The 129565-nt window shown below is 35.7% G+C and overlaps 2 protein-coding genes across 5 annotated transcripts; one reads left to right on the forward strand and one right to left on the reverse strand.

Annotated features, from left to right (window-relative positions):
- Positions 1-10176: 10176 nt before the first annotated feature.
- LOC128232986 (muscle M-line assembly protein unc-89-like) lies at positions 10177-85375 on the reverse strand. 3 transcript variants are annotated; one of them, XM_052946828.1, is made up of 10 exons: positions 85309-85375; positions 56678-56810; positions 41128-41224; positions 33133-33188; positions 30173-30220; positions 29101-29194; positions 28859-28913; positions 28115-28213; positions 25219-25299; positions 10177-22440 (listed from the first exon to the last, which is right to left on the reverse strand). In XM_052946828.1, the coding sequence occupies exons 2-10, from the start codon at positions 56787-56789 to the stop codon at positions 18727-18729; spliced, it is 4356 nt and encodes a 1451-aa protein (XP_052802788.1). In that variant the 5' UTR covers positions 56790-56810; positions 85309-85375; the 3' UTR covers positions 10177-18726. The 3 variants fall into 3 exon arrangements, with proteins under 3 accessions (XP_052802788.1, XP_052802779.1, XP_052802798.1); XM_052946819.1 differs by lacking the exon at positions 85309-85375 and adding an exon at positions 66382-67138; XM_052946838.1 differs by lacking the exon at positions 85309-85375 and adding an exon at positions 57486-57634.
- Positions 85376-106239: 20864 nt separating this feature from the next.
- On the forward strand, positions 106240-126240 carry LOC128209030 (solute carrier family 28 member 3-like). Of its 2 annotated transcripts, none has more exons than XM_052912881.1 (14): positions 106240-106442; positions 107419-107574; positions 110510-110631; positions 111389-111562; positions 112920-113064; positions 113418-113609; positions 114191-114352; positions 114879-115004; positions 115413-115543; positions 116395-116569; positions 117925-118009; positions 123338-123513; positions 124444-124624; positions 125331-126240. In XM_052912881.1, the coding sequence occupies exons 1-14, from the start codon at positions 106416-106418 to the stop codon at positions 125351-125353; spliced, it is 1875 nt and encodes a 624-aa protein (XP_052768841.1). In that variant the 5' UTR covers positions 106240-106415; the 3' UTR covers positions 125354-126240. The 2 variants fall into 2 exon arrangements, with proteins under 2 accessions (XP_052768841.1, XP_052768924.1); XM_052912964.1 differs by having other exon boundaries at positions 107423-107574.
- Positions 126241-129565: the final 3325 nt, after the last annotated feature.

Here is a 129565-nt window from a genome sequence, read left to right on the forward strand (position 1 = left end):
TGACTTAACAATGCATTACTTTTTGTAAATATTAAAAGTTATGGTGAAAATTTGATAAATTAAATTAGTAACGATGTTCGCGAAGTTAACGGCCTGTCGGCGTATAGTTAGCGATCTTGCGGCCCAGCTGTGTGATGTTGGCGGCTGGCGGCTGGCGGCACAGCGGTGTGAAGTTGGCGGCCTAGCGCCCTTGCGGCCTTCCGACCTTGCGGCCCAGCGGTGTGAAGATGGCGACCTAGCGGTGCGGCCCAACTGTGTGAAGTTGGAGTCCTAGCGGCCTAGCGGCCCCAGCGTTGTGAAGTTAGCGGCCTTGTGGCCGAGCGGTTTGAACGACCTAGCGGCCTGGAGGCCAACCGCCGCGTGAAGTTAGCAGCCAAGCGGCCCATCGGTGTGAAGTTGGTGGCCTGGCAGCTTAAAAATGTTTTATTTTTCAAAGCATTTTTATGTAGATAAGAGGGAAAAGAGAAGAAAGTTGAGAATAAGTGAGTGGTATCATTGCTGGAAGTAAAATTTAGGGTAAGTGTTTGCTCGCGATGTTATTTTAACAATATGAGTACACGTACAGCGCAGATGTAACTCAGAGATATGGAAGCGTATATGTCGCATACCAATATTCGTATAATGTTACCATGTAGTCTTGTTAATTTGTTAATATTCCACAGAGTTATGGAAGCGTATATCGCATACAGAATATTCTGATAGTGTGATCATATAGTCCTGTCGACTTGTTTGTAATCGACTTGCCGAGTTATAACGTAAAGTCTCGTATACTTGTTCAGTTATTAACTGTCGACAAAAAAGTTTATCACGTTATAACAACATCGTTTTTGACAATGCGACAAAGTGAATCCAACTATTTTTGTTAACATATATAACTCGTCAACTCGGAATAAAAACAAGTCGATAAGACAATATGAACAAATCATAAGTATATACTATATACGCTTCCATACAGGGTTGTTTTTAAATGATCTTAACAAAGTAGTATATATTCTTATTTTGATTAAAGTTTAAAACATTAACCGTGTAAAACATCATGAACCCGTAGTTATGTAATTAGGACACACATGAACCCGTAGTTATGTAATTAGGACACACATGAACCCGTAGTTATGTAATTAGGACACACATGAACCCGTAGTTATGTAATTAGGACACACATTTTGGTGTTTGAGATGGTTCCAAAATGTATTTTAAATGTTTTACACGTGAACAAACTTGCTACTTGGTGTGCATTTTTGAGCGGGCCAATGACTATCCAGGATTTTTTTTCTGTTCATTACTTTGTATAGATCGATTCTAATGAATGCACCGGCAAACTCTAAATAATTTAGAATCTTTGGAGTGGGGGGGGGGGGGTTATACATCGCCACAAAACATTTTCGTTCACCAGAGTGATGATCCTATGCATACCACATCTAGATTTAGATTTATAATAATTAAACCTCTGATAAATGATAATGCCTTAACTGAACTCTCACATATACGTAATTTTTAATTACGGTTTTAGCCAGGTTAAATAAAGGACAAAGTTCAGCAGAAGAAGGACAGGATAGTAAGGGAGAAAAAGTCACAATTTTTTTTATATGAATAATATTAACAGTGTGAATTTGAGAAATAATAGGAAAAATATAGTTTAATTAAGTTGTTTTAGGTTTCAACTGACAAATATATAGGGTTTGTATTTATTTATGAATTAATGTTTAATCAAAGTATTTGGCAGTCTTAAGCATTTAATTCTACGAAGGCAGAGGGCTGGTCTCAATGAGGGAAGACGCGTGCTACCCAAAACGGACAGGGGACAGGAACCTTCCATAAACTCCTCCGCTAAAACTCGAATATTATCCACTGGCTGATCCAGATGAGGGGATGGGTGCACCCGGCGCGCGCGCAAAAAGTTTCGCCCCTTCTCACGTCAAATCATGGATCCGCCCCTGATATCTTTAAATAGTAAGTGATATTTCCTGACTTCCATTAGAAGAAAAGACTCCGACAGTACAGGGGAGGTAACTCGAATAAGTCTTCACCTTTAGTCACCAAGATTGGAAATCTGCCTTTGGGAGATATGCAGAACACACACACTATTACAATCTATGTTTACTGTATTTTTAAAGTAAGATTGATTGATTTGGCTCACTATTTCATTATAGTATAGTATCGTTTATTTTTATTTCTTCCAAGTTATGTGATTTTATTTCGCATTCATTTTCATTTTCTAGAATGTTTTCGTGTTTCTTACGAATATTTAAAATTGAATGCATTATTAATATATTTTTCTATCATTTTATACGGAAAAAATAATCATGCTATCGTATTGTGAGGAAAGAATACACATAGCGTATGTATATCAATATTTGGTCAATATGACACGTGGCAGTAACGAATATTGGCTTGATTTGACTAGACTTGACTTGTTCATCAATTTAACGTCTGCTGTTGTATAATTTAGAGTAAATTTAGTATATTCATTTTTGTATCATGCTGGTAGTAACACCAGTAGCTTGAAGACGAATCAAGTTCAGAATCTTCATTTAATTGAGGGAATGGACGAATGATTTGGAAAACTAGGGATATCTTTTTAGTTTTTTATTGATAAATCTAAAAACATATCGTGCATTTTTTATCTCTTGGTAGAGGTCAAATTATTTAATTTCCCTTTCCAGAGCCCCTCTGTTATCGGGCCTGGGCTTATATCACGCTGGGTAATCGATCTTGGATGACCTGTTGACCTTCACTAAACACCAACCTTATCAAATGGGAACGTTAAACTAACAAAAACTATGTTTTGAGACGGTCCCTGGGAAACAGCGGAATGTCGTCTGCTAACAACGCTTCACGCGCTCATGTTCGACGCATGTACAATATCATTCATCGGCTGCATAGATTATTTCCCATGGCTTTGAAACATTTTGCAATGAATGTATACATGTATTTGAAAACTGGTTATTTCATGACACTTTGCAGCATGCACGGAATAGAGAAAGAAGTAGCGATCAGTTTCCCGTGTCGGTACCTCTGACATTTAACAACATTCAAAACAATACGCTGGCAACCGACGCCGGTGTAATTACACGTCTTGGCACCGGAAATGCAACTCACGTGGTCTGTAAAAATTCTCGTCTGCTGAAAAATAAGGAAAGTCTCCAGAAAAATTGCAGCCAGTTCTTCGTCACGGGGCGTATGTCTATATAAACATGACATACAATATATATACAATGAAACATAACATCTCTGATTTGAGTTCTAAAAGTCGATACACTTATATCACATATTTGTTTTTAATTTTTGTGTCCCCTGTGACCTTTGAAAGATTTGTTGACGGAACGAAAGGCCCGTATATCATCATTATTAGAGTCAAATAAAACATCGTTATGAATTCTGACCAAACGTCAAAAATATTGTATTTTCATGACTGTAGCTATTAGCGAGGGACAGCTTAAACCTGCACATCTTAAACCAAACTTTTAAAACGCATTCAACTCATTCAGATTATGCACATTTCAATATGTGAGACATTTTTATTACGGCCCATCAAATTTAATTTCACGTTCATTCATTACAAATATGGCAAGCCATCGATTCACGGATACAAAAAAACCTCCAAAGCTTTGCAGTGTGCAAATAAACCGTGCATGTTTTATCACTGATCAAATATCAATTCACAAATGTCAGCAATTTCTGTGCGTGCATACACTGTAGCTCGCCGACTCATAAATGCCATCTTATATGAATGAATTAAATTTGGACCAATGACAATATCTGATAAGTAGGGCAAGTAACAATACAGTGTTGTATTAACTATCATGTCGATAAGAGCGAAGGAAATTAATACTTCAACGTCGGAAATAAACCCGATGCAGTAAAGGAACAGGTTGCAAAAAGCCCTGATATAATCAATGCAGAAAATAGATTATCGCTAAAAGATAATGCAGTGTAGACGCAATGTATTATGTGAATATTCGGAAAAGGAGTGCAGACTATTACCATATTTAGTAGTTATTAGTATCACGGCCCTATACACCATGTATTTGGTTGAGAGGTCCGTGTTAGTATGCACTTACCAAAAATAGACTTGGCCTATTTATTTGGTACATGCAAAATTTATCAATAAATCCTTAAACCTGGTCTGAGAGTATACTCTGTCTACTGACCCAGCCCCTGATTAAATATATGATTCACCTGATTAAAATCGTTAGCGACTGACAGCTGATTCAACAAAATAAATTTTCAGCAAGTTTGAAAAGTACTGCAATCCATTGAATTGAACAACATATAATTTCGAACACTAGAACATAAGATGCTGTCATTGATTCACGAACATTGAACAAATACTTTCGTACATACCGAGGAGAAAGCGCAAGCCCGGTTTAGTGATCAGCATTATATTTTGTCCGATGAGAAGGCAGTATTTCTTCAAGTGTTTTAATACATTTATTTCAGGCAATAAGCAGTAGGCCGTCATTGATTTAAATCGGGTAAAGCGGTAGATAAAACAGTGGCTGGCCCAGTTAGCTAGTGTTTACACAATATAATGTAGTATTTAAAAAAAATCTTTTTTTCTGTTATTTATCTTTGTTAGTATATATTTACAATCGTCAACCGATACATTTAAAAGTAACGGCTGTCTTGCGGCTGAGCCTTCGGTATTTGGGTGCGTGCAGTCGGCATTGGCGCTCCCACATACATTATATATTGTATTACAGATGCATTTCATATGCTTTGTTACAATACATTCCCGATCTGATATTTCATGACATACGTCCGTCTACAGTTTCGCAGCCATTACCGCCCAAAATGGCCACAAATTGCGCTAATGACTGCCCAAGTGTGACATAAAATCGATGTTTCCCGTGCTTCAGAGTCGATACCGGCCCGCCGGTGCCAGCTTCCGGCCTAATGGGGAAGATAAATAAATTGATCTAGCATTAAAATCGCCAATTAGCGCGGGGAGAACATGACATTCGGCCGTAAATGTTACTGCTGTCCGGCGATGGAAGATTGATTCCAGAAGGCAGGAAAAGTTTGATTGAATCTATTTGCTGTTTTCTACGTTCTGCTAGTTACAATGGTTCCTGGTACGTTGTTTTTTTTCCAATATACGTCGTATATTGTCCTGGAAATGTACCACGGCATATTGTAACAGACTGACCTAGACGGAGGTTATTTCTGATGCTTAGGAAAATGATTACTTTCGTGAGAAATAATATCCATTCTGTATCAAATGACGATATTAAAGCTGCGCTCTCACAGATTGACCGTTTTTACAATTTGAGTTTATTTTTTTGTCTTGAAATAAAACAATTTGTGCGTAAATATCTGGAAAGAAGAGATATAAGACTGATGACAAAATATCAGATCGCAGTTTTTAATATTTACGTTCTGTGGCTAAAACCCTAAAAGCTTTAAGAAAAATGCATAAAACATTGAACATAAATATGAAAACCTGCGATCTGATTTTTTGTCAGCAGTCTTATATCACTGGTTCCCCTGCATTCGCAAAAATAGCTTGTTCTGAACAAGACAAAACAATGAAATAAAAAGTTGTAAGAAAACGTTCAATCCGTGAGAGTGCAGCTAAAAAGCATTATGACTCATACATCACCATGACCTTCAAATGATTATATGTTCTAATGAAACATTAGATGGGGTCGTGACTGTTTTTAAAACATTCGACTGATAAATAAGGCAAAACTTAAACAATGCTTATCTCTGGTTTCCCGTCCTACCATTTATGTTTGCACCGACTCTATTGTGTGGTCAGCATTCAATTATTTCTGAACGTGATATTTTTTTTTTTTAGTTACTGGTACTTTTTATCTTTGATTGTGCGCATGCTTGGGATTTCCAGCATGGCCAAATAGTATGACCTACGTATCTTCAGGTGTGAGAAATAACATTTAAGCAATGCTTTTTTTTATTTCGTAAGTAAAAGAAAAGCCAGGGTGTTTTAACAAGAATTGTACGAATTTGAAATCATTTTCTAGAACGGTGTTTATATTATGGGTAATCTATTATTTCGAAATACACAAACAGTTTCCTGGAAGCTGGCCTCATGGCAGGCAGACAGCCAACTAGCTTATCGGAATCACAAAAACACGTGCCAAGTTTGAGCCAATCAAATTTGGATTAAAAGGAAATAAATATGTCAGAAAAATTAGACGTAAATATAGATTAATTACGCATGGTGGAATTGGAAGTCTGTGTTTTTCTGGTAATACAATGTGAAATAAAATCAACTGGTTCCTGTTTACGCAATAAAGGTAATTTTGTATCAATCTTAGACAATGATTCATTCTCCGCAGAGGAACCAGATATTGCAATAAATTTCAAATTGCAAATCTGAAGACCACGTTTGTTTCAATTATTTCTATAAACATACCGACAATCTTGTTGCATAGATCTGCTGCATTTGATCACTATTTTACGTACTTTTTTCCTGCTTTTTTATCGGTAGTGTTCCAAAGAATGATATTTTATTCCAATGGTACAAATCGGTTGTTGTGGCGATTTAATATGGTAACAACATGTAATAAATGTTGTTTTCGGCTGCTGTTGTTGTTGTTGACTGTTGTTGGCTATTGAAATTGACTGTTGGTGTTGTTGTTATTGATGTTGTAGTTGTTGTTGGCTGTTGCAGATGGCTGTTGTTGTTGTTTTTGTTGTTGTTGTTGTTGGTGGTGGTTGTGGTAATGTTGTTGGCTGTTGTAGGTAAGGGTTTTTGGTGGTGGTTTGTTGATGATGATGTTGTTGTTGTTGTTGTTGTTGGTGGTGGTGGTGGTGGTGGGGGCGTAGGTGGTGATGGTGGTAGTGGTGTTGGCGGTTTCTTGTTGTTGACGGCTGACGCTGTTGTTGTTGGTTTTTTGTTGTTGGATTGTTGTTGTTGTTGTTGCTACTGTTTTTGTATCATACACTCCCCAACTGTTTGAGCCGTACTCCATAATTGTTTATCTCCTCAACAAAGCTTCTGTCACGAACACCACGCTCGCCTCTTGCCCATCACTATCAAACATACTTGTCATAATGGAGATTTTTATCATACCCACCCACGTTCAAGTTAAAAAGAGAAGACCAAACCCCATTAAAGTCCTCATGATGTATCAATTCTGCAGATATTTACGCAACTTTCAGACATTTTACAAGCCAAGCCCTGTTTCATATTTCCCGGAGATTACGCCAGCCATTTCATTTCTATTGATCTCGCCTGCAAGTTACGGAGTTTAATCAAATCCCGGTGCAAAGTGAGGTCTCCCACTGTTTTTCTTGCCATTCTGATATTTGTCTTGGAAACATTTTAAGATTTGTAATCCGTCAGAAAAGTTTCCTGTTTTTCTGTAAATGCTTGTATGTATACATGTAATACATGTATGTGTCATGGTTGTTTTAATTTACAGAAATGGTTAAAGATTATAGCGCCCAGCCCCCATGTTATCTAATGCGATGGCCCCCTGCGTAAAACGTTAGTTAAACGTAAGTAAAATTCTCAGCACAATGAACAGAGAAAGTTCTAGAAATATGCTGGTAATTTAACAAGCAAAAAAAACCTATATGCATCGCATGCATCATTCTAATTAAAATCATATCTCATGTACCCAATGCCTTAGCGTAAGAAAGATCTAAATTTAGTCGAAGTAGACATGTACAGAAACTTAGCAAAACATGCTGAGAAAAGAGCTGACTGCCATTCCATAACTTTAGTCTTTGTATGCAGACAATGGTGAGAGTAAACTCAATTAAAAATGGTTCATATTATTTACAGTCCCATTAGAGCAAAGAAAGACGACAACCTCGTATTGTTTTTACAAGTGACCCATTAAACGATTGTGTCCGCTACTTCGGACACCAGTGCCCGAATGCTTCGATTGAAATGCTTTCACAAACCCGAGAAAGGTAACAAGAAACCACTGTGACTGACTTTTCCCACGAAGTTCAATACAGAAACACAGAAAGCCTTACACCGAAATTAAATTTGATTTGTGCTGGTCTTGCTGGGAGATAATAAAAGCTTCAAATTTCGGGTTTCACTCGCTTGTTTGGACATTGGTTGACAGATGGGGACTTAATGCAAATTGGGGACTCAAGTTGTTTATGGAGGCCATGGTTTTCTGCATTTTCATAATTGAAGATTTGGACCTACATTAAATGCATTTGGAGAATATTTAGTCCGTATTTAATCCTTCGTGAATATGGAGTTGAATAGTTAAATGCACTGAAATATGCACTGAAACTGATTCATGCCAATGTTATAGTTTGTATATGTACAAAATTAATAATCGTATACTTATTCAACATTATGTTTGAATGGTAAAATGTAATGTAACAGTGTAAGAGCTAACTGTAACTGGTAAAAGCTGATTAACTGGTAAAGGGTAATGTCACATTGTAAGGGCTAAATGTAACTGGTAAATGCTAAATAACTGGTAAAGGGTAATGTCACATTGTAAGGGCTAACTGAAACTGGTAAATGCTGATCAACTGGTAAAGGGTAATTTTACATTGTAAGGGCTAACTGTAACTGGTAAATGCTGATCAACTGGTAAAGGGCAATGTCACGTTGTAAGGGCTAACTATAACTGGTAAAAACTGTTCAACTGGTAAAGGGTAATGTCACGTTGTAAGGGCTAACTTATCCTGGTAAAGGCAGATCAACTGGTAAAGGGTTATGTCACATTGTAAGGGCTAACTGTAACTGGAAAATACTGTTCAACTGGTAAAGGGTTATGTCACATTGTAAGGGCTAACTGTAACTGGTAAAGACAGATCAACTGGTAAAGGGTGATGTCACGTTGTAAGAGCTAACTGTTCCTGGTAAAGGCTGATCAACTGGTAAAAGGTGATGTCACGTTGTTAGGGCTAACTGTAACTGGTAAAGGCTGATCAACTGGTAAAGGATGATGCCATGTTGTAAGAGCTAACTGTTCCTGGTAAAGGCTGATCAACTGGTAAAGGGTAATGTCACGTTGTAAAGGCTAACTGTTCCAGGTAAAGGCTGATCAACTGGTAAAGGGTATTGTTACGTTGTAAGGGCTAACTGTAACTGGTAAAGGCTGATCAACTGGTAAAGGGTGATGTCACGTTGTAAGGGCTAACTATAATTAGTAAAAGCTGATCAACTGGTAAAGGGTAATGTCACGTTGTAAGGGCTATCTGTTCCTGGTAAAGGCTGATCAACTGGTAAAGGGTGATGTCACGTTGTAAAGGCTAACTGTTCCTGGTAAAGGCTGATCAACTGGTAAAGGGTAATGTAACGTTGTAAAGGCTAATTGTTCCTGGTAAAGGCTGATCAACTGGTAAAGGGTGATGTTACGTTGTAAGGGCTAACTAAAACTGGTAAAAGCTGATCAACTGGTAAAGGGTAATGTCACGTTGTAAGGGCTATCTGTTCCTGGTAAAGGCTGATCAACTGGTAAAGGGTGATGTCACGTTGTAAGGGCTTCCTATAACTGGTAAAAGCTGATCAACTGGTAAAGGGTAATGTCACGTTGTAAGGGCTAACTGTTCCTGGTAAAGGCTGTTCAACTGGTAAAAGGTGATGTCACGTTGTAAGTGTAAGAGCTAACTGTAACTGGTAAAGGCTGATCAACTGGTAAAGGGTAATGTCACGTTATAATGACTAACTGTAACTGGTAAAGGCTGCTCAACTGGTAAAGGGTAATGTAACATTGTATGGGGGTATTGTAACTGGTAAAAAAGGCTGCTCAACTGGTAAAAGGTAATGGCACATTGTAAGGGCTAACTTTTACCGGTAAAGGATGATTAACTGGTTAAGAATATTGTCGCATTGTACGGGCTTAGTGTAACTGGTCAAGGCTGATCAACTGGTAAATGGTAATGTCACGTTGAAAGGTCCAACTGTATCTGGTAAAGGCTGCTCAACTGGTAAAGGGTAATGTTACATTGTTATGGGCGTATTGTAACTGGTCAAGGCTGATCAACTGTTAAAAGGTAATGTGACATTGTATGGGCTAACTGTAATTGGTAGAGGCTGACCAACCGGTAATGGGTACTGCCACACTGTAACTGGTAAAGGGTTTTATTAACTGGTAAAGGGTTTAATTAACTGGTAAAAGGTTTCACAAACTGTTAAAAGTTTTCATAAACTGGTAAGTGTTTCTTCATAAAATGAATCGACAGTTTAAGTATGATATAAACACAAAAGCAAGTACGATTTTTGGCCTCTTTATTCACCATGTGGTTGATGTGTGAACATAAATTATACTTAGCACAAGTAACGAACAAAACAACGGTCTCATAAAAATGAACAGCAATAATAATTTACACAAAACATTTCGCTAAACTATGATCAAACTCTCTACAATAGTTCAAGTACATGTATATACATAACAAAGTATGTAGACAAAATGATAAAATGATAGCATCTCATACATATTGATTTAAACGTTATTATTTATACTACCGTATAATTGACAAATTTAAAGACAAATCGCATTTTTGTTACAAGATATAGACGTTCTGATGGGTTAGCTGAATTTTCTCATTCTCTGATATTCTTATTTGAGACCCTGTAAGTTCCCTTGTCCAGAATTAGATTTTTTGTCAAGTGACAGATGTACTTTCAAGACATGTCATTGTGGCCTCAGTGTTGGAGTTTATTCATCTTAATATGGAAGTTCAAGTCTCTCGAACACTTACTATTTCACCATTATTGCACAACTATTCTGATAAATTATGAAACAATTTGCAAACAAAACCATACGTGTGTTCAAAAAATTGTACTAGTATTTTAATGCATTTTAAAATGTTTTCTATACTTTCAAGGATTTAATTTTGGAAGTTTTAGCCCTTTTCTAGGGAGTAATATACTTCCAAATTTTCTTAAACTGAAGCGCTGTTTAGCATGTAACAACTTTGTAAACAATCTTTGCATAAGATACAGAAGACAATACCAATGCGATCTGTCTTTAAGTAATGTAAAACCGATAAGATTCAGAATTGATTCAAGGATTCTATGCGGTTATACCACACACGATACGCATTGAAACTGGGGTGGTATTCAATATCGAACTTAAGTTTGTTTTAAAGTCATACAACATTGACTTCATTTACTCTATTGGTCAGATATTAATAACAAGTAATCCGATTAGCTACATCGTTCTTAGATCCAATTAAGCCCAATTTTGAATACCAGCCCAGAACGAGTTTCTGAAAAATGTTTTGCTTCAAATAACATTATTATGCAGGTGTGTTTTTATAGAAGTTAGACTTAACAAATGTTGTGTATTTTAAAACAAGAGCGCCGCGAAGCGAACACCAACGCCCGTCTGTTGTTTTATTCTCAGTCGAACAAGGGGCATCACCTAACATATATTAAAGTCAGAGTTATGGGCCTTTTACACGTGCGTTGTATTTTTCACAAACAACATACCGTATGTACCAAGTTTTATTTGAATAAATCAAACGAAGAATTATGGACAAGTTTATGTGTTTGTACAACAACGCCCATGCCCACGCTGCCAACAAAAACGGCACCAAAGGCTATAACAATATCTCGACTATCCTCTTCGAAAAAACTGACGAGATGAATTAAATTCAATTCTAAAAAAATGTTATGCAATAATTTTATAACCACAGTGCATTCATATCATGAATTTAATTATATAGAAGCAAAATGGTAAATGCACATTTTATTCAATGGTAATAATGCATCCTAAAATTACTAACAGTATTTATTTAAACTCATATGTGAAGCAATTACTTTGATGGTTGAATGGAACGTTTGTCTAATTCGTTTTATTGCAGTTGATGTTTTTATTGCCTTGTAGGTAGAAATATTTCATTCAAATCACGCACAAATTGAATAATTTTAAGTGCCGACTTTGTTGAAATAAGTTTGAAACTCTTGCAAATAATACAATCCATTTATAATGAGATTTTGTGAATTATTTAATATCTTTTGACTGTAATTCTTTACCTATGGAAACACGCTGCTAAACTCTTTCACACAATGTAAGGGCAAATATTTATTTATGAAATGATTAACTTTCACAAACTTATTAAAAAATTTTATGGAAATTAATGGTATTAAACAATCGTTCAAAGTACATTCATAACAAGCACTCTTTTACAATTTTCAAAGCGTTCTTTCATTAAATAAGTCTGAAATCTGAAACTACTCTCCGAGATAAAAAAAAAAAAAAGCGTGTAAGTGAATTAAGGTATTCGATACCTAATCATGTAAAAAAATGGATGCTCGCCGAATGGGTATTACCCGATGGGTAAATAAGCTTGCTCCCACCCCCTCCCACTGCAGACCACATGTTATGATGGTGTAATTTGACAGGATAGAGAAAGAATATGATAAAAAGATAACGACAATATATTGCAAACAGGCTGTGTTGAAAGAAACAAAAAAGACCACGGCCCATGATTACGAATAGTTGACTCAGACCCAGACAAGAATCATCTTTATTCAATTCGTTTTACAAAGATAAATGTACATTCTTGTTAAGCTTAAGAAGTTCCGAAAAATTAGGGCCAGAGGTTTGATAATGATACGAATAACATCATCTCCCTGGTGTACGAGAATGCAGTAACTTTGCCTATAATATATTTTCGATCATTTATCAGTTTAAATATTTTAAATGGCTCGGACACCTTAAGAGTATTTAACCATATTATAATGCATCATTATAATCGTGCTGTGAATGTCCTTGAAGCACTGCTTGCTGAAGTATCTTCCCTTCAAAAATGTCTTTAACAGAATGTCAGTTTCTTAGATAAGAAAAAAAACTCGTAAAATGAAGGCCACATCTGAATGAAATGTGTTTCAAAGTTCAATGGCCTTTAATTCATTTTTAAACTATTGAGAGACAACTTGTTGAAAAACATTTTAAGGTATTCGACCCACAAGTAAGCTAGTTTATGGTCTAATGAGAATGGAGTAAACTTTAATTTTGCCAATACATTTATTTCTGTGAATCTGCAGTCAGTTGGTATTGATTTTAATCAGTTGAACTGGTAGATATAAACAGTGGCTGGTCCACTTAGTGAGTTGTCTACATAATATTATGTAGACCACTAAAATGTAAGAGGTTGTTAGTATGAACTCCAACAAAATAAATGGTTATGCGACAGGGTCCTATCAAACCATTTATTGTTGTAAGTACACATACTAACAACCTTCAACCATTAAAAAAAGACCGGCAAAATGCCTTTAATGTCAGCAGATGGACACTTTTACACAAACATCACAGTCAGTTATTATTGAATTCAATCGGGTAAACCGGTAGATAAAAACAGTAGCTGGACCCCTTAGAGGATAGTTCACGCAACATGATATAGACCACTTAAATGCAAAAGGTTGTTACTATGTACTTCAACAAAATAAATGGTTAGGCGACTAGGTCCCATCAAACCATTTATTGTTGTAAGTACACATACTAACAACCTTCAACCATTAAAAAAAGACCGGCAAAATGCCTTTAATGTCAGCAGATGGACACTTTAACACATACATCACAGTACAAACAAGGTTAGACACCAAACCAAATATGTTATACCAAAAATAACTGTCTGAATCCACCGCAAACCACATAATAAAACTGGAACACATCTTTCCCTCTGATCAAATCTCTTGTTCCCAGTTTTAAGTCACCTGAACTCAGATGTACCATGTGCGTTTAGATATATCTGTACATGTGCGGTTTCAGAGTTTCGTCTGGCGGTTAACCGCAATTGGACTGATATAAACCCTTAAATACATTGAATGGAAAAAAAATCAGTTGCAGGCATTAAAACTTGCCTCATATGTTCAATAGTATTAAATATGCACTCTTACTCCCAAATAAGATTTACCATAATTAATACAATTGTTAAAATATACCAAAAATGATGAATAAAGGTCGAAAACATTGGGGTTTTTTTATAAAGGATACCTATTTTAATTTGAAAGAAAGCCTCTGAAAGGTGCACAAAACACGGTTTTTCTACCTTATGAGACGGAAGTAGATCGCAGTAATTTTTTTAGCACTCACCAATAATTTATTATTTAGCTATTAGACGGTTACAATCTTGTTATCAGTAATTAATATTTTCCATAAATGCATTATTTAGGAAGTAGTTTAAGCTTTATCACTCAAAAATTATGTTTGTTATACTAGCGGATCCAGGGGGGGGGGGGCGCACCCGGCGCACGCCCCCCCTAAAATTCCCGGAGCTTACATGTTCTTTGGTATGGAAACAATAAAATATACTATATTTTCAATAAAAAACAATAAAATATACTATATTTTCCTATAGAAACCTCGTTATGATATTAGAACTATAGGTATGCCCCTGGATCTGCTAGTGCAACCTTTAGAGTGATTAAAAGTTACGCCCCCCTTACCCAAAATCCTGGATCCGCCCCTGTGTTATACATGTGTTTTGAATAAGAGTGTCACTTTAAGTTAAATTTCTTAGAGGTTATAATACTAAGTAATGGATAAAGATGGTCAAAATGTACTTATTAACAAATAACCTTATGTGTAAGTACATACTTTTAATCTTGAAGTTTTTTCAGTGATCTACAAATTAGTTTGTAGACTACCCACTAATTGGCCAGCCACTGTTTATATCTACTGCTTCACCTGATTAAAATCAATAACGGCTCAATGCTGATTTACTGAAATAAATGTATTGGAAAACTTGATACATACTGTCTCTCATTAGACAAAATGTAATGTTGACCACTAAGGTGTAAGTGTCTATATAAAGGTTTATTATCATGGTCATGTGAGTGCTTGAACTAAAAATGTCATTTCCATGAAGTCTTAAACGATATTTAACATCAAGTGGAATGATGTTCGCTAAATATGTAATTGAATGCTACACGATAATAGTATTTATATATTCATAGACAAATAAGACATGCCAGACTCCGAGAAATATCTTCATTATCCTGTTTTTAAGGCAAGCAATGAATCATGTGCTAACCATATCTGAGAATTCACAAATGCATGGTTCAATAAAATCACAACGATTATCTTAATTTTGACAAATTCTGCAAGTTCTGTTCCGAATTTTTTTTTGTAAAACGAATATAATACAGACGATTCTTTGTAATTCAATAAAACAAGCTTTTCTGGGTCTGAGTCTAGACCCAGACTTGACATTGTTCGTAAACATGGTCCCAGGCATATGAATTTAACATTATTCACGATTGTTCGATACAGGGACAAGTTAAATTGTATATCGGATACCTTATGTCAACATTTAAGACTTATGTCTCGATGTTAGTTGGCTAAAGGTTAGTTTAAGGTTGTCACAAGGTTAGTTTAAGGTTGCAACAAGGTTATTTTAAAGTTGCAACAGGAAATTGGATTGCTAGAATATAGTACTTAAGGTTTTAGGTAAAGAGTTATGGAAGCGTGCTGCACCCTGTCTTCTTGGTAGGGTATTTCGGATAGTTTTTTAGCTAAAGAGTTATGGAAGCGTGCTGCACCCTGTCTTCTTGGTAGGGCATTTCTGATAGTTTTTTAGCTAAAGAGTTATGGAAGCGTGTTGCACCCTGTCTTCTTGGTAGAGCATTTCTGATAGTTTTTTAGCTAAAGAGTTATGGAAGCGTGCTGCACCCTGTCTTCTTGGTAGGGCATTTCTGATAGTTTTTTAGCTAAAGAGTTATGGAAGCGTGCTGCACCCTGTCTTCTTGGTAGGGCATTTCTGATAGTTTTTCAGCTAAAGAGTTATGGAAGCGTGCTGCACCCTTTCTTCTTGGTAGGGTATTTCTGATAGTTTTTTAGCTAAAGAGTTATGGAAGCGTGCTGCACCCTGTCTTCTTGGTAGAGCATTTCTGATAGTTTTTTAGCTAAAGAGTTATGGAAGCGTGCTGCACCCTGTCTTCTTGGTAGGGCTTTCTGATAGTTTTTTAGCTAAAGAGTTATGGAAGCGTGCTGCACCCTGTCTTCTTGGTAGGTTCTTTCTGATATGTTTTTAGCTAAAGAGTTATCGAACGATACTACACCTTGTTCCTTTTAAGTACAAATAGCCCCTTCTGCTCTCATGGAGACCAGCATGTTTACCATCTGCCTTTATAAATTTATATGCAAAGTATAATCAAATATTTCTTATGTTTTCATTAATACTACTAAATTTATACAAACTGGACAGATTTGGCAGTCAAAATTTAATAGTACTCCAATCAAGCACCATTCCTAACAGTTGTAAATATACTAGAAAATATATAATGTTGTAATTCTTTACAGCCCGACACAATGTGCCCTTTTCTCCCCTCTAAAACATACACGTATTCACACATATTCACACACAGTCACCCTTTTTCACACATATTCACACACAGTCACCCTTTTTCACACATATCCACGCATATTTACACATATTCACACACAGTCACCCTTTTTCACACATATTCACACACAGTCACCCTTTTTCACACATATTTACACATATTCACACATATCTTTTCTTCGTAAATAAAAAATGTAAATACTGACTGAACACAACATGTTTAATAAATTACACAAAAAAGTCCAACATTGATTAGAATATCTCGTTCAAACATCCAACAATCATTAAATAGTCATGAAAAAGAAATAGACAGGTATGATTCTGACATCTTACAACACTATACATTACTGTGATCAAACAAAATAATAATAATAATAATAATAAACTCAAGCCAGATTTGAACAGATTGCCTGGCGTTTCCCGACCGTTTTAGAAACATACCGTCGACCCGAAAGTTTTTATTTTTAGCCTCTGCAGCTGGGCCCAATTTCTCGAAAACGTTTGGGCATAACAAGCATTTGTATCTTGTTTCATTAGGCTAAAAACCTGCTATAATTTATAAGACATAGTTTATCTGATTATCATCACAATGATTTTCTTTACCTGTCTTTAAGCTGCACTCTCACAGATTGACCGCTTTGAAAACTTTTATTATATTTTTTGTCTTGGAATGAGCAAATGTTTGCGTAAATGCATGGAAACCAGTGATATAAGACTGCTGACAAAAATCAGATCGGTCTTACTTAAAAAAATCGATGTTTTATGCCGAAGAACTCAATTTTCTTCTTAAAGCCTTAGTTACGCTTAAAGCTACAAAACATACTTTCCGAACGTAATGGAAAACAGTGTGATCTGAACTTTTGTCAGCAGTCTTTTATCACTAGTTTTCAGACATTTACACAAAACGTGAGCCTTTCCAAGACAAAAAGAGTTGTCAAAACGGTAAATCTGTGAGGATGTAGCTTTAAAACTCTTTGAAATAAAAATATAACACAAATTATACCAAAACAGAAATAGTGAGGTTAGTTTAACCCGGTTAGAATGAACTTAAACTTGGTCGAGAAATTGGACACACTTCCTATGTATATGTACCCACACCTAAACACGTGGGCAGGGGAAAAGCAAACAAACATTTTTTTTTACTGTGGCCTCAAAATAAAAATATTTTATCTACATCGATGGATGTTACCTATTTTATGAGAAATCTGCAGTCTCTAATCATTAACTATATACAGGTGAAATTTGACTACTACAAAATTCAAGATGAAACTATTTTCAATAATATAAGAACGATTTTTAAAGAAATTCTTAAACAATTAAAGGGACACGCTCATGTTTTGGCACTAAATTAAATTTACCCGGAAATGCATCTGAAGCACTTATATTATAACTATTTTACTCTTTGGAACCGCAAATGCAAGAAAAAAATTACATTTAATGTATAAAAATATATCATGTTTTAGGTGAGGTGCGAACCCACGCCGATACAGTCAAAGACAATTTAGAAAACTGACAACAAAACATCACTTCAACAAGGGCTCATACACATTCAAGAGGATAACTTAACCTTGAAGCCAAGTGCTAAATCGTATTTCTAACGCTATCCAAAATCATGTACTTAAAAGACAATATTTGAGCATATATCAATATTAGTTGGAGAGTTCCAGCCGTCAGTATCTTAGTTTTAACAACTCTAATAAGTGGCCACACTTTATTTTGTCATAACAAAAAAATTACATTTAACAAAAACATGAGCGTGTCCCTTTAAGCTAATGTCTTTCCTAGAGCTGCAAGTCTTTTTGTGCATGTACAATGTTCTGAGACAAAGGTACCTGTTTTTAATCCAACCAAAATACTTAGTAGGTAAATCCATAAGCTAGGTAATTCCACACAGAAGTTGAACATAATCCATGAAATATCGATTTTTTGAAACTTTCGTTACACAACGATAACACTCATTAAAGCACAGTTTTGGATGAAAATAAAACACCTTTTTTCTCATATGTCACAAATCATCCATAAAAATACCACATTTGTATCCATACAGTTGAGAAGATCAGAATCACATATTATTTATATAAATCCACAGTAACTTAATATCCACTGTTATAAAATGGCAGTAGAATCTGTATAGCTGCAAAATTGGTGAGATTTCAGTAAAAGACCTTTGTAAAACCAACTCACATTCCATCCACTCCAAAAGCCCTATTTAATTTGCTTGACAATACTATGTTGTACAAACTGAAGCACTACAGACGCACTGGAATACATCCAAATAAATCCATGGCAGATAAATGCATGGCAGATAAATTCATGGCAGATAAATCCAATTAAATCCATGGCAGCGAATGAGGGGTTGTGATAATATCCATCACCACTAAGTTATACCACACTAAGATGATGAATACTCTTATTTTGTATTATCACGATTTTAACCACATGTTTTCTTATTACACATACCACTAATAAATCCAAATGAATGACTTAATTCACACTATTCTCGCCGTTTCCAATATGCGTAACTTTAGCTTGCTTACTCGCAACTGACTCCGTCTGTTCATCTTTGTTATCAATCATTTCCTTATCGTTTGATTCAGCGTTCACACCAACACTTTCCTCTTTTCTTGTAGTTTTCGTACTAAGATCAATCCCATTAACCTGTTCTTGAGTCTCCTTCTTCGTCCTCATCTTAGTGATGGCACTAATGACATTGTCAATGTTCTTGCCTTTACCCTTTGAACTGTTGGTATTAGCCGGTTTTGTAGACTGTCTTGCAGCTATTTGAGACATAGATGAAGCACCGTGGGTCGCGTGGTCAGAGAAGGACAATGACTTGCTAGATTCAGCATACGAGGACTTGTGTGTAAGATGAGGCGGCGGGGGTAGACTAGACACCAGGTGACTGTGCATGAGCCTTAAATAGGGGTCCGGAAAGGGAGTCATAAAGGAGCAATGTGCACTCAATGCTTGGGCCTCCAATCTACGTGCTTCCTCGAGTTTAGACGCAATGGTAGCACTGACAGATTTATCGTTCATGGAAAATGAGCCATATAACGGTGCACCGAGGCGGTCAGTAAAGCGGCCTTGTTGGTAGAGGTGATGCGCTCCAGAGAAATGGCTGGCAAGATTTGGTATATTCAGATGTGTGGTGTGACGGTGATGGTTACCAAGCTTGGCACCACTGAGCGAAGTAAAAAACGGACTTTGATGTCTGTATTCAGGAAGTGGAGGGGCTGGCGACGAGGCCATGGGTTTCTTTACGTCAGCTGTGCTGGGCTTCTTGGCTTTAGATTCTTTTGCCTCTTGCATTGAACTGGTCGATGACATAGAAGCTGCAGATGGCGACGTTGCAAATGCTGAAGAATTTGGTACATAATGATCGCCACTTGATGTAGCTAATGCCTTTGTTATTTTGTTATCATTTGCATCAGTCCTTGGACTTATTTGGGACTTTGGCGAAGTTTGGTTTGATGACGTTGGACTAATTTGTTGTTTGGTAAGATCCATTTGTAACACATTTGTACTAGGTGTTTGACTCACCTGCGACTTAGGGCTCACTTGTTTAGTTTTTACCTCTTCTCGAGGTTTTGTACAATCTTTGGTAACGTTAGTATCGCTTTTAACTTGGGACATGTCAGTTGGTATATCAATCTGAATCGTATCCAATTGCACAGTAGTTGGAATGACTTTTAAATCACACTCAGCTGTCTCTGTCTTAAGCTTGTCAATCTTAAGATCGTCTAGCTTTTCAGTCACTTTAACATCCATAAGACGAAGTTCTGGCATCATTGGTTCATCCTTGGTCGTATTTGTGTTCTCATTAGAATCTTTCAAAGCATCCTTATCATCTTTTGACTTACTACTTAATCTATCTTGTTCCTTTTGGAGCACCTCAGAAGTAAATACAGTTTTTGGAGGTGGGGAAATTGGACTGCTTTGTTTCAATGCATTTACATTACTGACTGTTGTCAAAGTGTATTGCCCATTTGAGAAATACAGGATCTGTTTTGGTATTCGCAAGTCCGGGGGTGGTTGTTCAACTTCGCTTCCTTTTTTATCTTTCGGTTTGGAATCACTTGTAACATTTGATTTCAATCCCGAAGCATTGTCGATCTTATTAATCCACGAATATGCTTTGTTCACTTTTTGAGAATCAGTGCTATATTTTGGCGAACATTTATTCAATTTTTGCAAGATGAAAGTATTATCACTCTTTGCGGAATCTATATTCACCTTGCGCTTTGGAGAATGACTTCTAGATTTGTGTTTCTTTTCTTTAGGGAGTGGAGGTTCTAATGAACCTTCACCTTTTACCTTTGGGGGCCTTCCACGAGGTTTCGCACTTTTTTGAGATTTCTTTTGACTACTGGGTAATGCTTGGGACTGAGGGATATTTACAGTCAATGTTTCACTAGACGACTTGGATGTCCCAGTGAATGTTCCGCAAGACTTGGATGCCCCAGTGAATGTTCCACTAGACTTGGACGATGTCGCAGTCGATGTTCCAATAGACTTTGATGATGCTCCATTGGATGTTCCACTTGACTTTGATGAAGCCCCAGGGTACACTTTTAGAGGCCTACTTAACACAGAAACAGGCGGTTGATCTTCTCCCTCAAATCTGTAAGTCTTTTCAGGTAGTTCCATTACAAATGACTGGTACTGTGACTGAAAACCAGTCGTTTCTGATCTTGATGGCGATTTAGGACAAGTTGATTTGCTTGGTGACTTAGGAGACTTTGGCTGTTGCGTGAACTTTACCGTAATCTTTGTAGGAGAAAGTGGTTGCGCAGAATATGCTGTCTTTTGTGCGTTTATTTGTCCGGAGTAACTTACACTTCGCTTTGTTGTTTTTGATTCTGGTTTTCTTGTCTTTGTTTCTGTACTATACAAATCAGTATCAACACTTTTACGTTTGTTTGAACTGGATGTTTGAAGTTCACCCACTGAACAATCCACAGATAACAACTTCCGTTTGCTAATGTCATTTGATAAATGAGAAAATTTGGAGCTATATTTACTCTTCTTATGAGTTTCCATTTCCGACTTGGGAAAGTCGTAAATATCTGTAGCACTATCGACAAGCCTCCTTTTCTTTTCACTAGTGTTCGCTTCTGTATCAGTAGACACATAAACTGTCACGTTGTCTTTGGAACGTTTTTGTCTATCAACTACTAAATTATCTGTCTCACATGAAACATCCACTTTGTGTTTATGGCCTGGGGAGAGAGGTCTGTTCATATCACTCTCCGAGGAATGTGGAATATCCAGAGTGTCTATATCTTGATCAGGTGGCTCTGTTTGGCAGCCTTGTGTGTTTTGGGTGGATGAAACAACAGGTTCAGATATATCCTGATTGGTATAACAACATTTTGATTTGGTTTCTAATCTAGCTGGTACGCTTGTCATTACTTTGTCGTCACTTGTGCACGGTACTGTGTCCGTAGATGCTTCCACCATCTCAGGTTTTTCTTTAACCTTTTCACACTTTGCCGTTGCTTCTTTTGTGTCTGTCTTCTTTTCTTTGGTGTTTGAGACACTACTGTCCGACACTTGGTTATTTTCAGTTATTGGTTTCTTGTCGAAAATATCATACGACTTAAAACATGTTTGCACATCTTCTTGTGAATCAAATTCACTTGTCGAATTTTCAGACTCTGCAATACACAGTTCATGTTCAGAACACGAATCATCGTCTTCAAATTCCATGGATAATTTATGACTAGATACTTTAAGTTCTTCAATACTTTGTTCTTGGACAGGTTCATTCACAGGCTTACACTTTTCAACTGGTTTATCATCGTTTGTAGTTTCACACTTCTCCAGTTTAGTTTCTCCTTTACCCTCAGTTTCAGGAAATTTACTTTTAAATTCCAGTTTTTCTTTCTCTGCTTTCGCACTAAGCTTGTCAGTGGACTCAAGCACTATATCATCATTGTCTATATCCATTCCATCTCCATCAAGTACAGAGTCGGCTTTACTCTCATCAGAAGTGTTAAGCACTGACTTATCCAAGCTGTCGTGCAGTTTTTCTTCATCAGAGAAGTAACCGCTTGTTTCAGTTTTGAGATCAGAAGTGTTTGTGACGTCAATAGTCTCAGTGTCCATGGTTACCGGTTCTATGACGTCATCAGGGTCGGGTTTAAACCGTTTTGCAGGATTTGTGAACACCGAATAATACAGCCGTAGTGGCCCTTTCTGAAATGAGAAAAAATATTATATAATTTATGATCCTTTTTATCAAAGACATTTATAAATAAGATCGAATTAATTCAATGAGTACAGGATCAATATCCTCTAAAATCCTGAGGTTTGAGGTTAAAAAATTCACATTTCTGTGTCTGAGTCTAAAATTCATTAAGACCCAGACTCAGAAATGTCGTAAACTCCTTTCGACAAATTATTAAAAATAAGAGTTAAACAATCCATAACAAATACATCAACGTTCATCATTAATACCACGCTGATGCTCATTTTACAATTAAATTATTACATAATAATGATTTACAGTTTCGAATATTCGGTCTCAAACCCAGGCTCTAGACGTTCGTGAAAATGAGCCCAGTTCGTTCGTGGATGTTTAGTTTTTTACAGAAGTAGTTGCCATTATTGATCTCCTGTAGGGAGTCAGCGGTTTTTAAAGCCTTTAATCAGCCGAAAACAATCTTGTTAAACAACTACGACAACTTGTCACAAACGTACAGCAATCAGCGACCCTACATGCTTCTTTTATAGTAAGCTGTTTGTCTCTTTGATCATAAAAACAATTCTCTATATATCAGCGTGTTCATGAGGGGGAGAGGGGGTGCACCCCCCCCCCCACACACACACCCACCAACACACACAGCCCTTAAATTGTCCACGTGAATTTTTCATGTCAACAAGTAGAACATGTTAACATATATAACACCAAAATGACAATTTTAAACAAAGAATAGCCATTTTTGTTTGGAGGTGGTGGAAGAAGACCCCCCCCCCCACCCCCCAAATACCCCTTGACATGTTTACAGCCTATATTGGAGTCACATGTTAAGGGGTTGACATCCCCATGTTGTGTTGTGCGCTTCTAAAAATCACCCCCTCAAAAGTCAAATACCGGAGCTGCCCCTGCAACATGCAAGCCCATCGTACCATACACGCTCAGGTTACATGCGCTGTGTGCATACAATTTGTCATAAATGGCAAAATGATGTTTCATGTTAATTACGAGCCGTCGTTTTGAAGCTTTCAGCGACTCATGAATACATAAATTACGGCGCATTTGCGTGCATATTTAACTGTCTTTTCGCCTTGTATCGTTAGGTTTTTTACAAACTGTTATCATTCCATCGAGTTTCTATATCAGATGTGAAGAAAACTTAATACGTTTTCTCAAATTACAATTGAAAATCTGATTCGCTTAAGAAAGAGGTTTAAATGAAAATAAAAACAGTCCGTTGTATCCATTACGCGGTCTCGCTATGGGGATATCGGAGTTGTGGTACGGGATTCGCAGGGGCGGGATTTATAGGTCAAGGTCGATGCAATACAGTCGTAATGATAAATGGTTTTTATAAATCATAGTAACATTTAAATGCGCGCAATCTTCGCTGCACAGGAGTTAAATGCAATATCATTGCGTTGCTATTTTGAGCTTGGTTAGTCGTTTTTGTTTTGAGTGTGATATTGTGACCACGAATAAAGGGGGTGGGGGTGAGGGGGAAGGGGTATAGGTTTACGCTTGATAGATGCACAAGGCAAACGCATTAATTTTAATGCTTTATTTTGTCTTACTCTTTTCGCTTTAATGATTAAAATAAAACAAAAAGCTTATGATGTACATATTTACAATATTAACCTTTATAGATGTTTATTTTCAATTAATAGCCACGTGGCCATAAACTCCCCAGTAAAAAGGCGCCAAAATATCGCTTATCTTTTTTTATCAGTACATAAAATCATATGTTTTTTGTTGATCATTAAAGTCAAATGACTTAATATAGAAATGCATTAAAATGAGTACGTATCTTTTGTGCATCTATCCAATGTTAACCTATATTGCCCGGGTAAGTGCAGTTGTATGCTAGGGCGATGCGGGTTCGATTTCCTGTTGGGCGCATGTGAGTTTGGATTGTGGTCACCGAGCCAGACCGATGGGTTCCCTCTGGGTACTCCAAGATTCCCCAACAACAAAAGACCGCACTTTCGCGTGCGCATTCTTGAAACGGATTGGAACGCTCGCGTGTAGCTTGCAGCGTAAAAGAACACTCGCATGTATCTTGTATTTTGGAACCGAACGGAAATCTCGCGAGTATCTTGGAACGGAATGAAGCGCTCGATCGTGCAATGGAATCGGACGCTCGTGTCTATCTTACAACCGAATGGGGCACTTTGAGGTATCTTGCAATGGAATGGAACGCTCAGTCTTGCAATGGAATTGGACTCTTGTGTCTATATTCTAACGGAATGGATCACTTTGAGGTATCTTGCAACAGAATGGGACACTCGCGTGTGTCTTGGAATGGAATGGAACGCTCGATCGTGCAATGGAATAAGCTTTCGCGTCTATCTAACAACGGAATGGAACACTTTGAGGAATCTTGCAACAGAGTGGGACATTCGCGTGTATCTTGGAACGGAATGGAACGCTCGATCGTGCAACAGAACTAGACGCTCGCGTCTATCTAACAACGTAATGGAACACTTTGAGGAATCTTGCAACGGAATGGAATATAACGCTCGTGTGTACTTTGCAACGGAATGGAACGCTCGCCTTAACCTTGCAACGGAATTGGACCCTCGCGTGTATCTTTACAACATAGTACACAACAGTTTCGTCACCCACTAAACTAGTGATTGAAATTTTACAGTCGCGCTGAAGAAGCACTCGTGAATTATTTAAATAACTCGGGTTTTAGATATCGTTACTATAACTAACCTAACTCCACAACAAAGGCTAGAACAATATTGCACACATGTATTCATAATGTTACTGACCCGTCTCCAAGAGTAGATGTAGGCAATGTCGACAAGCGTGTAGTGGTCCAACAGACCCTCGTCCGTGTGGAAGAACTCAACCTAGAATATACAAGTTATGGATTAGGATAAGTTAGAAAGTGTATTTGTTTGTATTGAACAATTTCTCGCTATTTACATGTCAGGTGCGGCTCAATGATTCGACGTTAGAGGGGAGTAACTTAGGGACATAATCTTTAGACTCAGAACCTTATTTCGGTCGAAAGTGTAGGCATGGGGAACGGAATGGTGCGTTTTGGGCATATTTTATTACTTTTCTCTTCTATATTGAAATAAAAAGTAAACATGGACGATTTAATGGGGGCATTCCCCCTTACCTGGATCTACAACGTACTTTGAAAACTCTGATGATTATATGTATTTTCTGTCGGATTTCTATATAATAAGAGATTCCGCTGGGTTCTCTGATGTTAAACGTAAAATACGGAACACCTCGGCTCTATAAAGGGTTATCTATAAAGGGTTATAGTCCAAGTCATTTAGAACATCTTCGATAACAACCAACAAGATCGCGTCTCAGCCTTCAATAAAAGAACCACGCTTATAAGATTTGTAGTTTTACCCCTAAACTGACATGACGTCAAAAGTTCGTTCCACGCTTGCTGAGGCAGGTTTAATTCTAAGACATTTAAAACATATCAGATTGGGTAAATCTAAATGACTAAGAGGGGCTAGCTCGCTTTACCCCTCCAATATGTAAGAAGTTTAACCAAAAAATTATGTCCTAACTAAGATAAAAGGTTGCTGGTTTGTTTAAAAAGAAGATTTAGATTGCACGTTTCTTACATAAAATGTAAAAAAAAACAAAAAAAAAACTACATTTACTCCAATCACTATTTTGCAATTAAAATATTGAGAATAAATATATTTGTGATTAAATTTGCAAGATACGACATCGTTGACTGCAAAGATGCAATTTCGCCAAAAAAATGTCAAAATGACAGATGGTTTTCATATTGACAAGAAAGTAGGTAACATTTATTACTTCTATAACAAGACCACAGTTATAATAATGGTATTTAAACAAAGCAGTCAAAGTACAGGTTTTATCGTTTTTCTATAAAATGTAAATGTATATCCATGCATCTTTGCTATCAAAACAATAAACGTCGAGTCAACTCAAATTGACATGAACAATTTCAAATTAAAATATCCAGCGACGCGATAAGAATATAGTTGTTGAAATTGCTCACAGGCATTATGTTGGCATATATAAAACCAAATAAATGACAATAAATGGTTTTCATTCGTGAATTGTCAACATTTTACGGTAATTAATTAGCTATAAACCCGGCGACACATCGTATTAAAACGTCCATTCGTCCATACGTGTTTGATTTCAAATATATCCAAAATCTGTCAGAAACTTTTAAATAGGATGAAATGCTAATTCAGATCAGGAAAAACTCATTTTAAAGTGACACTCGTATTAAAAATCAATACGTTCACATGTATAACGAAATTAAAATTTGAGTGACCTTTAACTGCTAAATAATGCATTTATGAAAAATATTAATTACTGATAACAAGATTGTAACCGCGTATTTAATAACTGAAAACGCACAAATATCATATGATTGGTGGGTCCTAAAAGATTTTCTATGATCAACTATCGTCTCATAAAGTAGAAATACCATGTTTTCTGCACCTTTATTTCAAATTAAACTAGGTATCATTCATAAGAACCATTGTTTTCGATATTTATTTACCTTTCTTGGTAAATTAAAACATTTGCATTAATTGTGGTAAACCTTATTTGAGAGTAAGATTGCATCTTTAAATGGTATTAAATGTTAATTCAGCTCATGAAAATTCATTTTAATTGTAGGTCATTTTACAACATAAAACCAATATCGAGAACAAAACTCGGACTGATGCTGAAAAAACTAATTTCACTGCGTATAAAAAACTAAGCAATTAAGCAATAATACCAGTCTCTTATACCGGAGGGTCTCCTATACCGGAGTCTCTTATACCGGAGGGTCTGCTATACCAGAGTGTCTTATATCGGAGGGTCTCCTTTTCCAGAGTCTCTTATACCGGAGGGTCTGCTAAACCAGAGTCTCTTATATCGGAGGGTCTCCTATACCAGAGTCTCTTATACCAGAGGGTCTCCTGTACCAAATTCTCTAATGACGGGGGGTCGCCTGTACCAGAGTCTCTTATACCAGAGGGTCTCCTATACCGGAGTCTCTTATATCGGAGGGTCTCCTTTTCCAGAGTCTCTTATATCGGAGGGTCTTCTTTTCCAGAGTCTCTTATACCGGAGGGTTTGCTATACCAGAGTCTCTTATATCAGAGGGTCTCCTGTACCAACTTCTCTAATAACGGAGGGTCGCCTATACCGGAGTCTCTTATAACGGAAAGTCTCCTATACCAGAGTCTCTTATAACGGAGGGTCTCCTATACCAGAGTATCTTATAACGGAGGGTCTCATTTACCAGAGTCTCTTATAACGGAGGGTCTCATTTACCAGATTCTCTTATACCGGAGGGTTTCCTATACCAGAGTCTCTTATACCAGAGGGTCTCCTGTACCAACTTCTCTAATAACGGAGGGTCGCCTATACCAGTCTCTTATAACGGAAAGTCTCCTATACCAGAGTCTCTTATAACGGAGGTTCTCATTTACCAGTCTCTTATAACGGAGGGTCTCATTTACCAGAGTCTCTTATAACGTAGGGTCTCATTTACCAGAGTCTCTTATAACGGAGGGTCTCATGGTCAGTTTAGGGTTATTATTAAAAAAGTGTATGTACGTATATAGCGTTTTAAAGCGCGGCGATTTTTGCGCATGCGTGCACCCGGGAGGGCCCGGACCAGTTCCGTTCATGGCGGACGAGTTTCCTCAAACTCACCTGATATTTGTCATGCAGGTTGAATTTCATCCTGATGAACTTTTTTAGGTGACCAACACTGAAGTTCCCTGGACACAGAAGGTAGCGACGGTCCGCGGCCTACAAGGATAAATTTCAAGCTAGTATAGATTTAAAAACAAATTGACAACAGTTAACAATGTTGAACATAGCAGTAAATAAAATTCTACGTAATAGATTACAACCTCATTGGCTGACAAATTGTTAGTTCTGGCTTCCATAACTTTAATGTTGATATTTTTTTGATGTTTACAACACATTAAACACATCCAAAACGGTAATATACGACGTGTTCGCTGAAGTTCTTTAGCTAACAAATTGTCAACGCAAAATCTGACACGGAGTGGGTGTAGACATTTAAACACCCGCGGGAGTGGGTGTAGACATTTAAACACCCGCGTAAGTTGAATCTTATTGATTTAGCCTAGTACTTATTATAAAGATTGCAAGTCTTCAATTTTATTGGCTGAACACGTTGGTTGTATTCTTACAATGGGTGAAAGCAGACGCGGACAGTCTTTTTTCAGTCCTTTTTATTATTCTGATTTTATGTATATCGAGTGTTCTAAATCATGGCATGTTTGTCCATCGCCCTTCTAGGGTTTACTTATACCGATTTCAGTTCTGTTTCTTTCAGTTATTGTTTTCTTTTCGTCTTCATTTGTTAACTGAATTATTGACATAAAATATTTTATATTTCACCGTCCGTCTGCACATATCACTCACCTCAAGTCTCAGATGTTTGGAGGACCGGCCGCCGACATGTAGAGGAGGATTTCCGCTAGAAGTAAAATTATAGGCGTTAAATATTAATTTTCGCTTTGAGTGTTTCATTAGATATTTTATGGCTTTCCGAAAATGCAACTTAAAATAATGCGGATTCTATTAGAAAAGGCGTAAAAAATGGACTCATAAAAATGTTTTTGTGAAGTCGCTAAGATACGAACAAAATTATAAAGAATACTCACTCGGAGCTGAGTTCGAGCACGAGACTAAACTGCTCGTCGGCGGAGTAGACGATCCTCTCCCGCTCCTCTGGAATCCCATGTTCCCCGACCCGACCTGTACGTGGAATGAGACAGGATAAATGGCTACGGAATGAGAACGGGAGTTACATAGATCTACGGTGCATAGATGTGCGTAATTAAATTCAGAATGAGTGAAAACGAAAATTCTCTCACTCTTTTATGGTTACCCGTGCTTGTTGACACGACCTGTACGGGGGCTAGAGATTTGTATACATCGGTACGGTCTATGTACGGGGAATCAAATTAAAGAACAACGCAGAGTAGGAATTAAAACATAATTATTATTATATTGAAATCATGTCACATCAACGATGGAGTATATATAGAACGGGAAATTTGCGCGTGGAAAAATATATTGTGACAAAGGTACGGAACACGCACGGTAAACAAGATTGGCACGAGATCTTTTCTGTTTGCTAGAAGTTGCAAAAACGGATATTGCTTTACCAATAGAGACATACAAATCAGGAACAAAAAAAGAAATGCTTAATAGCCCACAAAATAGGTTCGCTTATGTGTTACTTGACAAAAGAACATTAATGCTGGCGAAAAGGCTCCACAAATTCTTGATAAATTGGCAACTGAATTAAAATTTAAAAATAAAAGCCGACGGCGACTATGTTTAAAATTTATTAGTAGATTAAATCTCAAAATATTTCAAATACATAAAGAAAATTTATTTAAATTGTAAAAATCTAAAAATCCCTCCGGCTAAGACAACATGATTTAACAAAACATTTCAAGATTCCTCTTCTATTTTTTTTCAAACAAAATATGTTCATTCTCAGTCGGAATGAGTATTTAAAACATCTAATAATACTTTCAAATAGCAGACGAAAAAGATATTCTTTATAATTAGCTTTTGCAATTAAGTCGTTCAAAATGCCATCTTTACTTATTAGAAAAACAGACCAATATCTCAGAAAATTACGGAAATATGATACATTAATAAAAAACAAGTATATTTTCATTTTAAGAAAAAAAAAATACGAATTATAAACAAATAACTTACCAGTTTCGATTTCCTCTTTATAAAAGTCTCGTCTTTTCCGCATTTCATCTGAGAAAAAAATAAAAAAAAATAACTGAAAATGGAAACGCGGCATAGACATTTTATTAAGTATAGAATTAATTGAAAAAGAAGACTATATTATTATACAGAGGCCGTATGTTTAAAATGAAAAAAAAGCGGAATGGAAAATGGTGGTTCCATAGCAAACAAAGACTTTCGGAACGTCATAAAATATTAATGATGTTGCATTTAAGTTGGGACGGCATTCATTAAACATCTCAATAATTTCCTTAACTTAAGTCGATTTCCTAAAACTTTTATAGGCACATTAAAAGAAAAGTATCAGTGTGTTTTATATAACAAAAATGTATATATTTAATACAAACCAATGCTAATAAAGTATTTCAGATATCATCCTGTCATTTAACCAGTGAAATATTTAACTAAGGAAAGAGACTTAAGTTAAGAAATGACTTAAGATGTTTTTATGAATACCGTCTCTAGGCCATGTTTCATTAAGATCTCTTTACCTGCATCAAAGTGCTCGAGGACACCCGTTAAGTTTCGGGCGGAATCTATACAATAAATGGTCTAAAGATATTTTTATTCAAACACAAATTACGCCCAAAACGGGATGACACCCTGGTATTTAACTTTACGAGGGGTGGTTTAAAAATAAAAAGACTTTCAGCAACTTCAAAGGGGTTCTGATATATGTAAAATCTTATTACCAATTTCCAAAATGTTATATGAAAAAAATCCTCACCAAGTAAAATTATATCTTTTTCTGCTTTATAACATATATTCCTAAATTCATTGCACCTGTATCACAAACTTTATTTTAAGGATATTAATTTTGTACATTGATATTAAAATAATAAACCTGTAACATTTCTAAACGAAAAACACATAACTCGCAACCATTTATTTCGAAAAGAGTATTCATTATTTTTATGTTCGCGCGTTCGTAATAATTCTAAATGATCAACTGTCAAAAAAAGACTTCCACGGAAAGCATATGACTTGTTTCTGACGTTTTGACTAAATACGGCTTCATTCATCAATCAAACCTCTCGTCAACACTGAGGTTCAAACCATCGCCCGCGTGACCCTGAGCAAAACCCAACAGTGTAATAGCATTCGGACAACGTCCTAATTACGGACAAATAACATTCGGACAAAGTTCCAATTACGGGCAAAATGGCGGTATAATTTTCTCAGTGTGATTCTATACCGGTTCCATTTGCCAAGCACCAGGAATTGTTACGTTCCACTGCTTCAACGGCAAGAGAAAAGGACGACTGTCCATGTACCATGCTAGCACGTCAGTTTGTGATCAATACTTGTTCATTTGAAATACTTCAGTCCGCGTGTAGTAGGGAAAATTTCAGAATACTCCGGAATGAATTTATCTGTAAACCATAGTGTCTGTTTCTTTTTTATTAGAAACTTTTGTATGAAGATTTGTACTTGAAGCGATGTTTACTGTAATATATACTTTATTACAATTCTAAAAAAAGTTATGTCTGGCAAACTACTTTAAAGGTTTCCCATATAATGAATTGAAATAAAGTATTCTTAATCAATTCCTTTATCAAGCATGTTGTGACCAATTCGGGTCTTAATATAAAGAATGTTAATTGTCCTTTTTTATCCTCAGATGGCAGACAGACAGAAAGACGGACGTGTTCATAAGATAGACAGTTTATACAATACATAACCTAAGAACAATGCTTCCGAACGGTCTAAAAATAATCAACTTCTGCATGATAATAAAAACAGCAACATATTTGTCACAAGATACTACTGTTTCTTATAACCATGTTCAATTAAAACCGGAAAAGTCGGTCCATGTTTGTGCCTATGTTTGTGCTTTTATGTTTATAATTGCATAAACAGTATAACGGTTCAATGAATTTAAAGAATAATTCTTATTTCTATTTTGTACATTTATTAGGAAGACTTAAATAATTATATTCAACCGTGAACATATTTTGATATCAATATTTGATCGATTGTATCAGAAACCGGAGACAGACAACGAAACCACAAAAAAGCAGCACTTTCGGGGAGAGAAACTCATGCGGCCTCACAAGATTATAATTATGATCACATTACGCCTGACCAACCTGTTGCCATAGCAACGCGATATCGACACGTGATTGGGCAAATTGCAATTAGCTAAAGCGAAACGGGGTCGCCCCTTAAGCCCATAAGGGAGTGGGGCTCGTAATGAACTGAGTACGGGGTGTATACGGGCTCCATCGACCCGCTGTCACCAAGGATTTGTCAATTATTAAGCTGATCATTTTCTAGGGAAAATTGGAAATTACTGATGCATACATAGTATGGATAGTCATGTTTTATCTCTCAACAGTCCACGCGGTTTTGATAGGTCAGATGGACAGTTTACATAGATTCAACTGTTGCATTACTTTTCTTCCACGCGGTTTTGATAGGTCAGATGGACAGTTTACATAGATTCAACTGTTGCATTACTTTTCGTCCACGCGGTTTTGATAGGTCAGATGGACAGTTTACATAGATTCAACTGTTGCATTACTTTTCGTCCACGCGGTTTTGATAGGTCAGATGGACAGTTTACATAGATTCAACTGTTGCATTACTTTTCGTCCACGCGGTTTTGTATCATTCTGTATCGTCAGAGGTTCGTGAATAATACATGTGTTGTACGCATAGCATCATCGCTCTGGTGAACGAGAATGTTTTATTATAGAAAAGTATCAAATAAAAGACGAATTTTCGTTTTATTTTATTTTCCATTCACGCGGTTTTGAGGAATAGTTTAACATGATTTTAAGGTATGGAATCACTGATGTTTCTTTCCACGTTAAGAAATTTTAATACAATTGTACCAGTTACTGTGGCAAAATATTCTACATTCACAGAAAGGCTTTTTCTTAGTGATACTTTCGTTACTATATCACCAAACATCTTACCTTGAAACAAGCCGGGCACCAGTTTGTATACGATGTCTTGTAATGTATGGTCGGGCCTGAAAAAAACAACAACAAGAAATGAGACCATGACCACAAGAATAGAAAATATTGACAAATAAATGTGTGCACGATGCACCTATACATCTTTGGCAAAAACTATATTAATATTAAGCATGTACTAATATATCTCAAGTTCTCAACATACATGTACCCTAATTTTAAAGGTATAGAATAATATAGCACTAGCTCAAGAGTAAAATAATGGTGTTTTGTCCTGCCATTTTGGTAGCACCCTTTCGGCTTGGAGAGGGACCAGCATGTGCAGACTTTTGACTTCTTAGAGTTGAAATAAGACAATCAAATAGTTCCTTTAAATGTTGCTTAAAAACTTATTATACGATTAAAAATACAAACAAACTTAAAATATCAAAACTACTTCAATTAAGCATATTTTTAACAGTTTTTGTCAAATTTATAGTATTAAAGTTCTCCACAGCTCGAAACAATGTGCCCTTTTAACCCTTGGAACCATGTTCCTTTTCTGCAGCACCCCGCCCTTTAAACCCAGGCTTTAACCCCAGAACTTGTTTTAATTTTTAGAACTTGCTAGAAGAAGTTGTAAATTTATGCAAATACTTGTAATATTAGTAGAAGAAACCCAGCATTCAATGACAAAGTTAAATCTTTAATTCCCATAAACCATTGTTGTAAAACTATTAAGCGCCTGCATATCCATCATAAACCTAACTATACAACTTTTATTCGATATTTTCTCTTGAATAAATCCCAATATTGTAATGTGCGAGGCAAAATACGCAACAAGAGAAAAGCATGCTCGATGCTGAAGGGGTAAAATATTGCCATTGATGAATGTTTTCCATATACCAAAACTAATAATCTTAATATTGACTAACATGATAAAAATTATCGATTGTATAACGTTTTGTTGACGTTGTATAAACGTTGTATTTATTTGAATGACGAGATGTTTTGTTACCTTAGTCAAAATAAACTTCTGTTCTGTTCTGTTCTGTTCTGTTCTGTTCCTTACTAATTAATTGAACTCTAAATTGCCGTCACAGGGACGTGGTAATCATTTACTACAATCATGAAGCATAAACGCATCTTCCTGGGATTTTCCAGGGATTTAATCAATTAAGCATCCTTGCTTTCTGGAATCGATAGTAAATTTAATGGACGATTTGGCTTTAAGATATTTTACCATTCATCCATAAAAAGCGTAACTAAGATGGCGACATTTATTTAGCCTTAGAGTTTAATGTTTGCTCATCCCATTGAGAGGACAAGCGTTCAGAGGACCGGCGCACGCATGGTTCCGTGTCTGGTAAACGCTTGCACAGGCGGCATCCATCAAAGGGGGAGATGAAAGGGGACTGTGGGAATACGCTGTCACACGCGCAACGTCGTCAGTGTCGGGTGTCTAATATTTCATCTTCAGTTATGAAGCATGCACGAAACATCGTGCCGTCATTAGAATACATGCTTTGCTTTTTAAAATCCGGACAAATTGTGAGTAGCAGGATGTGTTAAAATAAATGCTGAGCTGTCGGTGAATGTATATAATTCATAGATACCATTTTTCCTCTTTTCAGCTGATTTCCTCTTGTTTGGCCACTAAACTTTAAAAATAAAATTGTTGCCTTTCTTCTTATTTATACAAAAGTTGATTTGTTTTTTTTAATAAAGTGAAAGGTATTCTCCTATTTTAATCTGGTTTCTTCAAATTTGCGTTGGCATTCCTTAATATTGTTATTAAAATTTCTTAAGAAAATTAAATAAAGTTTTTATTTTTTTTATTTTTTTAAAATATGCATATATGTACTGAGAAATACATTGTATTTATATTAATTCCCTCCAAATATCAATAAAATATTTTAAGTTTATGTGCTATTCATTTTCCTCTCAACAATATTATTTTCAAGCCTTTTTAAATGTTACTGCTGCAGCAATTACGGTTATAGCAACCATTATTCTCCGTCTCAAAAAATAATTCATTTCTCCCTGAAAATAGTCTGCAAGCCGGCAAATTTATGGCTTGGTTATTAAACGCCATTTTCTACGTCTATTTTCGAGTAATTCTCTCATAACCCTTGGATTTTGTCGGAAATAATGAAGCCAGAATCTCTCAGCAAATGCGAATAGCTCCTATTGGCTCGGAAGTACTTTGAGAATCGCGTTTTTCTGGGTTTCCATGGAAACATAATGGTGCATTTCATTTTTACTGCACTAGTGAGTGATGCAAGGGCGAAAAACGTTTCCTATCCAGTTTGTTTAACAGTTTTATTCCCAGTTTGACATTAACTAATGATTTCTCCTGGCAAAGGAACCTTTCATGTTTGTAAGGATTCCGACCCATATCTTAGCTAGTTGACTAATAACTTCTCTATTAACAATGTTGTTGAAGTTTGATTACTGGTCGCCTCATCTCATTCTGGTAACAATCTGATAACTAATACAGTCAAAGTTTGTTATGTCGAAGTCGTTGAGACCTTTGGACATTCTTCGAGATAACAGTAAATAGTTTAGCCCCACATTTCCCCAGAATTTTGAAAACGAACATTCGATTTCGATACAACCGACATAAAAAAATAAAAAATAAAACATTACCAAACACATTAGAAAAATGATCGAGATAACCAGAAAATCGTGATAATAGAGTTCGACTTATAGAGTTTCGACTGTATGTGATATAAATGACAAAAAAATCAAAGTGCATCAAGTTATAACTGTACTTTTAAATGATGACAAACAATCTTGGGTCATCAAGCATAAACATAAAAGCACATCATTAAGCCCATTGTCCATGACATTGTTAAAGTTAACAACCAGATTTGGGACACCGTGTTAACTTTTAAACGTGACCTATTTCATGATATGCTCACTGATTTTTAAATATAAACATGTCAAGTAAAGCTGAAACAGTTGTATCAAATCTCGTAAGAAATATTGCAGATAACAATTTTATTCATCAAACTTACAGAAAGTAAATATTTGAAAGTTAACAACGATTACGTTAACAACGTTGTTAACTTCGGCAAATTTTTAGGGAAGAAAATCGGCCCATTGTGTATCTGATACCTTCAATATTGCATAAAAGAAACTAACAGCGATGCAGGAACGCCAAGATCTGACGAGAAAAATCTCTTGTTTGGATAAATCTAAGTGCAAATCGTATTGATGGCGTCACATAAATCAACGACCTGTTTATATACATGTACATGATGAATGCTATTTACAATATACATGGAAGATATTGCTTTAAAGGCATACGCCGTGTGTGTGTTTGAAGTGAAAAGTAGTTCCATGGGTTCAAATCATTTCTTTCTATCTGTTTTATGTTTGCACAAGACTAACACTCGTGTGTGAAATGATTTGTGCCAAAATGCTTTCAAGCAGGCGAACTAATTACAAAGCGCAAACATACGGCATTAAACTCTGGCGTCGCTGTATAAATAAATACATGGTGTGTTTTTGCTTTTCAATTCTTTTCAATTAGTTCAGATTTATATCCTAGAGTTTTGCAATAATTTCAGGCTGAAACGCCAATTCATCAATGGTAATTAAAACAATGAAGGCAAGATGTCGGTGTCTATTGTTCTCGTGTAATTTACCATAAACCAGAAAGCTAATAAATTCGAAAGTAATGTTTATTATTCCAAAGCAATGTCGCGAAAAATCTTTTTTCATTGCAATTTAACCTATCTCCTATGCTTCAAAAACACGCGGTTCTGTTATTTTCATTACTCGCTTATTTGCGCGGTAATTACTATATCGTCTGCTTTTTTTCTCGAGGCACGTGACCAGCACGTGACATTTGACATCCGGCACGCGCTACTAGAAGGTTTTTCAGAAAACAGATTATTGGTTTCTTTGAACGCTCCAAAAACTTCTAAAAACCCATGACAAGTAGAAACTAGACCCCCATCTCCCCGTGCCAACCGAGTGGAAATCTATAAAGCCACGGGGAGGCACGAGGAAATACATAACCAGCCTCTCTGGCGTAAATCTTCATGTTTTTGATGGTATTACGTTGCTTAAACATGCTTTGCAATTAGTTTCAGCGTTGTATTTAGATGCAATGCATTTCATAGGAATTTGGATTTTTTAACCCGAAACGTTAGCACGTGCAAATTGTACAGTAACAGACTCCTGTTTTCGGCAAATAATACAACACAGTCGTTGCACGTCAAAGTATGATTTATATTACAATTGCTTAAATTCTAAAATACAGGCGAACCTCGCTGTGTCGAACAGTGTTATCTCGTAACCTTCGGACTCCACACAAACTTTATCAAGCCCCACTGCGATCATACCCCGATAATGACATCAATCCCGCAATTATTTCCTTAAATCATGCAGCATGTTATTTCATGTTTTCCAGTGCTTTATTGAACTATAACGGTGGAATATATCTCGATAAACGCACCGCTTCAAACAGTGAGCTTACCAAAATATAATTTCACTGTTTTCTTCGATTTTACCAGTTTCATTGCAAAAAAAAGTAACATAAACGCGTACAATGCCGGGAAGAAAATACAATGACGTCACTTTATTTCGTCTCCGGTATGACGCCATTTGATTGAAATTTCGAGCGTTTTCCTTCTAAATATCTATTAAAGTTTGTTTTTGTCAAATTATAAGCATGATATAAAAAGGAAAAAAGTTTGGTTCAGTTTAAAATATGCAATATATATCACCAAATGAACATAAAAAGTAAATATTTCACTCATGGCATAGTAACTCGCTATGGTGCTCACTCTGTGAAATATATTACAATCTTAAACTGAATCGAACAATTATACTCTAAATCATCTATTTGCGCATCAGTGTAGAGGATGTAAGCCATAGAAAGTCTCTTTTAATCATCCTCAGAATCCATCAGACACGTCCGCACGCAGGGAATGTCGGATCAGGGAACGAGCCCTACCAACACGCCAATAAACGCGCGCGTGATGCTAGAGTTTCTCGTGCGCCATGTGGTTTTATTTTTCGCAAATTATCGATAAGCCCCGGGCACTCTGCAGCGCCCGTCAAGTTAACGCAGAAGTTTTGCATACCATTTTCTTTTCTTGTAGATAAAATGTATATTTGATGTTTGGAATATGTGAGATTCTGAGTGATAAAACATTTATCAACCAGGTTTTTTTACAGCTATTTTGGAAAAAGGACCCTACTTAAAATTGGAGGGAAATAACGGCGTTTCCAGTAAATGTGGACATTCCCCTGGAAAGTTGCTTTCAAATAAAATTCCTACACGAAACCATACAATTTCTTAAATTTTAGAAAATAGACAACTAAGTTTGCGCAAGTATTGTTAAAAGCCCAGTCAACACATATATTCATTCTTTTTCATGATATACAAATACATAATTCATTTAAAAAATAAAATTGCTGATCGGGATGTTTTTACTGGCGATGGGGGAAAATATATATAACCCAGATTACTTTGAGAATGGGGCCGATATTGGCCTTACAGAAGGACAGAGAAAACATGTGACTGCCATATTGCTAATGTATACAAATGTTTTAGTAGTTTCTTATTTTACAAAAATTACATAGCTTTCTCTTAATGTTCAAAACTTATGTCTTATTGTATCCGAGCTAGTAGGTTTTTTAGCCAAAGGATTATGGAAGGGTGCTGCACCCTGTCTTTTTTCAGTGACACCCTCCTGCCCTCATGGAGACCAGCATGGGTACCCTACTGTCTTCATAGAATAAAATGCTCCAGACTGACAAATATTTGATTTGTTTTGTTTAAAACTTATACAAAAAAAATCATTCACACTTTACATATGTGGCTGTTGAAACCTTATATTACTCCGATTAAACACAATTTCTAACATTCCCTGCCGAATTCATTATGCTCACGTTCTTCATAGCCCGATTTAAGGAGCCCGTCTTACCCTTAGCACCCTGTCCCTTTTCTACAACACCCTGGTCTGTTTAATCCTGGCTAGAACCCTAAATTTGAATCATACAGTCACAGAGTCTCAACATTAACATCAATTGTTTCGGATAACATTCACCCATATCGTTAGTGCAATATGTTTTACATGGCTATGAATAAAACATTCCAGACTATTATAGAAATTATGCGTAACAACAGGCATACATAATACACATTCGCCCCAGAGCGAAATGAAAACATCAAATTAATTATGTTTGTATGAAAACTGATTACTGCTCTTCATTCAAAACTATGCTTATATAACGACGAGTCATGCATCTTAGCATATTCGTAATAAAATGCAAACATTTATATTTATGTATATTTAACCAGGGAAACAATGATTTACTAATTTATAAATAACGTTTATGGCCAATCAACGACGCCGGTTTTGTCCTTGGATGCAATCAATGATCATTAAAAGTCTAATTGATTCACTCACATGCTATATGGTTAGCTCAATCGGTAGAGCGTTAGACTGTGAATCGGACAACCTGGGTTTGATTCCCGGGCGGACCAGGTCACTTCTGTTGTAATTGGTTATGAAATCCTTTCTACGACCATTCTCACTGTACCACTGTTCCTGGCATGTTCAGAAGTTGTCAGTTCCTTGCAGAGGTGGAGCCACGTAGCCTGATAGTCTGTCCAGGATAGGTGTGCGGTGGTTGAACTGTCACTCTGGGACCCTTCAATGTGCTCACGCTGGGACCCGGAGTATAAACTACTAACACCACCACGCGCATACTATATTTGGTTGATGAATATAAATATCTTCCATGACCGAGATTGTAAGCTCTAAGCTTGATAGCTCTAAATCCTGAGACCATCTTCAATAACGTATTGAGTCTGAGTTTCAGAGATATATATGGTCTTACAGAAGCAAAGATTGCTGTAGATGTTACAATTCTCTATTCTTCAATACGCCACTAAAATTTTGCTTAAATGAGTTATATAATAAATATTTTGAATACATTTAATAGTTCAGTTTCCTGAGCCTAAGTCTCAAACCTAGCCTCCAGACGCTAGAGAACGCGGCCCCTGATTTCAGCATTAACATTGATTTCCACCCTACCCCCACCCGCACCCCCACCCCTGTATTTTTGAAGGCTCAGCATTTAAAGGGTAACAAAATGGTTCGAACAGACATTAGATAAAGAACCAGCCCATATATAAAGTTTTGTGAGCCCCCTTTATTCATAAGCCGTTGGTACTGTTGTGCCCATATACATGTCCAATGCCCCGTGCGGGTTTGTGTGATCGTGTCCAACATGATGACCACATTACATAATGTAAGCCTCTAACATCACCAACAGCGGTATTAGTGCCATAAAGTGTCACGCGATATAAACATACGGTTTGCTATGGTGTCGTATGACATTAATCCCGCGGATTTATCTTAGAGGAGCACCTAACAGCCTGACCCTTTTCGTCAAAAGGCTGTGAGCAACGGCAGTACACCGTCAATATAAGTGTCGATGGTCCCTCGCCAAGTAGCTTTTGATCGGATGTGTTATGGAAACAGGCCTACGCCGACTTAGTGAATGCCGTTAAGGCTTCGATCGCTTTAACGTGTGAATGGCGTCATAGAATGGCGTCGCCACATCGAATGACTTCCTATGCTTAGGCCGCCGTAACAAATGACCTCTTAGGCCTACGTCGCCGTAGCGAATGGCGTTCTACGCTTACGCCGCCGTAGCGAATGGCGTCCTAGGCCTACGCCGCAGTAGCGAATGACGTTCTACGCCTACGCCGCCGTAGCGAAAGACGTCCTAGCCTACGCCACCGTAGCGAATGAACTTCTACGCTTACGCCGCCGTAGCAAATGACGTCCTAGGCCTACGCCGCCGTAGCGAATGACGTTCTAGGCTTACGCCGCCGTTGAGAATGACGTTCTAGGCTTACGCCGACGTAGCAAATGACGTCCTACGCGTATGCCACCGCGGCGAGTGAAATCCTAGGCGTCGTGGGCATATACCGGCGCATCGAATGACGTGCTACGCTTATAACATCATATATATTTGTCTTACCTGAGCCTAAGGTGTGGCTTTGTCTTGTGCACGAGGTTGTCACACACGGGGCAGTGTTTGCTCGCCTCCAGGTACCCCACAATACACGTCTTACAAACTAAAATGGAGAATACAGGAATATATTTTATATTAACATAGAGCCACAAAAAGTATATACAACCGAAGAATATTCTCCCGTTGGGTAAATGCCAAAGAGTTCAAGCGACATTGAACTGTAGTCATCAACAGGCACAGGCAAAAAGGCACAGCCGCCCCATATAAGCAATTTCTGCTTTATGCGTTGAGCGTCGCCGCATAAACATTGTCGCCCTGTTAATGCGTTGAAATTCACCGCATAAACGAAAATAAAACACGTTTATGCGGCGATGCTGCTATGCGGCGTTATTATTTAAATTTATTGTGTGCATACGGGTACGTTATCTTTGCCGTGGGCAAGATGAGGATGTCCAGCATGGTCAAATATTTGGACCTACTTATCTGGGTTGCGAGAAATATTGATGTTCCCCTACACTCATGGTGATTTGAACACAACCAAGAAACACAACATGTTACAGTCTTGAAAATACTTCAATTTTTATGGAAACAACCTAGGAAAAATTCATCTCCATACTTTTCTCGCGGTTTCGAAAATCAAAGAAAAGAGTTTCACCTTTGACAACACAGCTCAAGTCCTAAGCACCGACGCCATATTATAAACTTTTATGCTCATAAATTGCCAACAATTAAGACACAGCTCCGCGTGCAATGCACGTGTATACGCAATCCCTCAAACAGACGGCTAATTGAGCGCACATGGCACGAGAAAAAGCACGTGCACTTTGCCTGTTAGTGGAATATACACGCAATGTTTATGTAATTGCTCACACAGTATGAACCTTTTTAAAACAGTCGTTGCTAAGAGCAGGCTGGGTAAAATTAGAAAACATATCAATATTTTAGTGCGTATTCAACATTTTCACGAGCGACCATTTCGTGTCTTTACTTTTTTATTTTATAAAATTTCACATTATTTATCAAGACAGAAATTATTTCCTATCTTAGTAACATTCTTAGTAAACATCTTTTAATAAAAAAATAACTATGGACGTGAAGATAGCACATATTTTAAAACGCAGATCTTAAAACACCAAATGAAGTTTCGTGCTCAGACAACGGATGGTAAATTAAGCACATTTCTGCCATATTAAAGTGCATCTTTCACATTTTATTTTATTTTACTCTTTTTTCCATCTGTTTAGAAACATAGTTTGTCAACTTGTATTCTTTTTCAAAATCTTCTAAAATTTCACCATTATTTCTTCAATATATAATTTTATTATAGTCTACCATGAACGCAACGTTGCATATACACGGACAGCCCTGTTGTACATTCAAACCTTTTTAAAAATGCTCAAACTCGTGGGAAGCATCCAAATGCATTAATTATACTGTCAAATGTACGTGAGATTTGTATAAACCTGCGGGTTTTACCTACTGAAAAATGCATTAATAATTATAAATACTTATTTAATCTATCATCGCGCTTAGCTCTGGAGATATTTGAAAAGATAAAAACGTTTTAAAATGGTAGGTGTAAGGATAAAAGACGAATTACTTTGCATTGAAATACAATAAAATGTGCATTTCAATACAGAGGTTGAATTTCTTAAAAGGCGCGTATGAGTAAATAATGTAAATAACCTGTTTCTTGCAAATCATTTTTAGTGTGTTTAATGTTCATACAGAAATGTGATCTCCTGTTAGTACAGACACAAGGCATTCAAATAATTGACTAGTTTTTTAATATTAGTTTTCATAAAGGAATGAGAATGCTTGTTAGTGTTTTTTTTCTTCTTTTCTTGTCTTTTTTTGGATTTACCTGCTGGAAATTGGAAATCTATTTATTGTTAAAAAAAGAAGAGAATGGCTGTTCGTACAAACTATAGTCATTGAAATAACTGACTAGGTGTGTTTTTTTAATATTAGGTTTTCATGAAGGAATGAGAATGCTTGTTAGTGTTTTTTCTTTCTTTTTTTTGAATTACCTGATGGAAATCTTTTTATCGTTAAAAAGAAGAAAATAGTTGTTCGTACAAATTCACGGCATTCAATTAATTGAATATTTTTAAATATTAGGTTTTCATGAAGAAATGTTTATAGTGGTTTTCTTTTCTTTCTTGGAATTTCCTGATGGAAATCCTTTTATTGTTTAAAAGGAAGATAAATGATGTTTGTACAAGTTATAGGCATTCTAATAATTGACTAGTTTTTTAATATTAGTTTTTCATGAAGTAATGAGAATGCTTGTTAGTGTTTTTACTTTTCTTTTCTTCTTTGGAATTTCCTGATGGAAATCCTTTTATTGTTTAAAAAGAAGAGATTGGTTGTTTGTTCAAACTGTAGTCATTCAAATAACTCACGAGTTTTTCTATATTACGTTTTCTTGAAGGGATGAGAATTCCTATTAGTGTTTTTTGCTTTCTTTTTGAAATTAGCTTTTGGCAATGTGTCTATTATTTAAAGAAAAGAAGAGAGCGCCTGTTCGTACAAACGATAGGCATTAAAATGATTGACGTGTAAATATTTTTTTATTTCATTGTGTACACAAATTAAACTTACATCACTAGCTTTGATAGAATATCCAGGAAGAGTTTTATGTTAAACAAGTTAATAGAACGTCTAAAGTCTGGAAATTGAAAATGTGTATATATAAGCCGTACAAATATGCATGTATAACAAATATAATATAATTATAATCATTGAATAAGTTCAAGACTTTAAAAACATACGTTTCTTTAAAAAAATGAATTATGCACCAGATACTTTGACCAGACGTTTAAAAGAAACGTTTGTGGTCACCATGCCGGACAAGTGGGTTTTCTCCGGGTACTCCGGTTTCCCCCACAACACAAGACCACACTCTCGCGTAAAATCGTGCCAACGAGAGTGATTAATATAATGTTGTAATAACTTGTTTCACAATCGTTGTAAAATAAATATGTTTAAACTAAACTAAAAGAAACGAAATGGATCAGTATTGGTACTGTGTAACTTAATGGTTTAATTCCAAGATTCCGTTTCTAATTCATTTGTATATATGTTGTATCATGTTATTACACTAGGCAAACATATAAAGTTCGGTTTATAAAGTCTATAGATATAAATATGTTACAGACAATTTTAAGCAAATAATGGCTGTTTAACTGTTTTGTTTGATCATTACGCGGATAAATCAATTGTCTATGCGTTCCTTTCTATAAGATGACCACAATGGGTGCCTTAAAACCTTAACACACCATACGTAAAACGCCGATAACTTCGGTACAAACCGTTTAAAAGTTTCGTAATTAAATAACACCCAACTCAAAACAACTTTTATATCTTCGGTAATAGATTCAAGTAATTCACTAAGAAGACAGTATTGTAAAGATATTTTATAAAAAATAATTTTGTATACAAGAATGCATTTCCAGATTCGTATCATTGTGAGCTAAAACCCGCGAGATAAAAAAGCTATGTCATTAAATTGTTACGGAATACCGCCCAAACATAGGTTAGACAATGCCATTATACGACACAAGAGATTGTTTATCATTCCAATCTAAGACGGAGAATTACTTCCACTTCGGTTGAATTCCCGGTTCACACGACTACAATAACGCGCCTACTAAAATTGCTTAGGAAGATATTATTTGTAAGAGCATATGAATGCATAGGGATAGTTTGAATATTTGCATAAATTTGGAGAAAAATCATGCAATCACTAAAGCATTTAATATGTTCTATGCCACTTTACATATCTTAAATATAGAGAAATAGCCAGAAGTGTTTAAAAAAAACCAATTTCTTTTTATAAATCCACTGCATATACCGTGGGAGAAAATTGTTTGAATTTTACTAATTTGTTTTCTCATTTTGGCTGATAATATTAAATACTGCGGTAATGGACGAAATAGTGAACAATAATTAGTATGTATATATATGTATGCATACTTGCAAAAATCGAAATAAAAGTAAGATTACAAAAGAACATTTAAAAACATTTTTTTAAATATTTAATTTAACAATCTTCATCTGTTTTCTTCATTTTAAACAATATTTATTTCCCATTCGTCTCGCTGTTTTCAAATCTTATATTTATTCGCCTGTGTCAATTTTAGAAGAAATCGTCCTATTGATATTATATGAAAAAGATCGCTTTCCCTTCTGAGTTTTTTTTTTCCATACGAGTCATTACGTTTTATCCAAGACACAGATTGCCTGACTGTTTCCAATATAGAACAATAACCTACACAAAACAAGACCACAGACAAGACAAGGACTGATCAATATTTCCCCATTGATACGTTTCCTGGCAGCTTTACAATTCTGTCTATCCAGGATTCCGAGAAAATTGGAAAACTGTATAGCAACGGTAGACGGCGCACAATTTTCTAGTAATATAGGGTTCGCCATCAGATATCTGCGTTCTGGTATTCATCATTTAGGATTTACGTGAGTGACGTTGAAGACAAAACAATGTCTCCATTCCGATATCCAGCAGAAATGAATGCTTAATTAAATACTCATTTAAAATTCGTAATTATACATGAAATTTCAATAAACGGTTACGTCCATTACTATCGGCTGAAAATCCTTTTATATCGAACTTTGCAACATCCATAACTTCTATGTAATTCGAGCACTATGTAAGAAATGACTTTTTAGGTCTATGTATGCCGTGTTTGTGAAAATAAAATTATTTCAGTTTTTTTTAAATGGGCCAAACACGTGCTTTTATAAGAGTTCTTATTATCACCGCATTTGGCCGTGCCGGGGTCGCTATTCATAGAAATAATCTTAAATCATTTCCTAACTTATGTCGGTTTCCTAATCTGTTGATAGTCACAATAAAAGATATTTTTACCTTGTTAATAAACGCGTTATTTCCATAAAAGTATGAATTTTAATTAAAGTCTATGAAAGAAAACTTTTTAATTATATTCAGAAATCATACAATACTTGAATAAGAAATAGGACTTCAGTGAGAGGAAAACTTCAGATTGTTTTTATACCGGCCCTTGGCTCCCCTCTCCCCTTTCTTAAACTCATACTATATTTTTCAGAATTTCTATTGTTGGGACTCAACCTTTTTTTCCTGAAAATTGCGTTTGAGATTCACACTTTTTCGATTCACGTTGTCTTTATTTTAGAATAAAAACCAAGCCCTTGTTAATAAATTGATATGATTTAACATTGACGGAATCCTGGGCCCGTATAAAATCATTTAAATAATTTCTTAACTTATTCAATCTCATAAAATTTCACAGTATTCAACTTTTCATACATGCTAAATTAAAAGAAAAGTATAAGTGTTTTTATCATTCAAGTATTTTATTCCGATCAAGTCAACGCGTATAAAGTTTATGGGTCATTATTCAGTTATTATATCATTTCGATATGTAAGATACTTAATTAAAGAAAAAGACTTAAGTTAGGAAATTACTTAAGATGTTTCCTAAATGACTACACTGTACCAAATAATGAAGAAATAACACAGACATAAATGAATAAACTATACCAATAAAATAATCTGCAAATCTCTTTCTTACATTCAGTTCAAAAGACACCACATTTTAAAAAGGTTTGGCTATATGTATTCGTACGACGTAAAATTTACTTCTAACCCCCCTTTTTTAAATCATTGAAGAAAATACATCACCTGTTAAGTAGGTTTGTACTGAATAATTTTACATATTTAACGCGTGCAGCAGCTTCATAATAAATTTCGGTAAAATAAAAGTAACTCGATAGATATACGGATGCATTTATATGTTGTTCGATCATTACGCGGATAAATCAAGTAAATTTATATGATTTAAAATGCAGCAGACGTAAACATTTATTTTCAAAGAAGCAAAGAAAACACACGTAAGTCGCGTTTATTGAATAACAGACATCAAAAGAAAATAACATAAACGTCGTTGCCTCAATAAAAAATACATGTTTTTAGAAAAAAACACCAACTGATCATTTCACTTTGATTTCTGTTTGTCATCCTTGTTTTCAAGCAAATAGATTAAGAAAGAAATCGTACGTCAATTAAGATAAAATACACTGTGTATGAACATTATCTGAAACAAACGTCAAAGACGTCAAAGAAGACGTTGGTTATGACACAAATTAATCAAAGATGCAATCACGACCATACAAGTGGTGGTTTTACAAATGATTAAAAAAAATAATAATACCGACGTGACATGTGTATATATTACTCAGAGAAATGTTCGTAAATGTTAAGATATTAGCATACTCTGCATATGTTATCAGCTTATATATTATATATTATAATAAATGGGAAATGTTCTCATTTTGGCAACGGACCTAAGGAAACTTCGAACATCATTCATCATCAGCACGCAAAGATAAATTAGCATTCCGAGACTAAACATAATTAGCCTTGTTTGTTGTTGCTGTTGTTGCTGCTGCTGCTATTTTCCTGAAGGTAATCTACTTTTAAAATGTATTTTTATACTTCCAATACACGTGAATTCATGATTATTAGCACAAATCAAATTCACAGTTAACGTTATCTAAAAGTGATAAAAAGCGAATTTATTTTGTTCATACTGCTGCTGCTGCTCCTGCTGCTGATGATGATGATGATGATGATGATGTTGATGACAACAAAAATGATAAGGACTTAATTTTAACCCTAACATTCTATGACGCACAAATGCCACTAAACAAAATACATAGAATTTCTCAATAATTTATGATGTTGTTGATGTCTTCACATACCATTCGGTGAGAATATAAACAAAGTATTTACTATTCATGCAAGCGGCATGAGTAAAAACAATCTTTGAAGCACTGAACACACACATGCATTTACTCTATCCACAATATGTTTCTTTGACTCATGTTTTTCTTCTTTCGTTTGATTGAAATGTTCGCTTAATAATTGCTTCTTTGAAACTGTTCATGACTATCCAGTGTATGCATTGTGTTTGTATTCGTAACCAACGATATTGTCTTTGTTGTAATTCCAATGATATTGAAGATGATTTTCACTTTGTCTGTGTGCGTCAATCTATTAATGATTTTAGAAAAAAATATATTAAGAAATGCTATTATTCAAGACCCTCTGTTTTGAAATATGTGTTCTGTTCTGTTCTATTTAAATACAAACAATTATCGCAATCAAATAATAGAACTGAGCTAACAAACTACATGTATGTTTGTTAAAGATTTGGTTAAAGTAAGATCCACAAAAAAATAATGTTAGAACTTAATATAGTAAAATGTGTTCATCTTCTGATTTAGATTGATTATAACAGTACAGTAATGGTAGTTGGTTGAAACGTATTAACGTGTTGCTTTTTGTATATATTCTCGTTTGTACTACATTGTTTGTTATTATGCATACACGTTGACATTGGTTATTATAAACATATGGTGTTGATGACGATATACACTGTACAAGTCGAAATAAACAGTATGTCTGTCTGTATATGGTGTAGCCGTAAGTAATGAAATGCATTGTTGGAAGAAATGGTAATAATAAATGAATGTATAAATTCTACTGACAAGTCTTACTCGTCATGTGTTTGTGAAATATACTTTAAGCTGAATTTTTAGCCCTGAAGTCTATAAAATTGCAAAATGTATAAGTAAAATAAAATATATTATTACTGAAAGCTTTGAATACGCACACGTATACAGAAAACCTCATATCTCATGTGAAAACAAAGAGGTCGAAAACAAAAGTGTTTCTAATTAATTAAAGTAAAAAATAATCATAATGAAACCATTGAATATGCGCACGTTTCCATAAACAGACATGTAAAGACAAGTTTCTCTCAAGTGAAAACAAATATGCTTCTAATTCAAGTAAATGAAAATGACGTCTGCAGTGCAGCGGTGCCACAATATATATCTGTCATTTTATATAGCTGTCATTTAATGAAGACAATTAATCAGAATCCTTAGACTTATATTCATATACATAAACAACTGCAAGTTGTCAGAGAAAATTTGTGTTTATACGTATATGTTGCATGAAATGAACTATTTATACGTGTTGGTTTATTTATGTCCCATGAAAATTAAGACACTTTTTAACAAATAAAATAAAATAAACGAGCTTATTTTAGAATTTACAAAATATAAGAGTGTAACGACATGTTCATGATTCGAACATAAACGCTTATAATCTATTATAAATCTGTGATTGATAAAAAAGTTGAATATAAATGATAAAGTTGACTCCACACACATCCAAAGTCCGTTTTAACTGTTTTAAAATCAACCAATTTGTAACATGTATAATTTCACGCGTTCAAAATGAATTGCCCTATATTTTTTATGATTATTTAGGAACATTAATATATTATATGATAACGATTTGTTATATCCATTCAAAAAGTAAAGCAAAACTTTTATGATTTCAGGTTTGAAGTTTTACGTTTTATTGGTAATCTCTGCAGTTCATAAGCCTTTGACCATAAACAGAAACAATCAGTTTTTTACCCATATTGAGGAACCAAATATTTTTGACAAGTACATACTATACAAAACTAAAACAACTCAACTCAACTCAACTCAACTACAAATTGTACTACCTAGCAACTACGTCAATGCTGACCGAACGTCTTAACATAGCATTATAAATATATTTACGCAAACATCTAATAAAAAACTGTAATCATTTAAGATGAAAATATAAACATAAATGTATTCAAAGTATTCCATAATCTGGAAATTTGTTATTGTAGACGTTAATTAGAGATTAATTAAACGCAGTTTACATTCATTGTGTAATTAAAGTCAAGATAAGTCATTAAGTTTATTGTTTACGATACTATATAATGTTAAACCCCATACAATCTAACAAGTATATTTAATAATAGAATACATTTTAACCCTATGAATTTGAAGTAAAGTCTGTATATAAATACAAGGGTGTTAAACGAAATTTTAAATACAAGAAGATGATTGTTTGTTTTGTAAATCAACTCGATTTATTTCAATGACAGATTGTTATGTGTTTATTATTGTAATTGAAGTTTTAAACTTTAATGAAAATATTTATCCTAAAAGCTTTTTTTATTCATCCCGTACATAATGGTATATTTGTTGTGTTTTTTCTGATATTCGAAAATAAAACCTTGTTCAATTGCGCATATATTACAGAGATATTACAACTTAATAAACAGGTTTCGTAGAAAGCGTTGTTTTCAATAAAAGCAATATAAAGATAATTCAGGTTACTATATGTAGATAATTCAGGTGTTTTTATTTTCTTTGAATCAAGCAATCACTTTCAGTTCAGGTAATAAAACCACGTAAGTAGCATTTATTGAAAAATAAAAAGTCAAACGAAAATAACACTTTCGCCGTTACACCAATTAAAAATGCATGTTTTTAACAAAGACATCATATATGATTTATCTTTGTTTTCTATTTCCCATAGTTGTATTCATGGAAAAATAACAAAGTTAACACATATCAGCGAGTCATAGCCTTAAACAAACGTTGAAGACGTCAACGAAATCCTTGATTATGAAACAAATAAATTAAAGATATAATAATTTCTGTATAAGTGTTATTCTTCATATTATTTTAAAAAAGAACTCCACATCTGCATATACAATCGGGACACATCGGCTTAATTGAAAACTGTACAAAAAGACAACATGTTTAAGTCGAGTTCAGTTGTAAATATTAACACACTGTCTCTTTAATAAGCTATATTTGGACATTAACAGACATAATTTATCATACAACTATCTTAAACCATTCCGCAGACATATGTTTCTAATTATGCATGAAACAATTACGGAGTATAACATAACTATTTTAAAGTACACATGTTATTTAGGAGTTAAATTATCTTAACAATTCGAATGTCATGTTTTATTTTTCGAAAAAATGTATGTGAAATGTAGCTTTTTTATAAACAGGTTAATAAAACATATTTATCGTCGTTGACATTTAAAGGTGAAAAATGTAATGATGCGCTGATATTTTTAAATAAAACAAGCTTGAAATAATTTTATCAACATTGGTAAGAAGTTCTGCATATCATAAGAGTGTCCTTCCAACTTCTGTGGTAGTCAAGATTTGAAAGTAAACAACGATGACTCGAGCAACGTTGTTAACGTGAACAAGGTTCAGAACAATCGACCTAATACACATAATGATACAAACTACCGTAAGAGAAATGTTAACCCCGCGTTAAAATTAAAATGTCCTTGAAAATGTAAACAGTAACAACATCGCGCCATCACAAAGAATTATCACAGAATTCTTAAATTCTAAAAAACAGTTATGAAAAGTGTGAGTATATAAGTCAGGGACGCAACGAGTACTCGTGTACTCGATCGGTCGTCCGAGTACTCGAATTCGAATTAACAACTCGAGTACCTGGACCCCTCCCCTGGTGCTGTTTTCACCAAATGCACAATGTCATCAGAGGTTTGATCATGATAAATCTAACGTCTATGATGTATGCATAGCATCTTCGAACAAATGTCACAGACCTGTTTATAGGTCATTGACGATATACAGACGGCATACAGACAATGTAACAGAACAGCCAACACGACACGATGTATGATGGTCCTTCTAGTTCCCGCTAGGCATATAATGGACTTTATCAATTTTATACACAAATACAAATATGCATTACGTTTGTGGACTAGAAAAACTTGAGTGCTATTTAGAATGACCATAGCATTCCTGGCTTATTGGAATAAAACAGTACATTTGTGGATTAGAAATGGTTATTAAGTATAGTTGGTTTCTCGAATAAATGTTACCTAGAGTGAATTAAACAATACATTTGTGGACAAGAAATACTTAATTATAGTTGGTACCTCAAATTAATGTAACCTAGAATGACCATGACATACCTAATCGGAATAACCATAGTTACTATTACATAGATTAAAAATATAACCTTTGATTTATTAAATATAATTTCTGCTCCAGAACCGAGCCGAGCGAAAAGCAAAAAGATGATATTACTATTAGGACACACGAGAATTTCCATGATTTTTTTCTAATTAGTACATCATGTTTTTAATAGTTATTGTCTGTGTTTGTTGGAAAATTAAATACTGCACAAACCCAAGAAAACATGGAAAACTACATTGCTTTTTAAGGAGACCACACTGAAGAATTAAGCGACGAGAAAACACCGGAGACAGGAACGCTAATGAGAAAAAAATACTGCTAAAGATACGATGAAACCTTATACACCCAATAATTTACAATCAGTTCAATTTAACAATCTAGTTTAACCCTCCTAAGCGAACCAGACATCGTATCGGAGTGTAACCGCAGGCGTATTTTCCCTCCCGCGGTCTATATCTGGCACGATATGCACGCTATGCACGTGGAATGCGCTCAGGCAGGTAGCTATCGGCGCACTGCACGATAAATGCACATGTCTGCCGCGTTTCTGCGTCCTAACCCAGCTTCTGGTTTATCTATCAGGCTGGGACGGAAGACGGAACACCCGGATGGAGCGATAATATCCGTCCAGGTTGATTAATGGCCCGAGCGGGCGAAAAATTGTATGGCTATGGAGTTCACTGGTGTAAGCTTAGCACGAGTTTATATACGTTGTGACTATTAGCTGTTTTCCTACTGTCTTTTTTCATATGCTGGTGATTTCATTGTCCACGATATAAATTCAGGCCGCCCAGTTTAATTTCAAAGTGCGTTCAAAATAGAAATTAATTCGCCATGGTTGGTCAGCTATTGATATATAAATGAATGAGTACGGCAATGATTTTCTTTGCTACGGTTTTCATGTCAATTATATATCTCATCTGAAACAGCTCTTGTTTACACAAAGTTTTTAATTACAATTTCGTCTATTTCAGAATGAATATAATTTTTTATGCTCCGGATAACTTTTGCAATATTTTTCACCAATTTTCTTGGGCTTGGAATAAAACAATTATGGAGAACGAATTCCCTTAATACGACAAGTCTTTGAATGCTGTCAATGAAAATAACGTTAAAGACGACTTTTAAGACATTCAACCATACCAGGTTACGAATAAATCTTCGTGTGGTGTTCCGATAGTGTATACACTATCGCTATTGTTCATCTCGGTTTAACAATAAACCCTTTTGGGAAATGGCCTTGGTTTTCTCTCTATTACGAATTTAATGAATATCATTACATTCTCTCGTGCAAGTTTGACTTTATCGAGCAAGATCTCGTGAGATTTCCCAATAGCCAATCAAAATCCACCAGGGCGGCCATGTTGATAAAGTCACGTGACCAAATATATGACCAACATCGATAAGAAATTATCTCCCCTTATCGGCCATTGCGGGGAAGCGCCCATACATCAACTTGACACTAATATACCGGAATTAAAGTAGCGCTGTGGAACGGCCGTATTTGTCATTCCCTTCTGGTGTGAACAGCCAATATATGAGAATAAAGATCGCTATCTGGAGATTTCTATGCCAATCGATCTCAATGCAGGCTTATAATGTCAGGGAATATATCAGTATGGACATAAGCTCATTTATCAAACCAGATTTCCTTCAATCATTTAGAATGAAATTGAAATGCAGCACTGTGTGTATCCGTAGGGATCAAACCCTGCGGACACCTTAGATTTTCGAACGTTTTTGCGATACATTACATAAGTTTAACACATAAAGACGCTGTCTTAATCCCAAATCAGATTTACCACAATTTAGAAAATTGTATAAATATACCAAAAGGCTGAATACATATCAAAACAATGGTTCTTATGAAGGATACCGAGTTTAATTTGAAAGAAATGTGAAGAAAACACGGTATTTCTACCTAACGAGACGATAGTAGATCACATTAAATATTTTAGCACTCACCAATCATTTAATATTTTTGCAATTTAAGGTATTTAATACACGGTTACAGTCTCGTTATCGGTAATTAATGTGTTTCATGAATGCATCATTTAGTAAGTAGTGAAAGGTTTATCACTCAAAATATATGTTTGTAATACATGTGTATGTATTCACTTTGAATAAGAGTGTCACTTTAAATTCGAAGCCAGGGTCCGTATTCACTAAGTCTAAGCCTAAAACTTCCTAACTGCACATTTCCATGTCATTGTTCAATTTAATTAGAAGAACAGTAAGGTTACACTCGCCATATATGTTGCAAATACAATGTTTTAACAGTTATTTACAAATTTTCTGTCAAGAATTACTACATGAAATTAAAGATTATTTGTGACATTTAAGAAATCGTTTTTTTTAAGTATAAAACTCTCTTTTAAGACTTTCTTGGATATGGGCGCTGTTCCCTGAGCATACTGGATTAAAAGAAATGGTGCACTGTATGGTTTTACAATTAAACTCATGTACACACGCTTGCATACCAATAGAACATGCACGAATTGCACTAGCGGATTGGGGGGGGGGGGGGTGCACAGGGGCCGGAGGGGTGGCTTTTTATGTCATAATCGGAGTGCGAAATATGAATAAAATACTCCAGAACGCACCATTTCAATCCTGGATCTTCTCATTGGATTGTGACTTACTTCAGAAGTAGTGCAAATACCTTACCCCTTTTATTATTTCTTTTTTCTTGTCATTAACATAATTGTGCAGCTCCAAAACTCCCAACTATATTTCCAGATACAAGCAATTCATCAAGTGGCAAAGAAGCATTCATGTGTTGAGCACTTCGAGTTAATTCTTCTGTGTTGCAATTTCCACAAGAACATTGCTCAATCGATTTTTCCATAACCTTCAGTCAACATCTTGCAGTTTATAGGCCGGTCTGATTACTATTTCATACTGGTACGGTCCAATCAATAGAAGTTCAGCGCTCCATTTTATCACAGGGTCGTAATTTTCCCTGCTTAAAGCAGTGGTCTATGAAATTCGCTATAATTTTCCCCTATTGATAACAAGGTTTTATTTGCATAAGACTGGAGGTGACCAGAGAGTTTTATCACAAAGTTTGCTCGGCAAATAACCACTCACGGCCGTCCATATTCATTAACGTTGACACGGGTTCGATACAAGCCATTTTTGAACAGAACCCACACAAAAGGAGATGAAATCAAATGATTAGAAAGCCCAAGCTCCCAAATAACCCTTGATAGAACTGTGATTATTACTTCAAAAGAAGCAATTGAAAAACTTCAAATAGATAATCTATGTCTAAGTCAGAATCTTTGTGTCAGATTTGCTTAAACGATTTGGCAATGTTAACAATTTAATTGAACAATTATTAAGGCTTTACAACATACGATTTGAATACAGTGGACAATCGTTATGTCGAAGAAGTCCTGACTTGGAGAAAAAACTTCGAGATTACGGAAAGTCGATACATCCGAAATTTAAACAAGTACAAATCACGATCCACCATTTAGTATGACCACATTACACAGTTTATCTAATAGCAACATTTACTATCACAAGGGTGCTAACGGACCAAAATACCCAATCCTGAAATTCTAATTTAAGTACGAGTTATTTTGGCCCCAGCCTGAGTTGGTTTATACTTATTTAATTTTGCTCCATTGTTAAGACAGCCGAAAGCTGAAATGAATCATTCTCGAATCCGTTTCCTGGGCAGAAACCAGTACTGTATCCCTTTTTAAGAGACAGTGAGAAAGTACCCCTGATGGGGCTCGAACCCACAACCTCTTGGTTGACAGGCGATCACCTACTTGTATACCACTAGACACCCCGCCCCCTCACCCAGCCAGGATTACGGACTGATACCAGCGTTGACACATCCATTTCAAGGTACTTCTTACTACGTACGTTTAATGCAAATGAACAGCAACGTCAAACAAGCATTACAAATACACCGCAACTGAACTTTATCATCCTTGACATAAATACAAAAGGGCATTTTCAAACAATACAAAGTACAAACTAGTATTCAAAACATAAAGCCTTCATAAAATATTACATCATACACAAACCTCTTCCATAAATACACATTAGAATGTTTGCCATCAACTGTCGGTATGTGGCAGGATCGTTGGACAACCAAACGGCATTTTTGCACACCCAATATATTTTAATTTTTCAACATCATTATGCGGTAACTAATTATTGGTTATAATTTCTAGGTTTCTTGTTTAAATAAAGGGCTCCAATAAATATTGAATGTATAACCGTGAGAAGATCGACTATCGAACATAATAATTGGACTCAATTGGTTAACGTGTGTATTGAAATAATAATAATGGTATACTCCCATTTAAACTAGAAAACTACTTACCTCCTGCCATATACTCTACGGTTATAAAGTATTTAAAGCGATTTATAGACATATGTTTTTACTTCGACAAAGGTTGAAAACGCTAACAAGAAGCTGGATACCTAACTGGTTAACCATGATCACCTAACTTAATCAACCGATTTCGACAAACTTTCAATACGCTAACAAAGAGATGGATACGTTACTGGTCAACCATGATCGTCTAACTTAACCAACCTTTTACTTAGACAAGCTTTCAATACGTTAACTAGAAGCGTGAGACCTTAGTTGACCAGTATGATCGTTTAACTTAACAACACTACCTTTTTATTACGAAACTCTACTCACATGTGTGCATGCATTCTATGATAGTGGTGGCGTCGATGTAGTAGCCGCCACACAGCACACAGATCAGGTGGGGGTTCACTTCGCTCACCCGCAACCGCTTCCGATGCGCCATCGCGCCGCACCGTCCGTCTAGCTGCAAATATACAATACAAATGTCAGTATTAGTTTTTAATTGTATCCTCTATTTATCGTTCACCAGTTGACACAAACTAGACCCGTAGGTGCTTGAATTGAGTTGAGTCCGCTTTAAGCTAATATGATTCCGTTTCAGACGGTAAACTAACACTGGTTACATTTTTGAGACGCCATTGCCCTGATGGGGCTCAAACCCGATTGTCTATGGTAAAAGGATGACACATATACCAGGAAACCACTCTTGACTGCTTGGTTATCGAAATCACCCTAATCTTCATTCGATTTAGATTGTGGTGTACCATTAACGCGCTGAGGTGTGATTGCTTGCGGTGTAACCTCAGCGTTAGACCGCCAACATGCGAACTTCCGAGTAGAAACTTCAATAAACTCGACAAATGTTGTAAATTAAAATGTCACAATAAAATCCTGGATCAATCTTCAGAACTTTTATATCAATAAGGGTGAATCCAGTGCACTTTCCGATATCTTAAGTTGTGTTGCCTTGAGACAGGCGGTCTAATCTTGAGCATATTTTAAGTCTAACTCATTATCTCATCTCACAGGTAGGCAACATTTCCAGGTAATATATTGTCATCTCAAATATATTATAAAAAAACTTATATGATTACAAGCAAAGCTATAAAATGTTATTTTATGTGTTTTAAGTACGTACCAAAATAAGGCCTGCGGATGTATTTACATAATACGCTTTTTCTTTAGATAAATAAAATAAAAACGTTTGTAATCCATTTTCAAATTAATCCAAAATAAACGTAAATCGATAACCATCAGCTACGTAATTCAAAAATACGTATTTTTTTGCAATATACGACAAACTATGCGATGCTAAAACGTAATAAAAATATACGTATGCTGTAAAATAAACGACATTTCATCCGCTGTTTAAAAGTGATATACACTTATAAAACTCATGGAATGTGTATAGAGATTTAAAAATACTTATTTAGTAATCATGTACTTTAGATCCATTATAGCGCTTAAAATCTGATATCATCAGGAAAAACGACTAGTAGCAGTTCTAAATATAGTAACACGCGTATTATCTTTTACGATGTTTTTGTTAACCATACAGCCAAACATATGATTATGAGTAATTAAATAGTTTTTTTCTCATATTATACGTAGTTTCACATGATTCTATAGATGACTGACACTAACACTAAAAATAAATATATGAGTATTTCGAGAAAAAAAAGAAATATATAAAAGCATTTTGGTTTATTCAATATCTTTTTACATACTAGCGCTTTGCCATAAAGCAGAATATTCTGTTTGAAACTTCACCCTTCGCTCGACCTAGAGTTATTATTTAATAATTTATGCTCGGTTTACATCTTAACCGATAGTATCTGTCAGCCGCGGTAATATAGCTTGCAAATAATTGTCAATTTATGGCTATCAGCCTATGCAGACCCAGCCTAGACAAATTTTACGACAATTTCCATACTGGGAAACAGAAATTATAATTCAGTAACTATCAAGATTAAAGGAACAATATTTTTATGTGAACGTATAAAACTGATACGGTTTTGTTTTCTCAAATCGGTGAAGCTTATGACTCAAACTGAGTTTGATGAAAATCAACTTTCAGGTACAGTCGAACCCCGTTGGCTCGAATTCGTTTGGCTCGAATTCCTCGTTGACTCGAACAGATAATAAAGAACCAAGTGTGTGTTTTTTTTCAACTTAATGTTAGCGCTACCGCTTGTCTCGAAATTTCTCGATGTATTTTCGCCGGTCCCTGGGAGTTCGAGCCAATGGGGTTCGACAGTGTGTATACACGAAACATATAACTGGGAAAAAACAAGAAAGTGCAAAAACGACGCAATATTCCATAGAGTATCACACCCTGAATGTTTTGAATATTTCATGACTTGAAGAGAATTTGAATTTATTGATTACCACGATAATTATAAATGTCAGGAAGATGAACGTTTTCAATAATTACATTTGAGAAAAGATGTCATTAGTTTAGACTGTATTTATTTTATACAACGATTGTGAAGAAAGTTTAATTAACGTATGCTAGGTCACTTTCGTTGGCACGATATTACGCGAGAGGGTGGTCTTGTGTTGTTGCGAGGGAAACCGAAGAACCCGGACACACCCACTTGTCCGGCTTTGTAACCACCAGGCAAATGCACATGCGCCCGGGTCAGGAATCGAACCCAGGGAGCAATAGTGTGAAGTGAGTTCGCTAACCAATGCGCTAACCGGACAACCCAATGTCATTTGATGGCACATTAGATTAAAACTATGAGTCTCGGTTAACGGAGTCTCGGTTTCAAAGGAATGATTTGTGCAGTCTCGGTTTGCTTGGTACTGTTGATTTACATTAATTTTTAACGACCCAGCTAGCTATTCCTTTTATTCGTAAGAACAATTCTTGATAACATTGGAGTATCAACTTGAATTCATTTAAAAGCAATATGTGCCTTAAAGACGATAGACATCACAGTAGACCGTTGCACATACCGGCGTAGCTAACACACGTATGATAATGCAGGAATTTTACAAACTGTCGGCCTCTGTCCGAATCTTGATGCAGATTAATGGTACAACGTTTAGATAAAACAAAACCATTAGATTGCACAGTTTTCGTTTGAAGCCGGCCTAATTGAAACCTAATTTAAATAAATTTGTTTGAAAGATCTACGAACACAGGTGAAAAGAAGAGACTCCCTAATGGAAAAGATCAATTTGCTTGATTTTCTTTGTCAGTTGAGATTTAAGCGAATGAATAACGTAGTAGCGTTGAACATCACTGGTAAAACTAAACAAGAAATCTAGAAATTTGAGACAATAATCAGGTTTGCGAGAAAGAGAACTTGATGGTTTAAAATACAACAATAAACAATCGCTGGAATACTTGACAAGTACACAGCATCGGACAAGTGTGGTTACTTAAATCGCTGTTATACAGTCACGTCCGTGGGTATGATCTTTATAAACAAGATCTGCAACCGAATTTAGCCTAAAAGCATTCGTTCGAAAATAAAATGCCAGGAGTAAAATAATACTAATTAGCAAACGAAAGAATGGCTTCGGTACAATGTAAACCCAGCACGTTATCTTGTAACCACATCAAAAACCGACCCGGGATATAACAATGGCAGAGCGTAATCGAACTATTTCCCATCGACCAATCCACTTAATGCATACAACCCAACTTTTACATTACCCTATTCGGCGTAATGAGCGAATTGCCCGACAGATCAATATAAATCATCTCATGAGCCCATGTTTTGTCCGGGGCTTCCAAAGCCCCGCCCACATTTTGCAACATGAGGCGGTGTTTTGCTCGACTTCGCTGATAAAACAGTCTGATAACATTTTAATAGGTTTGCGGGTACTCGAGTATTGGAGAAAAATGGTGAAAAGGTTTCCTTCTTTTCAAAATATTAAACCCGGTTACCTGTATTATAACGCACTCAGATACAAAAAAAAATACTCATGGGAAAAGGGGAAAAGGTTATTGTTTGGAAAGAAATAGAGCTACTATTTGGGGGAATAATTTGTTTAATTTTGTTAGCGGATTGTACTTGTTTATCTCTGGATTTGATCCATAAAGTTTAAGAGCTAATAACGTGTCAGCGAGGACATTTTTGTTCGCGGAGCTTTGTTGTAACATTATGTAAATTATTTAACATTTACCCCGGGACTTTCACAAGCGAACAAAGACACCGCTTTCAGTGAAAACTAGAAACAGAGTTATTTAAACATTCATTCATCATGTCACGCATATGTAACATGTGTTTGATACAAAATTGTACGATGTACGCTGCATTTTACACAAGATCCATCTCGCATAGCAGTATACAATCTTTTTGATTAATTATCCCAAACCTTGGATGTATAAATCGTAATGATTATCAGCCAGTATCAATTTTTGCATACTAAAAAACACTTCGTATATTTCAGCAGAGTTTATAAGTTTTTAAAACACTTTTGCACTATAATCATGACAATAATGAATAAATATATGAAGGCTTAAAATGCAAACATTATTTTATTTAACTGGGGCGATTATTCAGAACATTGTCACAGTTAACTAAAGTTATATCATTAACGACATCATTGTTATCGTTTGATTGTGAACTGTGTTTAAGTTAACAACGTTATATCATTAACGGCAATATTGTTAACTTTTAATTTAAAAAAAACAACAACGATGTCTCAGATCTATTAAAATACAGCTGAAGTATATCCATTATACTTCCAGGGCCAGTTAACAACGATGACGTCCACGGTGTTGTTAACGTTAACATAGTCATGAACAATATGTCCAATGTATAATACACATGTTTGATTTGAACTCTCTATCAAGAAAGTCATATATCCATTCCCTTAGGGTTTTAGCCAGGTTTTAAAAAGGACAGAGTGGTACAGAAAAGGAACAGGGTGCTGAAGGACCAAAGGGGACAGGGTATAGGGCACTGAATAATTAAAGCATCTGAATTTCATACAAAGCTTGAAGTAGTCTTAGGTTTCAACTACAAAATCGGTGAAGTTTGATCAAATTCATAATCATATTTCAAGTTTTAATGAAAACAAAAGAAATATTTGATTATCTTAAGCATTGTATTCATAAAAGGTAGGAGGATGCACATTCTGGTCTCCATGAGGGCAGAAGGCTGCTTTCAAAAAAAGGACAAGGTGCAGCACCATCCAACAACCCTCTAACAATCCGCTCTTCACAAGTATGCCATGCCTATTTACAAACAAGCTTGTATCGTTCCGAAGTCTTCTGTTTCTATGATCTATCCAAAATAATCACTTTCAAACAAAATTCTACGAGTTTTTTTGGCTCCCGATGTTTAAAATGCACATTAAATTGATGATCATTCAAAATAGATGAGTTAAAATATCCTGGAAAGTTCACCAGGAGCAGGAATGCCGTGTTCCGTATCCTGCATGTTCGCAATTATAAGACGAGGTCTTTATCAATGAGTAGAATAGAAACACATGCAAGATAAATCTGTGCAATATGTGAGCTTCTTTTCGAAGTATTTAAAGGCCACGACAAGCATTATGGGTGGTTCGGTTCATGGCCTTTTATACGTGGGTCTGTATTTGAAATATTAAAAGACCACGACAAATATTATGTGTGGTTCGGCTCATGGTTTGCTACAATATGTGAGCTTCTTTTCGAAGTATTTTAAGGCCACGACATGCATTTTATTCGGTTCGGTTCATGGTTCGTTACTTTCAACAAGTTATGAACAATCGGATCATTGCTAACATTGAAATATATCCTAAATCATATGTAATTCCAAGAAGTCATTATACATGTATTCATCTTTTGAACCCTGGGTAGATAACAGTTGAAATTATCACAATCACTAGAGTAGGGCTTTATTCGTAGCAATCACTGACTGATAAGACAAAACATGAAATTCGTTCTTTCTTGACCTTCCAGTCAATACATCACGATGAACAACATCAATATTATATGATTGTATGCCCTATTTCTTTTGAACTTCATTGACATTTACGAAATGCGTGCACATAATTTTTCCATAATTTTATTAACTGCCTTATGACCCTCACCGTGCTTTATGGCCTATTATTTGCGCTTAATTGAAGACTTTCTATGTTCGTAAATCAGCAATTTCACTGCGTTCCCGGGGCTAATCAGAATGCTAATTTTATTACAACAATATGAGGTATGGCTTTATCAAGAAATATCATTGATCTTTGTTCGACAAGCTTCGTGTCCCTGTGTGTATAAAGATTAGAGAGACGTCGTAAAGAGAAGAAAAACACATTAAGAAGACGGAAATGAAGACGAACATGGTGCTGCTGCTGATGATGATGATGATAATAATGATGATGACGACGACGACGATGATAGTGGTTGTGATGATGAAAATGATGATGATGATGATGATGATGATGATGATGATGATGATGATGATGATGATGATGATGATGATGATGATGATGACGAAGACGACGTCGATGAAGATCACGAAGACGACGACGACGATGACGATGAATATGATGACGACGATGACGATGACGATGATGATGATGATGATGATGATGATGATGATAACGAGGGGGGAGGAGAACGAGGAGGTAAACAAGGAAGAGAATGACAATGATGACGACGACGAAGAAGATGACGACGATGATGATGATGATGAGGAGGAGGATGAGGGTGATGGATAATTATGATCATTGTGAAATTTATTAAGGTGAAATTGATCCTGTAGATGGTACAAAAGGGGAACAGAGGTGGTGATAATGATGTAGGGTAATGTTAGCATTGCTACTGTGTATTTTGAATGTATTTCGAAGCAATTTCGATATAGCGTTCTCAACAAACTCTTGCGTTAATACGCAGAGCAAATACATTGACTGTGCTACTCTCAATAAATAAGAATGCAATCCTCTTATCTTCAAATATTGCGAAGTAATCACATTCTTAAGAATGCAAAATACAAAAACTACAATCTTTAAACCCCACTTGTCTCAATTTCTGAAAGCTGAATAAGACAGATAAACAATATTCAAGTATGCAGCCCGCAAAAGCGGGTCAAAAAACAAACGCTTCTCTTTTGATTAGTAAATGTTGAAAGAGTTTGCATGGCCCTAAATACAAAATGATAGTCGTGGTAAATTCACAAAATAACTGAATGGCTGTGCTTCCGAATGAATATACAGCGAACAGACAAGAGGAGAGAGTAAACATCTGGAAATTCCTCAGGCCTAACAAAAATTCAATCTGCTTCGGGTTACCTGACCGACCCTATACCAACGAAATAGGCGCCAACCCTACCATTTTGATAGTCCGTGTGTTAAAAAAATACTTGTTATTCATAAAAAATGTAAGTATGTGTATTGGTTTTTTTTTGTTTTTTTTTTTAAAACAAGATCTAAAAAAATACTTAACGCCATTCCTAAATGGTGACAAAAACGTTGTTAGATAAAGCCTAATAAAAAATGATAATACATAGCCTAACTACCCTATCTGTTTTTGCCTTTTTGGACAAGATGTAACTCTAACCGAACAAAAATAATTGTGGCCTAACAGTAAACATTGAAGTCGCAAAATGGAGCTCTAATTCACAAATGTGAGTGAGTATGCAAAGTATGTTAATATAACTGGAATGGGTTTAACTTAAGTTGCATTGTGTGATTGCTAATTCTGATTTTGGAATTCACAAACTACGGTACTTTACAGGGATACGCCCTTACCCACGTGCATTCTGAGTTACTAGTAATACGTCACTACACGATAGAGAGGTCGAATAGGTCAAGCTGTGTACATGTCAAGTCAAGATCTAAAAATAGTACAAAGGCAATGCCACATTTACATGACATTTCGGACTTGAAATCTAAGGGGGTTTTGCGATTCTCACGGTAAGAAATTAGTGTGACCTTCGCCGGTCATTCGATCGTCCCCCGAGCATTGGGTCATTCGATATGCAAGCAGATAGGAAGATAAAAGGAAGGGGGCGTACCAAAATTAATTTGCACAAATTGTCTATCAATTCTCCAGAGTGGTGTTTTAGGCCGAATGGTGGCCCGTCATGCTATAAGATTAAGATGGAATCTTCCGATAGCGAGTCTGAACGTGAAAATAATACTAAAATTTACATCTGTGACTCTGACCACAATACAGAAGACGCAAAAGCTAGAGTTAGATGAAAACTCGAACCAATAAAATCGCATCTTTGAAAAGATACAAGTTGTTTCATGCTTGTTCAAAAATTTAAAAAAAATCGTAATTTTGAGTATTTTAAGTTTTCCTATAGTAAACCATGCCTTTAAAATAACACTAGCAAGCTATTCACCATGTTCCGATAACCAAATCTCTTGGAATAATGATAACTTTATTGTTTCAAAAAACCCAAACCCTACTTATAACTGAACGAACTCAGCGAGTAAAATGAATGTGAACTGAATTAATGTAAGCAGATGATCAATCAATTCTTCATTTAAAACGACTTGACTCCACGTGGGAACTTTAATAAGAACCCAAATTATCGTCTGTAACATTAAACCACCTTAAATATGGGCGATATATTCACTCATAATCACCAATTCAAATGCTTGTGCATTAGTTTGAAAATAATATATCTACTTTCTATTAGGACTCGGGTTTCATATTCCGTTATCAGATAATATACGACGTTGCATGAATTACGACAAGGTCTTTGCTGCGCTGAAAGGTTGTATTTTATCATGATTGAGTAAATTACACCATACCAGTGGTAATTATTAGAGATAAGGTGATACTCCTCTTCTGTTCCATTTATCATTGCAATGATAACATTGTTTTCTGAGTTACTGCTGCTACTGGAGCTGATACCTGCTGTTGCAGTGGTGTTACCGTAAGGTACTTCTGTGTGTTGTTCAACCACCTAACAACACCAGTAGCTTAACCATCATCACTACACACCGAGCTATGAAGGCATTAACATGACAACCATCATCACTACACACCGATATATGAAGGCATTAACATGACAACCATCATCACTACACACCGAGATATGAAGGCATTAACATGACAACCATCATCACCCCACACCGAGATATGAAGGCATTAACATGACAACCATCATCACCACACACCGAGATATGAAGGCATTAACATGACAACCATCATCACCACACACCGAGCTATGAAGGCACTAACATGACAACCATCATCACTACACACCGAGCTATGAAGGCATTAACATGACAACCATCATCACCACACACCAAGCTTTGAAGGCATTAACATGACAACCATCATCACCACACATCAAGCTATGAAGGCATTAACATGACAACCATCATCATCACCACACACCAAGCTATGAAGGCATTAACATGACAACCATCATCACCACACACCAAGCTATGAAGGCATTAACATGACAACCATCATCACCACACACCAAGCTATGAAGGCATTAACATGACAACCATCATCACCACACACCAAGCTATGAAGGCATTTACATGACAACCACTATTACCATCACCTTAGTCGATTTAAAAGCATCTCAACCATCATCGACATCAGAATAGCTTGTACATGATGCACGAGAACAACACACCACCTTAACCGATTTAAAATCATCTCAACCATCATCGACATCAGAATGGCTTACACATGCTGCACAAGAACAACAACAACAACAACAACAACACTATCCGTTGAATAAAGACAATGAGATGAAAAGTATATGGATTACCACTTTCAATAATGGATTGAATACGACCCATTTCGCTCCTGCTGGAAACACATACATTTGACATTAATCTTTATACTTCTCTCGCATTTCAGTAATTACACAATGTAAATGCTCGCATTAACGGAAACAGCTGCCTTTCGGTTATGTTAATGATGCAACAGCTTTTAAATCGCTAATGTAAGCAAATGGAAAGAAAAAATCGGTCAACTCAATAAAATAAAAAATACTAAAGTAGTTTTAACGTATTTAAATACAGCGTAAATACATGAGGCACTCGGTGCAAAGGTCTCGTTTTTCATGCAAATGTCTCATTTTTCAAGGGTTAAACAAAGGATCATTTCAGATACCTACCCGCCTGCAAATATTTATCTTCCCGTGCTCCATTTAGTACGTCTCTCATTTGGATTGCCGCCCTTTGATTTGTATTCGCCATAGACAATCGATAGTCGCCATAACATAACTCCGATAATTCTAGGATCTGAACGTTTTACAGACACTTAATGAAGTAATTTATCTACTTGGAGTGTAACACTGTATCCCTTTTGTTTAAGTGAGAATCATTACATTATAAATCAACTTAACGGGGTCATTGACTCAAGATACGTCTGAAGTTTGTCTTAGAATGAAAACCACGTATACATCCGAACCCTCAGACAAGATGATTCTGTCTAGTTGCAGACGTGTATTTGTAAATAACGTCCACTATAAAGAATATCAATTAATCCAGGACACACATTTGTAAACACTGTATAATATATACGAGTGTGCACTATTCCGGGGGCAGTTTACTTAATACCATCCGTCAACACAAGCCTAAATAACAACACACATACATCACAGTATGACACTTATCCCTCTTGACAAGACTTAAAACGTGGACAAAGACCTTCCACCGGACACACAAATATCAATCTCGTGGTTTATCCGTAACTATCAACATCAAATCCCTCCTGAACGTCCAAATATCCAAATATCCTTAATCCATCATGTGCTGTCCGAAATTGGGTTAACTTGTAGTAAACATTCAAACTCAGTTTTAGAATACTCCACTTTAAACAAGACACATTGCTTGTCTGTAGAGCAGACGTACATGTTTGAACTAAACCACAATCAGACCACACTGTATATATAATAACTTAACTGACAGAATAAGTAATTTACTTTGTGTATAGTGAATGATAAATTAAACAACCGAGCTATAAAATGGTTCGCTTGTGGTATCGCCTTTCGGGACGCAGTGAAGCGTAAACGATATTAATGATCGTTCCTGTCAGTCAAGCAGAAATGAGGCGGAGCTAACGCGGGTTTAAGGCTGGGTCTTGGGAATCGGCCAACAAGTTTTCATGATTAATTAAATGTGTATGGTTAGATTCTATCTAAGCGAGATACAGGTTCAAAAAGAGCAAAGCAATTTGATAAAAACAAAGAGATGGTTTAAACACGAGTTAGACCTTGTGTTTAGGAAATGGTGAAGATTAGACCTGAACTCCGCGTGAAACGATAAAGAGTCGTTAAAATCACGTCCAAAGTGCGTGTTTATGCATGTTGATTATTAAATTTATTCCAACAGTATCTTAAAGGCAATATGTTACACTCGTGTCGTTAAATAAATATACACATTAATACACATGTTTAAGCACACACGTTTAAATGCACATTTATTCACGAACATATATATTTGATCTTTACAAAATATCTTTCACAAAACAAATAGTTCAGTGGAATATGCCTGACAAAAAAATTAAGGCTCTGGCGTTTCTCCTTTGCAAGTTCTCATTTATTTCTTTGATACATTTAATTATCATTTTCTCTCCATTTTCCTGTAAAAGACCGGAAATTATGTTACAGCATTCTTTCAAATCGCCAGCAATTCGATATTTGTCAATACCCATTATTTTTTCTCCAATAAACTTCCACAAATATTTGCTTTTGGTAACGTATCAATGTGAAAATCAACAAACTTAATGTGATATTTGGGCGAGCGATTGGTTTCACACACTTGTAAGAATGCTACTAGTTTTTCGGTGCTAAAATATGTAACTCCTAATTTCCCTCCAAAATTACGTAACCCAGATACAGTACAGCCAATAAAACTAAGAAAACCATCGAAATATTGCGCTATAAATGATAAAACTTGCAACTTGTTATCTCTTATGCAGTAGAAAAGTGTTTGAACAAGACAAAAACCCATTATTGCAATGTTTAATCCTCTGACGCCGAACCTGATAACAAAGTTAAACATTAGAATTAAGCTAATTTAGAATTAATTCTGCACTTCAAACAAGCAATTACGAGACAACCATTTCTTTGTTAAACTTCTTTTGACATACTGGGGGAAAAATCTTTAAAAAAAAGTATAACGATCCGTCCATTTTAATCAAATATCAAAGCAGACTGCTATGGCTGTGCTCAAATGTATACGCCTAGAATTATATATAGCAGAAAAAACTGTTAAAAATATACGTCTCTGGTGAAGCCATTTTTAATTAGTTGTCAATTTCTTTCATTCTCTTAAATACAAGATGAAAATTTATTATTCATTGAAAGAAACACTGTGATAAAGATCAATTTATGCATTAAAGTTCCTTAAGTCGCTTTAATACTCAGCATTACTTTACGCTTTAAACAGAAAAAGTGTGATAACAACAATAAAAGAGCGGAATAAAACCGGAGTTATCAGCCACGTGACGTCTTCATATCACAGGCGTATCTGTCCGAGGTATATCCGATTACGACGTCATGCGGACAATCTCGCCCTTGACCGTAGGGATTAATGATTTCGAAATATTGTGTGCCAAAACCCCAATATTGATTATGACATATTAATAGCCACATTATCTCTTTATGGGAAGCATAATTCCCAGCTAAAAGGAAATAGCTAGTTCCTCATAAAACCCACGATATGTTATTCCACGATTTAGTATCTCGCAAAATTCATGGAAACCAACAATTTAAGTAGAATGATTCGATCAGATTTAAGCGAATTCTATTTGAATTTTGTGCGCATTTTGAGTTTATTTATGAAAAGAAGGAGTGTAGTCTAAAACGAAGAAAAACTGCATCCTGTAAATCGACTTAACGTCTTAAATGTTGAAAAACTGCATCCCATAATAAATCGACTTCAATGAAAATGCATCGCCCGCATGTTACCGAACCTAATAATTAAAATTCCCCTCTTATCTCTTGACAAAGCGTTTTCAACTAAAAAAAAACGAAAAAGGCAAAGAAAAAACTGCAACAGGAAATGCATAACTCCGCGCACGTCTCACACAGCGTTAAAAAATCCCAAAACTTTGCAACGAACGACTTTTGAAAGCATGTTGACATGCTCATATCGTAAAACAAACATGTTAGCTCGCTTTATGAATGCCTAGCCTGAATTGCGACTCGAACTACATCAATCATAAAAAATAAAATATTACTTCTTTCACACAAGTGTTTTCTCATTTGTTATTGATGTGCAAGTAAGCAGTTTAATATTACATAACTCTTTTCTATTTAATAGTAATGAAATGTTATTTTTAAGGCTGCATTTACACAGATCGACCGTTTTGACATTGTTTTTGCCTTGGAATGAGCCAACGTTTTCTTAAATGTCTGAAAACCGGTGAAAGCAGACTGCTGATAAAATATCAGAGAACGGTTTTAATATTTACACTCGAAAATTGATGCTTTATTGCTGAAAGAGTTACTAATTTATTAAGAAAAAATGAAAATTTCGACAGTTTCCAAAACAATTGAGATCATTCTATTGTGTTATCCTATTTGACTGATTAAAAAACAACAACACAGATGTCAAATCAGCTGATTCTGAGACAAAAATGAAAAGTTGTCAAATCGGTTAATCTGTGAAAGTGCAGCTTTAAACATTTCGAAAGTAATTTGGCCATTAAAATCCATTTGAGGCAAAACGAACGCCTATTCTACAATTTGTTTAACACAAACTCTAAATACACATACTAATTTAAACACCTATTAAAAGTAACTTAAAATTACCTTAAGATAATAAAAGTATCCCGGGAGGTGATAATCATTTTATATATTTATTTCCAAATTTGAATAACACTGTTTTAAACTGTGTGGCAATATTAAAAAAAACACATGATTTGAAATGGAATTTATTTTAATTAAACACTGACAAGTGTAATTTCCTCTGAGATGATAACAAAAAAAACCACGCAATAATGACCAATCAATAAACAATTTATTTCATTCTTCTGACAATAAATTTTAATCAAAATCAACGATTTAAGGTAATTCATCCATCATTAACACGAAGAAAATGTTACTGATAAAGTTTCATATTGAAATTACAAAATAAACGTTTGATTATTTTTAAAGTTTTCACGATGAGCTATTTTATATACACATTATGTTATTATAGAACCAATTTAATAAAATTGCTATATAATGATTACCTCCCTTTAAAGCTGCACTCTCACAGATTGAACGTTTTGGCAACTTTTTTATTTTTTGTCTTGGAACGAGCCAAATTTTGGGAAAATCCATGGAAACCAGTTATATAAGACTGCTGACAAAAATTAAACCGCAAAGTTTTATATTTAAGTTTAAAAATCGATGTTATATGCATTTTTCCTAAACCGTTAGTAACGGTTTAAGCCATAAAACATTAATTTTCGAACGGGAATATGAAAATCTGCGATCTGGTCTTTTGTCAGCAAATTTGTTTGCAGATATTTACGCAAAAAATAGCTCTTTCAAAGACAAAAAGTTAAAAAGTTGTAAAAATGGTAAATCTGTGAGAGAACATCTTTAATATATATTATCACAATAAAAGCGTCATTGTGATGCTATTCAAAAATGTAATCCATGCAAAAATAATAGTAAATCAATATAAATTAAGCATAGAAATAAACTCGATGTTAATATCTAAAACGCACGAACACATTTTTGCATCCTAATGATGGATGGATGGCCTTAAATATAACCATTAAGTACAAGAACAAACCAATGGACCAAACATGAAAGTACAAAAAAAAAATCATTATATTTATTAAGTATCTCAAATAGAAAATACCATGATGTGTAAAACACACAAGGGGCTTTTTGTATAGAGAATTTTTTTTTCAAATAAGGTTTTTAATATCTTCCATCGATGACTAACAGGCGGAAGTCTAAAGTATGTGTACTTATCTAGTACTTAAAGGGACCCGACCACGTTTTGTAAAATGCACAACTGACGAAATAAAGTGTGGCAAACTTTAAGAGTGTTAAATCTAAGATACTGACGGCTGGAACCCGTTATGTTGATATATGTTCAAATATTGTCTTTGAAGTCCACAATTTTGAATAGCGTAGGTAACACTTTAAAAAAATGCTTATAGGTTTAATTATCACTCAGCTTATGTAAAAAAATCCTTGTAGGCGAGCGGTTTTGCTGACAGTTTTCTATATATGTTATTCTTAGACTTAGACCACGAAAACCAGCAGGATTTTTATGCTAGAATGCTATGTTTTTTTCCCGTGCAAATTCGGTATCAACGTGTAAAATAATTATAATATTAATGTTTTCAGTTGCATCATGATTTATAGATCCCTGGTTGCATAAACGTTAAAAAATTGGTCCAAAAACTTGAGCGAGTCCCTTTAAGAAGTCCTATTACATGATCGGTAATAATAGAAATATTGTATCCCTCTCTTGTTAATTTCTAATCACCACTTCCCTTCCTTGTCAAGTCATGTTACAATCCGTATAACGATTGGCTCGCATACACTTATAACTCTTGTATATCCTGATCAAATAACATTCCATGCTTCATCTAATATTGTTAAGAACAAGAGCGCAGTTGTAGAAACGCCGACGCTCGACTATTATTATTATTATTATACAGTCGAACATCGTTGGCTCGAAGTCCAAGGGAACCAGCGAAGATATCTCGAATCTCGATAATTTCGAGCCACGCGGGAAGGCTTACATTCATTTTAAAGAAATCCGTCCTTAACACCAAGTTCGAGCCAACGAAAAATTCGAGCCAAACAGATCTAAGCAACGGGGTTCGACTGTGCTCATGACTTATGTATTACTTTATTTGAAATAAATACTGGTTAAACCAACGCTCGTCTGCTTTTTTGTAAGCCGGAAAAGGGGCGCAATTCAATAATAAATACGGGCAGAGTTACGGGCCTTACTGTACATGTGAGAAATGCATTTGGCAACATGTATACCAAGTTCCATTTGAATATCTTGAACGGCGTAAGAGATATTTGTATTTTTGGCATAACGATACTTTGATATAACCGAAACACAAAAAGTGTATAACTTAAACATGCTCAGTCTATAGAAGTTTGATAATAATATATTTGGGTACGCCCAGCATTGTCACTCTGGTAAACAAGAATGAACTTAATCAAATATTATAAATAAGCGACAAAACCAGAACACCGAGATAACAGTGTTCGATATAGCGGGGTTCGACTGTACACGCTTATATTGTCCAAACAAACAAACAAACAACGGTCTACATGGACAATATTGAATAATCTTCTGCATCAGAAAAATGTCAACAAGATTTATTTTCTCAGCTCTTAAAGCATTCCTGAACGATATGCCATAAAAGTTAATACAGAAAGAAATAAAGGTCAAATATTCTAATGACAATGACGTCAATTCTACTGAACCTAAGGCAAAATGAAATAAAATAGAAGATTTCTCATTGCTGCATTCTCCGTTCGAGTTCCACCAGGTGAACTTGCAAAATTCATCACAGTTTTGTAAGAGAAATAAACAAGTTCAATATTCCAAGAAAGCCACGGTGCGCTGCGCGCTGCACGATATAACAAGTGGTTGCACACTGGCACACATTTCAGACAGATTCTGTGTAAGTCTGGGTGAAAACTCTTAAATCACCGCGGGAATCTGGAATTCAATTACTTCCGTTATAGTTTCAATTTTCTCTAAACCTCGAAGAAACGTTGTTGTTTTTTGTAGACAACGAACTGGGAATGAATTGAGAAGTTAATGTTTCTTAGTTTTTTTATAGCAAAAACCAACAAACTGCTAACAGGTTATTGCGTAGGAGATTTGTACAAGATTCATTTTGTATGAAAATGACCGTGTGTCATCCACAACGTTTACATTAAAAGATCTAACTGGACTTACAGCCAAAACCCGCTATGACGAACTCTTTTATCTCGATGGTCTGGTAATGTCGAACTTATTTCGATTTCTTTTCGGTTAAGCCATACACTTTTTTGTATTTCGGTTATATTGAATATTCGTTATCTCGAATTATTTCCCGCGTCCCTACGACTTCGACATAGCGAGTTTTAACTGTATATAGCTACTCAGATTCATTCTCATTCAGAGGTTTGATAATGATAAATCTAATTGCTGTACGTAGACCATCAATACTCTGGTGCACGAGAATGCTCAAAATAGATAGAAATAGAAAATAAAAACCAAAATGAATATTTTATTTCGAGCTTCTGCCTAAACCCCAAAATTGAATTACTCGTTTCCGGAATGGCATGTACAATTTTTGGCGGAAGGCAAGTTCGTATCTGTCGTCAGGGCTGTTAAAATCTCCCTGAGGAATCCTTGTTTATATTGGCAGACTCACAAATTCCTAATGAAGCCGAATTCCCCGAGCGATTTCATCGCTGCAGATTGCATTTCAAGTCATGCAGCATCCATTTTCAGACCATTCGAGGGACACTGGCTTGTAAGGTTGCTGGAGAGAATAATTGATCCATTTCTCCAATAGTCTTAGACATTTATCATACCGAGCCGATAACGTTAGAAGCTTCTAATTATATAAATGAGCTGACAATTGCATTAAGTGAAAATTGCATTCAATTTGGTACTTATAACATAAATAATATACCACACTATCAATTGAACCCAAAGATAATACATTTACAAATAAGCGTCCATAAACCAGAGCAGAACATGAACTATATTTCATTGAACTCAGTCAACCAAAGCAATCCATATACACTCGCTATGTTGAACTCTGTTATCACGATGTGCTGGTTTTGTCGAACTAATTTTATTTTATTTTTTTCAGTTAAGTTATACACTCTTTGTATTTCGGTTATATCGAATGTTCGTTATCTCGAAGTATTTCTTGAGGTCCCGTCGACTTCGACAAAGCGCGTTTTAACTGTATAGCAACAAAGGCCAGTATCTAAAAAGGCGTGCGTTTCCAGATTTTTAAATATTCCAGGTATAAATATTTCAAAATGCATGAGGCTTCTATGATGGCAATCTATTTAATCAAGTACAACATTCGATCAACTTAAGAGATTAAATCGAGTACAACCCTCCCACGTGACATGCGCACAATACAGTCATTTGTCAAGAAGCATCTAATATTAATGATGGATTACTGAAGCCTTGGTGGTTCAACAGAAATGGCCCAGTATTTTAACATTCACAACCTCGCGATTTGCTGAGCAAAATCGATGAATAATTACGAAAAATGTTCGAGCTTATTAAGAAAGGCTTCCACGCCAGGCGCGAAGCTTACTGTACGCGAGTACGCGGCTGAATCCACATGATTCTGACTAAAATAAATAAAAGAATTCAGCCAAGTTGCAGTATGTGTACTTGACTACATGATCCTAACATCTGAGGGGGGACATATGTATAGGGACATGCCCCCGAACCCCCCTATCACAATTATGAATCCAAATGAGGTCTAGCTACGGCCCTACACACAGTTGGCCGATTGTTCAGAACTTTGTTAACACTAACAGCATTATTTACGTCATCTTTGTTACATTTCAAATATTCACGAGTACTACTCTGTCACGTATGATCTGCGGTATTTCATATAATATCTAAGACAACTGTTTCAGCTGCACTTGTTTGAATTAAATAATTATATGTATTAATCAACACAGATGCATTCTAAAATGAATCTGACTAAAAATGTTCACCTTGTTAAGTTAACCATATCTATTTAAATGATGCGACTAAACTGTTTTAAACTTAACCATGTAGGGAGGGGGGGAGGACATGTTTTATCATTATGAAACTCCTACACTGATGTTGAAATGGTTAGCCGTTTTCCATTCTTCATTTGTTGTTTATTTGTCTTGACTATGTTTTCTGTATGGCATGCAAGACTTTGCTTATTTTTTAAGATTTGAAAGTATATTGTCCACTTCTTGGTAAGAGAAAACATGCAATAACGCCACACAAAGTTATACAGGCGATGTACAGTCGAACTTCGTTGGCTCGAACTCCCAGGAATCGGTAAAAAATACCTCGAGATCCGGAAAATTTGAGTCAAGTCGGAATTCTTACTTTTTGTATCAAGCAATCGGTCCTTAACATCCAGTTCGAGCCAACGATGAATTCGAGCCAAGCGATTTCGAGCCAACGGGGTTCAACTGTCTGTGCTGCCAGTCCTATGCAACTATAAAACTGTAATCTCCCTTAACATCGTTTCGCTTTGCCCACTCCTCAATCCTCAACCGCCTGTCTTACTCCACACCCTAGCCTCCGCTGGTCATCACAGCGTATGACTGTACTCTTTCCCGAAAGTTGATTATCTTCTAGGGCCTCCCCTGGTTCAGCTATTCCCCTGAGTATTCTTTTTCATTCGCCTATTTTTGACAAGGCGACAATCCTCGTAGTACTTCAGATGGTCGTACTTTTAGTAGGTCTTCGCCCTTCAAAAATGTCCCACTTTTCCATCCACAGCCGTGTCACAAGTCAGCCATGAGTCGTTTTCGGAAAGGCAGTTTTTACATGTCCGGTGAGGAAGGAAATACAGGAAGGTATTTCAGGAAATTACGAGGTCATCTTACCATGACTGTTTTTTTAAAAGTCGAATAAAATACAAATACCGTCGAAACCCCGTTGGCTCTAACTCGCTTGGCTCGATTTCCTCGATGGCTCGAACTGTATATAAAGGACCGATTTCTTTAAACTGAATGATAGGATTTCCGCTTGGCTCGAACTCCTCGAGGCTCGAGGTATTTTTGCCGGTCCCTCGATATCGAGCCAACGGGGTTTGACTGTAATGATTCTGAGTGGATTCCGATCACTTCGAGAAAAGCGATGTCAAGCTACAAAACCAATTTTTCCTCAAAACTTTCCCCAAAGATTATCACCTTGTCTTTATATAACGATTCGGGTAGAATGTTTCAAAGCGCCAGACTCTGAAGCACCCAGATGGGAATTTGAATGGATTCTTGCCAATCAAGCGTCTACGGAACAATGACGTATCACTTTCAATCAAAGGCTTGGTCGGTAATTGACTAAAACCAGTCCGATTTAATTGAATTCGCATGCAGCGACCAATAAAATGGATGTGCCAATGCCTGGAGTATGAAGAAAAAGGGATGACAATTTTGTTGTCAATTAGAGAATTATAAAATATTTAAACACCGCAGAAATCGATAGAAATGAGATTTTAAGTGGGCGGGGTCAAAAGTTTCACGACGAGATGGCACAATGACAACTTGGATTTCGTAATATTGACTTGCGAGTGTGATGCAGATGAAAAGGGTGTTTGTTTCCAAAGAAAGCAAAAAGTTGCTATAAAGGAAAAAAGGCGTAACATGAAATGATCACATCTAAGCTACGTCAAATGAGTAGAATAGCTTGTGCATATTATATTTTTGAAATACAGCCAAACCTCGTTGGCTCGAACTCGCTTGGTTCGAATTCCTCGTTGGCTCGAACTGGATTTAATTTAAAGACCTATTTATCTAAAAGTAAGAATTCCCGCTTGGCTCGAATTTTCCGGGGCTCGAGGTATTTTCAATGGTCTCTGGGAGTTCAAGCCAACAAAACTCGACTGTATTTATATCAAATTAGTTACCAGAAACACCAATCTGATGTGTAGAATGGTTTCATGAATATGGTTTTTAACGAACGTAAGGCTTAAAGGGACACGCTTATGTTTTTGTTAAATGTACTGTATGACAGAATTAAGTGTGGCAAAGCATTAGGAGTGATAAAAATAAGATACTGACAGCTGGAACCCTTCAAAAAATGTTGATATATGCTCAAATATTGTCTTTGAAGTCCTAGAATTTAAATAGCATTTATAACGCGATTCAACAAAACTCTTAAAAGTTAAATTATGATTATGATTGTGTATGGGCGCTTGTGAAGCTTTGTTGTCAGTTTCCTAATTTTTCATTGACTGTATCAGCGTGGGTTGGCAAACCACTTTGCAGCAAAATAATTCTTTAAACGTTAAATGTATCGGTATCTATGTGTAACCTGGGACCAATGATATAATGTAATCTTACTCCCAGGTGTAACATAGTTATGATATAAGTGTTTCCAAATGCACTACCGTAAAAAAATGGTGCAAAAACATGAACGAGTCCTTCTTAAGCTGCACTCTCGCAGATTTACCGTTTTATCAACTTTATTATTTTTGGTCTTGTAATGAGCCAATGTTTGCGTCAATATCAGCTTCTGAGTTCTGATCAGATCGCAATTTTTCATATTTCCGTTCGAAAATCAAAGTTTTATGGCTAAACGCGTTACTAACAAAAAATGCATAAAACATCAATTTTGAACTTATATACTTATAAATAAAACAAATACGATCTGAATTTTTTGTCAGCAGTCTTATATCACTGGTTTCCATGCATTTTCGCATAAACTGGTTCTTTCCAAGACAAAAACAAATAAAGTTGGAAAAACGTTCAATCTGTGAGAGTGCAGCTTTAAGAACGCTGCAGTTTAATGCGAAACGATGGGAGACTTAATTTTGATTCACTGTCATTAGTATTGTTCGATACATTTTATTAATAACCACGTAAACCAATTGATTCACTCCTATTGCACATTGCCTCCTTCAGAAATCACACACTCTCACTAAAATTTCAAAGATATCTGAATAAAAGCACATTTGTAAAAATAAATATAATGACGTTACAGAGAGAGTTTTCTCAAATTAATAATTCAACTCACTAATGACTTTAGTTAAAACCACACCTGAGGGAATCATTATGAGATTGGAGGCCCCTCGTAAAATATTATACGACGGTGGAGCAATGGCATTAAGTTTTTAAGAGAAGAGGAAGTCGTCTTCTTTAGCATGAGAAAGAGTTTGTTACTCGATGAAGAGAACCCATATTTATTCAATTGTGTTTCTTTTCCCATATCACTTTCGCGAGAGAGTAACTATTTAGTATTTATTATACATGTATGTGTACACGTGCTTTATAGATTACCGGTGAAATAGAAATGATATTTCACTGGTTTAAACCAAACCAGCAGCCCAGCCAGCAATCACACGAGCAGGAGCAACAACGACAACGAAAACAACGACAGCAGCAAGATCAATAACGAAAACAACAACTACGGCAACATCAACAAGATCACCCTAGAGGTATTTACATAAAGTACTTCGATAACCAAACACGTGGTAGTCAAGACAACAGCAACAACTGCAGAAGTAGTAACAACTTGTTACCGACTGTTGTATTATACCATTAAAATGCACATTCGAATCCCGTTGGCTCGAACTCCAAGGGACAGGCAATACATCGAGCCTCAGGAAAATCGAACCAAGCGGTAATGCTTACATTAAAAAGAATAACATCGGTCCATTACATCCAGTTCGACCCATCGAGAAAAATCGAGCCAAGCGAATTCGAGCCAACGGGGTTCGACCGTAATGTAATTGTGTACATTGTCGGTATTGAAATGGATATGTTAAGCCATATGTAACGATACAAGAAAAAATAACAACAACGTCAAGTTCGTATTCTGTCCAACATAATCATATCGTGCTGGCCTAAATATGTCCGCAATCCGGAATTTTATGACCATGTATTACTAGAGAAACCTCTTTGCTCGAACTGTGGTCGTACACGAAAACGCGGTATTTTACGACCAACATTCTTGTTTGTTCTTAGCGGCGCATCAATCAGTGCGATTAAGTGTCGCCCATCCGACGCCGACATGTTTTTAAATTTTGATCTTTCTAAAATGCGATGTTGCCACGCAATTTGGTTATTGTGTTTAGACGAAATCATGATGTGTAATTGTGTATAATGAGCGAGCAAAAAAGAACGGACTTCCGATAGTATACAAAAGTATTATAAATTGTTTTATAATAAAAAAAACGCTTTGCTTGTTTGTCGGTATGGCTTTTAAAATATATTTGTATATATATATATATATATATATATATATATATATATATATATATATATATATATATATATATATATATATATATATATATATATATATATATACGTGTATTAAATGTGTACACACAATTGTGTTATGTGTGTGTCTATGGACAGAAAAAAACGAAAAAAAAAAACGAAATGAATAACTAATGGATTAAATTATAAACATCTTCTATTAAATACAACGAGTATGACTCGGCGCGTTACCAACAAATAAACAAATAAATAAAAAGAATATACCACTAAGACTGAATTTATAATATTTATATGTACGTAAAATATTCAAACGTATTAATAACCATGAATACTAAGCGTGTAGGCTGCTAAATTACGACGTAAACGCCTAAACGGTTCACGTAAGGGCGGTAGAAATTACGTAATCGACGTCATTTATCGTTAACGCATCGAGGAGTTACAAGTCTCGCTTAATTATATTTTAAGTCTAAATGCTGGTCTTGTTCCTCGGCGTAACATTTATGAAAACTTCTTGCGTAACAAATAATATTAAACTCAATCGAGAGTCTGCGTACCGAAAAATGTCAAATTTTGAGTTTCTGCATACCGTGTACTACCCTCACAAGTCCCTGGAACTCCGTAAAAGTCTCTGAACATGATCTCGCGTACCACCAAAGGGAGTTTGAGCGTAAATTTTTGTTAAACACCATGCTTTTACATGTATAGTCCTTATATAAGCCTCTCAGTATTCTCCGTAAGGAAATAAGAAACACATCTGTATTTGTATTCGGAGCGCCTCGGTCATTTTCAATCGAAAACAACCTTGGATGTATATGGACGGTTTACAATGTCTGAAATCGTTACATTTAACTACGCTGCAAGTAATTTCAAGTTAACAGATACACTTATGACTTTCCTCTTGGGAAACTTATTCTTATGCTTTAATACACTTCACTTGCAATGATTTAAACTTATATATTCAAAATACGCGTTAAAACACTACAATTAATTGATACTTTTATTTAAAACTTTACGAACTACTTCTACTGATGTAACGGCATACATCCGATGTTGTTTTCGATAGAAAATGGCCTAATAGTTCTGAATGCTGTATTTGAGAACAGCAGAATATTCGATTAAGAAATATAAGGTGATGGCGCTGGAAGCTACACAAAAAAAGACAGTAATGAAGAAAAAAACCATAATCTTTCGTACATAAATTTCCAAGAACTGTCTCATTATGGCGTAGGCTACCTGTGCGATCATACCTGTGCACGTCACGCACGAGTTTCTTTGTGAGGTCTGTTTAAGAGCCATTAAGAAAATACTTCAGAGAGGCGCATAATGTACCCAATATAATACCATTGTGAGATTTTTCCCTAGAATGTAATATTCAACACATTTGCTGGAAGTTGGAAGTGGAATTCCAATAACAATTCTATATACGGTATTGGATGAAATTTGAAATCATGTTACTAGAAAATTGTAGCCGTACACAGTAAAATTTGTGTCATGTAGTGGCTTAAAGGTTACTATACGATAATGTAACCGCATTTTTTTTCGACCACGACGGCAACAAAAACAATAATAATGTTGGTAGTTATGATGAAGATAGTTTATGACACTGAGGATGACAACGATTTGGACGAAAACTTGTTGGTGTTGACGTGGTGGTGGTGGTGGTGGTTGGGATGATGATGATGATGATGATGATGATGATGATGATGATGATGATGATGATGATGATGATGATGATGATGATGCTGTTGCTGATGCTGATGATGCTGATTATGATGCTGCTGCTGATGCTGATGATGCTGATGATGCTGATGCTGATGATGCTGATGATGCTGATGCTGATGATGCTGATGATGCTGATGATGCTGATGCTGATGATGCTGATGATGCTGATGCTGATGCTGATGATGCTGATGCTGATGATGAAACAAAATACACATTTTAAAATTAATACGGGATGACCTTTATACAAGAACACTACCCGCTGTTATATTCAAACTGTCTACCCAGATTTAATAAAATAGGAAATTGCTCGTATAAAATGACGCAAATCTTGTATAAAGTAGTTTCCATGAAAGACGAGGAGTAATACACATACTAATTTGGGATATAAAAATGGTTTTATAATTCACATTTCGCGTGTGAAACTTAAGTTTGATAGGCGGGCAATAATGGAGATACTTTCGAAAAAAAATAGTGAGTGGTTTGGGGGTTGTTTTTCTATTAGAATGGTTTTAATGCTCGTGTTATGAATTAAACATTACGGGTTAATAAAAAAGCGAGATGAAAGGCCACTGATTTACATAAAGTGATTATTCAAATGTTATAGGGACATTAAACAACCACGCCAGCGATATAAGCGATTCGTGAAATAGCTGGCGTGTTGGTGTTCTAATGTGCACTGGTCTGAATATTGCCTCCCTACACGAAGTGGTCCAGTGCTGCATCGCTTTCCATCTGATATTGTCACGAAGCCGCGTAGTGTTGTTTAATTGATATGCATTACAATATGTGTTCTGTACCGTTGACTTACTGCCTTCACTAGATTATGTGTGGGAGTTTCATTTGTTGAAGTTCGTAATAAGTCTTTCTAGTACATTTGTCCCTTAACGGATCTTAACGAAACATCATCCTGGCTAATGCGGTTTTCTTCGAATTGAGTAAGACTCATGCAGTATTTATATGAAAGTAACTAAATCAAGCTGCGTTGAATAAACTTTAAATGACAAGATTTACCGCCCAGGGACACATTAACCTCCCAGGGGCTTATGTTTGGTATAAACACGCAATGGTACAGCCAAGATTTAAAAAGGGCAGGGTGTTAGGACAGAAAGGGCGCCTTTGAAGCGCATTGAATACGTCTTAATTGTGCACTTGCAAGGGCCAATGTTTAATTCTTACTGTTTAAGTGTTGTAACTTCTTTCAATATTTTGTTATGAATACCTTAGCTGTAATCGTTACTTTCGTGTCAATTAATCAATCAAATCTTTATTTCCTCCTATATAGAAGATATCCAAATACATTTACAACTATATGTATATTTATTATTTGTATACTTATTTCTGAAAAATGACTGTTAAACAAAGGGACACAGCGGGTTGTAGTAAAAAGGCAGCATAGTGTCGGAATAGTGCCCCACCCTGACTCTTGGCAAGCAAGTTACTGAGAGAAGTATACAATTAAAATCGCCCCAGTATGTATTTACAGATAACAACGTTATTACATGTTAAACATTCCAATCATAGCATTTGTAGATTGTTTCGTAGCGATATAAAACATGCATTGAAGACCATGTTGTATTCTTCAAACCATTTACACCTATGGTAACATCCATAATTATGTATTAAAATAGGATATACAATTATAAGAGTAACATGGGGACAAAATACATTTCGCAATTAAGTACTATTTTAAAACACAAAAATATAGCCGTATAAAGTATGACTGACTAAATAAAATGATGATCGTTTGATTGTATATTTACGTTCTAGTTAGTCACATTTCACGATAAAACATGACTCTCCGATGCTAGGGTATAAATCAGGTTTTATAAACGGGCAGGGTGCAGCAGAGAAGGGACAGGGTGCAGCAGAGAAGTGGCAGGGTGCAGCAGAGAAGGGACAGGGTGCAGCAGAGAAGGGGCAGGGTGCAGCAGAGAAGGGGCAGGGTGCAGCAGAGAAGTGGCAGGGTGCAGCAGAGAAGGGGCAGGGTGCAGCAGAGAAGGGACAGGGTGCAGCAGAGAAGGGGCAGGGTGCAGCAGAGAAGGGACAGGGTGCAGCAGAGAAGGGACAGGGTGCTAAAGGAGAAATATTACACATGGTGTAGGACTGTGAAGAACTTGAACATGATGAAAATGTACAAATTGTGCTTCTACTAGTAATATTAGGTTTCACCTGCCAAATTGGTTTGTATGAATTTAAAGTCCTGTTTTAAGTTTTAATCAAAATAAAAGAACATATTACATAATTATATTTACATTTAATTATATGAAAGTGGAGGGTGCACATGCTGGTCTCCATGAGGGCAAAAGGGTGCTACAAAAAAAGCCACCTTTTATAACTCCTTAGCTAGGGCCCTTGATAGCCATGCTGGGTATCATGGTCTAAATTTAATCATGAATCTGCCGCCATGCCATGTATGTACAATGTTTATTATATACACCTCATTTGCCATACATTATGGTATGAGAGAATAAACGCTGTTTGACTTGACTTTGACTTGACTTAAATTATGTACTTACTAGTTAACTTCTAACGTGAATAAAGACATATATCTTGCTAACCTTTGAAGTGTGAATGACCCGACCATAAGCAACAATACATGGACACACATTGGTAATGTATGCTTTAATGTTCTGACCGGAGTCAACGAACTATTGGCTACTCAATTAACTTAACAAGTCCGTGGCGGTTGCGTGTGGTTTTATGCAAATATACCTAAAACCTAATCGATTAGATTTTGCGGCCAACCGAATCGATACCACCCTCGTACTGTGGGAAATTATCGGTGACAGAATTTATTGTTGTTAAAATAGTCACAAAAATGTCGTTCATGTGCGTATAATAATAATATCAATTTGTATCGTGAACAATATATCGTTTATGGTGGCCCACACTGTGTATACATTTGACGTTCCGACTTTGACATTGTTTTATACTTGTGTATTTTAAAGATGCAATCTTACTCCCAAATAAAATTGACCACAAGGAATATAATTGTTTTATTTACCGAAAAGGATTAATAAATATCGAAAATAATGGTTCTTATGAAGGATGCCGAGTTTAATTTGAAATACCTTGCTTTATTTTGAGGACAAATGCAGAAAATACGGTATTTCTTCCATATGGGCCGATAGTTGATCGGTCGATAGTTGATCACTGTTTATCTTTTAGCACTCAACAATCATTTAATATTTGTGCGTTTTCCGCCATTAAATACTTGGTTACAATCTTGTTATCAGTTATTTATATTTAGTAAGTAGTTAAAGCTTTACCACTCAAATATTATGTTTGTAATACATGTGTATGCACTGATTTTAAATACGAGTGACTGTGACACTTCAAAAAATGTTTAGTTTTAATAACACTTCATTCATCCGAAATGCTAATGAAAATCGTTTAATAAAACAGTTTCATTATTAAAGCTAGACATATGACACACATATTTCATAATTATCTATCCTATAACTGAGAATGACACCAGCTAACACTAATGAATGCTCTTTACATTAAGTTACTATAACTACGACGAAAATGAACCCTAAATGCGCCCCCAAAATGTTCGTGTAATCTAATTCGGTGCAGCGGGCAGATAAAAAGAAGATAATGCAGTTTCGCGAAAGATGTGCGCTCATTCAATTTGGCAGCTGTCTGAGTGAGGGATATTTACACGCGGCGAAAAATAACTCCAAGTGTGTAGAGCGAGGTTTCTGGAACGCAGTATTTTCTCTCTTGTGTATCTATTGATCTATCTGTTCTCAGTGTCTGACTTCTTTTAATTCTTCTCAGACAGATAAAAATCAATTTAAGCGAAGCTTTACAACATACCACACATCGTGTTCATAATACCAACGTCAAAGCTTTATTCTATTATTACGACGTATTGGGTCTACTTTTTTTACGCGCAATCCTGAACAATGTCAGTTTAAATTTTATCGCTAAATCGAAATATGTGTCAAGTACGTTCCTTTGCAAGAAAACTTGTCGTCTGCACATCTGAAAACGCGGTCTGGTGTGTAGTTCACTATGCAGATCTAAATTGCAATACACTCCATCTGACAGCTGATGAATTATCTCCATTATTCAATGAAAACCCGCAGTGGGCGGAGCTTAAATCAAAGGCCAATCACAGGTTTTTCCAATAATACTCTTTAGTCATATAACAAAATTTCAATATTATTACACAATTGCATTAAAACTAATTTAATTGAACGAAAATTTCAATTTCATATTTTTCAGTTGTAAAATAAAAGAGAAATTAATTTTTGAAAATCAACATCGACCACCACCGCGCAAGGCGAAATGAAAGAGGTCCGCCATCTTGAATCCAGTAGTGAACAGTATAATTACCCAATAAATCGCTTTTAGTGCTTTTAAAACGCATAAAAACCTCCAAACAAGTCTACCAACGTCTATATTAATATTACATTCATCTATTTGTGCACTTACCTCGCACTTTAAAGGCGTTTATCTGCAAAAATCCGGCAAATTTCTTACGCGACACACTCACTCTTTGCCCGCTCGGCAGAAATGTAAAATAGTCCGTTTCTTGAATAAATTGCTTGAGCTCCAATAGTCACGTGATCTGAATAATTTAGGAATCCATTTTTAGCGACGATATTTTTTTCCGAAAGAAAATTGGCGGTGTTATTTGCTACTGGGGAAAATATAGTCGAAGATAAAATACGTCAGATTTATTTGTATGCAGCGAAGCATAGATAACAAACGAGAAAAGAAAATTTGAAGACGGAAAGCGTAATGAATCAAATCAAACGACTCGATTTGAAAACGGGGAGAAATGTGTGCTTGATAATTATACTTTAATGGTACAATAATGGCTGCCTTTCTATGTGAAACTGTACACTTTTCAAGATGTGAGATAAAATGGTAATAACTATACATACGCGTGTATTGAGGAAACTGGTGTCCTTTTAAAGGCTCCTTGTGTGTGTCTGGTTAAAAAAAAACACCGAGCGCGCATTTCCCTTTACCTTTCATTTTTTTTTGCATTTGTGAAAAAACACCTTCCAGCAAAGTTTCGTTTAAATGAGTAATAAGACTTCAAAAGATAGCGGCAAGCAATTGAAATTTAAAATACGTGTAAATCTGAATCAGACGACAAAAAGCGCATACAACCCCACGTTGAAACTACGTGCAACTCAGAAGTACCCGGAAAAGCACTAATTAATAGATTATTTTTATCCAAACACGTACAAGAAATGTTATCATGACCAGCAGCCAATAAATAATATATACTCACGATTTTCCTTGTAATAATTGTTCGCCAAAATAATACAACAGAAATGTATCGACGTTTCGGAAGAAGTTATTTTTTTTTATTTCTAACACATTTGAACATTTACCTAAAAAGCTTTTAATTTTAAATCTGCGCTGCCTTCCTCAGCGATGGGAGATGCCCCTCCCAGCGCCACCCCATCATTCTCGTAAAACAGGCCCCAATTTCTCGAAACTTTTTAAGCGAAACAAACTTACGTAGCTTATTTCATTAAGCCAAGTTGCTTACTAAATCCTGATTCACCTAAGTTAAACTTGTGAAAAGCATACAGATAATTCCCTAATGAAGTCCCAAATTTACAAATAATGTAAATGTCACACAAATTATACTAAAACAATTTTTGAAGCATAGCTTAATCCTGTTATAAGGGACTAATCATGTTTCAAAAAAATGGGGCCAGAGTAACGATGCTATGCTAACAACACGGACGATTTATCATTGACAAACCCCCCTCCCCTCATTCGCGGCCCCAATATTTAATATTTTCTACATGCCTGTAGCATGGACATTCCCTAGAGTTGTAGATGAAGAAAAGAATGTATATAATTAAAAAGAGTATACATCATCAATGTCCTAGCACGGCTCATGTTCTTCAGCTGAACATACTTTATAGGTCACATCAATATAATTTATATACTTCATACGCTCTTCTTAACATACATTGTAGTTATATTTAACATACTTATGTCATTCTCATCATAATTTATTGTTATATGTATTTCTTAACATACTGTTTAGGTCATTTTCAACATAATTAATATATATATTAATATATACACTTTATACGTAGCGCTAACATACTTTTTAGAGGGATTTAACATACTTTATAGGTAATTTTCAACATAATTCATATGTATTTTATGCGTACATCTTAACATACTCCATACGTACCTCGAAACATACTATATAGATGTATTTAACATACTTCAGGGGTATTTCTCAACATGTTTTTTTTTATACTTGAAACATTTTTCTGAACAAACTCTACGTCTTTGTTGGCCTATTTAAAGACAAAAAAGGACTTGTCATTCACGAATCGAACTCGAGTCCTACTTTTAAACTAATTAAAGTCTTATCTGCTTGACAAGTGCGTGACAAGTCAATGTTATTGCTAAAACATAATAAGCGTTTCTATATTTTGGTTGTTTTCTTTTTTGTTAGCTTTTAAGACTACAAGTAGTCATATACATATTTTTTTGTCAAATATATTTTGTAAAAAATACCTTTTAATTATTATTATCATTATTATTACTTTTTTATAATTACTATTATTATGATTACTTTAATTATTATCATAATAATTATTATTGTTATTGTTATTATTATTAGTATTATTATTATTATTATCATCATCATTATTTTTTATTAAATGAAGACAACTATTTCACAGAATCATGGCTCAATTAGTTTTAAGCTGTTCTAAGCATAATAATATCATGGAAAATAAGATTCGTCAATGTATTCGAAAATCTTCATTTCTAGTTGCTTTCAATTGCTGTATTTTACCGTTATGTCGTACAGCCTCTCTTTAACATTTGTTAACTTAAATCATATAAAGTGAAAATGGAATGATTCTTATATTTTGTAAACTGGTTTTGTATATATTTTTTGTTAAAATTCGTAATTTGAATAGGAAGTTTCTTCTAAATCACCTATTAAATATGTAAGAAGTTGTCCCGGAATGTGCTCATATTCATTTTCTCAATTGACAAAAAACCCCAAATAAGTCAATTCCGTATAATTTATTGCATATCATAGTCCATATGTAGATAACCAGTTTGCACATAAATATAACATATGATAAGAGATGTATGTACAATTAAATAACATTCCACATTTTCAAAATAATGTCTTGACAAGAAACAAGAAATTAATATAAATAAACATTGTATGCGTATTTAAATAAAATTCAACTGGCCAGTAGCGCTTAACTTTTTACGTAGTGCTATTTTCTTTTCTTCGGTTTCCGGTTACCGTCATTTTTGGCTTAAAAGCACTATTTATATTTAAGGTTAAAGCACTTTTTATGTTTAAGGATAAGTACTCTTTTAAGGATAAGCACTTTTTATGTTCAAGGTCATTGTAATAAAATGCATCGATCATTGCAAATTAATAAACAAGTAACAAATACCAAGTGATGTTAGCGTCACTTAAGCCTGAGGGATTGCCACAGTGTAACTAAGAGTTTGATCCAGGTTTCAAACAAGTTCACTTCACGATGCAGTTCCGTTATTAGGACTTCCGGTAACAGGAGTTGGGCGATCCAGTGGGCTGCCCGCCTCTTCCGGCTCGTCAACAAAACTCGCCCCATCGAAGATCTCCACGTCATCATCGCTGATATCAGAGTCCAAATCCGTGACGTCATCATCTACGTCAGAGTCACGACCAGAGTTCGTGATGATGTGGACGTTCTGGTCGTAAAGTTCTTTCCGGAGTTCAGCGACTTCTTCAGCTCGATCACGTGCGTATTCGTAGTACATGTTCCGTACGCCCTCCACCACCGCGAGACGGATCCGGATGTTGTACCGGAAGCTCTTGAAGTTTTCTGCGCGAGCAGACTGGTAACGTTTGGATAAACCTCGGATCCTGTCGTTCAGGAGCACAACACGCTCACACGAGCGGACAAGCCTCCGCTCGACCTGGAGCAGGCGTTTGGTCTTAATAAGCCTCTGGTGAGACCGACTGGTCTCGGCCGCGCGTGCAGCAAGCGCCCCGCCGATTGTTAGGTCCGAGGTGTCACCACAAGGTGTGATAAAGCTCATTTTGAATGACGTGTGGATACAAAAATAATATCGTCTGCTTTTTATGATTTGATAGAGAGTGACTTTTCAAAGTCGATATACCACTGTCAATTATCAAATCAAAATCATTAAATCAAAAATATTAAATTAAAATGAAAACTGATAGTATTTTCATTATACCTTTACCAACAGTGCATACGGACGTTATTAAACAGTATGATTAAAATGCGGATATTTCAATGACTTTATACCATCAGACGACACAAATTTGACACTTGATAATTAGTATAAATGCCAGAGTATTCTTCGATATCCAACTTCTGGTAGATAACCTCGCTATCACGTCATTAGCACGTGCCATGTTGCTAATGGAGACGAAATTAACCCTTGTGAACGACCAATCAAGTGTCATACATCAGGATTGTACCGGAAACTGGACCCTTGCATTTCCCGTCATTTACACGTAATTAGATACAAAATGGCCTCTTAATTCAACCAAGTGCAAATCATCTTATCAGCTAATGAAATCGAGTTAGTGTACATGAAAAACGTATATTTTTCAAGATTGCTTGATATGCCTGTTTTTTATTTTCTTTTATTTATTTTTGTGACGCAGTTAACATTGGTGTATATATTTATAGCTTTACTTGAGTAAAGAAACACTCTTACTCCCAAATAAGATTAACACATTTACTACACTTGTTTTAATATCCAAATAAAAGATAAAGTAATGTCGAAAACAATGGTTCTATGAAGGATACTGAGTTTGAATTTAAAAGAAATGGACAGAACACACGGTATTTCTACCTTATGAGACTATAGTAGATCTCAGTAAATCTTTTAGCATTCACCAATCATTTAATATTTTTGCAGCTATTCAATACACAGTTTCAATCTTGTTAATAGTAATAAATATTTTCCATGAATGCATTATTTAGTAATTAGTTGTTTGTAGCACATGTGTATGTATTGATTTTGAATTAGAGTGTCACTATAACTTCATATAGTTTGTTTCTCTTTTTATATATGTTATTAAGATGTTTCATTTACACAGTACGTATTTCTGTTGTTGTTTTTTCTCGAAAATTGTACCTATCCTATTTTTGTTTACAGCATATAGGAAAGATAATATATACAAGCCGTCTGGTTCTCCTCGATTTTAGCTAAAGAGCTTCAGCGAACACGCTATATTTCATATTTTTGGGACGTATTTATGTGTAGTAATCATCAAAAATATATATCTACATTAAAGTTATGGAAGCCAGAACTACGTCAAACGCAAACTTGTATGCTAAATATTATAAAATTCCCTACGTCAAAACATATATTCTACAGTCTGTCAAGTTCATTAATAACGTAAGCATTCGCTCCAATGATCGTTGTAAAATTCCAATGACATACAACAATGACACGAATGTTCTATGTTGTATTTGACAATTACATGACAGGGGCGTAGCTAGGGGCTTAAAAATGTGTAGGACCGATGATTCTATGCGAGTTTGGGGACTTATTTATGAACATTACACACACTTATTCTTATTTGCAATGATTACAATAAAATAAAGTAATACACCCTGCATGTTGTTTAAATAAACTCCAAACTTGCTTTGATTAATTTTTTTTTATAAAAAATGAGTTGTTCAAAGTGTTTGAGTAGCTATTAGTATTTATTGCATTTATGGGTTATTTAAATTTGAATATCATTTTTTTAGGCAGTAGGCCGCTAGGCATGCAGACTTTTATAACCGTATCTCGGAAATCGCATCGGCAGATCGACATAACATTTTTAACTTTTAGCGAATTAATGCGCGCACGGGCGTATCAACCCCAGCGCGGTCAGAACGCGTGGGTCAACGACCTAAATTATATTAACATTTACATCGAAAATACCTAGTAAGCAATCTGCTCTAATTGCTACGGACTGCGTTCTGCATATTGGTCAGCTTGCTAAAAGTAGCGCCGTAATGAGTCTTCAGTCTATGTTATGCGGTTAATATAGTTTGGAAACGCTGCGTTTTTCGTCATATAACGCACATGATATATATTTTGATATCGGCGAGTTACAGAACGCAATATGGAAAAGCAGAATCCGCAAACGGTTGCAAAATTAACGCTTACAGAATCCAATAAATACATGTATTGTATACCTGTTTTTAGATTTTGCTTCGGCCGGGGACCGATAATATCTACATGTACATTGTAGTTAAAAATAGAATGTGGGTCATCGCATTCAGACAGGTAAACTTATTCCCCGGAAATAAACTCTGAGAACTCGTTAAAACCCGGAAAAATATGGATCGTATTATTATGCAATTAAATGCCAATTAGGCGTAAGATATCAAACCATAATGTTTTAAATTAAATTAAAATACTTCATTTTATCCTTCAATCAGTTTTTTCAAGTATAATTCCCTTTTCGTTTTAAATTGCCTAAATCGGCTATTACTTGACATTTTTATTGAGATTGTTAGTTTTTAAAATGTGTGTCGCATAAAACCATTCTCTTGTGCAAGTACATACTAACAACCTTTTAAACATTTAATAAATGAATATTATACACTTTTACAATTCAAATCAAACCGCGTAAAACATAAACATAATTAATATGTCCAATGCATTTTGTTGGGATGCATTTGGTAAAGCCTGCATACCCTGTTAGTAAATTAAATACGCCTCAAGTCAAGTTTGAAGTGTAGATAGATAGATAGATAGATACTTTTTATTCCTCCATAAGTGAAGAGATTAACATATATATATAGATGTACCAAAAATATATATACACACATCGATGATATGATATGATATACACGAACATCAAAAGAACATTATGATATAATATAGATGGACATTACGAACATTAAACATTTCCAGTAATCATTTACAAACCCAACATCTTCCATGCACATACAACTATGTATAGATAGTCAGATGTAGTCTAAATTGGCAAAATATATGAACGATAATTATTCAGAGTTATCTACTCAAGATGTATTACAGACAATCTCTACATGTCGCTTTTTGTGTAAAATTTGACTAAAAGATCCTTAATGCTTTATCCGTGGTAGTGCATTGTCTATGAAACAAAAGCTCCAGATAAGGTTTTATATGATTTTGAGTATAACTCCATATCTTATAAGTAACTATTTGGCGTATTCCACATATCAAGTAATTTATACTTCATGATCTTATTGAGAATCAACATTAAACATAAAAGTTTTTGCGAAGGAAATTATGAGCGAGCATATACTTTCTTTCAAAAACGTTGTATGCCCAGGCCTACAAGGCCTATATGTAGCTACGCCACTGCATGAAACCTATGCGATTCAAATGTATGATGTATCTCACCAACACAAACGTCAAATTCGAAAAAAGCCAAATTCCACCCATGAAAAAAGTTCAGAATTATTTATTTTTCAATGTCTGGCCCCTATTTGTTCTCGAACGATCTCAAGTCCCTTATTACAAACACAAGTTACGCACATTATTTTGGATTGGTATAAGTTATATTCTTCATTTAAAGGGACTCGCTCATGTTTTGGCATCATTTTTTGTTTCCCGAAAATATTTTGAAAAAAACCAACAAACTATTTTACTTTTTGATATCGAAATGTACATAAAAAACCCAATCTGGGTTAGTTGGGAGCGATCCGTCAAGGAAACATTAGAAAACAGACAACAAAACCACACGCCCACAATGACTCATACACGGACTAAAGGATAACTTAACCTTTATGCCCTTTGTTAAAAATAGTTACTTAAAAGTGCATTTTACAAAAAACATCAGCAAGACCCTTTAAAGAGTTTTGAGGGGGTCATTTATATTTAAGGGAAATTTAACGAAATGAACAAAATAAGATAAAAATGTATTTTTAGATTTATATAGTTGTTACTTGAGCATACAATATTATGTAGTGTTTGCATTCTATAAATAGAACTTGGCATCCCATTTTAAGTTCTTTATTATTACATGTATAATGTTATCAGATGGACAGTGCAAAAGGTGCACCATAGATTTTGTATGTCATAGGGCGTAAAGAAACATTCGCGCTTGAGTGACTTTGATCAATAGGCCTATTGTTCAGAACTTCGTGAAAGTTAACAACGTTGATAACAGCATCGCTGTTAACTTTTAAAGGTGGATCATTTTGTTTTCTATACTAGTAAAACACGTACATCTGAAACCGGTGGCTCGAAAATTTTAACAAATACTGCATATCACAAGTGTGTCCATTTTAGTTCCGGGTGATTAAAGATTTGAAAGTTAACAACGATGACGTTAACAACGTTGTTAACTTGAACACTGTTTGAACAAAAGGCCCAATATCATACAGAAAGAATGACACTTGTTAAATCCTTCAAGCTCGTATTTTTTCTGCAGAAAAAATGGTCATCGTTAACGAATTAAGTGAAACATAAGAAAAAAACAGTACAATCAACCGTTTCAATTTCAAATAAGTTTATTTGTTGTGTTTTTTTTTTTTTTAAATATCCATTTTCCAATGATTTGAAATATTTGTATTAAATGTTGTATATTGTCTTTTACAATTTAGTTTTTTTTCTGCACATTTCCGTTTTCTTAAGGATCTCATATTCTATTAGGTGTAAACAAATATTGTTCGTTTAACTAACCATACCGACCCTGTATTTTCTTCCCGACTCTAAACTATTTTTGTTGAAGTGTCATATTTTTCGTAATTTACTAAAAAATCTGCATTTTTAGTTAACATTTTAAAGTTTGACTATTAATATTTTAAACTGTCTAAAACAGTGGTATACTCTGATTAAAGTCGATTTGGAACTGCAATCCGGTTCTCAAAAAAGAAAGAAAAAAGTATGCCTATCTTTCTACCTTTTTTAAATGGTAGTAAAAACAAAGACTTTTTATTTTGGCCTTTATAACAAGTGTGGATTTTCAGTCGTATGCGCTACTTTAAAAACACCCACATCCGCAAAATCTTCAACACAGCATGATTTCATGTCTGACTCATAGCTTTGACATTCTATAAATACGTTAACAAACTCAGTTTATTATATTTTTAATAATACAAACTTATCTAACTGTCTATCGGTCAATATCCCCTCTACCCCCTCCCTCCTTCCAAAACCATCCCGCTAATATTTGCTCAGGCGGACATAATCCCTTCCTTCATCCAATATATTGTTAAACACAACTTATGTTGTAAAATGTAATAAATCAAGTGTTATAAAATGTATGCAATGCATGTATAAAAAACCCTTTAAAAATGACAATTATGGTTGAATGTCATATAAGTGTGTGGGAGAGGTATTTTCCCCATATGCATGAACGCGTAGGGGTGACTTTCGTCCTTGTATTAATATGAGCGCATACTTGAACACAATTAACAATCAACATTATTGTTTAACAAATTCTGTACTAATGATTTATTTTTATTAATCTATACAAATAACTCACTCAACGCGTATACTTGCAGAAGAGTAAAATTCGTGGAAAGGTTTGCATAAGTTGCTGTTCAGCTTGTTTCCTGATTGACAACATTATTAATGCTGATTTTTTGTACATGTAATATGATACTGAATAAAGATTATTTTTACTAATTTACTATTTGAGAGGCATGCCAATATTGATATGTTAAAGACATGAGTTATAGGGGAATTAATAAAAATAAATACAATAATGTCGCTCGATAACATGCATTAGTTTTTTGTTTAAATTAAAAAAAAATCACGAAAGATTATCATTTATATGTATATGATATTTCCATTTGCTGTTATTTATTCACGCCTTATAGTAACCACATGTAGGTCATTCGTGTCTCGCACCGTGTGTGTACACATCCACCAGAATCCACTTGACACCTGGTGTCCTCGTGCTTCATGTATCAAACCACATGTCATGTTGACAGTTAAGGGGACAAGAGGCCACTCGAGCCCCTCTCCTTTCCGGATTAGTGGACCCGGCAATGTCAAATCATGGCCCCTTCACACTTAATCCCCTTAAAGTGATGACATCATGTTTGCACAAAAATTATCAAAATAGCAATATAAGTAAATTGCGAAATGGCCCAGCATCACTATCGATTTACTTACGCAGAATTAATATACCATATATACGAGAGTAACTTTGTGGAAAAAGTTGAAATTTGGAATTAAATTGAAACACAGTTTCCCTAATATATTATCACCATGCAATCTGAGCTCGCTACCTGCATCATCATCCTCCGAGGGCGCGCCACCAGACTGAAGACGGCTGCGCGGCAACTTCCGATGTTGAACGCCAGGATCGCAGAAATGCTCCGTCGGCACACAGCCGCCGCTAAGAAAACCGGAAACCGCGCCTTCATCGCCAGCCTCCGCCGGAAGATCTCGGTTGTCGTCGGTGTCCGCCGCATGTACCGGAAGTACACTATGCGGCTCCAGGATGAAGTCGGCAACATGCTCGAGGACCTCGTGCTGGCCTTCGAGAACGCGGGCATCAACGTCCATCACGGTTTCTTCGTGGATTACGAAACTTACCGATATGTATACCACAATAGCTACGCTGACGGTGATGATGACTATAGCGATGATGATAATACTGACGACGACGACAGTGATGTTGATGATGACAATGGTGCTGATTATGAGGGCAATATTGACGACAGTGAAGCTGTTGGATCAGGTGGTCACGTTGTCATGGAAACTAATTGACATGTTCCGTGTGGAAGCTACGGATTTGAAACAATATTTGACTGTGGCCTAGGAATATTTAGAAAGTGCTGATACCAAATATATATTACATATTTATGTTTACATTTGTAAGCTGTTGTACCATTAATGTTTTCATGAAATAAATAGTATAACTATTTCTATCTATTATTTTTATTTTCTGGATTGGAATAATGGTTCTTTTTATTCAAACATGCTTTTTGTAGAACGATCTTGGTTTCAATTTGGTACATTTGTTTCTTTCGTAACAAATCTAGGACGATGTTCGTAATTGGCTTTTAGGAAGTTGAAATTTGTGCATTCTTTTTAGAACATTTTCAATGCTAAGGAAATTTTGAGAAGCTTTTTTTTGTCCGGAACCTTCAATTAGTTAATAGACAAATCATCACATGCGCCTCCCCCCCACCTACCCCGATCTTGTAAAGGTGAAAAAATGTTAAGGCTATACAAGAAAGAAATAAACATTGAGATGTCCCGACAGAAGTCAATATTTGGGTCGTAATTTTCAATAATCGGTATTGTTTGAAAGCATGGCAACCAGTTTATTGTATTACTTTCTAAACAATAAGTTCATGTTACTGGAAGGTTAAATCCACACCAACATATAGCGAAACAATTACATCAAGACATATTTCCATTTGCGACTTAGTTCGACTTTCAAAACGTGATCCGAATTGCGTTGTCGGAATAGCTTGAACGTATTAATATGTTGTTGTTGTTTTTTTTGTTCTAGGAAATCTTCATTTGCTCTCTGCCAAGTTTAGTGGGACCATTTATCTAAAACGGCAAACTGAGAGCTTTGAGCAGGTGTATTTATCAAATTAAACAAAACAGTATGTTTACTGAGTATTCTGTTTTTCAGTACTAACTGACCCTGCAGATAAATGTCGTCTTTAAATATATGGAAGCGTATGTCGTTTGCACCAATTATTTGATATTTACTGTTGTCGATTTCTTTTTATGCCACACTGACGTGTACCATCAATACACATAGTAAACTACTAAAGTCGACTTTTTCATTTATTAACTGGACATGCCTATTTTGTATCGACAAAATTGTTACACAAATTTATTCGCCTTAACAATAATGAATTCTACATAGCTATTTTACCGTATTTGTCGACAAAAATCCAGTTAATGAGTGTGCAAGTCGACATAAATTAACAACATGTCGTCAAGTCGACATACAACAAGTCGCTCAATTCGAATCAATTTAGAAATCTTTAGGTTTGTATTGTAAACATCATATGAACTTAAAGAATATTATACAAGATATACATCTTAGTGTCACGAGAAATATACATGTATTCAAGTTTATTTCATGATAATCATAAGAACTTGCACGTGTCATGATTAATATACATGTATCCGAGTCTTTCATGATACTGATATAGATTTCTATCTGTTGAGATTTATGTACATGCATTTGAGAATATTCCATGATCGCATATGGATTTTCACGTGTCGTGATAAATATACACGTATTCGAGTATATTTCATGATACACAATTGGATTTTTACGTATCTTGATTAATATACATGTATTTGAGTAGCATACATGAAATTCATATGGATATAAACATACATGTATTCGAGTATATTTCATAATACTCATATTGCTTTTTACGTGTCGTGAATAATTTCCAAATAAACATTTAATCGAAGATATTTCATGATAATCATATTGAAACCATGACTATTTGTATAATTTGAGACTATAATTAAGACGCTACCCTTGTTGAAAGACGGATTCGCACAATGGAAAATAAATCCTTTGTAAGAAGTAATTTTCTCCAGCAAAATGCCACACCACGGTATTAGAATATAGAAGAAGCCGACAGAACCATCAAAGCCGGAATTTCTGGATAAAGGCCAAATTCCCGAGGCAGGAAAAACAATAAATCCTAATATTACAGAACGGTTACTATAGCAACGAAGATGCGTCTTATTTAATGAAATAAACAATAAGGTGTTTAGACAGTTATGTTCAGTCAGCTTTATGAAATATTCTAGGGGAAATTGGATGCTAATGTTTCATGGGGAATGTTTTGATAGTAAACATTTTGGGATACCAATTATGAACTGATTAGGCTGTAGGTAATTTATGGTTTGTTTTGGCATTACACGACCGACTCACAACAATTTCAACGACAGATAGTTTTTTTTATCTTTTCTGTGGCCATGAATTTTTGTTTTGTGTTTTAATTACGAAATTAAGGGGTCAGAAAGATGAAAATAACATTAAAGCTCTAACAACTTACCCCCCCCCCCCCCCCTCCCCCGGGTCGGGGAATGCCGAACAAACTATTTGTTAAAAGTTTGGCCTTGGCGTAAAAAAGAGTAAAAGTACAATCTTATTATCAAAAAAAAATAAATGCAATTAAGGCATGTCTTTCATACCCCCTACTAGCCGTTATGATAATTGCAATTCTTGGTTACCCACATCACATGATATCTATTTTGTTTAAAAGCATTTTGGTTGCCGATTAAGAATATATATATTTTATTGATACAGCGGCGAATAGGTGTAGTTTGGCTTTATATTTCTACTGTGAGTGGACCTTATATCGAAGTGACCGAAAAAAGCGCTTTGTAATTATTAAATGAATATGTTACATATGTATAACCGGCATATTGTTTCTCTCCGTAAATTAAATAGTTGTTATATGAGGTAACCAGGCATCGGTATGAAGGAATGGATTCCATAAACAATCATTATAAAACGTACTCCGAATTGAATTATAATCCAAATAGGACTGTAATTTTTGCCATTGAATCTAAGTTTATATTAATAAAAATCTGTTCAATTAAACCACATTTATTGCGAAATGTCTTTTGGAGATAAAAAGACAATGCATTAAATACTAGCTGTCTTAAAACCTTCACGTTTGTGTATGCGTGCGTTCGCGTATGTGTGCGTGTGTTTAGGGGCGGGGATTGAGGGCACGGGAGACACTATGTATGCCACTTTCAGCCCCCTTAACATCAGCATATTAAGTAGTTTATCAATTGATGTTGCACTTCTGGTGTTTGAGATGTACTTACAGCTTTAAAGACGACACCACTTAATTGCTTTTTAAACACAAAACTCCTGCGTAAAAGACTTGTTCCACATCACTATTGTTAAGACGAGTCGAAACACGGGATATTGTGGTCTTTTGACAAAACAATATGTTGTTAGCAACGACGGTGAAATGATAATTAAAACAATAAGGATATGTTGTAAAAAGTGTACGTTGATACTTGTTTCGTGTTTTGGGGAATAATTTTCTCATTATTTGGTGAAAAATGTGATCACAATAATAACACGTTTCATAGTTGCAAGAAAACGTGAATTGTGTGGTCGTTATCAACCTTTCCCTAGTTTATATATATAAGTTGACTAATTTGAATCGATTAAAATATAATATATACTTAAGTAATCACATAATTTAGTATAAATGTATACTGCAGAAATTCGGCATACACTTCTTAAATTACCTTGAACACTTTTCTGTATTGTATAGCACTACATGAATATAATACAATATATATTATTTCTGGATTTGACGATGCAATCTTACTCCAAAATAAGATTCACCACAGTCAATGCAATTGTTTATATTAAAAAGGATGAATAAATGTCGAAAACAATGGTTCTGATGAATTATACCTGTGTTTAATTTGAAAGAAATGTGGAGAAACTGACACGGTATTTCTACCTTACGAATTGATGCGTTTTCAGCTACTAAATACGCGGTTACAATCTTGTTATCAGTGATTAATATTTTCCATGAATGTATTAATTAGTAACTTAAGTAATTAAAAGTTTATCACTCAAAATTTATGTTTGTTATACATGTGTATGTATTTGAATAAGAGTGTCACACGTTATAATAACAAAATTAATATTCTTGCAAAGTATGTTTTAGTGGTTTGATACAACAAACTATTTAGCCAAATACATGGAATTCAAAAATCATACAATTTCGTTGAAAATGAGAAACCACAATAATGTAGCAAACTAAATGGAATCCACATTTTAAGCCAGGGGCTATGAGTCTCCATGGTTGTACCCAATATTGAGAGAGGGAAATACATTCTACAAAGCCCCAGCTCAATTTAATTACACAAGTCTGTGGTGGAGTGCCATTCGCCTGGAATTATTCCTGAATGTCTACAGAAGCATCAGTAATACTTTCTCCCAACGAGAGCTATTCCAATAACAGATCTCATCTCCCAGAACTCGATCGATTGTTGCCCATTTCTCAAGATAATTTCGACGGCGTGAATTTAAGCCAGCAATCGATAGAGCTTCTGAAATATTTACGCGGTTTTATACAAGTTGTATTTTGTGGCTGATCGATGGGGATGGCGACACGAGTGCCGGAAATGTTCGAGTTGTTGCCTTGGAACCGATGGATTCATGGCTTGCGACGCAAAGTAATGGCCCCATTGTACATTATGTGGTGATTGGTCATGAATGTTATATCGCGTGGAAATAAAAGAAAGAAAAATGCGGCTTTCATATTTTAAAATTAGTCAAACCATACACCAAATCATGTGAGAAGAGAGACCCAGAAATCCCCCCCCCCCCAATTATTATGGTTACTTCTCAATTCTGAAGAATTTATACTTCTGTCAGCATTGTTATTTATTATATTTGAACTATACCCCCGCTGGCTCGAACTCCCATGCACCGGCGGAAATACCTCGAGCCTCGGGGAATTCGAGCCAAGCGAATACCTTTAGTAGAAAGAAATGGGCCCTTGACATACATTACTCACATGAATATATGTTTACATTTATTTTTTGTAAGTGGTGACAAATAAACGTATGCCTATAGCCTGATCTCGTTATACATGTATTTACACTAGCAGGAATAAAGATACTGCGCATGCACAATTAAACCTGTTTTGAAATAACAACAGATATTGAGATATTTCAAGATGACTTATTCTTAAAAATTGTCACATTGTTTGATGACATCATTGTTTGAGGTAGTATCACAGCTACATTTTTGTCTCAAATAGTTGAGGTAAATACCACATAATCAGCTAGACGTATGACGTTTCCTATAGCCCAGGTTTCTTTTTTCCCCGCTAACTATAACGTTTATATATCAACATTGTGCATAGGTCGCTGTATATATTTTTCATTTCAATTACATGGAGGATAAAGAAACTAATGAACATATGATTTGCTTGCCATTACGACAATTCTCAGGCCCAGCGGGAAGTCTAAGGCTAGGACAGCATTTATATGTATGTCTTAGGACTTAAGCCAGGATCTAAAAAGGGCAGGGTGCTGCAGAAAAGGGACAGCGTGCTTAGGGCAAAAAGGGCACATTGAATCGCGCTGTGAAAAACTTGAACATTATGAATTATAATATATTTTTAAATCCTTTTACTAGTATTAGATAGATACAATGTACTATTTTCGTCCTTACCACAATGTCCATCTTTTGCGCCACCGTAGCCTTTTTTTTAAAACCTGACTAAAAACCCTATACTACTTCTATATTTATAAGCAATATGTTTCGTATGTAATCCGTCTTTTACTAAGTGCCAGATATGTAAATTTCATTACCCGTTTGCTCGAACTCGCTTGGCTCGATTACAACGCTGGCTCGAACTGAATGTCAAGGACCAAATATTCGATATTTAAACCGACCGGGGTTCGACTTTATTTAAAAAAGAATATTGACATAGATCATCTCCAACATGAGCTTCAGTATGTGTTGATACATTTTATCAAAACATGTGAATAAAAATGTGCTATTTTTATGAAACTGTTGACAAATTTGCTTGTTAAAATGTACTTTGATGCACGTTGAAAACACACTTTAAAGAATGTGGTAACAAGTTTTACATTTGTGACAAATTTGATTAATGCATTTTGTGGTCAACCAATGCATGATAATTGAAAGCATCGCTCTTCTAGGTAGTTTTATCACACTATTTTTTACAATTAATCCATACGAAATTGTTTTTGCGTTTAGCGTCAACACTTGGTACGAAAAACTATCTAGCTCTCCTGAAATAAGAACTCCTGAAATAAGAACAAAACAGCGAGCACCCCCCCCCCCCACCTCCCCCATGCGATTTCCAATGCGAAATTAGTTAAAATAAAACTTGTATATAAGTGTGTTGATCATAAGAATCACACAGAATGCACCATATTCTGTCACCAAATGCCAATAATACATAGTCTAGTATTACAGTATGTTGTTTATACATGTGTCCTGTAGTTGGATTTATACTTTTATTTTATAGTAAAGGGAAATTAAACGAATATTCGGCAAGATCGTGGGTCATATAAAATATTTTTTTCTTACGATCGGGAAGACCAAAAACTATCGGTCCTCGGACCCTAAAATTAGAAACGATTTGGTTTGGCCTTAGACAAAGGAGTTACGTCGCCATTAATATATACGTTTTAGAAATGCATTAACCGGAAAACGAACCCGAACCCCTACCACGGACGCGCATTGCACTGAAACGATGTGTTGCCTGGCTAGCCCGGTCGGTATGGTCGACCTCGTTTTACTGCTAGGCGCGTTTGTCGCAGGAGTTGTGAGTTCGTGTCCCGGTTGGCCGAGGTATTTCTAGTCATTTCATTGCTAGGCGCGTCCGTCATAAGGGTTGCGGTTTCATGTCCCGGTTGCGGCATTTGAAATTATGATTAAAATGTGCTATTCCTATATCTATGAAGCTGGCAACCGCATTGAGCATTATAAGAGAAATGCGTAATACCCCGCATAAATATAAATTAAGCTGTAGCAAAGGGGTCCGTCTATATATTATAATTCATAATGTTCTATACAAATTATTTTTGAGATGCGAATGGAGGTATTGGTTACTACAATTTCTATAAACTCATTTCATATATATGAACTGCATATATGTTTAACGTCAGATCTGTTATTACAAGTGAAAAATTGAAGTATGTTTCCAATGCTGTATTGTTTTGTTTTGTTTCAGAAAGAATTGCTCTGGTGGAAATTATAATATACATTGTCAGATTACTTAAAGCTTGAAGGATGTGACTACAACATACATATTTGTGAAATATGCTTAAATTTGAACACATGTGAAAATTGTGGTGGCAATCTTCACAATTTGTGAAATGTATGTTTCAGCATTTGTGTGAAATATATATATTACACTGAAACAATCCATTGCTACTTAAAGGATTTTATAAAAAAATGTTTGGTGTTTTATCACTTCTAACTATTCGTTTCTTTTATTATTTCCACGTTTTGACATTCATACACTACTCCTGGCCATAAATATTTTCGTTGAGAGAAACATTGACAAAAGTATTTTTTGTAGTAAATGTTCTTTGACCCGTGTTGAAATGTTGCCTTAAAACATATTTTTTGTCACAAAACACAATGTGAAAAATAAATAATGATTAACACAATATAACTGATGGACTTGATTGGAAAGGCTTATAAAAACAACTGAAATTTCCACAACTTTGTTTCATATCGCTTTGGCTTTAATATGTTATTTTATTCGGCTTTTCCGCCAAGCTGATTGTGGGTACGAGACTATAGGTAAAGGGAGGTAACTACAAGAACAGTTGAACAAATTGAACATCTGGGTTACATCCCTTCTCGAGGTTAAACATCGGATGAACTTAATATTAACTTAATTTTTCAGTACTACTCCAAAAATACATGTACTGTATCATGACATTTATAATTATTTTCTCAGAAGTATAATATGGACATCGTATGTCGTTTATTCCAAAGTGAACAATACTAAACTATTTATTTATACTTGAACACTTGTTAATAAACAAACAGCAACAACAAAACACGACAATTTCCAGCAAAGTTGATGTCAGGAATACTCACAGCAATGCAACAATCTATCGTTTATGCCTTTAGGGTTTCGAAGACTAAAATATGGTTTGATATGGACAACACATTATTTATGCAAAATTGATTAAAGTGTACATAAATGAAACATCAGAACTTTGATACGCGATGAAAGTTCAATTTTCACAAAAAAAGTTAATAGTGTCAGAACGAAAATTGAACTATTCGGAAAAAAATGTGATTTTTGACCTTTACAGAAAACACACGCTATAACAGATTTTGTGTACTTAGAAATAGCAACTTAAGTTATTTTATGATGCATGTTGTCTATCGTCTTATTTATTTGTTCCCTGTATTTATATTAAACAGAACAGAACATTTATTGTTTATTTGAACATAAACAATTCATCGTTGTTACAACAGTGCATGGCATGGCATTAAAAGTTAAATGCGAGCGTGCAATTTACATATTGAAAATTAATAGTTTGAACACAACCTAAAAACGAATTAAGTTAAACATTATAATTCAAAGCGTTATCTTGTAGTAAAAAGGCATGTGTGCAATACATGGCTAATTTCCTTAGACATGCGGTATTTTTAGAGTTTAATAATTCTTTAAATTTAAACATACATGATCATGCATAATACATAATCAATGTATCTTTTTCTTATGTCATATAGTTTGGACAAATAAACAAAAATGGTATTCATCATCAAATTCTTTGATATAGAGCTACGATTACATAACATGATCATATTATTCCTTTAGCCGCGTTCGAGCCAATTGTAGTTGAAGGGAGGCAACTACAAGAAAAGCTGGGCACAATTGTAAAACTGACTTACCTCCCATGTAAATTTTCGACCAATCATCCTGTGCAAAATTTGAACTCTTAATGTGATGTCGAAAATTCATAGAAGACCGAGTGATCAGACCATAGTGACAGGTTGTTCGTCAAGAGATTCACTGAGGAAAACATATTAATGGAATAACATGTATCTGCAGGTATACCTGTATGACGTATAGAATGATAATGGGGTTACATATGGACAGCGGTCATGCTCATGTATAATTTATTTAAGCATACATCAATGAAAATTGAAACAGTGTATCCATGGACGGTCATATGTTACTTTCTTCATTGTATCTGGATTTATTGGCAGTGGTTTATGATAGAGTTTATAGAAGTGATTAAAATACACATAAATGGAAACCTGACACAGTGGATCTGAAAAAGTTAATTTGACAGTTTTTTAATTGCATCTAACTATATTTAAGATTTGTCGTGTGTAACAATTCGTATGTGTTCTTGGATTTGATACAAACTTGGACAGCGGCTCTTGCACATGTATTAATGAAATATGATAAACTTAAAAAGTTATTTGACACCTTTTTAATTGTAACCAGTAACCAGGATTGTCTGTGTGTAAAGTTTCGTATATTTCTTTGAACCAGTAAGCGGATCACGCACATGTTTAAATTATTTAAATGTACATAATAATAAAATCTGAAACATCGGATCCTAGAAAGTTCATTCCGCACTTTCATAATGTTTCATAGAAGTTTATTCAAGACTGGTCATGTGCAACGTTTCGGACGTGTTTTTTTTGGATATGATACAAAAATGGGCACCGGTTCTTACATATGTAATATTTCAATGAAAAACATCATGACAAACTGAAACAATGGATCTGTTGGAAGTTTATTTGAACTTTCGTAATTGCATCTAAATTTAGTTAAGACGATTCGTACGTATGTTTGGCTTAGAAAAAATTATGAGCAGCGATTCGTGCACATGTATTATAACATGTACATCAATGGAAAATCAAAACAAAAGATCTTAGAAAGTGTATTTAACTTTCTAAATAGCATCTAGATTTATTCAAGATTGGTCGTGTGTGAGGTTTCATTAAAATGCACATCATTGCAAAACTGAATCAATGGATCTAAAATTTTATTTAAACTGTCTTAATTGCATTTAGATTTATTCAAGATGGGTCAGGTGTATCGGGTCGAAAGAGTTTTGGATAATATACAATTATTGGCAGCAGTTCTTGCCGATGTATTATTGAATAATACATCGATGAAAAACAAATGAAATAATGTAAGGTTATTTGAATGTTCTTAATTACATTTAGATTTATTCAAGATTAGTCTTGTGTATCGGTTGGTACATATTTTTTGAGTTTATACAATTATGTGCAGCAGTTCTTGCCGATGTATTATTGAACTATACATCATTAAATTAAAACTGAAGTTCATTTTACACTTTACTAAAAACAAATGTATTCAAAATTGGTCGTTTGTATCGATTTTAGATTTGATACAAACATAGGCACTAGTGTGTGCATGTATTATTTAATTAAGTGCACAAAAATGAAAAACTGAAACAATGGAAGTTTATTTAAACTTTCTTAATTGCTTTTAGATTTGTTCAAGATTGGTCGTGTGTATCGGTTCATACCTATATGGTTGAACTTTATACAATTATTGGAAGCAGTTCTTGCAATTATGTTATTTAAATAAACATCAATGAAAAGCTGCGGTTCATTTTACACTTTTCTAAATATTCAAGATAGGTCGCGTATACGTATTTTTGGATTTGATACTAACATGGTGAACAGTTCTTGTATATGTATAATTAAAATGAACATCAATGGAAAACTGAAACAATGGCTCTTAGGAAGTTTACTATTCTTTCGTAATTGCGTCTTACTCTATTCAAGATTAGTCGTGTGTGACGGTTCGTATACATATGGACCAATACATGAACCCATTTAAGTGAAGTTTATCGTCGCAATGTATGCATGTTTACGAAAGAAATGCATAGTGATAGTGGCATTCTGTGAAGTTTTTATGAACAAAGATAAATTCGACAACGGATCTTAGGAATTTATATAGCATTATAGATAGCACTGTTTCGAAAGAAAAATAAAGAACACCTTAAAAGTGATAATCTTGTAAGCCTTAAGCTAAAATATAAATAACTGTTATGTTGCAGATGGTGTCGTGAGAGATTATTTGAAAATGGATACAGACGTCATCTGTCCTGAGGTGAGGTTATGTTTAACAAAATTTAGTGACAACTTATTTAAGTTAGATTAGTATTTTATTTGTTAATTACAGTCGAAACCCGTTGGCTCGAACTCGCTTGGTTCGAAATCCTCGTTGGCTCGAACTTGATTTAGAGGACCGATTTCTTTAAACTGAAGGCTAACAGTCCCGCTTGGCTCGAAATTTATTATAGTATTTAAGCCGGTCCATGTGAGTTCGAGCCAACGTGGTTCGACTGTAGTTAACAGTAAATAATTTGAACAGAGGTAAATGCTCATGTATAAAATATACTATAACATCCCTCAACCGTCTCTCCCCTTGTTTCCCCTCCACCGTCTCTCCCTTTGCCACCCTCCACGGTCTCACCCTTTGTCCCATCCACCATCTATCCCTTGCCCCCTCCACAGTCTCTCCCCTTGTCCCATCCACCGTCTCTCCCCTCCCCTCCACTGTCTTTCCTCTGCCCCCCATCGTCACACCCCTTGCCACCTCCACCGTCTCTCCCCTTGTCCCATCCACCGTCTCTCCCATAACCCACCTCCACCGCCTCTCCGCTTGCCCCCCCCCCCCCCCTCTACCGTCTCTCCCCTTGCCCACATCCACCGTCTCTCTCCTTATCCCCTCCACCGTCTCTCCCCTTTCCCCCTCCACCGTCTATCCCCTTACCCCCTCCACCGTCTCTCCCCTTGCCCCCCTCCACCGTCTCTCCCCTTGCCCTCTCTACCGTCTCTCCCCTTGCCCACATCCACCGTCTCTCTCCTTACCCCCTCCACCGTCTCTCCCCTTGCCCCCTCCACCGTCTCTCGCCTTGCTACCTCCACCGTCCCTCCCCTTACCCCCTCCACCGTCTCTCCCCTTGCCCCCAACGTCTCTCCCCTTGCCCTTGCAGCGTTTTGTTTTTAATAAGTCAATGTCTCCAAAAAAACGAGAAATTCATAATTATATTCCAATTAACTAACTCTACATTCTACGTCAGCTAGAAGTTTCAAAGAAGGAGCCATCTAATAATGAGAATGGGGGAGTCATGCAGGAAGAAGAAGCCGGGCGTAACCATGGAGACGGGAGTTATGACAACACAACATGCTGCCATGATGGCAAAGACTCTGACAGCGTAGGAGTCGGTCAAGCGATTGTAAGAAAACTTTTACCAGTTTTAAAGAGTCGGAAAGCTTCACACGACGTGCAATAATTTTCAAGTCTCATTTTCTTTATACTGGCGTTAAAAACCAAAAAAAGTTTTTCCAATGTTAACGTTAAAGTGCGTTTCGGTAGTACATTACTCATTATTTTCGTCGTTTAGGTCGTCGTCGTCCTCCTCCTACTCCTCCTCATCATCTAGAAATAATTAATGAATAACAAAAATCTAAGCTGTGTGAAGTTGGCTGAACATACGACATTGGACATTGGACATTCAAGATCGAATGTTGTGCTGACACGACATTGGACATTGGACATTCAAAAGTGAAAGTCGTGCTAGCACGACATTGGACATTCACAATCGAATGTTGTACTAGCACGACATTGGACATTCAAGATCGAATGTTGTGCTGGCACGACATTGGACATTGGACATTCAAAAGTGAAAGTCGGGCTAGCACGACATTGGACATTCAAAATCGAATGTTGTGCTGGCACGACATTGGACATTGGACATTCAAAAATGAATGTCTTGCCAGCACGACATTGGACATTGGTATTTCAAAAATGAATGTCGTACGACATTGGACATTGGACATTCAAAATCGAATGTTGTGACTAATTGAGTCGTTAAAAATAAGTCGACAGGCAGTAATAGGTTACTTAATCGGCTCATTGACAATATTTCGTGTTATAATACGTAAAACCAGATAAAGTAGATGTAGGAACGATTACATTTATATTTTTTGGAATCATCAATGCATGTGTATATTTTTCATATGTCATCATATACTGTGAATAGAATTATCTTCACTTCGTTTATAAATGATACTGGATGTGTAGCAGTGGTGTGTAAACAATTAAGCTTATTAAAAGTATGCCATTTCGAAAGCATTATCACTGTTTGTCTACATATAATCCACGACCATTCATAAGTATATTCATTTGAATCTTTCTCTGCATATGTGACATCATGTCTATCTGAATCATGCTTAAGTTTCAAATATTGCGATGGAATCGTAATGACGATGCTCTCTTGGTGTTTATATATTTATAATGAGTCATTGCTTTTGTGATCTCTAACCCTTTATAAATAATTTTAAGACAATATCTCCAAAAAATAAATTCCGAAAATTACATGCCATCCGAATTAATTGGAAGTCGGTAGAAAACATTCATTCATAAAACATGTCATACATTGATTTGAATGTGCCAGAACGACTTTCATTTTTGAATGTCCAATGTCGTGCTGGCACGACATTCATTTATAACTGTCGAATGTCCAATGTCGTGACATCACGACTTTCACTTTTGAATGTCCAATGGTCAATGTCGTTCCAGCACAACATTCGATTTTAAATGTCCAATGCCGTGCCAGCACAACATTCGATTTTGAATCATTTTTGAAATCCCAATGTCTAATGTCGTGCTGGCACGACATTCATTTTTGAATGTCCAATGTCGTGCCAGCACGACTTTCACTTTTGAATGTTCAATGTCCAATGTCGTGCCAGCACAACATTCGATTTTGAATGTCCAATGTCCAATGTCGTGCCAGCACAACATTCGGTTTTGAATGTCCAATGTCCAATGTCGTGCTAGCACGACATTCATTTTTGAAATCCCAATGTCCAATGTCGTGCCAGCAAAACATTCATTTTTGAAAGTCCAATGTCCAATGTCGTGCTAGCGCGACTTTCACTTTTGAATGTCCAATGTCGTGCTTGCACGACATTCATTTTTGAAATTCCAATGTCCAATGTCGTGCTGGCACGACATTCATTTTTGAATGTCCAATGTCCAATGTCGTGCCAGCACAACATTCGATTTTGAATGCCCAATGTCCAATGTCGTGCTAGCACGACTTTCACTTTTGAATGTCCAATGTCGTGCTAGCACGACATTCATTTTTGAAATACCAATGTCCAATGTCCAATGTCGTGCCAGCAAAATATTCGAATTTGAATGTCCAATGTCCAATGTCGTGCTAACACGACATTCATTTTTGAAATACCAATGTCCAATGTCCAATGTCGTGTCAGCACAACATTCGATTTGAATGTCCAATGTCCAATGTCGTGCTACGACATTCATTTTTGAAATTCCAATGTCCAATGTCGTGCTGGCACGACATTCATTTTTGAATGTCCAATGTAGTGCTAGCACGACATTCATTTTTGAAATTCCAATGTCCAATGTCGTGCTGGCACGACATTCATTTTTGAATGTCCAATGTAGTGCTACCACGACATTCATTTTTGAATGTCCAATATAGTGCTAGCACGACTTTCATTTTTGAAATCACAATGTCCAATGTCCAGTGTCGTGCTGGCACGACATTTATTTTTGAATGTCCAATGTCGTGCTAGCACGACTTTCACTTTTGAATGTCCAATGTCGTGCCAGCACAACATTCGATTTTGAATGTCCAATGTCCAATGTCGTCCCAGCACAACATTCGATGTTGAATGTCCAATGTCGTGCCAGCACAACATTCGATTTTGAATGTCCAATGTCCAATGTCGTCCCAGCACAACATTCGATGTTGAATGTCCAATGTCGTGCCAGCACAACATTCGATTTTGAATGTCCAATGTCCAATATCGTGCTGGCACGACATTCATTTTTAAATGTCCAATGTCCAATGTCGTGCCAGCACGACTTTCACTTTTGAATGTCCAATGTCCAATGTCGTGCCAGCACAACATTCGATCTTCAATGTCTAATGTCCAATGTCGTATGTTTAGCTAACTTCACACAGCTAATAAAGCTAAGTGTAGATTATCATCGCACTTGGGTATTGTAAACAAAGCTCGTTGACACCATTTTCTGTAACGCAATTTGCTATTCAGAACCGACGATGGTTTGACGTCACTGTAACGTTCATACAGGGAACCTTTACTGTAAGTACGTTTTATTTCTATATCCAGATGTCTATGAGGGAACGGGTGTACGTGGCATTTAAGAGGAAGGAGAAAGTTGTGAACAACGGAACAGCGATACTAGCTATTTTCCTCTATTTTGCTTATGTCGCTTATGCGTTTTATTATAGGTAATACCTAGCTTCGAAATAAGATACTGAATTCACTATTTGTAAGTTAGTGTTTATTTTTGTTTTACAAACAACTTAGCTGGGTGGCTGAGTGAAGCCAGTCGCCGAATTTATTGTTTAGAAGATCAAAAATAAATGCTTTCTTGTTGTTAAGCGAAAAATGCCTCTATACTAGCCACGAATGCGCGAGCTTCTAAATAAGTAAAAAAAAACAATTTAAAATGCATGGACATTGGGCGTTTGTCATCTGTTCAGTGGATATAGGGTTGTAAGAGTTCTTCTAAATGATTAATGTGAATTTTCCCCGGCGATTCCATTCCGAGTAAGAACACCATGTACTTTAATTTACATCAAATGGAACACAGGAAAAACGCATTGAGAACAATTTCATACACTGGTAATTGGTAGTCCATAGTCATATAAATTAAATGCCAACAGCATCATAACATACTGCGAAGGAATAAAACTGAATATAGTCAAACCCCGTTACCTCGAACTCGCTTGGCTCGAATTCATCGTTGGCTCGAACTATATATAAAGGACCGATTTATTCACACTGAAGGTTAACAATCCCGCTTGGCTCAAAGTTTCTGAGGCTCGAGGTATTTTCGTCGGTCCCTGTGAGTTCGAGCCAAAGGAGTTCGACTAAACATTTGGTTCATCAAAGATATTCAACATATTCATAAACAACTAGATAATTTCATGAATAATTATCAATATTATACATAACACAATATACACCCAAATTAATGCACAGGTTTGGTGACGAAGGTTCGTGGCGTCTGCTCGGGGTTACCGCCTTTATCGTACTGTATATTACGTGGTCCAGGCTGCACGGGGTCTACGGGGAACAGATGAACGCCTGGTGGAAAAGGGGCCGTGGATTCAGGAATTCGGTTACTGCCAGGAGAAGTAGGCTTGTGATAACTTGGTAATATAACTGATCAGCAGCCCGATATTTGTTAAGTAATTAAGCTTTGTATTAACAATTATTGTATCGTTAATAATATTTTGAACGAATTATCTCCTGATAAGGAGATCCTATCTCTTAAATAAGAGATACTTAGACCTGATTAGGATATGCTAAGTCCTAATAAGGAAATATGAACAAGTTTCTCGAACAATTTCATGTCCCTTGGCTTTATAATATGATCAAGTTATTTCACTCCTGATTTTGGTAGAAGAAGTAATTCTCTCCCTTTAAGAGTTAAGAAGGTACGTATATCACGATGAACTAGTTTTTTGTTTAGTGAAACTAAGTAATTTTACGTATTGATATAGGAACTTAAAGATATAACGCTTAAACTATTTCGGCGTCATAATGGAGGAGTAGCTACCACAGGCATACTAAGATTCTTTATAAAACTTTCAGTTTCGGATATGGCTTCTCTATGGGGGCATATTTCTGCCACCAGATAACCATATAATTAACTAGTTATTTTTTCAGTAAATAAAAGATCATAACGGGAAATAAATGCATGTTAGTGCCTACAACTGCCATTCTTGTATTGTTTTACCAGCTTAATTTTAAGTCGTTAACTAGTACGTAACTAATTAACCACATAATTAACTAGTTAGTTAAGTAATTAACTAGTTACGTAACTAGTTAACCAGTTACCAGTTAGCGATATTTTGGATAAGTGGTAAGTGATTAACTAGTTACGTAACTAGTTAACTACATACCTAACTAGTTATGTAAGTGATTAACTAGTTACGCAACTAGTTAACTACATACCTAACTAGTTATTTAAGTGATTAACTAGTTACGCAACTAGTTAACTACATACCTAACTAGTTATTTAAGTGATTAACTAGTTACGCAACTAGTTAACTACATACCTAACTAGTTATTTAAGTGACTAACTAGTTACGTAACTAGTTAACTACATACCTAACTAGTTATTTAAGTGATTAACTAGTTACGTAACTAGTTAACTACATACCTTACTAGTTATTTAAGTGACTAACTAGTTACGTAACTAGTTAACCGCTTAACATTAAGCTGGTAAAATAATAGAAGGATGGCAGTTGTAGGCACTAACATGCATTTATTTCCCGTTATGATAACCATATAGCTAACTAGTTAATTAAGAGGTTAACTAGTTACGTACCTAGTTAGCCTCTTAATTAACTAGTTAGTTATATGGTTATCTGGTGGCAGAAGTATACCACCATACTTCTCAGTTCCGCAAATTATAAATTTAATAGCAGATCAAACGTTCTTATCGAAATTTTTGTTCTCTGATGCAATTCATGACGTCAGATTAAATCAGGAAGTATAATTTCAGGGTATTACGGATCGCTGTGTTCGCGTTTCTGGTCGTGTATGTGGTGCTGGACATCGCGATAGAGCAGCCGGAGAATCTGGTGTCCGTGGCGGGGCTCGCTATTTTTTTACTGATCTTCTACTTGACATCCGTCAATCCCGCTATGGTAGGTACATTATCATAATTAAACTCATCCTCACCACAGAATCTATCCCCTCTCCTTTTCGTCTTCAATATAATGATTTTATATAATCATCATCATCATCATCATCATCATCATCATCATCATCATCATCATCATCATCATCATCATTATCATCATCATCATCATCATCATCATCATCATCATCATCATCATCATCATCATCATCATCATCATCATCATCATCAATCTTAATTGCTGTCGTCTTGGCCGCAATCATCTAAATGATGCTTTTCATCATCGAAATTCAAATATATCGACTATCTAATCAGAAAGTGTTGGGTCAGGCCTTGTATTTATTTTTTATACCTCATCAGGTGAACTGGCACACGGTCTTCTGGGGAATCGCCCTTCAGTACTTGTTTGCCCTGCTCATTCTGCGGACCACCTGGGGCTACAACATGTTCAAATGGCTGGGGGATAGAGTCACCGAATTCTTAAACCATGCGATGGCCGGTGTCTTGTTTGCTTTTGGTACAACGTATGAAGACCATTTCTTTGCAATGAAGGTAGGTAGAGCTCTTTTACCAAACGATGAATGATGTTTAAGACCAAGCGACGGTTGATGTCTTGTTTTATTTGTGTGCATCGAATGGAGACCATTTATTTACGATAAAGATAAGAAGAGTTCTAAGACCAAGCGACAATTGGTGCCTTATTTTCTTTGTGTGCATCGTATGGAGACCATTTCTCAGCAATTTCGGTATCAAAGTGTAAAATAGTAATAAGTGTTTTAGGATGCATTGCAGGAAAGAAAACTGGTGTCAAAACATGAGCGAGTCCCTTTTATAAGTTGATTCGTGGTAACACACTGTCAATCCAGGGGTCGCAGGTTCGATTCCCCGCCGCACCACTAAAAACCAGTAATTGTCTTCCGGGAGGGACGTTAAATGGGGGTCTCGTCTGACACTACTATATACTGATGCACTTTTAAGTACCAGGGTAGCTCTAACCAGGGTTGCATTTTGTCTGTGTACTATGCTTCAAAACCTAATACATGTATAAATAACAATATTAAGCACTCGCCGAATGAGCAAGGCCCGAGTCCGAGCATAAATAACCTTACACCCCATACTATTGTTTAACACAGGTTTCTTCCATCGTGGCCTTCTTCTTCACTGTGATTAACATCCTCTACTACCTGGGGGTGATGCAGGCGGTCATAAGGGTCCTGGGGCGGTCCCTGTCATTCTGTATGGGAACCACGCCCGGAGAATCCATCAGTGCCGCGGCTAACATATTCCTCGGAATGGTAGGTTGCTCTTTATTTTAAAGTTTGGCACAGCAAACATTTGTTCTTGGAATTGCATTTTTCTTAGTCTTCTCGACGTCTTTATTTCTATGGCTTTATTAACCATCTAGCTGTCTGCAGCTAAACACTCATTAAGTTGAGAGCCAGATTGTACTGTCAACTTTTATATAAAATATTTTTAGTTTACCAACTTGTTGTTCGTGGAAATACTTTGAATGTGGTTATTGGCAAGTTTTATTGATTTAAATGGTGTATAGTCAAAGATATTTACGTTTGTTTTCAATTCATTACAATGTAATTCATCTAAACGACAGATCAGAATATTTACTTTCTTATATAGTCGAACTCCGTTGGCTCGAACAAACAGGGACTGGCGAAAATACCTCGAGTCTCGGGAAAATCGAGCTAAGTCGTAGTTGTTACATTAAGTAGGAAAAGATCGGTCCTTAAACATCCAGATCAAGCCAAAGAGAAAATCAAACCAAGCGAGTTTGACTGTATATAAGTTAAGCTTGAACATTTCTAGACGGATGGTCCCATGATGCTCCGTCCTCTTCTGAAGAACATGACGAAATCAGAGCTGCATGCCATCATGGTTGGAGGGTTTGCTACCATTGCGGGGAGTGTCCTAGGGGCATATATTACATTTGGGGTACGTTTTGCTGCAAACTTTATAATCATATAATCATATACTAGACCAGGGGTGGTATTCAATATACAACTTAAGTCAATGCTATGGTCATACATCATTGACTACATTCACTGTTTAGGTCCGTTATTTATACCGAACAATCCGACTATGTCTCCTATTTACGGCCACTAAACGCCAGTTCCACCTCTTCTATTCCGATTTTTGAAATAGGTCCGTTCATTAAAATTATCAAGTACGTATAAATCATACTCACGTGTTTAGAAATAAACACAAGGCACAGCTGCACCGCGAAGTGTCTAAAGCTCATTTTCTCTGCACCACCGATCAGTGGTGGAGCTGACGTTTAGTGGCCAAGCAATTGTTCCATATTGTACGACGATCCACTGTTAAGAGTTATCTACCATTCAGGTTCCGGCGAACCACCTGTTGTCCGCCAGTGTTATGAGTGCGCCGGCGGCCCTTGCCGTTGCCAAGCTTTCTTACCCGGAAATGGAGAAAACCAAAGCTTCTCACACCGACTATGCGAGTCTGGAAAAAGGGTTTGCAAGTTAATTACGTATTTAAAAACGTTGGTTGTCCTGTTAGTGCAGTGGTAAGTACACTCGCTTCTCAACAAGGCGACCTGGATTCGAATCCCGGATTGAGCGCATGTGAGTTTGGTTTGTGGTCACCAAGCCGGACAAGTGGGTTTCTTCCGGGTACTTCGGTTTCTCCAACAAAACATGGCCACATTCTTGTGTAACATCGTGCCAACGAGAGTGATAAACATAATGTTGTAATAACTTGTTTTACAATCGTTGTAAACTAAATAAGTTAAAACTGAACGTATTTAAATATATTTTTGCACGTAGCCTAGGACAGATAAATGAATGGTTATTCTATTGAGCAAACATTTAAAATGACACTATTATTCAAAATCAATACATACCCATGTATAACAAACATAATTTTTGATTGATAAACCTTAAACTTCTTATTAAATAATGCATTTATGGAAAATATTAATCACTGTTAACAAGAATGTCACTTTGTATTTAATAGCATAAAAATAAAATATATTCAATGATTGGTGAGTGCTAAAAGGTTTATTGTGATCTACTATAGTCTCATAAGGTAGAAATATCGTGTTTGCTGCACATTTCCTTTAAATTAAAATCGGTATCCTTCATAAAAGCCAACGTTTTTTGACATTTTTTACCCTCTTTGGTATATTAAAACAATTGTATTAATTGTGGTAAATCTTATTTGGGACTAAGAGTGCATCTTTTATGTCTGTCAGTTGCTGCTGCAACATTTGAAAACAATACAAACTAGTTACATAACACTATATGACTAATAAGGAAATGCGTTAACCTTGATATGTATATTGTTTATGTTATTTTTATGCCAGTCCAGAACACAACATAATAGAAGCGGCGTCAAATGGTGCCACAGCCAGCCTTAAAATGATCGGCTCTATTTTAGTCAACGTGATCGCCTTCCTGTCGTTACTTGCTTTTCTAAACGCGACGTTGGCGTGGATTGGTTACAGGGTTGGGATTCATGACCCAGATCTCAGTTTTGAGGTTTGTTAACGTTTTCCAAGTTCCATTAAATGTTTTTATTATATGCTTTCCGATGGTTTACAGAGAATTACCAGTGGAATAAAAATGGTATTACACTATTTAAAACAGTGAAATATCATTTTGATATTTATCACTGTTTTGAAATTTTAGCCCGCTCTCAATTCCAAATCAAACGTCAGCGCGCATAGTGCTGGGCACAAATTCAACGACGTCATTTCCGAAATGACTTTAGGTTTGCATAAAATATGTCTGAAAAATAACAATTTATAGTCATTTTATACCTTTTTTAAGCATATAATAAAAAGAAAAATTGTTGTTGTTTTTCAGTATAAGATTGCAATATAGTTCACCTCGTGAACACCAAAAGTAATTATTTCACTCGTGGCTACGTCACTCGTGCAATATAGCTTTTGGTGCTCACCCAGGGAAATATATCACGATCTTAAACTGAAACAAACAATTATCCTCAATTTATTTACAATAGTTTTATCAGCGCGCTAAAGTTCCAAAATCGCAGCCAAGAGTTCTTACTGCACGAACGCATGAAAAATAAGAATCAATCCTTATATTTACATTTTCCCTTTAAAGCCAAATTCACAATTACCACACAAAATAAAGTGATGAAAGTATTTTCGAGTTTATCAAAAAAATAAAAATATCGTGATTTTTTTTATTTAATTCGTGTTTTTATTTCTCGCGAGACTCCGCCTAGAGAGGTCACGAGCGGTTCATGCACAATGAACGGAAATTATATCGTTCAGAAAATCAAGTGTGAATGTAAATACAAAACAATGTAAACCACTGGGACAAGCCCGGTAGTCAAACATTCAACTATAAACCCTTTGTGACGTCATAACAATAAGTCTCAGCCAAGGAAGATGGGTTGTTGATTGTTTTGTCCCTGATCTTGTATTTGACTAAGACACTTAGATAAAGCATACCTTTTGTAAACAAAAGTTGTTAAATTTACATTTGATCAATTGACACATTTGAAAGTCAACCTGTTTGTATCGATTTGTGCTACGGACAATATGGTCTTAAAATTGGTTATGGCTGCTAGAAATTCCCATTGAGGTTTTCAATGGATTAAAGGATCATCCTCCATTTTAATTCACATGGCCTCTTGAACATTTCATTATTAATGTTCTGGATTTTTGTACTGTCCTGTCACTGTGATGTAGTGGTTAGAGTCCCCGCCTTCTATTTCACCCCTGCTGCTTGTCTAACTGTATTTTTTATTTGATTATTTTTCTATTTTTGTGATTTTTTTATGAAATTAATTTCATGTTTCATGATTTTCAATATTTGCCGATATGTCCTATATTTGATGACATAAGCAATGCAATTGATTCCAGCTGATATGTTCCTACGTGTTGTTTCCTGTGTCATTCTTCATGGGTGTTGAAACATCTGACTGCAGGAAGGTTGCGGAGTTAGTAGGTACGTCTAACATATATCATACAGCAGGTGTTTATCATACAGCAGGTGTTTATCATACAGTAAATGTTTATCATACAGTAAATGTTTATCATACAGTAAATGGATATCGTAAAGTATATGGATGTCATAGAGTAGATTCATGTCATACAGTAGGTGCAAGTCTCACAATAGATGCATGTCATACAGTAGATGTATGTAATACAGTAGGTGTATGTCATACAGTAGATGCATGTCACACAGTAGATGTATGTCACACAGTAGATGTATGTCATACAGTAGATGCATGTTATACAGTAGATGCATGTCACACAGTAGATGCAAGACTCACAGTAGATGCATGTCATACAGTAGATGCATGTCATACAGTAGATGCATGTCAAAGAGTAGATGTATGTCATACAGTAGATGCATGTCATACAGTAGATGCATGTCATACAGTAGATGCATGTCATACAGTAGATGCATGTCTCACAGTAGATGCATGTCATACAGTAGATGCATGTCATACAGTAGATGCATGTCACACAGTAGATGCATGTCTCACAGTAGATGTATGTCATACAGTAGATGCATGTCACACAGTAGATGCATGTCACACAGTAGATGTATGTAATACAGTAGATGCATGTCACACAGTAGATGTGTGTCACACAGTAGATGTATGTCATACAGTAGATGCATGTCATACAGTAGATGCATGTCACACAGTAGATGTATGTCATACAGTAGATGCATGTCATACAGTAGATGCATGTCATACAGTAGATGCATGTCAAAGAGTAGATGCATGTCATACAGTAGATGCATGTCATACAGTAGATGCATGTCAAAGAGTAGATGTATGTCATACAGTAGATGCATGTCATACAGTAGATGCATGTCATACAGTAGATGCATGTCATACAGTAGATGCATGTCATACAGTAGATGCATGTCTCACAGTAGATGCATGTCATACAGTAGATGCATGTCATACAGTAGATGCATGTCACACAGTAGATGCATGTCTCACAGTAGATGTAAGTCATACAGTAGATGCATGTCACACAGTAGATGCATGTCACACAGTAGATGTATGTCATACAGTAGATGCATGTCAAAGAGTAGATGCATGTCAAAGAGTAGATGCATGTCACACAGTAGATGCATGTCTCACAGTAGATGTAAGTCATACAGTAGATGCATGTCACACAGTAGATGCATGTCACACAGTAGATGTATGTCATACAGTAGATGCATGTCAAAGAGTAGATGCATGTCAAAGAGTAGATGCATGTCACACAGTAGATGCATGTCAAAGAGTAGATGCATGTCACACAGTAGATGCATGTCATACAGTAGTAGATGCATGTCATAAGTAGATGTATGTCTCACAATAGATGCATGTCATAGAGTAGATGTATGTCATACAGTAGATGTACGTCTCACAATAGATGCATGTCATACAGTAGTAGATGCATGTCATAAGTTGATGTATGTCTCACAATAGATGCATGTCATAGAGTAGATGTATGTCATACAGTAGATGTATGTCTCACAGTAGATGCATGTCATACAGTAGATGTATGTCTCACAGTAGATGCATGTCATACAGTAGATGCATGTCATACAGTAGATGTATGTCTCACAGTAGATGCATGTCATAGAGTAGATGTATGTCATACAGTAGATGCATGTCAAAGAGTAGATGTATGTCATACAAAAAATGGATGTCATGCAATGGATGGACGTCATACAGTAGATGGATGTCATACAGTAGATGTATGTCGTACAATAGACGAATGTCATTCAATAGATGTATGCCGTACAATATATTAATGTCATACAATGATGTTTATTATACCTCACTTTTGTCTACAATGGTAAAATCCCAATACCCGAAAAAGAGATATTTTGACTGTCAAAAACATTTTCAACCTTTTTGACAGGCGACCAAGCGAAGATTCACTGTCACGTCATGTGACCACAGTGACATTTTGAATATAAGAGCTAATAACTGCATCAATATTTTAGCTAAATCATGACGTGATTGCCTTCCTTATACACATACAACAGTGACGTCACTATTCAATGTGTACACAAACACATCACACGACAGGAACTCTCAGTTTTTGAAGGAATTTAAGCATAATTAACGGTGGAATTTTGTTCTAGATATAATTATTTTATTATGTTATATTTTGTTTATCTTGTTAAACTTGTTTAATTAAATTAATTAAAAACATTTTAAAGCTTTTTATGAACTTAATTGTGTAAGGTATAATACAACAAATATCATATGGCAGCATGTGTGACATTGATATTGTCAACCCTCGAAACAAAATGTCACTCTCAGCTTACGCCTCGGGTGACATTCTGCTCCCGATTTGACAATATCAATGTCACACATGCTGCCATATGATATTTATATAATGTCATGCAGTAGATGAATACCACACAGTAGATGTATGTCATACAATAGATGGATGTCATACAAAAGATGAATGTCATACAATAGTTGTATGTCATACAGTAGATGGATGTCATTCAATGTATGGACACCATACAGGTGATGGATGTCATACAATCGATGTATGTCATACAGTAGATCTATGTCATACTGTAGATGAATGTCATACAATAATGGGTGTCATACAATAGATGGATGCCATACAGTAGATGGATGTCATACAATTGATTGATGTCATACAGTTGATGGATGTCACACAATGGATGGACGTCATACAGTAGATGGATGTCATACAATAGTTGGATGTCATACAGTCGATGGATGGTATACAGTATTAATAATATCTGTCATGTGTTCCCGTTCCGGATCGAAAAATCCGACCCGAGGGCACCTGCGTTGCCAGGTAACAAGGCTTGCCGAGTTACCGGCTACGCAGCGGGCCCGAGGGTCGGATTTTTCTATCCGGAACGGACACACATGATAGATCTTTTTTCTAGCATACCTTAAATTACATTTTTTGTGAAGAAAGTACATAAGAAAGCGCGTTTTTGTACATTTCACCAAAAAGCGCGTGCGATGATGTTTACTGACGTCATGACGCGCAGTAATTTGTATTCACTGCATACGTCAATAAGTTCCTTCGCTATCACGTCTTTTAAGGGTCATTTTGTTCTGTTTTTAAGGAATATTTTTGTAAAGTTAATGTTAAAGGAACTCATCTATTGAAATCTCATAACTATGGTTACATTAAGTGTTTAATATAAGAAATTGAAAGTATTACGTCACAGCGCGTGACTCGTCTGGCATGGGGGGATGTCAAATGGAGTTTTCCAGCACGGCTGAAATCACCGGAAATGCCTATCCGGTGTGCTAGAAATGTATGTCACACAATGGATGGATGTCATACAGCATATGTATGTCATACAGTAGATGTTAATCATACAGTAGATGGATGTCATACAATCGATGGATGGCATACAGTAGATGAATGCCATACAATAGATGGATGTCATACAACGGATTGGTGTAATACGATCGACGGTTGTCAGACTGTAGATGGATGCCATACAATTGATGGATGTCATACAGTAGTTGGATGTCTTAAAATGGATGGGTGGCATACAGTAGATGGATGTGATACAGTAGATGGGTGTCATACAGTAGATGGATGTCACATAATGGATGGACGTCATACAGTCGATATATGTCATACAGTAGATGGATGTCACACAATGGATGGACGTCATACAGTAGATGGATGTCATACAATAGATGTATGTCATACAGTAGATAGATTTCATACAATAGATGAATGTTATACAATGATGGATATCATACAGTTGATGGATGTCATACAATAATTGATGTCATACAGTAAATGAATGTCATACAGTAGATGTAGGTTACACAGTGGTTGGATGTCATACAGTAGATGGATGTCATGCAATAGATGTATATCATACAGTCGATATATGTCATACAATAGATGTATGTCACATAATGGATGGATGTCATTCAGTATATGGATGTCATACAATAGATGGATGCCATACAATGGATGGATGTCAGACAGAAGATGGATGCCATACAGTAGATGGATGTCATACAATAGATGGATGTCATGCAATGGATGGGTGTCATGCAGTATATGGATGTCATACAGTAGATGGATGTCATACAGTAAATGGATGTCATACAATGGATGGGTGTCATACAGTATATGAATGTCATGCAGTAGATGGATGTCGTACAGGAGATGGATGTCATACAGTAGATGGATGTCATAAAGTAGATGGATGTCATACAGTAGATGTTTACCATACAGTAGATGTTTGCCATACAGTAGATGGACGTCACACAGTAGATTCATTTTGCCATGCAGTAGATGTGTATCACTCAATAGATGTAAGTCACACCTTAGATATAGAACATACAGAAGCTGTAAGTCACATATAGATGATACACTGTACACCAGCCGTGTAGTTAGTAGGTCAGCCCATAATTGTAATTTCATACAATACATATAAGGATGTACGTATTCTTTCTGAAATGGTACTCTAATGGTCTATTTTTAAATACCTTTGAAACATTACACAAATTAACTTAGTATTCTTACTATGCTGTATTAAACAATAAAAGCTATATGATATTTTTGTACTGATGCTTTCCAGTGACACAAATTCTAATTAATTTATGAATGACATGCATTTTGGGTCGGTGGCTTTTTATTACCAATTGAAGATGCACCATTACTCTTAAAAATATTTACCACAATTAAAACAATTGTTTTAATATATTAATATATCAAAAGGGATGATTAAATGTAGAAAACAATAGTTTTTATGAAGAGTGCCGAGTTAAATTTGAAAGAAAGGTGCAGAAATACACGGTATTTCTAACTTATGAAACGGTAGATAACAGTAAATCTTTTAGCATTCACCAATCATTTAATATTTTTGCGTTTTCAGCTATAAAATACAAGGTTACAATCTTGTTGTTAGTAATTGATATTATCCATAAATGCATTATTTAGTAAGTAGTTGAAGGTTTGTCACTCAAAATTTATGTTTGTTATAAATGTATATGTATTGATTTTAAATAAGAGTCTCACTTTAAATTTACCAATCTAACGGTCGACTTGCCTTGACTTGACTTGAGTTGACTTGACTAGTGCATACACTTTAATGAGAGGCCCTAAACTATAAAACGTTTTTGTTTAAGACACTGCAACGTCTTTGGAATGATTGTAATTGACTATACATGTATAATGATAAAAAACATTCAAACCTTAGTGCTTCTGATATGCAATGCATTTGAAGTTCAGTTTGCATTTCGTTGGATGTATTTAAAAATGATCAAGTTACATATTGAAATTCCAGGTGTCAAAACGTTTACGAACGAGTTTATTGCGTACAGTAAATTGAAGGTCCTTATTGCCAACAGAAAAGCTCTTACTAACTACACAGATGTATACAACGCCACAGACTGGTACTGGAACAACAACGACATTATCCTTAATACTACTGGTCAAATATTGGACGGAGGCATTATCTCGGTAAGTTTGATAAGAATAATGCTGACTTTACCTATCTCCGTAAATCCATTGTAGATAAATGAAAAGACATATTCGGAACTTCTCGGCCATTTTCCATCAAAAACAGGACGGTTTGCTATGTCAGAAATCTTTACATTTAACTACGCTGCAAGTAGATCGCGTAGTAATTTCCATTTTGCAGTTGAACTTAATGATGTGATATTATTTTTGGGAATCTTCATTTTTAATGAATCAATTTAAATTTTGTTATGCGCTGTACAGACCTTTATAAACTCAACAACAATAACTAACGTGTTATCATCATGTAGTGTTTTTGGTAATTTGTTGGCATGCTGAACAATTCTCTGTGATATCTTGAATACTATCATATTGCATGAAAACATATTATAATGAGAATATCATTGCAAACCTCAACACAATATTTGAAACAAACACATGTAAGGGCATTGATTGGGCCAGGAGTTTTACCAACTTCAGTTACGGTTATCTCCCTCCCATGCATTATCTAAAAGACAACTGCCGCTTGGACAATAGGCCGATTGTTCAGAACTTTGTTAAAGTTAACAACTTCGTTAATGTAATCATTGTTAACTTTCAAATCGGTATTGCTTTGAAATTTGCATGCGAATTACCAAGATTTAAGACAAGTATTTCAGCTGTACTTGTTTTATTTAAATAAATGAGTACATCAATAGTTCACCTTTAAAAGTTTACAGTGATGTCGTTAATTCCGTTGTTAACTTTAATAAAGTTCTGAAACATCGGGTTAATGGGTTATAACTGAAATACGAGCAATCATAAGAATTATCCTTATACGCCCCTTATTAGCAAATATTTTTTCTGCGACTAAACACACTCTTTAAAGATTTGTTTTTGAAAGGTTCTTTTATTTGTTCATACACTTAAATTACTCACAATGGTCGACTACAGGAGAAGTCCGAGATCATATCCACCTACGCCCTTTGTGGTTTCGCCAACTTTGGTTCCATCGGAATCACACTGGGTGGATTTGGAGCACTGGCCCCAACCCGCAGACCGGAATTGACAAAGATGGTGATGCGGGCCATGATTTGCGGAAATGTGGCGTGCTTCCTTACCGCTTGCATAGCTGGTAAATGAACGTTAACCCGAACTCGCATGGCTCAAATTCCTCGTTGGCTCGAACTGAATGTAAAGGACCGATTTCTATAAACTGAAGGTTAGCAATTCCGCTTGGCTCGAATCTTCCGAGGTTCGAGGTTTTTTCGCCGGTCCCAGGTCGAGCCAACGGGGTTTGACTGTATATACAACGCAATATGATACATGTTTTAGTGAAAGTAATGGAAATAAAACCAATCGCTTCGGACCTCCTTGCAACTAATAACCGATTAGACATCTCACAAACACTGAACGAAATGAAACTAAAGACTGAAGTGTATTATTCTTAAGGCTGAATTATCGCTACGTCGCCATGAGAGCTGCCTTAATCCCGGCCTATTTTTTTTTTAAAAAAATAACAAAATGATATATGATTCCCATTGTGCTTTTCTTTATTGTAACCTCTAATGAGCTAACGCATAGGCTATCAAGTAATGATCACTTTCATGTCAAATTTAAGAGACCTTTAGTGTCCTACGCTGTTGGTTGACGTTATAAGAAGTTCAAGTGTCGACAATAAAATGGGTTTGCAGTCAAAATGGCCGTCGATGAATGCAGGAGGTCGAATGACGTCATCGTATAATGTCTGTATATAATGTCTGTATATAATGTTTGTTTATAATGTTTGTTGACGAACGAAACGCTGATCACAATACTTGCAGTCTAACTGGTTTTTGCAGGTCTGTTGTACAAGCCAGTGTAAGATGTAGGAAGTCATTTTAGCAGCAGCAGCAGCAGCAGCAGCAGCAGCAGCAGCACCACCACCACCACCACCACCAACAACAACAACAACAACAGAAGCAGCAGCAGTAGCAGCAGTAGCAACACTAGGAGTTGCACCACCACCAATTATATTTTCATTATTATCACTAATGTTCAATGCCAGAATGGTTCGTAACATCTTTGAAGAATAAGAATGTCTGTTTCTTTTTTTGCGGCGGGAGTTACTCCTCCCCCTGTATTTATTGTAGCATTACAAAATTTACCAAAACTAGCATTGCAGCCGACAAATAACGGACTTCCGTTACGCTTTGTTTATGAGACATGTTTACATACAATGGAGTTATTAAACATAGTATCCATACGCTGTATGTAATTGAAAATTATTTCAACAGAACAGAACACAATGTTTATTTGACTTAAGCATATTGCGCTCATCGTTATAAACACAAAACAAATATAAAATATGCCTGAAAGAACAAATAATAATTTTGCAATATATTATTTACAAACAAATTATACAATGCTGTGAAAAACTAAAGCTAATTTAACAGAACTGTATGTGACGAAGTCTTTACGGGTGATTTTATATACTTAAGTCTCTTATTTAAAAAGTTTTGATACAAAATTAGCTAATCTTATTAACAGAGGTTTAGGAATTACGATCCTTATGGACCAAAGCATTACTCTATCATATTGGGTTACATACAACTAAATATATGCGATATTCGTCGACTGGATTGTGTGTACCATAGTATTGGCTACTGTTTTATATGTGTATATATGTACATATAATCTGAAATATATGTTCAAGAAAATGTTTATAAAACAACAACTCGAATAAATATTATTTTAACAATAACCGTTTTGAAAACGTGACAGCTACTGTTTTTACCGAATATCTTATCTTGTGAAAATTCTGTCACTGTGTGGGGGCGTTATGCTTATTGAAAACTTCACAGTCATAACGGACCATGGGGTGGGACAGAAACGGCCAGATATCGGAATGAAAAGAATCACGTAATGGACAAAGCGAATAACGCACACCTACGTTATAATGACACGTTGTTATATGATAGACCTACCTTGGTCATCTATCCAATGCCTATAGCGACGTGTGCATACCACGTGATAAATTACGTCATATTTGGTACATCGGAGGGCAACTTTTTGCTTAAAATGAAGACAACTGTTATAATGAGCCATTTGGTTCTATTCCAGGGCGGACCAGGTTACTTCTGTTGTGATTGGTTATGAAATTCTTTCTACGACCATTCGCACTGTACCACTGCCCCTGGCATGTACAGAAGTTGTCAGTTCCTTGCAGAAGTGAAGGCACCTAGTACTGGTTCACCGCCCAGGATAGGTGTGCGGTGGTTGAACTGTCACTCTGGGACCCTTCAATGTGCTCACGCCGGGACCCGGAGTATAAACTACTAACACCACCACCAATGAGCCATTTTAAATGATACAAATGGCAGTCTATATCGCTTAAAGAGTCCCGCCTTCGTTTTATTACCGGAGCTTGATAAGGTGTTTAGTTTCACCAAACAATTCTGCAAACCTGTTTCCAAATAATGTGCTGACAGTGCTGGTTCAGACGGCCATATTGTGAAAATGTTTGTCGAAGTGTTTTAAGAAAGCAAACTCTCAATCAAACTATGGTGAAAGACCGAAGACGGGGCTCCGTAAGCGGCGAAGACTGCGCTTGGTTTCATTAAAATGGTGAAGAAAAAGTGCAGTTATCTTTGTTTGAAGTCTTTATCCGAAGCAAAATGTTGCCTTCCGACGTAGCATTTATGACGCAATTTATCACGTGGTATACACACACTGTGTACTGGAATTGTGAGATAAATGATTAATAATTGTCTAAATTCTTACCAGTAGTTAGAGATTTCCCACCTCAAGCTGATCATATGTATTTGAAACTTTCGAAATAAAAACAAGAGCTATTTTCATATCAGTATGTTAGTGTCATATAAACTATTTTAGCTCAAAACCCCTCTCTCCCCCCATTCAGCACTTTGATTATTATATTAAGGAACCCTTTGGCTATAATTCCCCAGCTCTCCGAAGATACAAATCAAGTCCCTTGGTAAAACGTTTGTTTTATAAATGAAAACGTTGAAAGGCTGTAGGCGCGACACTCGTGATTCTACCTTTAAATTCTGGCCAAGGCATTAAGAATCGAATAAAAATATTTTTTTAGTGGCCCAAAACTGTAATCGATAAGTTTCATAACAATAACTTTCAAACTTACATGTTCTAGGATATACGAACGTTGCTAGTGTAAACTTGATTAAAAGAAACCCAGTATTGGCTCCTTTTATAGTAATAATGTAAGGCGGGGTCTTTTAGTCAGCACATTTCCATTTTCTGCGTAATAATAAACAGGTATCATTATATTCCCCACGACCACGGTTCCTAACCAAGATGAATTTATGATTCTTCAGCGTGCATTCAAATTCTTTTTAACGTTGCAATCTTATGAACGTATTTAGATACAGTTGTACTTAAGTTCGCACAGTTTTAAACCGCACCATACGTCCTATTTACACAACTCGATTTTCATTCATCCACTAATAATTGTACCATTAAGTGATACTATATAGATTTATCATTCTACATTATATAACGCGTGGTGGATCCGTGGTCTTGTAGTAACACTTTTGACAATCAATCCAGAGGTCACAGGTTTGTTTCCCCGCCGCACCACTAAAAATACTAATCGTCTTCCGGGAGGGACGTTAAATGGGGTCCCGTATGAAAGTGTTATACGCTACTACACGTTAAGAACCCAGTAGGTCTAAAAAGGGCTACATTCTGTATGTTCCCTTTGCACCAAAAACCTAATATGACTAACAAACTTATCGGAACAAACGCCGAATGGGCCTTGCCCGAGTCCGATATTAAATGAACTTACACCCCAAATATATACGCTATCATATAATAGTCATTAGATTGTTTTAGGATGCATGCAATTGCGATATTGCAAGTTGATTCTTTCACATGTCTCTTTATGTATTGATCTTAATCTAATTACCTGGTGCATTCTTATCAGATCTCCAATCTGAGTATACTGCTGTGCAGTTTTGGAGGTTCCATTATAATATTGGACCCTAAATGGCCCTAAGCCAATAAACCAATATACAGGAAACCTGTGCAATTACACAGCCTCTAAACGTCTCTCTATATTTTATATCACGGCCTCTAAACGCCAGCTCCACCACTTTATGGTGGTGCAAAGAAAAAGAGCTGTCGACACTTCCGTGGTGGAGCTGTGGCCTATGTTTACACGAACAAACGTGAGTATGATTTACATTTTATTTGATAATTTCATTTAACGAACATATTTCGAAAATCGGAGAATGTGGTACCGTGTAAGAACACTTCTACTGTAGGCTGGTTACTATTTCGTTTCAATATTGTGCAAACTGTGGTGCCAGGAGCTTTCTTCCCGAATCGGACTTGTGCATATTTTGAGATCTGATTGCATAGCAAGTACATTTCGGTGCTTACACACCCCGTAAGAACATTATCACGCATGCAAACATAACTATTATGTATATTACCTATGCCGGAACACAACAAAACTAATAAGCACTTCTTAAAAAGGAAAAAATGCACATATTTATAAAAGTGGTGGCGCTGTTGCCCTAGTGGTGGCGCTATCGAGTATGTTTTGCGCTTGAAGTAATATAAAACGTTAACGCTTTTGGAATGAATACAAAAGTTGCTATGTTTATCATGACTTGTATGTTCTTTATTGATAGTGTTGAACATAAAGAATATAGAGAGAATTCAAGATAAGGCCCCCAAGAAGTTTAAGTGAAACTCTTATTCAAAGTCAATACATACACATGTATAACAAACATAATTTTGGGGTGTTAAACCTTTTACTACTTACTAAATAATGCATTTATGGAAAATATTTATGACTGATAACAAGATAGTAACCGTGTATTTAAGAGCTGAAAACGCACAAATATTAAATGATTGGTGAATGCTTCTATCGTTTCCTTTAGGTAGAATTTAGAATACCGTGTTTATTTGCACCTCATCAGAACCATTGTTTTCGACATTTATTCATCTTTTTTTGGTATATTAAAACAATTGTATTAATTGTAGTAAATCTTATTTGGAAGTAAGAGTACATCTTTAAACAAAACTCAGTTTTTTCTTTACCCATTTTACT

Source organism: Mya arenaria, chromosome 1 (assembly GCF_026914265.1).
Source record: "Mya arenaria isolate MELC-2E11 chromosome 1, ASM2691426v1".
NCBI classification, from domain to species: domain Eukaryota; kingdom Metazoa; phylum Mollusca; class Bivalvia; order Myida; family Myidae; genus Mya; species Mya arenaria.

Excerpts from the sequence above, each read along its gene's own strand:
- LOC128232986 (XM_052946819.1), bottom strand. The coding sequence starts at position 66,414 with ATGGAGCACGGGAAGATAAATATTTGCAGGCGG. Across the intron at positions 28,914-29,100 it reads GTGCTCGAACTCAGCTCCGA|CGGAAATCCTCCTCTACATG; the intron begins GTGAGTATTCTT and ends TTTTACTTCTAG. Across the intron at positions 25,300-28,114 it reads ACCTGCATGACAAATATCAG|GTTGAGTTCTTCCACACGGA; the intron begins GTGAGTTTGAGG and ends TGTATATTCTAG.
- LOC128209030 (XM_052912881.1), top strand. The coding sequence starts at position 106,416 with ATGGATACAGACGTCATCTGTCCTGAG. Across the intron at positions 115,544-116,394 it reads TATGCGAGTCTGGAAAAAGG|TCCAGAACACAACATAATAG; the intron begins GTTTGCAAGTTA and ends TTTTTATGCCAG. Across the intron at positions 118,010-123,337 it reads GAAGGTTGCGGAGTTAGTAG|GTGTCAAAACGTTTACGAAC; the intron begins GTACGTCTAACA and ends TTGAAATTCCAG.